Consider the following 144,179-nt stretch of genomic DNA (forward strand, 5'->3'; position numbering starts at 1 on the left):
GGCGATCTCCGCCTCGATAAACTGGCCAGGAATTTACCAGTATTCTTCCCAAGACTGGTGCTTCACAGCGAAAGCGTAACAGTAGTCGCCATAGACCATCCTTTTACTCTAGCACGGAATCGAACAGCCCCACCGCCGTCCTACAAGGTAGGCCTTATACCACCACTTTGCGACACTGACCAGACATTGCCACTTACTGACAGTGACAATATCAACGCGCTGACAGAATGACTGACGACAGTGTGGTCTCCGTGCCGTCTTCACGCACAAAGTGTAAACTGAGCATTACACGCACCAGAGATTGTTAGCACCCTTTTTCAACACACGCTACAAAAGACTAGTGTGTCAATGTATAATACTTAAAATTAATGCTTATTAACTAATTATTACAGAACTTGGCGCACTTACAAATTTCTAAAATACAAAATTAAACTTGTCCTACCTTTGAATTTCGGCAGTAACGTACCGAAACTAAAAATATACAAAGCAAGTGCTACACTTATTAACAATACTTTACACGAATTACTGCTCACGTTAATAACACTGACTCTTAAAACTAACGCTCATAACCTACCGCGGTTATCCCCCAATATCATCCACTTGCAGAGCCACAGCACCATACGTCACCGCAGTTCTAGACCCGCGCTTACAGACCCGGAAGTGGCGACACCTTCGTTCCAGGACTGACTTCGTAAAGTTACTTTTCGGCAGGTCTCGGCAAAGCCCGGAAAGTAACGTCGGGTCTAGGACCCGTTTAGAAACCAAATAATACGCATCATTGTAAAGTTCAGAGGGTTTCTGCAATCACGTCATACATCAAACTAAACAATACGGATCGTTTCTGTGGAATATTAATATTAAGATTTACGTTGTGTTCGGGTCTGTGGGAACCATTTAACACGTCGACAAAATTAAAATCATCGAGATCTGTGTTAATTGAAAATATTTTTTTAGTTTACATTCATGAAATGAAGTATACAATATAATTATAATGTTTACACCGCGTTAGAGTTTAGTAAACCGTCAATAATAATAGTGATTACGTTTTCTAAAATGTTCTATGCATCTGTGCAATATTGTTCTAAACCAATTTAGAATTAACATTTAAGCCAATCTACTATTTTTAAATATGCATGTGAAGAAAACGGCAATACATATTCTACACTGAATTATGTTATATATTAATTGCATTATATAGAACTGCTCTAGTTTTTGTCACTTATTATTATAAATGATGGGCCATCAAAAAAAAAAAATACTAATAAGAACACAATTTATTTATATTGCACCCTGCCCAGAATTCAGAAAGAACAACAGGACAAATATAACATTGGCTACAAATAATATCTTCACTAAATAAAGAAAAATACAGGATGTACAAAATATTCAAATAGAAAAACAGACAATAATCTAGACTAAAATACAACATATAATACTACAAACAAATCTTGAACAAATAGCATAAATTGTGATAAAAATGCAAACTCCGAGTACCTGGACAGATAGAGGGGGTAAATTGAAAGAAGGGACAGAATGTCAGGTCTGTTTAATGTCTCCCTAAACAAATGAGTTAAAAACAAATGAATGGAGTCAGCTGATGTCATTAATTTCAGGAGGCCATTCCACAGTCTGGGCGCTATATAGAACTGAAGGCCCTGCTGTCACCCACAGAGTGCAGGTTAATGTGGGGCACAGAATGAGAGGACCTTAGTGGGCAGGTCAAGAACAGAATTTGATATTCAGTCCTGTGAGACACATGGAGCGGTGAAGGTGCAACAGGATGGCTGTGATGTGCTCGCTGTTGGGGGTTTGTGTCAGGACTGTTGCAGTTGAGTTTTGAATCAGCTGGAGCTGTGATATAAGATTAGAAGTGGCACCTGCCAGTTGTGACTTACAATAATCAATGCAGGATGTGATAAAAGTAGGGACACATTTCTCAGTATTTGAAAAGGAGAGGAATGAGCAAACATAAGGAATAATAGGTGGAAGTAAGAAAGTTTCTTAATATGGCTTACATGGGTGAAATAAGAAAAGGAGGAATTAAAGTGACATAGAGATTCTTTGCAGTAAATGAAGGTCTGATGAGATCATCACCAAGACTGGCTGAAGGAGGAGTTTGTTTTCTTAAGTTACACTTTAGTGCCACTTTGCAGGAGTTCAGTTATGTTGCAATTTAATTTTTAAGAATTTTGCTCTGTTCAAGTTTTAATTTAATTTCACTGAGGTAAGTTGTGAGCAGAGAAAGCTTTGATTAAGTGTCACTTTTAACACTGAAATAGATCTAAGCATCATCTGCATAAAAATGATAAACCAGTCCAAAGCTACGAATAACTTTCTCAAGGGGAAGCACGGAGATACAGAAGAGCAGAGGATGTCATTCCATTAACAAAGGGAAGTCAGATGGAGGAACTCCTGTGAGAAATTAGGGCATGAGGGTTACCCTGGACATGACATAAGCTGCATGGCCACAATGCCATATGTAATAACTTACTTTTACACAAACTGGGACAGCAGCTCCTCAAGAGGAAGGTAACAATTCTTAGGACAATAAGGAAAAATAAGCCAGAGCTCCCATCTCAACTGCTGGCCGCACAGAATAGGCTAGTGAAGACCTTAAAGTTTGTCTAAACAAATGACACATCCTTGGTGCACAATGTGACCTGCACTGGGATAGGAGATTCCATGGCCAGAAATGATAATGGACTATAATGCTACAAAAAGAGGAGTGGAGAATTTAGACAAAATACTATGCTGGATGCTGGCCATAGGCAATTTTTTCAACATACTGAACATCTCAGAAAAAATACTTTTGTCATCTCAACAACATTAAACTAAGACTGGAACAGGAAGAAGGAGAGGAGCAGGGTAAACCATTGGTGACACCTCACATGCTACTGGGACGACATGTGCCAAAGACCCCAGCATGTACAGCTATCGTGTCGATTCAACAGTCCAATCCACAGAAGAACCAATGACGGCACCCGTAGTGTGTATGCATAATGAGTGTGTTTGTGTGTCTCACTGTGTTATTTTAGCCCGCTGAACTGTACAGTTATAAGAGTATTGTGTAGAAAATGAAAATATTCAGTTCTGCTTGATAAACAAATAGAATGTGATCTGAGGGTAAAGAGTAAACAGGTTATTTACATTACTTGTTAAAATAAAGTGAGCATCTGATTTAAAAAAAAAAAGTCCCTCAATAGTACATACATAGCAAAAATGTAATCATAAGTTGAGATTCAACACAATTATATTTCATGTTTCTCAAAGAGAAATTAAAATACGATGTTTGTAAACTACTGCATTTGTGAAGGACTGAAGTGCGGGGCCATCTAAAACTATCATTGAGTGTATTTCAGTAATTTATGTAGTGACTTATAAAACCACAATATTACATTAAAATATACTGCTCAAAAAAATTAAAGGAACCCTTTTTAATCCGAATATTGCATTAAGTCAATGAAAGTTGTGAGCCATTGATCTGGTCAGTGAAGTAGCAGAGGGGCTTGTTCATCAGTTTCAGCTGCTTTGGGGCACTAGAGGGGCAACAGTGAGACGACCCTCAAACAGGAATGAATGGTTTAACAGGTGGAGGGAGGCCACTGACATTTTTTCCTCCTCATCTGTTTTGTCACTCGTTTTGCATTTAGCTATGGTCAGTGTCACTACTGGTAGCATGAGGCCATACCTGGACCCTACAGAGCTGGCACAGGTAGTCCAGCTTCTCCAGGATGGCAGACACATCAATATGTGAAATGCCAGAAGGTTTGCTGTGTCTCCCAGCACAGTCTCAAGGGCATTGAGGAGATTCCAGGAGACAGGCAGTTACTCGAGGAGAACTGGACAGGATCAGAGAAGGTCCTAAACCCATCAGCAGGACAAGAGGAACAGGATGAGCACTGCCAAACATACAAAATGATCTCCAGCAGGCAGGCCACTGGTATGAATGTCTCTGAGCAAACAATCAGAAACAGACTTCATGAGGGTGGCCCGAGGGCCTGACATACTCTAGTGGGCACTGTGGAGCTCAGTTGGCATTTGCCATAGAATACAAGGATTGGCAGGTCCACCACTGGTGCCATGTGCTTTTCACAGATGAGAGCAGGTTCATCCTGAGCACGTGACAGACGTGAAAGGATCTGGAGAAGTCGCGGAGAACATTATGCTGCCTGTAACATCGTTCAGCATGACTGGTTTAGTGGTGGGTCAGTGATGGTCAGACTGAGGAGGCATATTCATGGAGGGACGCACAAAGCTCTACAGGCTAGACAACGGCACCTTGACTGCCATTAGGTATTAGGATGAAATCCTTGGACCCATTGTCAGACCCTGTCTAGCTTATGTCATGTCCAGGGCAACCCTCATGCCTTAATTTATAATATAATAATTAAGTTATCTTAATTTTATAATAATATAATCTTACATCACAGCTCCAGCTGATTTAAAACTCAACTGCAAGAGTCCTGACACAGACTGGCAACAGCGAGCACATCACAACCATCCTGCTGCACCTTCACTGCTCCCTGTGTCTTACAGGACTGAATATCAAATTCTGTTCTTGACCTGCCCACTAAGGTCCTCTCATTCTGTGCCCCTCACTAACCTGCACTCTGTGGGTGAAAGCAGGGCCTTCAGCTGTATATAGTGCCCTGATTGTGGACTGACCTCCCTAAATTAATGACATCAGCTGACTCCATTCATTTATTTCTAACTCATGTGTTTAGGAGGACATTAAACAGACCTGACATTCTGCCCCTTCTTTCAGTTTACCCTCTTTATCTGTCCAGGTACTCAGGGTTTGCATTTTTATCACAATTTATGCTATTTGTTCAAGATTTCTATGTTGTATTGTAGTCTGAATTATTATCTTTTATTCTATTTGAATGTTTTGTATATCCTGTATTTATCTTTATTTAGTGAGATATTATTTGTAGCCAATGTTACAACGGTCCTGTTGCTCTTTCTGAATTTTGGACATAGGAAGGGTGCTATATAAATAAACTGTGTTCTTATTAGTATTTTTTTTTTCTTTTGATGACCCATCGTTTATAATAAGTGACAAAAACTAGAGAAGTTCTATATAATGCAATTAATATATAGCATAATTCAGTGTAGAATATGTATTGCCGTTTTCTTCACATACATGTTTAAAAATATTAGATTGGCTTAAATGTTTATTCTAAATTGGTTTAGTACAATATTTCACACATGCCTAGTACATTAAAAAAATAATCACTTTTATTATAAACGTTTTACTAAACTCTAAAGTTGTGTAGGCTAAACATTGTAATTATATTGTATATTTCGTTTCATGAATATAAACGAAAAACTATTTTTCAATTAACACAGATCTTGATGATTTTAGTTTTGTGGACATGTTAAATGGCTCCCACTGACCCGAACACAACGTAAATCTTAATATTAATATTTCACAGAAACGATTCATATTGTTTAGTTTGATGTATGACACGACGTGATGGCAGAAACCCTCTAAACTTCACAATGAAGTATTATTTGGTCTGATGTACCTTTTTTCTTCTCGTTTTTTTATTTATCGCTTAATTTCTGAACGGGTCCTTGACCCGACGTTACTTTCTGGGCCTTGCCGAGACCTGCTGAAACCTTCTGAAAGTAAGTTGACGAAGTCAGTTCTGAAACGACAGAGACGTCACTTCCGGGTCTGTAACTGCGGGTGTGGTGTACAACTGTGGAGACGTATGGTGCTGTGGCTCTGAAAGTGGATGCTTCTGCGGTTATCAGGGAACAACCAATTATTAAGCCACTGAATAACCGGTCAAAAAATTTCAAATTGCCAATCGCAGGATGATAAGGGGGGGCACAAAAATGATAGTCATGTCCATTGACCAACCAATGTAGCCAAAAAATAAAAAGTCCTTGTAGACTGCGACTGGTTGTAAGGATAGGTTTGTTCCACTGAAGTGGTCCAGCATCCGCGTCCGGATAAAGTGTTTTAGTGTTTTTAAGGTAAGAACGATGGTGATGGTGACTCATTATTCGCTTCTCCATATTCAGTTTGCAGATAGCTAATTCGGACACTTTGTGTAAAGTTGGTCAAGCTGCAGTTGAGCTTTCACTGGCCTAAAGTGGGTAGCTGGGTCTAAAGACCTTGCAAAATTGGCACACTCCAATATCTAATGAACAGGTTTTATTGTGATGCTTGAATAGCACCAACCAAAACGTCATATTTTTATAAAAAGGCGGGATGCCTCTGTTAGGTTTCAGTTGAATTTTGCCTGGCCCAACATGGATATGTGGGTCAAAAGGACTGGCAAAGTTGGCACACTCCCTAATGATTGAGATTTATTGTGATGTTTATAGGGCATTGTAAATCATCAAAAACCAGTGGGCCACCCCAATTGTCACACTTTTCATAAAAGACTGATGCCTTGTTTTGCCTGGCCCAGTGACACTAAGGTGGAACAGTTTGTTTTGATATGATTTAAAAATGCAGAGGCTTAACTAAAAGTGTACTGTATGCTGCATTTTCACAAACAGCACATTTAATTGCATATTAACATTATCATGATTTATAAAGAGTTTACTTAAATATAGTATACAGGTATATGTATTTGTAACATCAACACTTTTTGTTTCATGTGATTAACCATTTATAACCAGGCTCTTTCCAAATGCTGCCCGTCGTGATGGCGATTCATTTATATGAGGCAGGCAAAAAAAATTTGCAACATGGCCCTCCCAAAATATAAATCCAAAAACTGCACGGCGGTATTCAACAAAGTCGCACATGCGAGTACGCTTGTGTGCACACAAAAAGCACAAGTATGATACACAGTTTTCAAATTAACCTTGCGCAGGCTCACAAAAATAAATAAGAAATTAAAATCTATTGAAAGATTATATTTATTTGAATGAAAACAAACCAAACACAGAGCTTGTGCATATTTATTAAGAAAAATGACCACAAATTGCAGTTTTGTTCTTTAACTTTACAAGAAGTGTCACCCAAAGGGAGCAATATGTTGAATGCCTCAAATCAGGTAAGTTTCGCTGCTACATCTTGTCCAGATACATAGTCCTACTGGTGAATATCTTCATGTACAAGTTCCACAAATTCCCTTTTTTTTTTCCTTTTTGCCTAATGCTATTGGGGAGCATACCATTTTCTTTGTAACGGTTTACTCAGCAAACTTTAAACCAACATATCACTGAAAACCAATGGTTTCTGAGTTATCTGCATCCTAACTTAAATGGTACAACATATATCAGAGCACAGATAGTTGTCCAAATATAACTATACTGCTCAAAAAAATTAAAGGAACCCTTTTTAATGAGAGTATAACATCAAGTCCATGAAACTTATGGGATATTAATCTGGTCAGTTAAGTAGCAGAGGGGGTTGTTAATCAGTTTCAGCTACTTTGGTGTTAATGAAATTAACAACAGGTGTGCTAGGGGGGCAACAACGATACAACCCCAAAAACAGGAATGGTTTAACAGGTGGAGACAGCTGACATTTTCCCCTCCTCATCTTTTTTGACTGTTTTTTTTTTTTTTTAAACTAGTTTTATATTTGGCTATGGTCAGTGTCACTACTAGTAGCATGAGGCGATACCATACACTGGTGTGAATGTCTCTGACCAAATAATCAGAAACAGATTTCATGAGGGTGGCCTGAGGGCCCAACATCCTCTAGTGGGCCCTGTGCTCACTGCACATCGCTGAGGACCTTGATTGGCATTTGCCATAGAATACCAAAATTGTCACGTCCAACACTGGCACCCTTTGCTTTTCACAGATGAGAGCAGGTTCACCCTGAGCACATGTGACAGATGCGAAAGGGTCTGGAGAAGCCATGGAGAAATTTATGCTACCTGTAACATCGTTCAACGTGACTGGTTTGGTGGTGGGTCAGCGATGGTCTGGGGATGTATATCCATGGAGGGCCGCACAGACCTCTACAGGCTAGACAACGACACCTTGACTGCCATTAGGTATGGGATGAAATCCTTCAACCCATTGTCAGACCCTATGCTGGTGCAGTGGGTCCTGGGTTCCTCCTGGTGCCCAACAATGCCCGGCCTCATGTGGCAAGAGTATGCAGACAGCTCCTGGTGGATGAAGGAATTAATACCATTGACTGGCCCTCACGCTTGCCTGACCTAAATCCAATAGAACACCTCTGGGAGATTATGTTTCAGTCAATCTGACTCAGCAGGTTGCACCTCAGACTGTCCAGGAACTCAGCGTGCGGTCCAGATCTGGGAGGAGATCCTCCAGGACACCATCTGTCATCTCATTAGGAGCATTTCCCGGACGTTGTCAGGCATGCATACAAGCACGTGGGGCCATACAAACTACTGAGTATGATTTGGAGTTGCTGCAATGAAATTTTGGCAAAATGGACTAGCTTGCCACATCATTTTTTCCACTTTGATTTTCAGGGTGTCTTTGAATTCAGCCCTCTATAGGTTGATAATTTTAATTTCTATCAAATGAAGTGGCATCACATTACCCAGTCCACATCAGTATAGATATCCAGCATGATTTTTGTTCTCATTGAGATATGATTTGTTTTCAAAGTGTTCCTTTAATTTTTTTTGAGCAGTTTATATTGATTGGCTGATTGGCTCTGATTTGGTTTCGCAAATCTGTTTTTTACCAGGTTGTCTGTCCAAACAAATGTATTGACATTTGTGCAGTGATGGTTCAACTGTGTATGACTGGCCATGGCTTTAGGGACATTTATACCTATTAACAATCCCACCTTTGTTTTTATCTGTGGTAGATGCACATCTCTGAGGTAAGACCATCTTGTGATATCCTCTTGCATTGAGATGTTCTCCCTTTTCACTAGTATAAATGTCAATGTGTAAACCTCTGGCAATTTGATAAATATATTTTCTTCCACTCCACAAACCTGTAACTCCGATTGAACAAAACATTTAACTCATGTCTGTTTATTGACTTTATCCCTTTCTACAGTGCTGATATGGACTTGAGTTTTCTTCAGGAGATTTAATTCCTCTTGCAAGCTTTCTGTGCAGAATGCAGCTCTACTGTTGATATGATTTAAAAATGCAGAGGCTTAACTAAAAGTGTACTGTATGCTGCATTTTCACAAACAGCACATTTAATTGCATATTAACATTATCATGATTTATAAAGAGTTTACTTAAATATAGTATACAGGTATATGTATTTGTAACATCAACAATTTTTGTTTCATGTGATTAACCATTTATAACCAGGCTCTTTCCAAATGCTGCCCGTCGTGATGGCGATTCATTTATATGAGGCAGGCAAAAAAAATTTGCAACATGGCCCTCCCAAAATATAAATCCAAAAACTGCACGGTGGTATTCAACAAAGTCGCACATGCGAAACGCTTGTGTGCACACAAAAAGCACAAGTATGATACACAGTTTTCAAATTAACCTTGCGCAGGCTCACAAAAATAAATAAGAAATTAAAATCTATTGAAAGATTATATTTATTTGAATGAAAACAAACCAAACACAGAGCTTGTGCATATTTATTAAGAAAAATGACCACAAATTGCAGTTTTGTTCTTTAACTTTACAAGAAGTGTCACCCAAGGGAGCAATATGTTGAATGCCTCAAATCAGGTAAGTTTCGCTGCTACATCTTGTCCAGATACATAGTCCTACTGGTGAATATCTTCATGTACAAGTTCCACAAATTCCCTTTTTTTTTCCTTTTTGCCTAATGCTATTGGGGAGCATACCATTTTCTTTGTAACGGTTTACTCAGCAAACTTTAAACCAACATATCACTGAAAACCAATGGTTTCTGAGTTATCTGCATCCTAACTTAAATGGTACAACATATATCAGAGCACAGATAGTTGTCCAAATATAACTATACTGCTCAAAAAAATTAAAGGAACCCTTTTTAATGAGAGTATAACATCAAGTCCATGAAACTTATGGGATATTAATCTGGTCAGTTAAGTAGCAGAGGGGGTTGTTAATCAGTTTCAGCTACTTTGGTGTTAATGAAATTAACAACAGGTGTGCTAGGGGGGCAACAACGATACAACCCCAAAACAGGAATGGTTTAACAGGTGGAGACAGCTGACATTTTCCCTCCTCATCTTTTTGACTGTTTTTTTTTTAAACTAGTTTTATATTTGGCTATGGTCAGTGTCACTACTAGTAGCATGAGGCGATACCATACACTGGTGTGAATGTCTCTGACCAAATAATCAGAAACAGATTTCATGAGGGTGGCCTTAGGGCCCAACATCCTCTAGTGGGCCCTGTGCTCACTGCACATCGCTAAGGACCTTGATTGGCATTTGCCATAAAATACCAAAATTGTCACGTCCAACACTGGCACCCTTTGCTTTTCACAGATGAGAGCAGGTTCACCCTGAGCACATGTGACAGATGCGAAAGGGTCTGGAGAAGCCATGGAGAAATTTATGCTGCCTGTAACATCGTTCAACGTGACTGGTTTGGTGGTGGGTCAGCGATGGTCTGGGGATGTATATCCATGGAGGGCCGCACAGACCTCTACAGGCTAGACAACGACACCTTGACTGCCATTAGGTATCGGGATGAAATCCTTCAACCCATTGTCAGACCCTATGCTGGTGCAGTGGGTCCTGGGTTCCTCCTGGTGCCCAACAATGCCCGGCCTCATGTGGCAAGAGTATGCAGACAGCTCCTGGTGGATGAAGGAATTAATACCATTGACTGGCCCTCACGCTTGCCTGACCTAAATCCAATAGAACACCTCTGGGAGATTATGTTTCAGTCAATCTGACTCCGCCAGGTTGCACCTCAGACTGTCCAGGAACTCAGCGATGCCCCGGTCCAGATCTGGGAGGAGATCCTCCAGGACACCATCTGTCATCTCATTAGGAGCATTTCCCGGACGTTGTCAGGCATGCATACAAGCACGTGGGGGCCATACAAACTACTGAGTATGATTTGGAGTTGCTGCAATGAAATTTTGGCAAAATGGACTAGCCTGCCACATCATTTTTTCACTTTGATTTTCAGGGTGTCTTTGAATTCAGCCCTCTGTAGGTTGATAATTTTAATTTCTATCAAATGAAGTGGCATCACATTACCCAGTCCACATCAGTATAGATATCCAGCATGATTTTTGTTCTCATTGAGATATGATTTGTTTTCAAAGTGTTCCTTTAATTTTTTTTTGAGCAGTTTATATTGATTGGCTGATTGGCTCTGATTTGGTTTCGCAAATCTGTTTTTTACCAGGTTGTCTGTCCAAACAAATGTATTGACATTTGTGCAGTGATGGTTCAACTGTGTATGACTGGCCATGGCTTTAGGGACATTTATACCTATTAACAATCCCACCTTTGTTTTTATCTGTGGTAGATGCACATCTCGTGACCATCTTGTGATATCCTCTTGCATTGAGATGTTCTCCCTTTTCACTAGTATAAATGTCAATGTGTAAACCTCTGGCAATTTGATAAATATATTTTCTTCCACTCCACAAACCTGTAACTCCGATTGAACAAAACATTTAACTCATGTCTGTTTATTGACTTTATCCCTTTCTACAGTGCTGATATGGACTTGAGTTTTTCTTCCAGGGAGATTTAATTCCTCTTGCAAGCTTTCTGTGCAGAATGCAGCTCTACTGCCAGAGTCTATTAGGACATACGTTTCTACACATCTTTCACTATAACTTAGACTTAACTTTAACTGAGACCACGGCTAGGACACACACTTTACCGGCCCAGTAGCAATGCACGTCTCTGATTCCACAGAGACATACGAACAAGAAATATTCTTCCTTTCCAACTCAGTGTGCTCTTTTTTAGTGGGTGTGACTTTATTGTCTGTATCCATTTCCTTATTAATATGCAAAATGTCTTTATGTGACTGAGAACATATTTAACAATTAATTTTTTCTACACGGTCTTTACTAAGGCTAGGGATCTGCATTGGCAATTGGAAGATTGCTGGTTCGAATCCCATAAATGCCAATAGGGACTCTGCTCTGTTGGGCCCTTGAGCAACGCCCTTAACCTGCAATTGCTGAGCGCTTTGAGTAGTGAGAAAAGCGCTATATAAATGCAAAGAATTAAGATGTCCTTCTTTGAGGCACTTAAAACATAAGCCTTTAGATTTCAAAAAGTCATTTTTTAATCTCTGGAACTTACTATATTTGACAAGAGCGTGACTTGTACTGCAAAATTGATAGGGCTTACTGATTGCACAAATATCCCTCTGCCTTTTTGGATTGAGGTGTCTGGAGTTCCCTTTTCAGCAGCAAATGTAAAGTTTTCAGCAAAACTGCTTTTTCTCGGGCCACTTTTGAAGAGGGACTTCCCTTTATCAGCCTTTTCTTTTTCCTTTTTGAAAAAAATATGGCTTTGATAGACTCTACTGCTCACAGGATGCAAGACTGTTGTACCCTGTTGTTCCAGAAAGTCATCTAGGTCAGCGAGTCGTGAGCCTGATTTTTTACTTTCAATTTCACAAGCTGTATATTGCCACTGTCCTCACAACTCGTAAGGAAGCTTTGAGAGTGTAGTACGAAAGTATGTACTGCTCTCCATGTCCATTCTTCATGCTGGTATTGAAGAAAACCCCCCGAGAAAGACAGGAATAGTTCAATCAATTAGATTTTTATTTAGTCACAGATGAGTACTTTTATTTTATGTTGCAAGGCAGAAGAGCAAAGTTACATTTTTTCTATTGGCTTTTTATAATTTCCTCTTCCTCCCCTTTGCCCTTATTTCTTAAAAATAAACATAATATCATTTACTTAAGCATTTTATTTTATTACACTAATGAGCCATCGGTTCTTATTTTTTTCACTTGTCAGATAGACCCTAAAAAGAAGGAAAGGTCAGGTTTATTGTGTCAAATAGACGCATTCCTAAGAAACTGAAAATTTTCCTAGTTCAGCTTACTACACCCTGTCTTATGACAGACACCTGTATGAATAACCTACTGTACTGTTATAGCAAAATGACTTTATCAGTTATTAACCCTAAGTAGCTTTGCAAGCAGTTAATTTTTCTTTCACACTTCCTCCATTTTCTTTTTAAACTGTCCGTTGAAAAGTTAAAGCATTGGGTGTTGTCTATCTGTATATCTGTTGTGGTAGTTCAACCTTGGCACAGACAGACATGGGCACAATGTTCCAAAAACACACTTTTTAATTTATAAAAGTCCAGCACACAACACAGTGCCCCTGCACCAAACACCTTTCTTGTCCTTTTCTCTCCCTTCCAGACTTCTCCTGCCGCCTTTCCACCTCTCCTCCTGAGCGTTGCCTTCTTCCTCTCGACTTGGCTCTCTCACTTGGAGGAGGCGGCCTCTTTTATAACCACCCAGATGTGCTCCAGGTGCTATCTGATGATTTTCCAGTGGCACTTCCTGGTGTGGCGGAAGTGCTGCATGAGCACCTGGACGCACCCTGGGTGTCTCTGGAATCTCTTCCGCCAGCATTTCCGGGCTCCACAATCCTTTGGGTGCCCCCCTGTTGAGGCCACAGGCCCCAGTGGGGTTGAGCTTCCATGCTTTGTTCCCATGGTCCCCATACAGACCTCTCCTGGTCTTTCTAGGCGTCCCGGCCAGGCATGGGTCCTGGCTGTCCGCCACACTGTATATTCTGGGACCAGAGATATAAGAAGAAATTGATGTGCCACAAAATGGGTGATAATGGAAAGGACACAGGGAAGTACATAACAAAGGAGTAGACCAACAATAAGAAGGCTAATACCTACCATAATAGCGAACTGAGTAAGGGACACTTTACAGTTGGAAAACAGCGAATTAAACCAGTCCAATATTGATGTAGGTGCAGTAATTACGTGATCAGTAAATTCTTTTTGGACAACTTTAGCTTGTAAGGTCCATAGTAAAGGTCCCATTACAAGCAGTATTATTAGAATTAAAAGTGCAACATTTCTCTCCAAACAAGACACATACTCCTCCCTTTTTCAGCAAGGAGCATATCTAAAGCAATGCGATTTTGCCAAGCCATTTTAGATGTGGCATCCAGCTGACATGCTAGGGTGGTATGTGTTGTAAAATGAACGAATCGTTGTTGGGTATAATACAGGTAAATAATCCATTCGGTATTTTTAGTAATCGTAGCACCAGGTATTATAGATGAAAAGAAAACCAAAGTCTCATCTAAAGCTTTAAAATAATGAGGAGTCTGAATTAGAAGGGAGAGAAGGAAGGGAGAGAGAACAAATGTACCGGTGTCAAGAAGTATGATTTGGTAATATAAAAAAGGCATAGAGAGCATAACTCTCACATATAGTCCAGTCTAATTAAGAGGCAGCGATCCCCGTAATGCGGAACCATCTGGTTTGGGTCCACAAATCCAGAAAATATCTGCCAACTTACAATGTTGGTCCTGCCAGGATCTGCACTTATCTCTTTGGACGGTCTCATTGTTACAGCCACTACCAATAGACGCTCCCTGGGGTGGACATATTATAAATGGTGTGGCAGGGACTGGTAAAGTGTCCTACCAAATGATTTCCTCCTGTATTTTGAAAACACTCAAATTTACCTGTCTAGCCGGTGGACTCATTGAGGTGACTAGCCACCAAGTAAAACTGTTGTTGTTATAACTACACATTAAAGAAGAGAATGATGGAAAAGAAAGGACAACTAGTTTTGCTATTACATAACATAAAAGCTGAACAAGTACTGTAGTTAGGTTATATAGTAAAGGGACTGCTAAGAGGGTTGGTCGTGATGCAGTGCAAGTATAACCAGAAGTCTTATGAATTAACAATGTAGGATAATTAACCCATTGATACCAAGTATTACCCTGAAGATGGTAAGGAGAATACAAATCCAAAAGTGCCAAACTTAAAGTACAAAAAAGAAAACAGAAAAGAAATATATGATGTTGAACAGGGGTGCCCAATGCATCGATCGTGATCGACCAGTCGATCGCAAAGGTAGTGCAGATAGATCGCGTTGCATTAAAAAAAAAAATTTTTAAACGTTAGTCTACCATATATCCTCCCTATGTCATTTGCCACTTGATTGACATACAGGCCAGTCAGTCTGAGATCTCTTTCCTTCTCACACACTGGTCATCCCGCACGCACGATCAAATGCGCAAGCTACTGCAAAACTCCAGATGTGATCTAGTTAGCCTTCCAATTTTTTTTTTTTTGTTTTTGAAATTTTATTCATTTTATTGCAATCATTCCATACAAATCAATAAATTTTTACAAAAAGTAGGATAGAGAACAAGTCAACCCCCACCCCTGAGAGTGAGCATAGCCAACGGGGTAAAACTTAAGGCTTGTAAACATACCTAAATTGATAAATTTGATGGGCCAATAGAGATGAATGGAGAAGAAAAAGAAATACAGAAATAAATGCTTCCTCGATGCTTTAAGACCTTATTCTACAATATTATTGATTAGATTCTGCCAGGTTTCGAAAAAAATCCGTACAGATCCTCTAACTGAGTATTTAATTTTTTCCAATTTCAAATAGTATAAAACATTCATTTCCCACTGACTTAAAAAAGGGAGTTAGGATTCTTCCATTAGCAAAATAAGTCCGTATGCCAAAAGTGTAGTGAATGCAACCACGGTTTGTTTGTCTTTCTCTACTTTAAGCCCCTCTAGAAGAACCCCAAACACATCTGTTAATGGGTTAGGGGGGATTGTGAGTCCAAGGCTATCTGAGAGGTAATTAAAAATTTTTGTCCAGAATAATGTTAATTTTGTGCAGGCCCAGAACATGTGACCCAGTGAGGCTGGGACTTAATTGTAGCCTTCGCAGGTTGGATCATGCCATGGAAACATTTTGGAGAGTTTTAGGCAAGACAGATGTGCTCGATATATAATTTTGAGTTGAATAATTGTATGCTTTACACATATGGAGCTCGAGTGAATCCTCTGCATTGCTATTTTCCACTCCTTTTCTGATATATTAATTAGGACATCTTTTTTCCAGTGTCCTCTTGGATCTTTGAAAGGGAGGGACTGTAAAATAATTTTATATATTGCAGAGATGGTGTCTGAGTCCCTGAAATTGAGCAATATTTTTTCCAGCATGGATGAGGGTGCAAGATGAGGAAAATCAGGAAGGTTCTGTTTAACAAAGTTCCTAATTTGAAGATAGTGAAAGAAATGGGTAGCTGGAATGTTAAATTTGGAATGCAATTGTTCATAGGATGCAAAGCGTTGTCTATATAAAGATCTCTAAGCAAGATAATCCCAAATTTTTTCTAGATATTAAAAACTGCATATGTTTGCAAAGGTTTGAAAGAGGTGGTTCTCTTGCAGAGGTGCCACAGATAAAAGCTTCTCCATCTTAAAATGCTTTCTACATTGGTTCCATATTCTGAGTGAGTGAAGCACAATTGGGTTATTAGTATATTGCCGATAACTTGCATTTATTGGGGCACAGAGCAGGGAATATAAAGAAGTACTGCAGGATTTTACTTCTATTGCGGACCAAGCCTGTGTATATTCATCTATTTGTGTCCAGGTTTTTATAGCTTGTATGTTTGCTGGCCAGTAATAAAACTGGAAGTTAGGTAGAGCCATGCCACCTCCTGCCTTAGGCCTTTGTAGGGTCACTCTTTGGATATGTGGATGTTTCAAGTTCCAAATAAATGAGGTTATTGTTGAATCTAATTGCTTAAAAATGATTTATTGATGTATATTGGAATGTTTTGAAATAAAAAAGGAGCTTAGGAAGAATATTCATCTTAACAGTGTTAATTCTTCCAGCTAGAGTGAGATGAAGAGTTGACCATCTATGCAAGTCTTGCTTAATTTTTTCCATCCAGACGGCAAAATTTTGTTGATAAAGAGCTTTATGTTTACTTGTGATGTTTACCCCTAGGTATTTAAACTGTTCTGCAATGATAAAAGATAGGGTGTCTAATGTAATATTATATGCTTGAGAATTCACTGGAAAGAGTACATTTTTATTCAGATTAATTCTGAGACCAGAGATCTTTTGAAATTCTGTGAGTGCTGTTAAGACTACAATTTTGTGGGTCTGATATATACAGTACCATATCATCTGCATATACAGAAATTTTCTGTTCCAGTCCTTCTCTGTTAATCCCCTTTATCCATCCATCCATCCATTTTCCAAACACAGAGTCACGGGGGTCTGCTGGAGCCAATCCCAGCCAACACAGCACAAGGCAGGAACCAATCCCGAGCAGGGTGCCAACCTACCGCAGAACACACACAAGCACACACTAGGACCAATTTAGAATCGCCAATCCACCTAACCTGCATGTCTTTGGACTGTGGGAGGAAATCGGACCGCCCGGAGGAAACCCACGCAGACACGGGGAGAACATGCAAACTCCATGCAGGGAGGACCTGGGAAGTGAACCCGGGTCTCCTAACTGCGAGGCAGCAGCGCTACCACTGCGCCACCGTGCCGCCCAATCTCTTTTATCTGATCAGCATTTTAACAGTGTATTGCCAGTGGTTCAATGGCGATTGCAAACAGTAGCAGTGACAAGGGGCATCCTTGTCTGGTACCACATTCTAGTTTAAAGTAGTCTGAACAAATGTTGTTGATACAAATTGAAGCTTCTGGATTGGTATATAGTAGTTTGATCCATGCACAAATGTTTGGGCCAAACCCAAATTTCTCCAGTGTAGTAAAAAGGTATTTCCATTCAATCATGTCAAATGCTTTTTCTGCATCCAATGATAATACTATTTCTGGGGTATTTGACCTAGTTGGTGATTATATTACACTAGCAAAATACCCGCGCTTCTCAGCGGTGAAGTACTGCCTTAACATTTTTATTAAGAAGAAAATGAAACCTTTGTAAACTGAGGGAAAGTATACCAATAATTATTTGTTAAGAATCTGTTTGTATACCACATTGTCAGTTCAGTCCTCTGGTTGTAATATAACCAAGCTGTGCGCTGAGCTTACTCTTGAGCATGCAACGTACAGTTGGCCATGTGAACAGTAATCTTGTTTCAAATCTCACAGCTTGGATTGCTGCTATCATAATCGGTTTGAGTTTAATGGTTTGTTTCAATTACGACAGTATTTGTAGGACTTGTGTTGAAGAGACATTTGGCATCTGTCAAGCATTGTAAGTATACAACCGGTTTCATTGATAACTTCACATCCAGCTGTTGAGAGTTTAAACATTCATAAACATCAAAGTGTCCACTACTGAAATTGTCACCTGTGAATCTAAGATGTTTAAGAGGCATTGGCAGTTGTCGAAAGGTGTAAAATATTTGGTCATTTCGGTACACTTAAAAGCGACAACCGAACAATTCAGTGGCAGCCATCAACTCACATGCAGATCCATAGGTGAAGGGCTTAAGCATTTCAATTTTATAGTGCTCCTGTGTAGTATAATTATCTCCTGTACTGTCATTAGTCCACACCTTGAACCTGTCCCACTCATTCAATACATAAGACACAATGTTCCTCCGGATATCAAGATTGAGCCTGATATGGCTATGCAATATGTAACACAGAGAATGTAAAAGGTAGGTGCCATCTCCGGGCATGGAAACCACTCGGTAAGTGACAGTTCTTTGATCGATGGTGATCACCTCGATAGACATGTTAATGGGGGTACGGTTGGAATGATAAAGGAAATAGGTACCTTAAACAATGTAAACTAAGTGTAAAGCACCTACACAATAACTATAATCGTAATAAATGAACAATAAAACAGAGGAGAAGCCGTGGATTAAATAAAAAGGCTGTAGTTATCAGCAGGGAGACGTGAATCCCATGGCGAAGCAAGGAAGGGAATGTAGAGACTGGAGCGACGGACGGCTTTATATAGGCAGGCAGCCAACAACGTGGGAGGCGTTGGGATGGGGGACCCAACGCGGCCTCACACGGTGACCGAGCTGCAGGCTATGGACGTATATATGTATGTAAGTAGGATTCAGTTAGCGTTGGGAACCCGTGTACCAAATTTCTTAAAGATGGGCCCATAAGTAACAAAGACCATTGAAAAGTTCAATATGGCGGCCGACAGTGGCATTATACCACCGAAATAAGTACGTACATTGGTTTCAAGTTAGCGAGGGAAGCCGCCACCAAATTTCGTGAAGATTGGGCCATAAATAAGAAAGTTCAACATGGCGGACGTTGTTGACCGTTATGACCGTTAAGCGTAGAATTTCGAAATGAAACCTGCTTAACTTTTTAAAATAACCTGTAAGGAATGAGGCTGCTAAATTTCAGCCTTCTACCTACACGGGAAGTTGGAGAATTAGTAACGTTGGAAAGTTCAATATGGCGGCCAACAGTGGCGTCATACCACCAAAATAAGTACGTACATCGGTTTTGGTTAGCACAGGGAAGCCACCTACCAAATTTCGTGAAGATGGGGTCACCTGCTACCTGCCGGAAGTTGGAGAATTAACGTTGGAAAGTTCAATATGGTGGCCGACAGTGGTGTCATACCATCGAAATAAGTACATACATCGGTTTCGGTTAGCGCAGGGAAGCCGCCTACCAAATTTCGTGAAGATGGGGCCATAAATAAGAAAGTTAACTTTCGCTATGACCGTACGTAGAATTTCAAATGAAACCTGCTTAACTTTTGTAAGTAAGCTGTAAAGAATAAGCCTGCCAAATTTCAGCCTTCTACCTACACGGGAAGTTGGAGAATTAGTGATGAGTGAGTCAGTCAGTCAGTGAGTGAGTGAGTCAGTGAGGGCTTTGCCTTTTATTAGTAAAGATTAGCAAAATACCCGAGAAGTAGTGTGTTAAAGAAGTTATGAAAAAGAAAAGGAAACATTTTAAAAATAACGTAACATGATTGTCAATGTAATTGTTTTGTCACTGCTATGAGTGTTGCTGTCATATATATATATAAACACAAACACACACACAGAGACACACACACATATAAACATATATACATATACATATATACATATCTACATATACACAAATCTATATATATATATATATATACACATCTACATATATATACATATCTACATATACACATATCAACATATATATACACATACATATACACACATACATACACACACACATACATATATATATATATATATTGTGAAAGCTGGCCCGGACACACACAGACGGACAACATACTGTTCACCCACACACCGTTTATTGTACAATATTTCCAATTTGTGCTCATGTGCAACGTCAGTGCCTCTTGCACCGATTCCCCCAAAGTCTAGGGCTCACAGTCCTTGTGCCTTTCCTCTGGCCGCCTCCTGTCCTCTCTCCAGCTCTGCCAACTACCTCCCGACATCCACCAATGACTGGAGGGAGGCGGCCCCTCTTATAGGAACCCGGATGGGCTCCAGCTGCTTCCCAGCAATTAGACTTGGCCACACCCCTGTGTGGCAGAAGTGCCGGCTGCACACCCGGAAGCCGCCCGGGTGTCCCCAGTCGTCTTCCCCCCGGCACTTCCTGGTGTGGCGGAATTGCCGGGCTCCCGGGATAAACCGGCATCGGGGCGCCGCCTGGCGGTGGCCACGGGTCCCTACAGGGCTGGGCTTCCAAGCCCTCTACCCGAGGCCCCCAACATAACCAGGACGGACGCCCCCTCGCGGTCTGGAGGAGGCACAAGCCCTCCTCTCGTCCTACTGGGCGTCCCAGCCGGGCTCCAGCCCCAGCCGGGGACCACAATATATTTACACACAGACACATATATAAACATATATATACAGACCTACATATATATACATATCCACATATATATATATATATAAGTGTATACACATATATATACATATCTACATATATACAGTATATTGTGGTCCCCGGCCGGGATGCCCAGGAGGACCGGAGGAGGGCTTGTGCCTCCTCCAGTCCACGAGGGGGCATCCGTCCTGGTTATGTTGGGGGCCTCGGGTAAAGGGCTTGGAAGCCCAGCCCTGTAGGGACCCGTGGCCACCGCCAGGCGGCGCCCCGGTGCCGAAATATCCTGGGAGCCTAGGACTTCCGCCACACCAGGAAGTGCTGGGGGGAAGACGACAGGGGACACCCGGACGGCTTCCGGGTGCGCAGCCGGCACTTCCGCCACACTGGGGTGTGGCTATAAACAAATGCCGGGAAGCAGCTGGAGCCCATTCGGGTTCCCATTTAAGGGGCTGCCTCCCTCCAGTCATCGGCAGAAGTCGGGTGGAAGAGGACAGAGCTGGAGGGAGGACTAGAGGCGGCCAGGAGAGAAAGGCACAGAGACTGTGGCCTGGACATTGGGGGATCGGTGCTGAAGGCACTAGGGAGTGCACGTGACTATATTAACTTGTAAATATTGTAAATAAAAGTGTGTTGGGTGAGATTACGATGTCCATCTGTCTGTGTCCGGGCCAGCGTCCACAATATTTATATATACACACACATACATATATACATACATACTTACATACATATACACTCACCTAAAGGATTACTAGGAACACCTGTTCAATTTCTCATTAATGCAATTATCTAATCAACCAATCACATGGCAGTTGCTTCAATGCATTTAGGGGTGTGCTCCTGGTCAAGACAATCTCCTGAACTCCAAACTGAATGTCAGAGTGGGAAAGAAAGGTGATTTAAGCAATTTTGAGCGTGGCATGGTTGTTGGTGCCAGACAGGCCGGTCTGAGTATTTCACAATCTGCTCAGTTACTGGGATTTTCACGCACAACCATTTCTAGGGTTTACAAAGAATGATGTGAAAAGGGAAAAACATCCAGTATGCGGCAGTCCTGTGGGCGAAAATGCCTTGTTGATGCTAGAGGTCAGAGGAGAATGGGCCGACTGATTCAAGCTGATAGAAGAGCAACTTTGACTGAAATAACCACTCGTTACAACCAAGGTATGCAGCAAAGCATTTGTGAAGCCACAACACGCACAACCTTGAGGCGGATGGGCTACAACAGCAGAAGACCCCACCGGGTACCACTCATCTCCACTACAAATAGGAAAAAGAGGCTACAATTTGCACAAGCTCACCAAAATTGGACAGTTGAAGACTGGAAAAATGTTGCCTGGTCTGATGAGTCTCGATTTCTGTTGAGACATTCAAATGGTAGTCAGAATTTGGTGTAAACAGAATGAGAACATGGATCCATCATGCCTTGTTACCACTGTGCAGGCTGGTGGTGGTAGTGTAATGGTGTGGGGGATGTTTTCTTGGCACACTTTAGGCCCCTTAGTGCCAATTGGGCATCGTTTAAATGCCACGGGCTACCTGAGCACTGTTTCTGACCATGTCCATTCCTTCATGACCACCATGTACCCATCCTCTGATGGCTACTTCCAGCAGGATAATGCACCATGTCACAAAGCTCGAATCATTTCAAATTGGTTTCTTGAACATGACAATGAGTTCACTGTACTAAAATGGCTCCCACAGTCACCAGATCTCAGCCCAATAGAGCATCTTTGGGATGTGGTGGAACGGGAGCTTCATGCCCTGGATGTGCATCCCACAAATCTCCATCAACTGCAAGATGCTATCCTATCAATATGGGCCAACATTTCTAAAGAATGCTTTTAGCACCTTGTTGAATCAATGCCACGTAGAATTAAGGCAGTTCTGAAGGCGAAAGGGAGTCAAACACCGTATTAGTATGGTGTTCCTAATAATCTATTAGGTGAGTGTATATATATACACATATCTACATATATATACAGTGGTGTGAAAAACTATTTGCCCCCTTCCTGATTTCTTATTCTTTTGCATGTTCGTCACACAAAATGTTTCTGATCATCAAACACATTTAACCATTAGTCAAATATAACACAAGTAAACACAAAATGCAGTTTTTAAATGATGGTTTTTATTATTTAGGGAGAAAAAAAATCCAAACCTACATGGCCCTGTGTGAAAAAGTAATTGCCCCCTAATAACTGGTTGGGCCACCCTTAGCAGCAATAACTGCAATCAAGCGTTTGCGATAACTTGCAATGAGTCTTTTACAGCGCTCTGGGGGAATTTTGGCCCACTCATCTTTGCAGAATTGTTGTAATTCAGCTTTATTTGAGGGTTTTCTAGCATGAACCGCCTTTTTAAGGTCATGCCATAGCATCTCAATTGGATTCAGGTCAGGACTTTGACTAGGCCACTCCAAAGTCTTCATTTTGTTTTTCTTCAGCCATTCAGAGGTGGATTTGCTGGTGTGTTTTGGGTCATTGTCCTGTTGCAGCACCCAAGATCGCTTCAGCTTGAGTTGATGAACAGATGGCCGGACATTCTCCTTCAGGATTTTTTGGTAGACAGTAGAATTCATGGTTCCATCTATCACAGCAAGCCTTCCAGGTCCTGAAGTAGCAAAACAACCCCAGACCATCACACTACCACCACCATATTTTACTGTTGGTATGATGTTCTTTTTCTGAAATGCTGTGTTCCTTTTACGCCAGATGTAACGGACATTTGCCTTCCAAAAGTTCAACTTTTGTCTCATCAGTCCACAAGATATTTTCCCAAAAGTCTTGGCAATCATTGAGATGTTTCTTAGCAAAATTGAGACGAGCCCTAATGTTCTTTTTGCTTAACAGTGGTTTGCGCCTTGGAAATCTGCCATGCAGGCCGTTTTTGCCCAGTCTCTTTCTTATGGTGGAGTCGTGAGCACTGACCTTAATTGAGGCAAGTGAGGCCTGCAGTTCTTTAGACGTTGTCCTGGGGTCTTTTGTGACCTCTCGGATGAGTCGTCTCTGCGCTCTTGGGGTATATTTGGTCGGCCGGCCACTCCTGGGAAGGTTCACCACTGTTCCATGTTTTTGCCATTCGTGGATAATGGCTCTCACTGTGGTTCGCTGGAGTCCCAAAGCTTTAGAAATGGCTTTATAACCTTTACCAGACTGATAGATCTCAATTACTTCTGTTCTCATTTGTTCCTGAATTTCTTTGGATCTTGGCATGATGTCTAGCTTTTGAGGTGCTTTTCGTCTACTTCTCTGTGTCAGGCAACTCCTATTTAAGTGATTTCTTGATTGAAACAGGTATGGCAGTAATCAGGCCTGGGGGTGGCTACGGAAATTGAACTCAGGTGTGATACACCACAGTTAGGTTATTTTTAACAAGGGGGCAATTACTTTTGCACACAGGGCCATGTAGGTTTGGATTTTTTCTCCCTAAATAATAAAAACCATCATTTAAAAACTGCATTTTGTGTTTACTTGTGTTATATTTGACTAATGGTTAAATGTGTTTGATGATCAGAAACATTTTGTGTGACGAACATGCAAAAGAATAAGAAATCAGGAAGGGGGCAAATAGTTTTTCACACCACTGTATATATATACTGTATATAGCAAAATCCCCGCGCTTTGCAGCGACCTTTGTATACCACGTTGTCAGTTCAGCACTCCGGATGTAATATGACGAAGCTGTGCAAGCTCACTCTTGACAATGCAACGTATAGTTGTCCAGGAGAAAAGGAATCTTGCCTGAAATCAATGGCAAACTTTTTGTACCGTCTGTCCCTGAGACTTATTACATGTCATCGCGAAGCAGAGCCTTACTGGAAATTGGAGGCATCTGAATTGAAATGGGAGATCAGACGGTATAACGGGCATGCGAGAAATAAATTAAGTGTGGAGAAATTCTAGAGACAGCGTGTGTGTTAACTTGTGGATTTTTCTGTGAGTATTTGGTGGCAGCGTGACGAAGTTGCCTCCGCAAGACCGCGTTAGCCGTGGAGCTTAGCTCGGAGCATATTCTTTTCCTACCTTGTCAATTGTGTAATGCATTTTTTGAACAGGTTTGATGCATGGAAGTGATCACTCGTACTGCGTTTAGTTAGTTCACGTAAGCTGCTCTCTTGTGTGATGTTGCGATGTCCACAGCTTCATTTAATGTTAGCTAAGACCTGGCACTTAAAAGTTTCTCGCTACAGCAATTTTAACTCCATTACAAAGTGATTCAAAGTCTTGTTTATACCTCGTGTCTTCTCAATAAACTTGTATCTCACTAATAAAGTATTCGATGAAGGCTTGACAAACGGCAGTGGGAGCGTGCCCAAAAACTTAATTTAAACTTACGGTTTACACCATGCTTTGTTTCCGCAGTAGCTGCACTTATGAATAAGCTTGTATGCGTTTTTGTTCAGCGCTCTTTGGGAGCTCTTCCTTCTTTCTACGTACTGCGTTCACAGTCAGTTGACGTCATTACGTGGGAGGCGTGATGATGTGAGACGCAGCTCCACCCCCCACGGCCATCGAGCTTTTAAAGTCCATTACAGTATATGGAGAAAAATAGGTTCCAGGTATGACCATTCTGCATATAATTTCGAAATGAAACCTGCCCAACTTTTGTAAGTAAGCTGTAAGTAATGGGCCTGCCAAATTTCAGCCTTCTACCTACACGGGAAGTTGGAGAATTAGTGATGAGTGAGTGAGTGAGTGAGTGAGTGAGTGAGTGAGTGAGTGAGTGAATCAGTCAGTCAGTCAGTCAGTCAGTGAGTAAGTCAGTGAGGGCTTTGCCTTTTATTAGTATAGATTAAACAGGTGTCAAAGATTTGAAGATAAGTGTCAACCCTTGATAAATTCAGTTTGATCTTGTGATATTACTGAAAGGAGCACTTTCTCCATCCTTCTAGCTATGATTTTTGAGAGTATTTTAACATCATTATTCAAAAGTGAAATTGGTTTGTATGATGCACATTGTAATAAGTCCTTATTTTGTTTAGGAAAACCGGTGATTAATGCTTGGCAAAAAGTTTGAGGAAGAGTTTAATTGTCAGGGCTTCTGTAAATATTGCTAATATGAGGGGAGCTAGCTGAGCGGATAATTTCTTATAACATTCTGCAGGGTAGCCATCAGGGCCTGCTGTTTTCCCGCCTTGAAGTGACTGTATAGCATCTAGTATCTAGTTAGCCTTCCAATTTATATCAACTAAAGCAGGGATTTTAAAAAACAATGTTTGGAGAGGGCATGGGTTGAATACGGAATTGAAAGAGGATTTTTTTTCCCACAATGTCACAATCGAATTGCATTTGTCTGATGTCAGAGGTTTGATCCCCAATGAGGGGTGCAGTGGAGTGTGTACGTCTGATGAAAATAGGGCGAAACACGTGTTGCATACTCTTTGTATTATTTGACAGTTAACTATATAACATTCTATGATCTGCTTCTCGCAACTGAGAGGGCACCTGTAGCAGATGTCTACCAACTTGCAGACCAACCACGCGTGTTACCTGGTAGGTAACCACCCACGCAATCAGATTGTGATTCAGACTTAGAATGCTATATATATATATATATATTTATATATATACTAGCAGAATACCCGCGCTTCTCAGCGGAGAAGTAGTGTGTTAAAGAAGGTATGAAAAAGAAAATGAAAAATTTTAAAAATAACGTAACATGATTGTTAATGTAATTGTTTTCTCATTGATATGAGTGTTGTTCTCATATCTATATATATATATATCTATATATATATATATATATATATATATATATATATATATATATATATATAGCTACCCGCTCTTGGCAGCGGAGAAGTAGTGTGTTAAAGAAGGAAAGAGAAACAAAAGGAAACATTTTGAAAATAACGTAACATGATTGTCAATGTAATTGTTTTGTCACTGTTATGAGTGTCGCTGTGATCTATACTAATAAAAGGCAAAGCCCTCACTCACTCACTCACTCACTCACTCACTCACTCACTCACTGACTCATCACTAATTCTCCAACTTCCCGTGTGGGTGGAAGGCTAAAATTTGGCAGGTTCATTCCTTACAGCTTCCTTACAAAAGTTGGGCAGGTTTTATATCGAAATTCTACGCGTAATGGTCATAACTGGAAGCAGTTTTCTCCATTTACTGTAATGGAGATGAGCTTCAACGCTGTGGGGGCGGAGTTTCGTGTGACATCATTACGCCTCCCACGTAATCACACAGTACATAGAAAACCAGGAAGACCTCAAAAAAGCGCTTAAGAGCGAGTGACATATACAACCATATTCATGAGTTCTGCTACTTCGGAAACAAAGCACGATGTAAACCTACACTTTAAAGTAAGTTCATAGACAGGCTGCCGCTGGCGTTTGTAATTTAGTGCCTGCCCATATAAGGCCGTCCATCATCGGCAATCCAATAGCAAACTGCCACGGGTAAATATTCACGGGTGAAGGACTGTGCTTATGGAGAGGAAGATGAGATGGTCAGGGTGGTGTTTGACACAAACTCAGCGAAACTGCGAGAGAAAGTTTTAAGTGCCAGGACTAAGGTAACATTAAATAAAGCTATGGACATAGCACGAGATGGCACCAGCACAGCTGGGAATCTTCGATGCAAGTACACCGAGTGGCTCACGTGAACTGACGCAGTGCACAGATAAAAGCAACAGTTCCAAAGAGCGCTGAACAAAAACCGAATTACACAATTGAAAAGGCAGCAAAAAATATGAAGCGTCTGATAAGCATATTCATAAATGCAGCTACTGTGGAAACAAAGCACACGGTGGAAAAGTCAATGTCCCGCTAAAGGAAGACAGTGTAAAAAACCGTGCATGCAGTGTGTCAGGTCTCAGATAAAGAAGAAGACGAGCTGTTTATTGATGCAGTAAGAAACGAATCGATGAATGAAACCTGTCATCTTTACAACGATTGACAAACACGGAATGTAACTTGAACACAACACATCCTACAAATACGAACCTGATTGAAAGAAATAATGATAATCAAATCCTTGATGACAGCAACACTCAGTAACACTCACAAAACAAATACTGTATATTGACAGTCATGTTACGTTATTTTTAAAATGTTCCCTTTTCTTTTTCTACCTTTTTTAACACACTACTTCTCCGCTGCGATACGCGGGTATATATATATGTATATATATATCCCGCTCTACATACTCGAATAATGGATACTTTATTCACCATCAATGATTGTTTTGGTAAAGCCATACTCAGTGTATTCATTAGATGAACGGTAAAAAAGTAAGAGCGAGGGAGGATGACTCATTGAGGCATGCAGGCTGTAGTCTTGCGTCAACTCTATCTGAATTGCGATCACATTTGAAAAATATATCTTTTCAAGTTCTATTTAGTCCATATGTGTCAAACTCAAGGGCAGGGCCACATCCGGCCCGGCGTAATTATATCTGGCCCGTGAGATCATTTTATATACTGTATTATTGTTATTAAAGCCCGGGTATATGAAGCGCTGGTAACACAATAAACTACAGATCCCATAATGCAGCGCTTCAGCTGCCTTGCGAACACTTACCGCTTACTAGAGTTATTGCGCACTGAGTTTGCACGGCGCTTTGGTGACTTTGAAGAACAAAAAAAGTCCGTCTACATGCGGCTCGAACCTTGTGCATGTTTGGTAGCACATATCTGTGTGAGAAGCTCTTCTCAGTGATAAAGACTAACAAAACAGCACACAGGAGTCGCCTCACTGATGAGCACCTGCAATCCATCCTGAGAATCTCCACAACACAGAACCTCACACCAAACAGAAACAAACTTGTTGCCAAAAAAAGATGCCAGGCGTCCAGCTCTAAAATGACATATGAGCAAAGACAACTGAATGATCTGATTTGTTATTGCACGTAAGAGCGGGAGTCAACCGTTTTAACAAACAGCGTATTGCACTGATCTGAAATAGCTGTGTGTGTATATATGTAGATATGTATGTATATGTATATATATGTTTATATATGTGTGTGTGTATGTATGTATATATATATATATGTATTTGTGTGTATATATGTGTGTGTATATATGTAGATATATATGTATGTATATATATATATGACAACAACACTCATCACTCACAACAGTGACAAAACAATTACATTGACAATCAGGTTACGTTATTTTCAAAATGTTTCCTTTTCTTTTCATTGCTTCTTTAACACACTTCTCAGCTGAAGCGCGGTATTTTGCTAGTATATATATATATAGCAAAATACCCGTGCTTCGCAGCGATGTTGTGTGTTAAAGAAGTTATGAAAAGAAAAGGAAACATTTTAAAAATAACGTAACATGATTGTCAAAGTAATTGTTTTGTGTATTTGGTGGCAGCCTCACGAAGTTGTTTTCGGTAGCTGCATCAGGAAATGTACCACAACGTCTGATACGCCTCCTTTTTACTGTTCTCTCACAGCTTGGATTGCTGCTGTCATAATGGGTTTGAGTCTACATATATATATATATATATATATATATACACATACATATATATATATACACATACATATCTTCATATCCATCCATCCATCCATTTTCTAACCCGCTGAATCCGAATACAGGGTCACGGGGGTCTGCTGGAGCCAATCCCAGCCAACACAGGGCACAAGGCAGGAACCAATCCTGGGCAGGGTGCCAACCCACCGCAGGACACACACAAACACACCCACACACCCCCACATGTCTGCTTGTGCATTTCCTTCACTCACTCGATTAGTTTTTCCCATGTGAGCTTGACACTTCACTACCACAAGTGTGGCTGGTAGCTGTATGGCATCTAACAGGCATTCGACCAGCACATGATGCTGAATCGGTTTTTCAGTACTAGTTTTATAACCCCTTAGTTTCCATAATGAGCCATGGTCGTGGCAGACCCCGAAAGCATACCTAGAATCAGAGTAAACAGTCACTTGTTTGTCTTTGAACAGTTGACAGGCACGTATGAGGGCATGCAATTCAGCAGCCTGTGACGATATATTTGGCTTTAGTCTGCCTGCTTCCAGCAGTTGCATATCCTGGGCGATTGCATAACTAGTGGACAGGCTTCCATTGTTCAATCTTAAGGAACACCCATCTGCAAACACTGTTGCTCCTTCTTCTAGCAAGGTGGCTTTTTTTTTTATTAATTTTATTGCGATCCATACAAAGCAATCAAGTTTTTACAAAAGGAAAAATTGAGTTAAGAACAGAACGGCGTAAAATTTAAGGCTTGTAAACATACCTAAATTAATAAATTCTCTGTGCTTTATAAACTTATTTTAAAATATTACTGATTAGATCCTGCCATGTTTTGAAAAACGTCTGTACGGATCCCCTAACTGAGTATTTGATTTTTTCCAATTTCAAATAGTATAATACATCAGTTTCCCACTGACTTAAAAGAGGAGAGTTTGGGTTCTTCCAGTTTATCAGAATAAGTCTGCGTGCCAACAGTGTAGTGAATGCAATCACAATTTATTTGTCTTTCTCCACTTTAAGCCCCTCTGGAAGAACCCCAAACACAGCTGTTAATGGGTTAGGAGGGATTGTGAGTCCAAGGCTGTCTGAGAGGTAATTAAAAATTTTGTCCAGAATAATGTTAATTTGGTGCAGGCCCAGAATATGTGACCCAGTGAGGCTGGGACTTGGTTGCAGTGTTCCCAGGTTGGATCATGCCCTGGAAACATTTTGGAGAGCTTTAGTCGAGACAGATGTGCTCGATATATAATTTTGAGTTGTATAATTGTATGCTTTGCGCATATGGAGCTCGAGTGAATTCTCTGCATTGCTACTTTCCACTCCTTTTCTGATATATTAATTGAGAGATCTTTTTCCCAGTGTCCTCTTGGATCTTTGAAAGGGAGGGATTGTAAAATGATTTTATATATTGTAGAGATGGAGTCTAAGTGCAAGGTCTCTTTTAAATCATCCCTAGGTTTAATGACTGCTAATATTTCTTGTTTACAATTATGTGGCTCTCCGTCTATTTCCATTGGCGCAGGCTTCAATGTATGACATCGTTTGAGCGTAATGTTAGCAAAGAAAACAAACACATTTTGATAATGAGTTGCCCGAGCAGCTGTCAAATGAGATGTTCTTGCCTGTACTAAGATGGAATGTACAGCATGTGGTACCTTAACAATTAATGGACTCATGAGAACAACATCTGAGCATGCTAATATGGCCTCTGTTGGTGCAGCAACTGCTCTCAAACAGGCTGGGAGTGCAGTGGCCACTGGAACCAGTTTCTTAGAAAAGTATGCAACCAGTCTTTGTCTATCTCCATATTGTTGAGTTAGTACTGCAGTCATATACCCCCTTTCTCATCCACAAACAGATGGAAAAGAATCTGGAGCCCTAACACAGGCGCAGACATCCATGATATTTGATCAGTCAAGGCCAAATCAGGAGAGGTCGTTAAATCTTGGAGTGGCTGTGCTGTTTCAGCAAAATCTTGAACCCATTGCCAGCAGTACCCCAACATTCCAAGGATGGACATAATCTGCCGCCTTGTAGTAGGATGAGGTAAATTTTTAATAGCCTCAATCCTATCATTAAACAGTGCACGTTCCCCTGCAGTCAAATGATGACCCAGGTATTTTTAATCAGTTTAATCAACTTTTTTCCGGGACACCTTCTGCCCGTTTTCAGCTAGGAAGACGAACAAAGCCTTTGTGTCTTCTTCACCCTGTTTCTGAGTCTCAGAGCGTAACAACAAATTACCCATATACTGCACCAGGACACTAACCCCCTTTGGCCAATAACCTTCCAAATTTTGCTAATTCTTGTCCATACACATGCAGAGCCTCTGTATATCCCTACGGCATCACAGTCCAGGGCCACTGCTACCCTTTAAAAGTGAATGCAAGCCACAGCTGGGAGTCAGGGTGAACAGGAATAGAAAAGAAAGAATTTGTGAGGTCAACAACAGAAAACCACATAGCAGTGGACAGGACTGTAGAGGGAATAGTGGAAGGATTCGGAAGTATAGGAGTCCTAGGGTGGATAGTAGCATTGTCTCCGCGGAGGTCCTGAACAAACCGCCATGAGCCATCCGTTTTTCTAACTGGAAGAATAGGAGAATTCACAGGAGAGTATTGGATCGGAATAATAGCACACCACTTAACTAAATTAGCATGAACAATGGTAATATTGGCCTCAGGCAAAAGAGAATATTGTGCACAATGTGAATGGAAGGATGATTTTTGGGAAAATTACCAGGGTTTCAATGTGAGCTATTCGGCCAAAATCATTTTTCCCATTGTGCCCAGAGAGAGGAGAAGTATGAGCCTAACCAAGAGATTTGAAGGGTAAACAGCATAGGTGTAGGTTTAAGGGTGAAAGATGAAGGACAGAGCGATTGGGTTACAGGTATAACCAGTCCTACTGCAAATATCTTAAGAGATCCATCTGTGGTGGACTGAATATTAGGTCCCACATACAATCCTCCCTATCCTGACATGCTAATACCCATGGTCCCACATCATGCCCCTGAAAGGGAGCGGATTTACAAATAGAAACATATGGGGGTGGAACCAGTCCAGAAAAAAAGTAGTTGTTGTGATGAAAGGGAGACTGTAGAGATATAACAGTATGTTAGGCAAATAGTATTTTTGTTAATAGTGCTGGCTAAAATGTCAGACAGCCGGACTTAGTCAACATGCAATCCAAAAAATTGTGCAGCACAGTGAAATGATTTTAAACAATGTAATCTGGAATTAACCCAGGACAGCAAAGATTCTTGTTGTTTTGAAGAACCATGAGCAACCCAGGCAGCATAGGAGGATGTAATGGTGGTGGTCAGTGCAAGAGCTGTGTGTTGTTCTGATGCGACCTCCACTCCCTTTGTAATAACGGAGATGCAAAGACACAGATAGGCCATCAAGTCTTGTCCTAACAAATTCACAGGGCAGAGAAGGTGGAGTAAAAATCGATGGGTTAATGAAACACTTGCAAATATGGCTTGAATGGGAACAGGTGAAGAAAGACAGGCAATGTGGTTCCCCTGAGGCTGTTAAGACAGTAACAGTGTCCTTTGTAATGCACCCGAGACGGATGTAGGGTAGATCAGGTGGCTCCAGTATCAACCAGAAAGCAAATGCTCTATCCAGCCACTAAGACAGTAATCATGGGGTCACTTTCAGGGTGCCAAGTAAGGAGGGGAAAGAGACCCAGAGACTTTCCCTCCATCCCCACAATTTCCTGAACTCGCCCTTCACTATGCTGGGCAGAAATAGGAGGCCATAGGTAAGATTAACCCTGACCATCAGCAGGCAGAGGTGGTGGTAGCTGCTGGCCTTGACGGGGAGGACAGTCACGGTGAAAATGTCCAGGTTGGCCACAATAACAGACATTAGACAACAGGCTTTGTCCCGGTCCCTGCACTTGGAATCGGGGTGCGTCTCTTTGGCCACCGCGACCACATCGTCTGCCTCTGGGCGCGGTGTTCCTGGACGAAAAGTGGACCTATGCCGCCAACAACTTTTGGTGTGCTTTTTCAACTTTATCTTCGATGTTTCTTTTAGCATGGCTCTTAACCCCAGCAAAATCTGCTCCTTCCCAGCCCAGACAGGTAAAACATACACAAAGACAGGATTGCATTTGCCAAATTCCTTATCCTATAATGCATTTCTGTAGCAAAAATAGTGTGAGCATTGTTTAAAATAAATGCATTATGTTCTCTACCTAAAGCCTTGCCCCTTCATTATAACAATTTTACTTTTGGTACTTTATAGGAGCTGACTTTTTACTTTTACAAGTATAATTTCTGTATATAAGTTTGTATATACTTGGTGCCCAAGCTTAAGGGGGTGGGGTTTGGGGAAATCACATAATTAACAAATTTAAATATATAAAAATGTACAGTTGGGGATAATTTGATTCCCTGCTGAATTTGTAAGTTCGCTCATTTGAAAAGAAATGGAGTCGCTAATGTTTATGGTAGTTTCATTTTAATGGAGAGACAGGATATCAACCAAAAATCCAGAAAAAACACATTACATAAAAAGATATTTCACTCAATGACATGCAAATTTATAAGTATTTGATCCCCTACAACCCAGCTAGAATTCTGGCCCCCACAGATTGTAGTGTGTGCCACATGGGCACACAGCCAATCAATCACAGATACTCCTGATCTCAACCAGAGTATAAAGCACAACTGCCTCAGACTCAATTTCTTCCTTTCCAATGTCTCCACTACCATAGGCAAGAAAAGAGCTGTCAAAGGATGACAGGGAGAAAATTATAGACCTGCACAAGGCTGTCATGAGCTATAAGACCATCAGCAAGAAGCTGAACTGTTGGTGCGATTATTTGGAAATGGAAGAAATAAAATGACCATCAAATCTCCCTCAGTCTGGAGTTCCATGCAAGGCCTTGCCTCATGGGGTGAGGATGATCGTGAGAAGGACAAGGGATCAGCCCAAAACTACACAGGAGGAGCATGTTAATGATCTGAAGGCCATTGGGACCACAGTCACTACCACCACCAGTGATTACACATTATGCCGTAATAGATCAAAATCTTGCAGCACCTGAAAGGAACCCTGCTCAAGGCGGCACATGTTCAGGCCTGTGATGGTTCAGAGTTGTAAGAGGCAGAAAGATGGTCAGACCTGTTCAGATGCAAGCAGCGTATTATTCATACATGCACACATACTTTTAATATGGAGGATTCCAGCAGGTGTCAGCACAAAAAAAATAAATAAATAAAATAAATCAGTGAGAAAACCTCCAGATTCATTATGTTGCGAGTTGAAGAAATAAATGTATCGCATCCTCACAATAGGAAACATGCAACACTTATTGCCTATGCGAGAAATGAACACATTCGCATGTCGGCATTAAAGTATGATGATTTGCTTTAAGGCATCGAATCATTCAAAACACAAAGCATGCAGGTTCATCCTATTGAAACAGTATTGCAGCTTGCTGTCACATGTTTATAGTAAACCATGATGCTGATGTCACTTACCAAAAGTTGAACATACACGCGCCACCCATTTTTTTTGCTGCTACTGCAGCTTGCGTACGTGGCATTAATTTGTGGCGATATGCTCAGAAGACTCATCAAAAGAATGCTAGGAATGTGTAGCAGCCATGATGCATTTGTTGAACGTGAAGTATAAACCAGCCCCAAGATGAAAGCACTGCCAATCAACTACCCCAAATGTGTTAAGCTTTCTTGTAGGCCACATTCAGGATGGGGTTAATAAAAGTATCACTTTATACTCACTAGTTAAGTGGCCTATTAACGTGCGTTTTGGGGAAACAAAGTAGCTTGTTCATTCTATACAAACATCGTAATGTGATTAAATCTGAAATGTTACAGCCCACATTTATTAAATTGTACGGATTTGACTAAAGCATTGAAAGATTAACTTTTCTTGAAGCATAACACTAAATGACTTTCATTTTTATAATTAAATGGTTTAACAAAACCCCCCCAAACACTACAAGTTGTAAACCATTTTATTTCATTTATGTTTAAGATTCTTTTCCAATTATCTGATATAAAATACTAATTTTTACAAAAAAAAAACAAAAAAACAAAAACAAAAAACACAAAAGTATATACAAATGAAGTTCCATTAAAAACTAAAGAAAAAAGGGAGAATTGCAAGTCCATTGTTGTCTAACGGGTGAACTTGATTGAAACACTGTTGAGGTTGCTCCTCATTGGTGGCGAATTCCACACAGCTGAGCTTGTTCTTTTCAAGTATCGGGGTTTACTTTTACTGAAAATTTCCTCCAGATTAGGTGGTTCTATTTTACCATATCGTTTGTCAGTATCAGGGGGATTATAGTAATGATGCATTATTGCCTGGTTTAGCTTTCGCCCTGTAGGAGAAGGATAGGACATAAAAACAGAATTAGCAGGGAAATAGCACAGCAATCAATTTGTGGATTTAAGAAAATCTGTTTCCTAAAGTAAAAATATACCGATCTGAACTTAGCACTAGGTTTATACTACACACAATTGACTAAAACAGTGAAGTTGCATGGTTGAATGAACTTAACAGTATTCATTTTGGCAATACATACTGTAAATATCCACCAAGATGCACTTAAAATATTTCACATTATTTAAAATAAGATCAAGTCTGTGCTAATATTCCAACACTCATAGGCAATGGCTCAGAAATATCCTGCACTTGAATGGGTAAAAAAATCCGATTTCCATTCCTCAAAATCCTGTTGCATAACACACATATACTCAAATGGGCCTGTGCAATCATTAATCACTCAATTTACAAGTGCGATTTCCTAATCAATCACCTGTCCAACTTCAAAACTAAAAAAAAAAAAAGTACACAAAAGCACTAGAAACACAGCCAAACAGCCTGACCATATAAAGTTCACACATGCCACATGAAAGTATGAAATAATTTTAAGGATTTGTAGCATACTTCACTTATATTTATTCTGCATTATTTCACATACTTTCATTCTTTTCTACTACTGAAATTTATGTAGCAATTTACAAATAGAAAGTTATTTTGTATTTGTTTATTGCAAACTACTCCACATGCAGTGTTCTCTTTCTTCCTTCCTCTTTTGCTTTCTTCCCTTTGCTAATGTTAGTGCTTTTGTTCTACAGAATAAATACATTATACTTAGTATTTAAAATTGCTGTTCTGCTACTGGTGAAAGCTTATCCTTATTTTCAATATTTTCAGTGTTGGGATTTGCTTAATTTCACCAGTTGCAAACTACAGAAACGTGCATCTTTAGGTAGAAGAAAAAACAAAAAAAAAAAAAGTGTCTATAACTCCATGATTTGCAACATTTTATAGTTAAAGCAAGTGAACTTGTAGAATACTTCCATTTTCTTAAAAACAAATGAATGCACAAGAGATTTAGAAAAGTTTACTAATTTCTCTCATTTTGTCTCAAAAATCTTAGCAATATTAAATATTGTGGCGTAAGCTTAATTTTCGACCTGAATGTTTTGCACAATTTCTCTTCATTTTGCATCAATTTCACCCATTAAAAATGGCAAACTATTTGATAGTTATTTCTATATGCAGTACTTCCCTATTAATCGTTCTTTTGGACCAAGCAAATTTTCACTTTTGGGAAATCCACTACAGCCCGATTTATATTAAAACTAGCAAAATACCCGCACTTCGCAGCGGAGAAGTAGTGTGTTAAAGAAGTTATGAAAAAGAAAAGGAAACATTTTAAAAATAACGTAACACGATTGTCAATGTAATTGTTTTGTGACTGTTATGAGTGTTGCTGTCATCAAGGATTTGATTATCACTATTTTTTTCAATCAGGTTCGTATTTGAAGGGTTGTGTTGTGTTCAAGTTACATTCCGTGTTTGTCAACCGTTGTTAAAAAGATAACAGGTTTCATTCATCGAAGTGTTCACTACCCAAATCGGTACTCGTGAATCTAAGCTGTTTAACAGGCATTCCCGGTATTAACTTGTGGATTTGCCTGCGAATATTTAGCGGCAGCGTGTCTATCAACTTAATGTAAACTTAAGCGTTACACCTTGCTTTCCTATTGATCTGTCTACAAAGGCTTGTTCAGTTTCAGAGGATTGTTCCTTTCTGACTGCATCAATAAACAACTCGTTTTCCTCTTTATCTGAGACAGCACACACTGCATGCACGGGTTTACTGTTCCCAGTCCTGCAAACTTTAGCAAAGTGGTTCAATTTACCACATTTTTTACACTGTCTTCCTTAAGCTGGACATTGACTATTTCCACCATGTGCTTTGTTTCCGCAGTAGTTGCACTTATGAATATTCTTTTGCTGCCTTCTCAATTATGTGTAATGCGTTTTTTCTCAGCGCTCTTTGGAGCTCTCGTTTGTTGTCTGCGTACTGCGTTCACAGTACGTTCACGTGAGCCGCTCGGAGTACATGCATCGAAGGTTCTCAGCTGTGCTTGTGCTATCTTGCGATGTCCACGGCTTTACTTAATGTTAGCTCAGACCCGGCACTTCGTTTCTCTCACACTTTCGCCGAGTTTGTGCCAAACACTAGCCTATCCCGGACCATCTCATCTTCGTTTGCATAAGCAGTCTTTCACCAACAATTTTAACTCCGTTACAAAAGTGATCAAAAGTCTCGTTTATACCCTGCGTCTTCTCATTAAACGTGTATCTCGCGAATATCGTATTCGTCTTAAGCATGACAAACACCTCAAAACAGTCAATCTCACCACCCAAATCGCTACTCGTGAATCCAAGATGTTTAACAGGCATTCCCTGTATTAACTTTTTGATTTGCCTGTGAATATTAAGTGGCAACATGTCTATTGGATTGCTGCTGACAGACGGCCACATATGGGCAGGCACTCAATTACGTGGGAGGCGTGGGTATGGGGGGACGCAATATAGGCAGGCAGGGAGCCAACTAAGTGGGAGGCATGGTGATGGAGGACGCAACTCCGCCTCATTAGGCGACCGAGCTGCAGGCTATGGCCATATATATGTACGTAAGTTACATATCAGTTATGACCGTTACGCGTAGAATTTCAAAATGAAACCTGCTTAACTTTTGGAAGTAACCTGTAAGGAATGACCCTGCCAAATTTCAGCCTTCTACCTACAGTTAAACTATAGAGTACTGTGTAATGTCAGTTTGCTAAGCTAAATTTTTGTTGCAGTGTGATATGCTTATTATGGTTACACAGACAAATCAGAAATGCAAAATGTAAACTAATTATTCAGATCATTTCTATTGACCATAATTATGGGAATTTTGTCCAGCTGTTGCATTGAATGATACTGGACTATAATATGCTCCCTCTACTTCTAATAGGACCTCTATGTGTATTTGAGGAATCATTAGGGAAGACTGACAAAGTGTTAGAAATTCACTGTATTCCAGCAAAACTACAGACTGAAGTAGGCAGAAAGCACTTTGGCAATCCACTACTGCGTCAATCTGCCTTTACCCAAGGATTTGGACCCACTTAGTGTTCTTTTCTAAAAGACCTGCGTGCAATGGAGCTGTGCGTGTATCTGTGTTTCTATCTGGCACCCAAGGAGGCTTTATTCATGCTTACAAAGTGGAGGTATTTGTAGAACAATGTAATGGATTTCAGAATGTTTAACATCTAATGCCGGAGTAGAAGAGGAGGGGGAAAAAAAAAAAAAACACACCACACACTATTTTGATTTGTTCTCCATGGGTGACCACCACCAAGGCGGCTACAATAGACTTGTTGCATGCAGTGGGGAATACTTGATTTATAAAAATTAATGCATTTAATGAAAGACATCTGATAATGACTTAAAACAAGGTGGAAAAGATATTCCAGATACCAAAATCTGCTACTTTCCTTAATGACAGTAAATACACTAAACACAATTTCTGTTCCACATATGAAACACTAGGAACAAGAGTAAAATTTGAAACACAAACTGATTTCATACACAATTTTCTCTCATGTATTTTTAAACCAGAATTAATTCCAATATGGTCTTTTATTCTTTTTTTCCTTTATTTAATGCAGAATACATTTGTAAATTATCAGATAAGAATGATCCATCACTGGTCTCACTTTTTATTTTAGCCCCTACACAAACAGCAAGAAGGTAGTGCAAAAAAATTTATTTCTAAGTTGCCTCACCAAAAGCTTCAAGAAATGTCATTTTAAAAAGTTACTCATAAAATTTTACACCACAAACACTTAAATGCATAATGCTTGCACGACTGAAACACCAAAAGCCTTTTTTGGGGGAAGGTGGCTAATTCCTTGAATTATGAAACTCACCTTCTGCCCAGGAAGGAATAGGTTTTCTGGGAGCACTTTCGTCATCAGTTGAATCATCACTGTTTAGATCCATCCCATAGTTTTCGGAATCTAAATGTGAAATAGTCTTATTGCCTCCTTTGGGAGTCATTTGATATGACTGAGGAGACTTCTACAAAGAAAGAAAAAATGGCTAACAATGATCAGATAAACATTCTGAAACTCATTCATTCAATCTAGTTCTGGGTATAGAGGGGCAACAGTCTATTCCCTGGAAACCTTAAGACAGTGTTTCTATAGCATCTACTGTGAAGTTCACAAAAGAATATTTATCAAGTGAAAAAATGTCTACAAATTAAATATTAAAGCAGAACTCTGTAGATATTAAATATTTTATTTTAAAATGGAAAACAATTTGAGTACAGGTTTTATACAAACTTAAGACAGCACAGACCTAAAACACAACTCCCAATTTTACAATTAGGGTCAATGTGGATGTATCCTCTCACTTGCAAATTCTTACCAAAAACGTTTAATTTCTTTGTTTCCTTGTCTTACTATATTTGGAAAAACTTTTTAGCATTCCCAAATAAGTGTACCCGAATCTGTCCCTTGGCCATCTCCACAGAAATGTCTATTCTAACAGCAATAGTGGAGGAAAAACTAAACAAAATGCATTCTGTCAAAGCTTACCTCTAAATCAACAGTAATGTTCAAAGTCTTATGACTGCTAGAGGTATCTGGTTTTTCCTTTACCAGTTTCTCATCCTTGGGGTGTTCTTTGAGTTCATTTTCCAAATTAGCCTTATGCTGCTGTTCTTGCTGTTAAAAAGATATTTTTTCATTATTTGTGGTGTACAAAAATGGCAAATTTAGATGCAAAAGTTATACTTGCCTTTAATTTCTCTCTTTCCTCTGCCTCCTTCTGTAGTCTCTCCTCTTTGGCAGCGTCCAATAAAGCCTTTTCTTTAGCTGCCTTCTCAACCTCCATCTGTACAGCAAAAGCCTTTTCTTTTTCAAGAAGTTGTTCCCTGAAAAATATAGGATTTAAAGATGAATGGTTGAAACATTTATGCAAGCTAACTCCTTGGAATGTTTAATACACAGCTCAATTCAACAGGTGTTTATATTATTCATTAGTCATTTTAGATTATGTAGTGCTCACCACATTTAATTACATTTTAAGAATACAATTACAATAAAAATGTACCATATACATTACCACCAAAATAAAAAATTATGGCCTGCACAGATTGATAAGTATAAAAGGCATGACAGATTTTGTACTTGTCAATCATGTATACATTTGTCAACACCGAGATACTGGTAACTCCATAAACCTCACAATGATGGCCATTTACAGCTTATAGCCCACCTCTGCCCATTACAATCCTACAATTCTAGGCAAAGAGTGAGACTTGCTTTTTCTACTACATTGTTGCCAGACAGCATTGCTGTTACACTACTTTCTTGGCCGAGGAGTAATTCCAGAGCTCTGGCCTAAATCTGGGTCCAGCAACACTAAATGAGAACTAGTATGTTTAAGATATCTTTAGTATAATTAACGTGTTAATGGTAGTGTGGAATTACACAAAAAAGTGGCTATTAGCTGTAGAGTAACTACAATAGGTTTTACTTGTTATATGAAAGACCTTTCAGTCTTTTACAAAGTATGGATTATGAATTTCTGATCCAAGACCACAACAGTCAAAATCTTAAATTTCAGTTAAAAAAAAAAAAAAAAGACTACTTGTGTAAATGACAGCTTTGATCCTGATATATGGCATAATTAACCATGCATTAAAAAAAACACAGCTATAAAATTCATGGTTTATGAACAGAAAGAATATCTTGCCAACTATTCCAGTAAATATTAAATACATTCAATCAAATACTCAAATTTCTTTCATAAACTTAGTGTATCCTATAGGAGTACAGGATTTTAGGCTAAATCTTGGACTTATTCTTAAATTCTCAATATGCTGGAAATTCACCATTAAGACTATGCTTTTCAATGTTAAATCAGAAACATGTAAGCATGTTATTTTGTGGCAGCATGAGGAGGTAGAAAATTCTATATATTTTAGTTTAAAAAACCCAAAAACGTGAATGTGAAAAATAGAAATAACAGCATCAGGAAATAGGAATCCATTGATTTCATTGCCATATTAGGTACAAACACAAAAACCAACATTGACTGCCAAAAAACAAAACAAAACAAAAAAACCAAACAAACAAAACCCTGAATAGCATTAGCTGCTGAGCTAAACACATCTGAGTACTGTGTAATAATGAATGTTAGCTATCATAAAAGTGTACATCTTTATATGTCAACTTTCACACAAGCCGTTTTTTATATATATGAACCATGAACAACTTTTCTTGAAATTTAAACTCGCAGATGCAACTAAAATCAAACAAGGAGGGACAGACATTACAGACGGAGCCTAACTAGAAAGCAATTTTTCTCAAAAAAAGCACACCTGAATACCACTGATGAATTCATTAAGAATGCTATTCAAAACCAGGAGAAAATATATATATATATATATATATATATATATATATATATATATATATATATTTTTTTTAAATTATCTTGAATATATATATATATATATATATATATAAAACTATCAGAATACCCTTGAATATATATATATATATATATATATATATATATATATATATATATATATATATATATATATATATATATATATATATATACTATGAATATATAAAGTCATTCCTGATTATATAAAGTCAATATCGGAGTATATAAACTCACTCCTGAATATATAAAGTGAAAGTCAAAATCTATTGATTGAACTGAACTAAGTTAATAAAAACGTATTCAGAAAAATTAAACAAACACTGTTCGGTTAATGTTTTGAAAATGATGCATTTGCCCTGCACAGGGATTGGTTCCTGCCTTGCGCCCAGTGTTGGCTGGGATTGGCCCCAGCAGACTCCCCGTGACCGTGTGGCCGGATTCAGCAGGTTGGGAAATGGATGGATATTCCGACGCTGACTTTATATATTCAAGATTTGACTTGAGTATGGCTTTACCAAAACAATTATTGATGGTGAATCGATTATTCATAAAGCTTCAATTGGTGATCTGTTCTTCTGTGTTAACCTCATTTTTTTCATACTTCTTCTCAAACCAAGGGGGTGTGAGGGTAAAATGAATCGGGAAGCGCTGATCAATGTAATCGGTGTACCAGGAAATCATGCATTGACAGAAGTTCTCCTTTGTTTGTAATGCAAAGTGTGATTAAATGCGTGATTTTTTAACGTGTTATGGAGCACATGCATCGAAGCTTCTCAGCTGTGCTAAGAAAAGGAAACATTTTAAAAATAACGTAACACGATTGTCAATGCAACCTTATGTAAGTAGTGCCTGGAGGATTCAGTGTGGAGAAACTGTAGAGACAGCGTGTGTATTAACTTGTGGATTTTTCTGTGGAGTATTTGGTGGCAGTGTCACAAACTCGCTTCCGTAACACTGCGTTAGCTGCGGAGTTCAGCTCAGAGCGAAATGAGGTGAATGGGAGGGGAGATGATGACGTGACTCCCCCACCCGCCTTAACTGTCAATCCCCCCACAAACACAGTCTCTCGGAATTTGCATAAGCACAGCCCCTCACCTGCAATTTTAACTTAGTTACAAAGTGATCAAAACTCTTGTTTATATCCTGCGTCCTCTCATTAAACTTGTATCCCGCATTACCCGTGGGCATGACAAACGCCAGCGGCAGCCTGTCAATGAACTTAATTTAAACTTTAGGTTTACACCGTGCTTTGTTTCCGAAGTAGCAGCACTCATGAATATGGTTGTATATGTCACTTGCTCGCTTATTGTTTCGCTGCCTTCTCAATTATATAATGCATGTTTTCTACAGTGCTTTTTGGAGCTCTTCCTGGTTTTCTATGTACTGCGTTGACAGTCAGTTCACGCGATTACGTGAGAGGCATGATGTCACACGAAACTCCGCCCCCCACGGCTTTCGAGCTCAACTCCATTACAGTAAATGGAGAAAAATAGCTTCCAGTTATGACCATCACGCATAGAATTTCGAAATGAAACCTGCCCAACTTTTGTAAGGAAGCTGTAAGGAATGAGCCTGCCAAATTTCAGCCTTCTACCTACACGGGAACTTGGAGAATTAGTGATGAGTCAGTGAGTCAGGGCTTTGCCTTTTATTAGTATAGATTGTTGCCTTTGTTGTATTGAATTAGAAACACTGGTGGCATGTCCGGTAAATACTGGTTTTAGTGTTTATTCTTGACATTTAATACAAAAAAGCATCTATTTTTTTTCACCCAATGCTTAAAATTGCTCCTTCCAAATATATACAAGGGACTGTAACAATTGTACAGTAAGTTATGCCCATGCAGAAAAACTAAGTGAGAGATTAAGTCTTGCATGCCGTTAGAGTACAACTGTTGCAATATTAGAAGGGAACATTTTTACAACTGCAATTCACCAATAGGAAAACACCCATTAGCAATCATTTCAGGTGCTAAGTGTTTTAACATCTTAAGGTCACTAGATTGGTCTCAATTACAGAAATGGACTAAGACAAAATTAAGGTTGTGTTTTGTGTCTCAGCTAAATTGGTCTAAATTAGAAATCCATTAATTCAACAAAATGTTTAAATGACTACTAGTCAAAGTTTTAAAAGCACTTGCAACAGTGTCTTCATAATTATGAATACTTGACTTTCAAGTTGCCTTGTCAAGGCACATGGAGTTTTTTGTGGTAGTGAGCAATATAGCAAAATATATTTACAATATTTCCTCAAGACTAAAGTAAATTTTAAATAAGCCACTCAACATGCATCTAGAGGATTAACTTCAGGCTACTTATCAAAACCCTATTTGGTGCCGACTTTTCTTGCTCATGAACTTAATACCGTTCAATCCGAATGCGCTCCTGCTCCCTCTTTCTTTGGAGTTCTTTCTCTGCAGCAAGCTGTCTTTCTTGGTCTATTTGTTTAAGTCTCTTAACTTCAGCAATTTTTTTTAGACGCTCTTGTTCCTCTTCCTCTCTCTTCTTCTGAAGTAACTCCTGATGTTTTCGTTCCTCTTCTTCCTAAAAGACAGAATGAAAAACTTATCAGCGAAAAAAAACAACCTTTCTCAGTTTTAACCACAAAATTATACTTGCACCATGGCAAGATGTGAAATTTAGATATCGCCCCATCAAGATGTTTAGGCGCCAAAATTTTGGTTCTCGGGAATTATTACAATAGGGGGGCCTTTTCACTTTTTTTTTTTTAAAAATACTAGTATAGTCTGAAATCATTTCACAACATTTAAAATCTAAACTTGCAGTGATTAAATTTGTACAGGTACCATTTCCCTTTGCAAATTTCAAGCCGTGCTGTAACGTTATTTAAAATATCTGCCAACTTGTCCAATCAGACTCGGTTCTGATACATCCGTGTACTGTAAGGGAATGTTTTTAATTGAAGTTTAACTCTTGGTCATTCATTAGTCAGGACAGACAGACTTGTATGAATGATTCAGATTAAAAACATACTAGATTGATCATCCAGTGACTTCATTCCAGACAAAATCAGGGCAATACGTGTGTACTCAAATACTTAAGAGCATGCAACACTAAAGCTTTATAAGGAGAACATTAGCTAGTTAAACAGCAAAAACAGATTTCCTGGAATCAACTTTATAGCAGTAGGTGATGGTCTCAAATTTGACTCATTAAATTCAATTTGTTTTGCCCTACCAAACAACTTACTTCCTGCATTTTATGCAGACACGACAGTCATCTTCAGTTAATTTCCCCACAACACTTTTCAAAACACCAAAACGGTAGCATACTTCAGACTAAGTCCTCTTATGGGGGTGAAACACTGAACCATAGCACCAACCTCTATAGTTATACTGTGCTAGATGTCTAATTTGCAGGATTACATACTTTTTAACTAATGCTCTACAGTCTAAAAATCCAAACGGCTTTTTTTAACACTTTGTAAAAACAAATCTTATAGGAATAATTTAACATATGAAGCAGTGTAAATTTCACTGCATTAGATTGAAGAAATGTGGTAACCTTCCCATCCCTTAATGTGAAGGGTCACATCTACTGTTTAAAATACAAAATATAAAGCACATAGAAGTCTTACAGCCTGCAAAGCCTTTATTCTCCTTGCATCTTCCTCTTGTTTACGACGAATCTCTGCTTCTTCCATTTTCTTATTAGCAAGCTTGCGCTTAGCTTTCTCCTCTGCAATCCGTTCCTCACGTATCTAAAGTAAAAATAACTTCGTAAACACAAAAACTACTGGAAAAAAATACTTGACTGGATTTCTAAATTACAAAATTAAATTAGCAATGTGCTCCATGTCCATGCATTCATTTTCTTTCTATGTATATATATCTATGTATGACTTAGATGGCCGTTTTCGCATGAAAAGGATCTTTTTTCGTTTATTCAATAAAAAGCAAGATACACTTCTCTATTATATATAATAAAAATCTTGGAAGGAGACATGATTTTTTCAGAGAGAGTTTCACATCTTGCAAGAAGCTGCAAGCCAGCAGCTGATTGAGCAAAGAGGCAGCGAGGGGAACAAAACACACTGTTTCACCATTGTATCACCGTTTGAAGGGGGGTGGGGGGCTGTGGTGGGGTTGGAGGAGTGACCATCTCCTTGGGGTGCGTTTAACCCCCCTCTTCACAATGTGAGCAGCAGAGACATGAAGTGGAGAACAAAGCCCCTAGTAATTAAAAATCCAGAAAGGTTTCATGCCAAGTAACTCCTTATACATATGGTTAGTCTACATATTCATGACAAAATAAAAATGGAGCCAATACAACCAGACGTCCACATTGGCCATACATTCATATATAGATAAGCTCATAAAGATGTTTCAAAGACAAAGGCACCACATCTAAAAGTTTTAGAGATAGCACAGACTACATGTGATCTCCAAAACATCTAACTTTAATGTGCAAACACTGAATCTTTGCTGCAGGGCAATTACTTTTGAAGTATTTTGACCATATCATCATTTTTAATGCGTATATTCCAACTCCAAGCTGTATTAACTTGAATGCTTATTGGATTTAAGCACGTCAGGTGATGTGTATTTGTGTAATGAGGGAGGGTGTGGCCTAAGGAGATCACCCCCCTATATCAAGGTGTGCAGAACTATTAGGCAGCTAGTTTTCCTCAGGCAAAATGGGCCAAAAAAGAGATTTAACTGACTCTGAAAAGTCAAAAATTGTAAAAAGTCTTTCAGAGGGATGCAGCACTTTTGGAATTGCCAAGATATTGGTGTGTGATCACAGAACCATCAAACATTTTGTTGCAAATAGTCAACAGGGTCGCAAGAAACGTGTTGAGAACAAAAGACGCAAATTAGCTGCCAAAGATTTGAGAAGAATCAAACGTGAAGCTACCAGGAACCCATTATCCTCCAGTACTTTCATATTCCAGAGCTGCAACCTACCTGGAGTGCCCAGAAGTACAAGGTGTTCAGTGCTCAAAGACATGGCCAAGGTAAGGAGGGCTGAAACCCAACCACCACTGAACAAGAAACATAAGTTGAAACGTCAAAACTGGGCCAAGAAATATCTGAAGACAGATTTTTTTCAAAGGTTTTATGGACCGATGAGATGAGAGTGACTCTTGATGGACCAGATGGATGGACCTGTGGATCAGCAATGGGCACAGAGCTCCACTCCAACGTGGAGGTGGGGTACTGGTATGAGCTGGTATTTTTAAAGATGAGCTAGTTGGACCTTTTGCATTGAAGATGAACTCAAAATCAACTCCCAAACCTACTGCCAGTTTTTCAAGACACTTTCTTCAAACAGTGATACAGGAAAAAGACCATGATTTTTATGCAGGCCAATGCTCCATCACTTGCATCGAAGTTCTCACTGCGTGGCCAGCCAGTAAAGGCCTTAAAGATGAAGGAATAATGACATGGCCCCCTTCCTCATCTGACCTAAACCCTATCGAGAACTTGTGGGCACTCCTTAAACGCTAGATTTACGGGGGAGAAAAACAATACACCTCTCTGAAGAGTGTCTGGGAGGCTGTAGTCACTGCTCCACAAAAAGCTGATCGTCAACAGATCAAGAAACTGACAGACTCCATGAATGGAAAGGCTTATGACTGTTATTGGAAAGAAGGGTGGCTATATTGGTCATTGATTGATTGACTTATTTTTTTTGAAATGTCAGAGATATTTGTAAATTTTGAGGTGTTTGTTTATTATTCTCACTATAACAGATGAAAACAAACAAGTGAGATGGGAAAATTTTCATTTTTCCTTTAGTTGCATAATAAATCTGCACACTAATAGTTGCCTAATAATTGTACGCACATATGTATTCCCCTGATGTTCACACTCACATTTCCGTTGTGAAACATTCAGGTTTCAGGTTTATTAACATTTTGGATTGACTGATAGCACTGTGTTTGTTCCATATTAAAATTAATCCTCAAAAATACAACTTGCCTAATAATTGTGCACACAGTGTATACGTTAAGTACAAACTCAGAGGTAAATACATTTATGGACTCAATTTTCTTTATGTACAAATGGTTTATGCATTCAAATTCTACCAAGTAATTGGTTTTAGTTTAAGTAGCTGGTTTTCCACCAAGATTGCAATTCAAAATCTGTGCCACACAAATTAGTAAATAGACTTGTTCAAGAAATTCACAAAATCTCTTCAAAGCTAATTTATATCAGCGCTTGAATTTCATTGTGGTATGGCAGATTTTTTTTTTATAAATCCTACTAGGGTTTTGTCATGTGTTATTGCCATACTTTATCAAGTTTCACTGCTAGTAAATTTTGTAACAGTATGGTGCATGCTTAGAAATAAAAATGCATGAATAATACATGAGTATGTTACCAGCAAGATGCTACTTTCCCCATTTTAACATGCAACATCTTCAACTGGGTAAGGAAATTATGCATAGCCCTAATGAGGGATGCAAGTCTTCATATTGATCCAGTAAAACCTAAATCAGCATAGATAGCTGTCTGTCCATTCCCTACTTATCCTCCAAGACAAATTCAAAATATGCAAAAAACAGGCAATGCCTGTGCAAGGTGCAACCAATCATAAGTGGCGCGGAGAACCCTAAATACAAAAAGAGGACTGTTTAATTTATGTTTGGTAGAATGCCCAGCGGTCCCGTGGCCTGGAACCCCTGCAGTTTTTATTTTTTCTCTCCAGCCGTCTAGTTTTTTTTTTTTTTTTTCTGTCCTCACTGGCCATCGGACCTTACTCTTATTCTGTGTTAATCAGTGCGGTCTTATTCCAATAGTTTCTTTCTTCATCATGTAAAGCACTTTGAGCTACATTTGTATGAAAATGTGCTATATAAATAAATGTTGTTGTAGATGTGTCCATGATGGTGTTCTGTGAAAGTAACATTAAGAAACAATTTAGAGTTCCTAATCCACAGTAAATATACACTACTTTGCAATAACAAAGACCGAGATTCAGAAATCCCCATTCAAGCAACACCAGCTACAACTTGTACCAAATCACAAAAATTGCAAGACACAAACCAATTGGCTACCACTTATTTTAAAACAGTAATAAATTGAATTTGCGCTGGATGTGCAATCCAAAATAAATTTTAGATAGATACTCCTTTAATGACAAAGCATTTGTCTCATCTCACATTTATGGCACACAGATTAGAGACATTTATGACAACTAAGATGTACTTTTACTATTTTTATCACATATAACAATTTATATATTGCAATCTCAAGGACTACATTTCTGTTAGTCAATTACTAACCTGCTTATTCCTAAATGGGCCTACAGTGGATATTGGAGCATATCCCAGCTAGCATTGGGCATAAGGCAGAAAAGAACCAGGGAAGGAATGCCAGTCCACTGCAGGACAAAAACACACCCCAAGGCCAATATAGCATTGCCAATCAACTGAATCTGCAGGTTGTTGGACTGTAGTAGGAAGCAAGAGCGCCCAGATCTCAATGATTAAATAATTGCCGTCTCCTATTGCAAGGCATGACCAATTGAAATTGTATAATCACTTACTACAGTGAGCATGGGAAAGGATCATATTAAAAACACTGACAAAATGTACATTAACGTATGCATGAACTCTTTAATACATAATTTTTTTGTCAATCTCAAACCTCAATTAAAATTATTTCCGGATAAACGACAGTACGATTATTTCCTTTGACCTGTCAGTAAAGTTGGGATTTTTTTTTTTAAATGCGAAAATAAAGCACACCCCAAAACAAGCAATCTTTTCAAAACTGGATTTAAATCTGTGCTGCATGAATTTGTAAACAAAGATTATTCAGGACAATGTAATTTACAAAAAAATCTCTAAACCTTTTAATACATACCTATATTTTCATTGTTAGATTACTTTTGAACAGTATTTTTCAGTTAAAGAGACAATCACTGAATAAAATCTGGAAGGTGCACATAAATGGCACCTGGTTTTTTTGTTTTTTTTTTTAGAAAAAATCCCACACTCAAATCCCCTAACCCTATAAAACAAATTTCCTCAAAAAACAAGAAATTGGTAGCATTCTGGCATGGCGTTAATCCTTTTTTTTATACATATTAAATGTATAAGTTTGCCTATTTAGAGACTTCACATCTCATGTCCATGTGTATTTTTATCTAGTCATTTTGGATTTGTTGCCATATCCACCAAATACATGATTGCTATACTTATTGGGAATTTTAAACTCTCAAAATGAGTGCAGCCGTGTTCACCAGTAAGCTTTGCAATGGATTGACATGCTATCCATTATTAAGACTTGAGGTTCAGATAAGCTCTTGCCCACCTGAAGTGAATTAAGCATGCTTTAGAATGTTTAAAATAATTTCATTTCAGTGACTGGAAAAAAAAAAAAAAAAAAAAACACACACACACACACACACTACAAATTAACCTTATACTTAAGGAAAGAAATTTCAAAAACAGGAAACACACAGGGCACAACAAACTCCTTAAAAAGGCATTATGTTAATGCCATAACGTTAGAGAATTGCTAAAATTTCATAACATTAATAGATATGTTTTTCTTAAAAACAAGAGGTCTATGAGTAAGCTGTGGAACTCTAAACTGCTCAGAATAGAAACATTAAACCTTCATATTAAAACGAAATACACAAAAAAAGTATTGAATTTTAAAAGTTCAATTTTAGGCATCAATGTTCTTCTGTTCTGACTTATGCAACAGTTTTTAAAGACACCTGAACATCATAAGAGAAAATAGAAGACAACATAGAAGTAAAATTCTGCTCCAGTTGCAATGCACTTCCCAATATCACTGCTACAGGACAAGAATATGCACTTCATGATCCTAGCCAAACTAAACCAATGTTCCATCAGGAAACACTGAAATCAGATATTTTCTGCTATGATATTAGTATAACAAAAGTATGTGATTAAAAGCCACACTAATAACTTCATAAGTTGAGAATATAAGACTCACCTTGTCATTCTTTTCCTCCATTTGGGCAAACTTTTGCTCAATTTTCCTTTTTTTGGCTTCTTCTTTCTGCTCCTCTCGCTCACGGGCCTCAGTTACCTTTTTTAAACGCTCTTCACGTTTCCTGAAACATCCACAAACAAACATTCACACACAGCACTAGGAATGTCACAAGCAGATTTTGAGCTCACCAGTAAAACTTCACAATAGTCGATGCCAAGGCAAACAAATCACATCAAAAGCATTTCTATTAAAGGAACCTTCATTATTCAAATAATAGTGTGCCCTTTTCTGTAATAGTTTATATTTAAAAAAAAAAAAAAAAACAAACCAACACCCCACACTACTTAATACTAGTATACCCATCAAGTAGCTTAGCCACATATCACTAAACTAGTATTCAAGTCAAGTTCGGGAGCATGCACCCACTACACAACGAAACGACTCAGGATCCCAGTTTGCAACCCCCAGGCAGACACGCGGTCCAGTCCCCACCCTCCAGAAATGATTCTCCATCTGCCACACCCAGGTGTTACCCTTGGCCTGGTCCAGCCACTTGGGTCCCCAACAATGAGGATCTTACAAGCTGGATCACCCTGGGGGGAAAAACACGTCACATGGCCTTAGTACCGTAACCGACATTCCCTCACAATGCAGATAATGTGCCCCATTCGGGACTACGTGAGCAATCACTTATTCGACACAAAGTTGAACCAAAGGTACCCAATGATTTTCCGGAGAGATAGTACCAAAGGAATCCAGTCTTCATCTCAGGTCACTGGATAGCATCCATGTCTCGCAACCATATAGCAAGACAGGAAGCACCAGGACTCTAAAGACTTGGACCTTCGTCCTTTTGCATAGATAAATCAGGACCACCACACACCCCTTTCCAGCAACCTTATGACAACCCCCGCTCTCCCAATCCTTCTACTGACTTCAAAAAGAAGAGTCACTAGAGACATGAATGTCACTGCCTAGGTAAATAAACCATTCAACAAGGTCGACACTCTCTCTGCAAACAGACAAACTACTGATGGCTCTGCCCAAGAGGTCATTAAAGGCCTGGATCTTTGTTTTTATCCAGGACACTCGCAAGCCTAGACACTCAGACTCCTCACTCAGTCTCTCGAACGCCCCGATCAGAGCCTCCATTGACTCCGCGAAGATATCAGCAAAGATCTGTGAATCTTTCTTCATCAACAGATGCCCCATAGCCACTGGACCCAACAACCTTGCCCACCCCCCAGACCATACAAGCACTGAACAGAGTAGGAGCAAGAGCACACCCCTGACAAACCCCAGAATCAACTGGGAAAAAAAACGCAGAGGTCCTGCTGCCACTCTGCACAGCACTCAGTACCAGTGTACAGGCCGGCCGTGATATACAGCGAACCCTCAGGATGTCCCACAAGGAAGCTCGATCAACCGAGTCGAATGCTTTGCAAAAATCAACAAAGGCGGCAAAGAAACTCCGATATTCACGTTTGCGCTTCATGGGAACCCTCAGTCCCAGGATGTGGTCGATAGTAGACTTCTTATTCGTAAAATCAGACTGTTCTGGTCGCTGAGCAAATGATCACAGATCCTATTGAGGATGACCCTAGCAAGGACCTTACCCGGCACAGAGAGCAGTATTATCCCCCTGTAGTTGCTGCAATCCAGGCAATCGCCCTTCCCTTACCAGATAGGGATCATGCCAGTCACCCAAATGGAAGCAAAGATTTCTTGCAATGCCAGGAGGACAGCCAGGAGAAGTTCACCCTAGATACCACAGATCCCTGCAGCCTCCCCCCATAAGCAAGATATTTAAAACTTTTTCTAACATACTTTTCAAAGCTTTTCAGAAAAATCATTTGCAATTGTTAGATGAATAGTGGTATTTAACAAATTAAATCAACTCCTGATATTACTTGACCATATCTGCCCTTTTACTTTTACCCAAATTTTATGGCTTCCTATGTGAAATCAATCACTAGCTTTGTTGCACTCCCATTTCACAGTTCTGTAGAACAACCTTTGTTGTGTAGTTTTCAGAGCTTTGTATGTGATCAATTAGACTTGTTCTTTATGCATGTGTACAAATCCAGAAAAAAATCTGGACATACATTCCCTGTACTCCTTTAATCGTAACCATTAGAATACAGGACAAAATGTGTTTTCACTACATTTGATAAGGTATGTTTTGTTACTAATCAAGGCCCCAGTCAGGGGTGATGTTGCTTAACACATACAAGTAAGAATTTCACTATACTTTGTATATGCGACAGTAATGACCCAATAAACCTATAAACATTTAAGGAATTAATCCCATGAACATTTTCTTCAAAAGCCAAACAAAATGACATTTAAACACTTGCATATTCACATTCGATTCTCAAGTATGCGGTTTTGCCCATCTCTGTGATCATGCATTTCTGTAAACACAATATAGGTCTTATTAATGGTTAGAGTTTGTTTCAAAATATTAAACACACTACATTTTATTTAGGTATTAAACTACAGCAGCTTATTTCGCTACTTGTGTAGACAAGTCAAATTGCCACTTCAACTGAAACTTCCTTAACGTATACCTGCTAAAAGTGTTGTTAGAAGCACTGTCAAACTGCAGTTTTCTCCCACATTCCAAAGTCTTGCATGTGTAATTGTGGATTCATCAAAAGAACATGTTATGCGATTACAACTCGCATCTGATTTGTCGGATTCTGTAACAATCTATTCCTGAATTACCCCCATAAAGGTGAGAAAAATGGCAACAAAAGCAACACAATCATGCATTCAAATTCTGCCTCAGGAATCAAGTATTTCTAGACATGACCTTTGTGGTTTGTCCTTTCAATGTGCTGACACAGTGCTGCATCATTACTGCTGACCAATCAGGTATTTCGCAATCAATGAGTCATGCCAGCTGCATGGGAGGGTACCTGCTTATCATTCAGATATACAAGAATTCCTTACACTGTGGTTGAACTGTCAAACATCAAAGCTACGATTTTCAGAAATGTCAGGCTTTCCAGATGTAAATCAGAGCAGTTAACTGCATACACATTGCTATTGCAATGGCACTTGACAAGTTTCATCAGCCAGGGACTCCAATAGAATGGCAAAAGCCAAGCAGTCCTTTAAGGATTGAGAATCACCTCAAGAGACAAGAGCAGAGAATCTATCCATTGCAGCACTCCATGCTGATGTTACACTATAATGGCACCTTCAGAGAATTCATTTGCTCAGGTAAATAGAAAGCATTTCCAGTCCAATCTGCTACTGTACAGTCCACAGAAAGTGTTGCATTGTGCTGCATAACGTGCACACAATCACAGCTTGCTCTTATCTGAAGAGATGCCGAATGACAACCCTGACCCACCAAATCGGACAGCATTACAACTTTGTTTAAATGTAATTATAAGAATGTAAAAAACAGGTAATTAGATGTAGCATTTTAACCAATTTGTTTAAAATTGGTCAATATCACATAGTACAGTCCTTGTACTCCTTAGTTCATTGGCCACATCTTACAACAGGGGTCCTCAGTCACGGTCCTGGAGGGCTGCAGAGGCTGCAGGTTTTTGCTCCAACCTAACTGCTTAATAAGAAGCACTTATTACACAAGTAACACTTCTGCTTCACTTTAGTGGTCTCGCTCATTAAGATTGAACCCCAATCGCTTATTTTAGTCTTAAACAGCTGTATTCTTGGTTTTTAATTGCTCCAAATTACAAATAAGAGACCAGCATTTCTCCATTTAGTGGGTTACCATTTCCACCTGTGTGTATTTATCATGCACTATTTTGTTTAAATACTTGGAAGGGAAGTGAAGAGAAAAAAAAAAGAAAAGTACTGAGAATTACTCCTCCATTTTAGCCTTCAAATCATTTGGACGATATCCTTAGAAAGAAAAAGAAAATCTACGATATGAGAATTACCTAACAGAGTTAAAGCACTAACAAGCCATGAAATTAAATTGGCAAGAACTGCTTTCTAATTAAGCAATCAGGTTAGAACAAAAACATGCACCCACTATGGCCCTCCAGGACGGTGATTGTGAACTCCGGTCTTGCAGCATCCACTATAGCATCTTGCAACTCCAATTGCATGTCATGTGTGCAATTTGCATTTGTACCATATATAACCGTGGATAAGTCGGGACTTGATTTTACAGTGTAATTTCTAGTATTTTATAATGTCCGTTGTACAGTATAACTAATTCGTAAACACTCACGCTGTTGGTACAAGGGATTATGATATGCTATCGCCCACCTGAGAGAAACTACTGAGCACACTCTTCCTTTTTTCCTGTATCAGCACATGCTCCTAACTACTCTCTCTTTATCGTGCCTGATTTATTCCAAAGCAACAGTTGCATCGATTTGCATTTTTTGTATCTCACACCCTCATATACATTTATCGTAACAGCACACTTTATTTACAAAAGCATTCAATCAAAAGAATTTAAAGCCAGCTTCATATTTTAAGTCATTGAAGTGGCGAAAGAAATTGCTAACTGCGCTGTTGCAACAAAATTCGATGTATACGAGAAACTGGTATGAGATTGGAAGCAGCAAGATGTTAATAAATAAATAAAATAAATGTTGCATTTTTGAATGGGCGTATAAGTTGGGTCTGATTTTATTTATTTTTCAGGTTTCAAGACCTGACTCATACATTAGCATATACAGTAATTTGTATTTATCGTTATAGAAATTATACTACAAGAACATTAACTTGTTAAATTAGTTTAAAAAGTGTGTGCACACAGGTGTGATGCGTCTAGCTCAGTGGTGGTTCTGGAGAGGTGTTTGTTATTTTCAGGATGAGGCCCACCTCCCTAAGACTATACACGAAGTAGGTTTTGAAAAAAAATAAGTGTTTGAATATCCTTTTTTAAAATAGCGTTATGTTTTCATAGCACTCATTCATCTGCATATACATTAAAAAATAAAAAAGCGGGAGAAAACAGCTCCATATAGTATATTGCTAACCATTAAGTTGCCTGATAATTGAAAATGCCACAAAAAAAACACAACCTTTCAAGTGTCACAACCCTTGGTGTATTGTCCAGGATCACTAGAGTGGGGTAGATTTGTAGTCCCCTTTGGTGAACTCCGAGCAATCATGAGTTTCTCCCTAGGGGAGACCAGCACAATCACCCAGCAGGTTAGGGGAATGACAGCGATCTTCAGAATAGCAACCCACTCGCAATACACTATCATTATAAAGAATAGCAACTCACAACTCACTGAAGGCAGCCCACAGCCCAGTGGGCAATAAAAACGCTGCCTTAGAGCACCTTAACACTCATATTTGTTTACAGCTCAGCCAAATAATTCAACCCCCCCAGTTTATATACTGAATCTAAGCAACATCATACACTTCAATATTTTGTCCTCTTTTTTTAAAAATTATGGGCAACTGAATTGTCACTTTGAAACGGGTATTGATTTTCTCTCAAACTAATGCTTCTCTAAACTTGGATTTCATTTAAATTTTAAAAGTAAATAAGCTGGTCACTTTCTATTTCTCTGAAATTTTTAATTGAACATGTTTCTTTCCAAACAAAATCTTGCAAATTCCTTTACATCAAATGAAAAATTATACTGAAACCTAAGTTCAGAATATGCATCATTTAAAAGGAACATTTCAATATATAAAATCAGTGTGTGGAGCTTTGACAACCAGTAAACTGCAAAGTTATTTTATCAGTATTTTACATACAGTATAGTCTAACTTTGTTCCTACAAAACACCACGAGTTCTTGAAAATCTGTTTTTCAGTTTTCTGTAGAAAGGTGTTGAACTTGTGGAATGTCAAATTACAGAAACCCTGTTTATAAGTTTGCAGTGGTTGGAGGTTTCCCTTTGACTGGTTAAAAAAAAATCTCAAAATGTGTGTAAGAAGTTAATTCAGCACTGGGAAGGATGGTAAATGAGCTATAGGCAAAACAGGCAACATGATAAAATGGTCAGTATGATCAAAAGCCACCTAACAAAACCCCACACCGCATTTTGGATAAACACAGGCTCAGAGCCACTAAGACCATCATGCTGCCCTGTATACAAAGCGAGAAATTACTTTTGATGGATACAAAGTATGCTTCTGTATTATTCAAATACTGTACCAGGGAACAACCAAAAAATTTAGTTCAGATACGGAGTTCGGATATTTACCTTTTCACTTCTTCTAGTTTCCGTTTCTTTTCTTCTTCCATTTTCTTTTTTCGCTCTGTTTCTTGATCTTCTTTCTTTTTTAGCATTTCAAGACGTTGTCGCTCTTTTTCCTGGTTACATTAAAGTAATGAATACAGTTACAGCTATTAAAATGTCCACTATCCCTTTCTAATGATCTAGACTGGCTAAAAAGAGGCAACTTCCCATTTAAGCAGGAAAGGTAAATGTTAAGTAAATGTCACATTAACAGAACTATAAAAACAAAGTTGCAAGCAATTTCGAAGGGAAGACATCTAAAATATGGACTAGTTTTAGTTGACCTCTCCATCAACTGGCCATAGTTGAATAAATTAATGGACATATTGATGAGCTCCATTTATATTAATACATTTCAAACTACTTTACCCATCTTTAAACAAAAATGTGTTTACCAATTACTAATTACATAAGCGCATATTAAAACTACTGTATTTGCACTTTACCCGGAAACACTCAGTAAAGTACACTATAAAAAGTAAAAATAGAACCATCAAATACAAAAACCACAAAATGAATGGTAAAAACAAATGAAACAGCATTACTATATAGTACAATCAGTGGTTGCATTAGGTACACCTGCTTGTAAAGTTTAGGTGTACCACAACCAGACAGACATGTTTGTGATGTTTTGACCATACAACTGGATACCTGAAAGGTGGATTATATGACAAATAATTTGACTTTTTAAAAACACATTGACATTGCTTGGCATTGTTCAGCCTTAGTCCCTATTCATGGTATTTGGCACAAGGAATATCTGCATTCCACCAAAAAAAAAAAAAATTCTCAGTTATCAATATAAAACACAAGGTAATTACGGAAAAAAAACCCTCTAGCACATTGTCTCTCAGTAAAAATATTCATGACCAGATCACCCGAACAACTCAACTTACAACCACCAACAAAAAGAAAGGTTAATTGCAGAATAAACAGTTTGAAAAAATGACTGCATTTAATGTATTTTAACAATCACGGCCAACTTTAGGCCTCTCTTATATAAGACCACTGATTAACAGCACTTTGTATTCACAGAATTTTTTTTTGTGAAGCACTGCCTTCTATATGGTATTTTATTAAAAAGCTTTGGTGCAATAAAGGTTTTGTAAACATGTACAGAGTAAAAATGCAAATGTTTTCCTATTCTGTTGACATAATGTCTGTCTGAATAAAACAGCTCATCTCCTACTGGATGAATGTTACGAGATATACTTTTTTTTTTAGAGAACACAAAGCAGTGGGGGCACTATAGGACAGATCACACATACTTCATTAAGACCAGCAAGTGAATAGAGGCTCTGAAAATTCAAACTATAGGACAATGTGTTCAAAAGATTAAACATTGTTTCTACAACTAAAGACACTAACAAACAAAATTGAGGAAGTTGCTGAACATTAAATATGAGTGAAAAGAGCTTTTCATTTAGTTATATGACTGGCAAACGTCAGATACCTGTATAGTGCTAAACTAACAAGTAATTAGACTGCTTAAGGGACAGCGATTTTCATATCTACATTATAAAATGTTAATTTGACATTGGTGTTATCTTCGCTACTTTAGCCAAAAATTCACAAAACATTAGCCATTTAATTTAGTATAGGAAATGGTTTACTTCTTAACCGGATATTAAATTCAGCTTTCAATAGAAATAAAAACAAAAGGCACACAAACAGATTTGAGGAAGGAGTGAAGTATTGGTATTTGAAGAAGTAGAAGAGGACTAAGGGAATTCAACCAAACGCCAGCATGCTGCCGAGTAAATAGAACCAGGACAGTGGGCTTCATCTATAAAGCATCCTTTAACTTTAAGCACTCCACAGGCTCTGGCATTAATTTTGTTCTAACACCATTAGTCAGCCTCCCCCAAATGATTTTTAAAAAAGCTCCAGTAGCAGCTAAGAAATCCAAAACACACGAAAAAACAAGTAGATCGGAATTTCAAAAGAACTACAAGAATAGGGTCGTCGGTTGCCATATTCAAATGTGACATAGTTGTTAATAATGCCATTCAAAGTACTCTGCCACGGCTTACCATTCCTTCTTTCCTCTGGGAAATCTTTCACAGCACTTGGCGATTAAATCACATATAACTAATAGACTGACCATACAATTGGCAACCGTTCATAAAAAATGGTTGAACCTAAGGGGTAGCCCAACAAAGAAATGGTTTAATAGTTCAGTTACATTAACACTTTGTTGTTGAGGATTAGATATCATGATCAAGCATACTTCCAAAAGGGGCATCAAAAGTCATCTGACCTATAAATTTGCTTTCTACCACATCTTTTTGAAATATCAAAAGCTTGCCAGAGTTAATGGATTGCTAAAAGCTAGGAAGGAGAACAGAAGAAAACACTTGAATACAATATTGGGGGGTGAGTGGATTTGGGACACAAGAGGCACACCTCAGGCAGCACCCATGTGTAAAGTGCATTTAAATACACTTAAGGAACTTGCACATTCCCAATTCATTCAAAGACAAAAATACAAACAGTGTATATGTATACTTACTACACCTCCGGGCTGCAAGGGGAGGAAATCCAAAAAACAAGAAAAATAAAATGAAACTAAATTTAGCATGATAAAAAAACCACACATGGACAACTACTTCAAAACATTAAGTGTTAATTTCATGGTTCATTCTATGACCAGATAAACTAACATGCCACCCCTTTGCTCTTAAATATACTTTTCTTCCCTGGAAGTAAGAGAAACATTTTGCACAAGATGCTTGGCTGCTTTTAAGTTTTAACACAGTAAAGAGATACACAGAAGGTCTTTAAAATTACCTTGATATCAACTTTGAGTGGGGTAGTGCGTTTAATGAAGGATTTGACAATAGTTGATCGACCCAGTGAGTTAGGGGTAGACATCAGTAGCTGGTTTTTTTGCACAGTATGAAGGAATGACTTCAGGTGTGGTTTCATTGCCTAAAAGTGACAGTGGGATTGAGCAAAACATTCATTTTTATACAGCCTGCACAAAGCCTTGAAGTATATTAGTTGATACACTGTACTGTTCATCACACACATACTTACACTGTGGCTTTTAGGAACACTGACAACAGGGAGAGGTTTCTTCACTGGACTGACTGGCTGATCAGCCTGACAATCTTCTCCCTGACTGTTCAACACTACACAGCTACAAGGAAGCAATAAACGGAGTTAAACAAAAATAAAGCAATGTAACAGAACTAGGTACACTTAATACTTTCACAACATACTATACGGTAAGTCAAATACAGCTTTGACATCGCAATAGCTTTCTCAGTCATTAGTTTAAATGGAGATTTCTGTTGAGAACCACAAGTATCAGGAGTAAACTGATAAAACATCAGGACATGAAGCAGTCTAGTTTCCTTTAACACTATCAAAACTCAGTTGTTCTTCTGGCTCCATCACTTATCACTCTACTGATCAACTAAAAAGTTGAAATTATACAACCTAATAATCGACACATGGGCACTGACAAAAACCCAAAATAAAACACACTGCCAAATACCTTATTTATGACCTGGCTTCCTCCTGTCTAATTGCCAGAAAGCCCATCAGTCTAATACTGGTTAAGCAGAACACTACCTTTCCAAAAAAAACAAAAGTTTTTAAGGAGATGTGGACAGCTTCAGCACACTCCAGTAAGAGTCTCATAGTGCAACATCCCCATGACTAGTAGTAATGCTCTACCTCAACTTACAATAAAATCAAATGGTGTGGGTTCCTGATAGTATGCACTGGTCTTGCGGATTAGCATTCACTGGCTAACTCAAAATGTGCTCCCTATTAAAACCACAATCAATCAGAATTCATGCTCATCTAATTGCTATATACTGTGACAGAGTGGAAAAAGTAATGACTGCAGCCGAGTTCGTGATATCTGGAAAATATTCCTACAGCCACCAGTGCTGTCAAACAGTACATTAACTAGCTATCCAAATACCTTTGACATCTGAAGCTACTGAAAAGTAATGAGGAAGTTGTATAAGGTCATCTCCAGCGATTTCTAAATATGTAATCCAAAAACCTCAGTTAGGTGGAACATGCTCTGACTCCAGGTAACGTAGCACCAGCCTAGCTCTTGTACAAAAAGACTCTGAGGTTCAGGCAGGGAGCAGACTTAAACATATAGTACATTAATGAACTCATCAAAAAAAGATTGAGTATGTAGAATCACAAACTAAAATATTCTATCAATTATTCAGAGAAATCAAAAAAGCAGCCTAGGGTAATCTTTAATATGATCACAGGCAGACACAAATAGACAACCCTGATGGATAGATGGAAGACAAATTGTACCTTTTTAGGAGGTCTGCACAATGTTCAGCCTTATTGTTGCCTACACAAATACAAAAACAGTTTCAGTATTTGCTCTGTATAGTGAAGGAAACCATTTACCTACATAAAAGTTGAACACATTCAGGATTTCATTGACAAAATTAAATTGTGGGTGGATATTAGTGGTTTCAAAAAGGTACCAAATAAACTACCGGTAATTAACTAATTAATTTAATTAATTTAATTAATTAACTAATTAACTAATTAACTAATTAATTAATTAGTTAATAAGTTAATTAACACAGTCATGGAGAAGATGAAGGACATGCTCAAATTGTGTTATAGTAGTGTATGTACAGTAGATTTGGAGCGGTGTGTTAAAATCAGCTAATTCCCCCAACGGATCTGCGACATCTCCTACTGAATTCATAACTCCGGCTACGGAGATTGAGGACGATCAAAACTCACATTCCGGGTGGAAAGTAATGACTGCCACGCTCAGGGGAAACAAATGATATATGCAAAGAATAAAGAAAGAACTAAAAAGGTCCTAAACGAGAAAAATGAGAAATTGCATCAGGATATAAAAGACCTGGACCAACGTTTAAGTTTACTACAACCTGTAAAGAAAAGCAATAAAAAATTGATAAAAAAAAAAAAAAACACGTACAAGTCAGTCAGAGCAAAATTAAAAAGTACTTGCTGCTCAGCTTGCAGATGTTAAGCAAACGTTCATTAACCCTATATTGAAATAGTTGAACAATCTTCTTCCACAGTGGATGAAAAACCAATGGCCGTATCATAGTCTCACTAAATTATGCTCTCTCTACTTTTTGTTCATTGCTTGACTATACCCTCTTTTCTTCCTTACCTGTGGGATGAAAGGTTTTCTCCATAATGCATAATGCATGATTGGGAGTAGGTAGGAGGTGGTGGTGCTTAAGAGCCAAATGTTAAATTTTTTATAAACTGGTTTCTACCTCAAATCAGCTAAAAAGGTTAAAATGTTATATTACCAATTTACTGTACAGTACCGTCTTTTACACTCATCTTGAAATGCAGATTTTCAAACAACTGCAAATCTTCTGGCCAACAATAGTTACCTTATTTTCACTTAGCATTAGACATGGAAACCCTTACCGTCTCGCCAGCATACATAGTTTAAGCATTTTCTAGCAAGCAGAAACTGAATATTTTTGGAAGCTTTAACAAACATCTAACATCTTCTGTATAATTGGTTAAGAATTTTAAAGCTGGACAGTGCAACACAATGGATAGGAATATAGACTGAAAACTTTGGAAATAATTTTGATAGCAGTATTCAAATACTCTTTAAAGACAATAACACACACCCTACGTTTTAAAATGCTATTATGGGAACCTTAAATTGAGAGAAAAATATCCACAAAACTAGTGTTTATTATAGTATTAACAAAAAACAATTAAGAAAACAAATACTACATTGAAACAGTTTAATTACATCAGTATTAAAGAACAGACAGACATAGCACCCAAACTCACCAACATAAAAAAGCACGTACCTTTGTTTTCATCATTAGTTGTGGAAACCTCATTAGGATTGCTACTTTTTTCAGCATTTCTTTTGGTAGAACTTCGTGTAGAATGCCGAGCAACCTGAACTTCAGCCTTGCATATCAAAAAAAATAAAAAATAAAATACAAACTCACTTAAAGATCAATGTACCTGTATGCTTTTGTCTTCCCACAGGATTAACACGTTGACTGCGTCCTTGAAAAGAGGTACATTTCTTCCCAACACCAATTCAAAAATCAAGATGTTATTTTAATATACTGTGCTACCCAGCTTCACCTAGAAAATTTCCTAATACAATGGGCCTCCTTTATACTTGTGCAAGTTAATCAGATGTATCCAAAGTACTATGTAGCAGAGTACTTTTCAGCAATTTTATTTTTTTTAAATAACCAGGAGTTCAGTTCCCTGGAGCTCCTTACTCTTGAACATGTTACATGCAATTGCCCGGTTTAATACTGCATCTTAAGGAATAAGAAGCCACCAACAGAACTGGGAGTACTGTGTACTTAAGAAAGCCACTTTCTAACTAGGTGTTAGAGTTTCTCCTGCATATGGTTATTGAGTAAAAGCACTTTTTTTGTTTTTATGAAAAATTAAGGAATATTTTGTGTCTACTAGCTTTGCAATAAATCTGCTTGGTCCAAGATGGATCTTGCACAACACAACGCAATCAAATACTGCAGTTTCCGTTTGAATTTCACAGTAAAGAGACACTAGTGCTAGGCGGTATACCGGTTCATACCGAAAACCGTTTATTTTTGTTATACGAATTTTTCTTATACCGCAACACTGGTTTAAATTGCCTACATGTTTGGAACGTGGCACAGCGGGAAACTGTTCAAGGGGGACCTTTTTCACTGCTACACCGCTAATCACATACAACAGAGTACATGCATTAGTGGAGGTGTTGCACGGGGGCTCTACACCACTAAATAGGCATGCAACAGAGTACATGCAGTAGTATATGTATTGTAGGATGAAAATGGACAGAGAACATTCAGAAACTGAAGCTGTAGCAGACGATAAAGTTGAACATGACACTTTTGCCCAAAAAAAAAAAAAAAATTCACGTTCATTGCCTGGAGATACTTCAAATGTTCAAATGTGTGAATACTGTTTCTATACTACTGGATAATACTGCAAGGCAAGTTGTACTTGTTTTATTATCCAAAATACACTATTACACAGTACCAAGATACATTACACTGTAACATGTTGACTTTATTCTTGACATAAATTGCCAGAATAAAGTCGAACACCGTAAACTAAACTTCATCGTAAAGTGAATATTTAATTTACTAGATTTTCTCAAACCCCGTCATAAGTTATACAGCACATTAAATGCTTTATGTTGTGTTCCCGAGCCATGTTAAATCGGTACATGCTTCTTAAACTGACTTCCTCTTGTACTGAGGAGGCACTGGCAGCAATCACCACAGAGAATACATTCACTTCATGATATTCCTGCTCCCTGAACATTTAGAATGACAAGATAAATACTTGATATAAAATTTTCATTATGGAATGCATTAAAGCATGTATTAATCATGGAGATTGCACTGCTGCCTCGCAGCAAGGGGGTCCCAGGTGTACCCTGCCTTGAATTTGCATGTTTTTCTGATGGGTTTACTCAGCGTGCTTCAGTTTCCTTTCAAAGTCATGTAGGATGTGGGGTTTTGTTATCCTATATTGACCCTGCTACTGTATGTTTTGCTTGTATTCACCCGGTGATGAGCTGGCTCCCTGTTCAGGATTTGTTCCTGCCTCGCACAGGATTGCTGGGATGGGAGTAACCCTGAAGGGATGGCATAATTAAGCATGCATAACGAAGATTTTTTTTTTTTTAAGTTATAAACTTAGCCCACGGAGTGTTCAGAACTAGTTTTAATTTCACAAATGCGTTTATCGTGTGGTAATTGGTTAGATGGAGAAAGAAAAAGGATGGATAGGAGTGGAGGGTTTAGTACGTCAGACAGAGAGCACGCAATAAAGAAAGCCCGCTCAGAAGAACATCCATTGAATTTTGTTCGTGACTCCGACCACCAGATCAAACATTTACACAATATTTAAGTTACACCTGTGCGATACCCATTCATACATGCAATTTTTGAAGCCTTGTCACACCTGCCATAAAGTTCTCTACACTGAACGTACATCTGGGGACCCCTTACTGTGAGGAAGCAGCACTACCGCCACATTCCTGTGCATGTTTAATACATGCTTTAATGCATTTCATCATGAAAGTGATATCAAGTGTGTATATATTATATCTCTATCAGCATTCTAAATTTTCAGAGAGCAGGAAAATCATGAAGTGAATGGATTCTGTGCGGTGATCGTTGCCAGCGCCTCCTCTTATTGCAGAGGAAGTCAGTTTAAGAAGCATAGTGATTAACAACTGGGTCGAGGAACACTTAACACAAAGAATTTAATGTGCCATATTAACTTATGATGGGGTTTGAGAAAATCTAGTAAATTAAACATTGATTTTAGGACGGTTTAAATTTACGACATTCTACTTTAATTATAAACTATGAGAATAAAGTGGAAATGTCGACTTTAATCTCGACATAACTCCAAAATTAAAGTGGAAATATCGAGAATAAAGTCAACATGCTGACTTTATTCTCGACATTGTTAGTTTTTTCTTCCGTGTCCGTATTTTTTTTTTCTTCACCGTTTCCCCAATACGATTCTGTAGGGCTATACCACAAATAGCATTATAAAACGCAAGTTGCAGTTTTATTATGTATGTAGCTTAGCTTGAAGCAAGGTCCATATTAATGCAATTTGCCTAAATGGTTCATTTGGTAAAGAAGTCATCACCAAGATGCACTTGCTTTATTTTATTTTTATTTGGTGAATACTGTGTAATGCACCTGGGCTTGAAGTAATAGTATTACTGTAATTTGCACTTTATTGTATTATTAATTAGTTTCAATATTATGCAGTTTAATGGTAAAGTTATTTAAAAAGTCACATTAGCATGAAGGTGGACAGAGATTAACATTAACAGAGTGTAGTTGGTTTACAAAAAATTATTATTTATATCTTTTCTAAGACATGTTCAGTGCAATACAACTTTTGACAAGCACCTCTGGATATCTTAAAGTCTAAATGCCTCTTTGGATGGTTAAACTATAAATTTTGACAACATTTTCAAGTTGTTTGCAAAATTTGTTCAATAAAAAAAGGTTCTATATTTTGACCACAACTGTCATGCAATGTCATTCCTTCTCTTTAGTGCCACCCCCTTGAAAACTCACTTTATGGGGCCATGCAAACCTGTATTAATACTTGTGTGCACATTAAAATGTTTTTTTGTACAATGTACAATGCTCATGACAGTGGAATGTGTTATTCTTTGCCAGTCTACTGCAGTAATTGCAGTGGAAAATGTGGTCAACATCCACTCATGCATGGGGAAAAAAAATACCGTTGAATACCGTGAAGCCAGGATAATTTAGAAAAATACCGTGATATAAGATTTTGGTCATACCGCCCAGCTCTACGAGATGCTCTAATCAATGAGTGAAAGGATTGTAGTTCACAAAAAAAAAAATTACTCAAAATATGAAAGATGCAAAATTAAGTGATTTTGAAATGCTCTGACACTACATGCTGAATATTTATCCATATTTCAGATGCTCACAATGTTACATGCCCACAAATACTCATATTTAGCACACAACCCCAAACACTGTTTGAGATACAGTAGGTTGCCTCTGCCTATAGACTGCATACTAAGAGTTAACTGGTATTTAGCAGTCAACGTGTTAAATCAATGACCATAAGATTATATACAGCTTTCAAGACAAAATTCTAGAAGCAGAATAATATGGTGTACAGAAATACAGGTAGTATAAGAAAATTTTCAGCAAAAAAAAAAAAAAGTTAGTTCACTTTACCTCTACCACAGAAAGAAATTCCACAACATCAGGATCTGGCTCATCTCTGCAAGAACAAAGAAAATTCTCATTTATAACAATTTACAATATTTTAACCTAATGTTCATATAAAATAAAGCAAACTATTCATTACCTCTTCTATAATTTTTTATCATTTTAATACTCCAACAGTAGTGATTAAACAAATTTTAATTAGCAAGCAGTCTACGTTTTTGCCTTGACTATCTGAAGGTAAAGAAAGTCGCTACATTTGCCCATCCATTCTTCCTTTAAACCCCTTATCCGTTTCAAAACCATGGGGGATCTGGTGCCTGTCCCATCAACACCAAGTGCAAGGCAAGAACTAACCTTGTGTGGGTAAACCAATCCATCACAAAACTTCCACCCATACCCACATACACACACACCTCATTTGTAAAGGCTCACTCAGTTCAGTGTTGGTAATTAAACAGACCTGCATATTTTTAGGAAGCAGAAAACCCTTGCATTTACAGGGAGAGTAACGAAACTCCACACAGTCTCCGCCAGCTACCATTGTAACAAGGTTGGGGGGTGGAAGTTACAAGCCAAGTAGCGGTGTCTGCACCTGTAGCTAGCTAGTGACAAAGTGAGCTGCTCTGTACATGTTGAAATCTATGATCCTGCATTTCAATACATTTTAAAAGCTGGTCTGGAGCACACGAGAGACTGTGCCAATTATATGCATCAAGTATGCAGCAGTGCAGAACTGCAGTTATGGGACTGCTAAAAACAGGTTAGCAAAATGGAATAATCAGACATTGTTCCCTTGTGTTAATACTGTATCATAATCGCTTGTCAGCCCAATACCTACATACCTTTTGCTTCCATACCATTTCATCCACCCCCCCAAATTTTCTTCAAGTTCCACTTGGCTTCCTTTTCAACATTGGTAAAAGATCAGAACAATCTCTATGCTGGCCTTAAATAGACCTTTATAGATATCATGTCCACCAACACAAGAAGCAATGCTGCAGTTGTAAAGCTCCACACTCAACAAATCTTACTGCACCCATCAGCTGTCTGTGATTCATCCTTCATGACACAGCAGCATCACCTCCAACGCTAATCATTCCAAATCTCTGAGACCTTTGTAATTACTTTCTACAGTATTCCACTAATCAAGCATAATACAAACATTTGTTCAATGCTTTTTACCTCCCAAATGATATAACAAAAGGCATTCATATTAACTTCTCATAAACTCTTGATCTTTTTCATTACTACTGTAGAACTATTCCATTTTTTAAACTTTGGATGAGAAATACCAATTTCACAATTGTCACTAATCCCTAAAAATTAAATGTATTACATGATCTTAAGACAATTAATCTAAAAGATCTTTCAAAAATTTAAAAAGCCAATGTAAACAAAAACACTGTTACTCCTTTAGTGTTCGTGAAGCACTTGTGGACCATTTACTCCAAGTTCTTAGCCAGGAACACCAGTGTATTACCTTTTCTGGTTTCAAGTAACACACAAAGCATGTAAATTGCTGACCTTACCACCCCACTGAAAAATGTCATTCCCAACTACCTTTCCAGCAACCTTTACCTGCATTTTGTCAATTTAAAAGTACTACATTTTGAGAGAAATATTTTCAAGGACACAAAAGGGCTTACCTATATAGACCATGTCTTTCCCCGTGTAGTATACAACTGCATTAATTCTCATTGTGCCTGCAGAAATCTATTGCATAACCGAGTACCTTCTATAAGAGGCAGCTTTTTAAAGAAATCATTTCACCCCTAAAGTGCACTTGACAGTCTCTCCTTTTATTAAATTGCACATTTGTAATTCACCACGTTCGTTTTAGTGATAAATTATTAACATGAGCAATTTCAGTTCATTTACCAGCACACAAAGTACAAAGAATGATCAGAATGCAAACCTAAGTAAACTGGAATGCAACTAGCCAAGAGAATAGACACCTGTTCAATGAGAGATTCGGACAATATTATATAATCTTTAGTCTTCTTTTCCTGATCAAAATTTCTACTGCAACACACAAAGCTTTACTGACCAGTGTTCCAGTAATCCTATCCAAAGCAACTACAGTCTAGCTCCTCTTGTACAATTCAGTCTAGTTAGGAGATCTAATCTCTTGCACGTCCTGGGTTATTTCCTCAATCTTACTGGGCCATGCCCAATAAAATCCCCCAGAATGCAATGGGGATCATAGATAAAACTGAATAGATCTGCACAACAGCAGATATGCATCTTCTAGATTCCCAAACCAACTACTCTGCAAAGGTATTTCTAGTTTTTCCACGCCTTTTTTATATAACATTTGTAAAGTCCAACGCCTACATTGTACAGACACAGTTTAAGGCCAAGTTTGTAAACACATCTCGCTTTACAGATAGGGGACTCTTTTTCTGGGAACATTTTAGTGTTAAACACAGTAAACCTAAATTATTTAAAATCAGGTAAGAGTACTAATATTGCTTTAAATTTTAAAAGCTAGCAATACTAAGCTGATTTGTATCAGCAGCTCCAAGCAAGCCAGACTGGCTAAACGTAAGCTTGGATTGGATAGAGAACATCTTAATGTTTATTAAATGAGGTTCTCATTGACTGACCCTCCCCCAAACTTTTTAAATTTGCACAGCATGCAGATATTTAATACAGGTCAAGCCAAAATTAACTACCACATTTCTCAAGGTCATGTGTGAGGTAGTGGCAGCCAAATGAGTTGGGGTGGGAGTCCTTTGATAGGCAAACCCTTCTGTTCTGAACATCAACCTTCTACATATCGCATACCAGAGATTTTTCCTGCCTTACATCCAAACCTGCTACGGTAGGCTGCAGGTTTCCTACGATCCTGCTCTGAATTAACAGGTTTAGATAATGAATATATTGTTCTTAATCTTTGTGTGTTTTATGCCTGTCCGTACTGCCAATACCTGCTTTGCTCATTAAGGGTTTACTGTCCTTTATGTTGGGCTGTTCAAGTCTCACCACCCATAACCTTGGCTTATCTTCATTTCCCACAATACAACTAGGTGGGATCTGCACACTAATTAAAGTCCAAGAAACCTGTTGTTCTTAAGCACCCGTAATAATCATAAAATATTTTTTTAATTATAAAATTATGTAAAATTGTTCATATTCAGTATCTAGTTTTGATTATGCTTGTTTTTATCACAAAAAAAAACAAAAACAAAACAAAACCAGATAGTAAACCATGTAGTGTAGTAAGCTTCCACCAACATTAAACTCGTGTCCAAATCTGGTAAGTGTACAGTTCTGTCCGATTGTGACAAAACTAAACTCCAGAGCTCCATGCCAGAATTACTAAAACTAATAGATAAAAAAAATAAAATAGTAATGTCTGTGAAATAAAAACTAAACTATATGACGAAGGAAAACTAAAACTAAACTTTATTTCTATATTTTTTCTGACCTTACTTGAAATTCAAACTACATAAAAGACAAAAATATAAAAACCTTGGGTCAGAGATAGGATGTTATTTATGAGCCTGATAACTTTCCAATTTATCTTGGGGGACAGAATCACACCTGTGGGTCCATCTTAATATAGTGTAATAAGTGGATGAGGTCTGTATCTGTGTGTCCTTTTAGTTGCTATGTCTGTCATTCCAACAGATGATCACAAACATTTGTAGTAATGCATTACTACAAATGTTTGTGATGTGCCATCTGTAGGCATTACAAATACAATGCATTACTACATGCATTATAAAATATATTCCAACAGATCCAGCCATCCATTATCCAACCTGCTATATCCTAACTGGTGCACTGCAAATGTTAATGCTGTGGTCTACATTGATTGCTTAAGATTTCAATCTGTTCTAGACTGGTAGCACACATAGTAAGTTATAAATGGTTAGTTATAATCAATAGGACAGGTTAAATCAAGTCAAGAATACTGTACCTGGACTCATTGCAAAGACTAAGCAACAAGATAATCACTTGGGCACCTGTACACATACAGAATGTATTGCTGATCTTCATGTAGTTTACAGATACAGGTTATATTGTGAATTAAAACATTTCTCTCTTGTTTATTGAACTAGTTATATGAATGATTAAAGATCAGAATGTATTAAAGACTGCCTTCATGCTTGGTACTAGGGCTGGGCGATATATCAAAAATTTATCGTTACCAAAATTTATGACTCATCGACGTCATTTTGCCCATGTCGGTAAATTCGGTATTTTAAAAAAAAAAAGAAAAGGCATGTGCAGGTTGGCGATGTTCATGTCCCTTTAAGACGCTGTGCTACGTTACAGACTTGACGGGGTGGAGTCACATGACTCTACTACCTGTAACAAGACGAGACACGGGTGAACAAATGGAGGACGATTTAAATGTTGAAGCAGCAGCGACGAAGGTAGAGCTGGTGGAGGAGGAAGAGGAGACGCTTGTTAACAAAAAAAATGCATCATCAATCGTTTGGCAACATTTTGGATTCAACAAGGATGATATTGATCAAAAAATTGTTAAATGTAAACTCTGCAAAAAGACTGTTGCGTCAAGTCAAGGTAACACAACCAACCTCTTCCACCACCTGCAGCACAACCATGTGATTCAATTCGAAGACATAAAAAAAGCTCAAAGCGAGAAGAGATTAGGAGGACCAGCAAAAACGTCTTCCTCCACCAGGCAGCGGTCAATAACCAAGCATTTTCTAGTACTCAACTATATGAGCGAACTTCAAAAGATGGCAAGAAATCACAAATGCTATAGGCTACCACATAGCAAAAGACATGGCTCCTATTGCTACAGTGGAAGCGCAACGGGTTCAGACACTTCATGAAAATAATTGACAAGAGATACGAACTCCCATCACGAAAATATTTTTCAAAAACTCTCATTCCCAGCATGTACAGCACAGAGAGGAAAAAGGTTGCTGCTGAATTGAGATACGTTAAACGCGTTGCAGCCACATCCGATCTCTGGTCCAGCCGCACAATGGAGCCGTATATTAGTCTCACAGTTCATTACATCGACAACAAATGGGAGCTGCGTACCAGAGTGCTCGAGACGGCCTATTTTCCATCTGATCACACGGGGGAGATGGTTGGACAGGGGTTGAGAGCGATGCTGTCTGCATGGGACATCAGTGAAGAGGACCTTGTTGCTATAACAACTGACAACGGCCCAAATATTGTGAAAGCTGTCAAGCTCAATAAATGGACACGGGTGCAATGTTTTGGGCACAGGCTGCACCTGGCAGTCGGTAAGTGTGTACATCTTAATATATTTGGGTGGTGACATCTGGTGTGTTTTAAAGTGACTTTAATTCTGTGTGTCATATTCAAAATTGAAAGTATTAATGTTTGAATAATGTTTATATAGGCATAAAAATACTTAAGACTGCTGAGCAGCAGTGTATCCAGAAAGTTTTTACAGAAGACTTATTGTGAGCCAGTGTTGATCATGTTGTCCTGTGAAATGTAGCAAAATACATGATTTTTAAAATGTTTTATTACTGTGCCAACCCTTTTTAATTTTGTAAATATGGTCTGAGAGGTCTTATTTAATTCTTACTTTATTTTGCTTGCTTTATTTGAGAATTAGACCATGAACTGGGGTGATGTTGGGTGTGAAGATTGGGATAGATATGCTACCTCAAGGCCTTAGCAGAGATAGGCCTTTGTCCATGATGGCATTACATTTGCACAATCATTGTTTACTTTGTGAATAGCCAATGTGAAACATATTTATTATTAAACTATTTTGTTTACAAGGGATACACATTTTTTAGAGAGCATGGTTACATATTGTATCCTACACTTTTTATTTTGTTCAGTTAATAAATCTTAACCACTAAAAGTACTTACTACTATTGTCTTCATTTATTTTCAGTGACATTTTACAGTCCTTTAAAGTGGTAATAATATAATTGCAATGAATAGGTCTAGGGGGAATAATATTATCAAAATAACTGGAGGAACTATGCTGCCTGCCACAGCCCCATCAAATGAAAAAAAAAAGTTTGTTTTTTTGGCACTTGGGGTGGTTATCGTCCATTTATCGTTATCGAGGTTAACTGCTCAATTTATCGTGATATTGATTTTAGGCCATATTGCCCATGTTTACTTGGTACAGTCTTCCACTGAAGGCAGGTAAAGTTCTTTTCTAGGTTAAATCAGGTGTGATAGAAGACGCTCTTGGTGAACAGCCTACAACAATACCACCTGGACAACTACGGATTATATATTTATTTTTATTTATATATGGCCTGGGTGCTGGGTACAGGTGCATTTTTAAGGAATGGCTACAAAATCGCCATGTTAACCATCTTATGATTCTATTATAACAAAGATGCCTTATTATAAAATAAAAGCCAAAAAGCCCCCAAAACAACACCACACCCACCACCAAAAAATTTACATACCTCATATCTTCAAGATGGTCATCTGCATTAAAAAAAACACAAAAAAAAAACACAATAAGACAATTTGCTTAAAATAAAGTGTTGTAATATTCCGATTCATAAAGCAGCTCTACTAGAAAACAAAATGAAATCAATTGGTAGATGCAAGCAGGAACAACAATCTTCACTAATTAGCAAGTTTCCTGAAACTAGTGGTTTCAAAGGCTGCTGTGTCCAAATCTGTGCATGCATTGATCAGATTGCTATTGCGCATTGCACGCAACAAACCTGGAGATCATGGGTTCAAATCCTACTACAGACACTGTGTAGCCATAAGTAATCTCTTCTTGGGGAAGGTGGGCACACAATTACAGGTAAAATTCCGCTACAAACTGCTAGGGACCTATAAATATTTTGTTGTACTGTAATGAGATTCTGTATTTGTCACTATAGTGCTTTCTTTAAAATTAATGTGAAAGAAGCTACTGAAATGATTGCAAATGCCTGGATGCAAGTTAGTCTCCTCCTGTCTACAAGTTCTGCTGATGAGCACACTTTTCAGATGCGAATTATGCCCAAATACAATAGCAGAAGCACTGCTGTACAATTGGATGGGAGGAATTCAACACAAACATTATCTAAACATGGTAGTATGTTGTGGGCAGCACAGTTCTCAATCAGAAGCTGAAATCATACTTTTCTTCATATTGCAAGGTTTCTAAACCGTTCTCCTCCCTATTCATACTTACAAACTCTACAATCCTATTAATACCTGTGGAAAAGATAAAGATATCCGCAACTCAGATATTTTGCAGACATTGCGGCTAAGCAGCCTAGAAGTACACACAATGCTTCTGTCCGGTTCAATGGCAAGGAATGGTGCAATTGCTGATTAGCCAATTACTGAGACAGTCTATATCCTCTTTGCAAACATCTGCCAAATGCAGCATTTAATCCTCAAAACATGGCTGAGGAGAGGTACATTCACATCAAACTAAAGCATATGCACGGTTATAGATTGCACACTGAGAATTCAGGAAATGTGAATCTCAGAGGATGGGGAGTTACCAAGTCTTGTGGAACCAACACTTAATTTTTGCCACCACCTCCACAAGGTGTTTTGTGAAACATTAATGTAAACCATAAGTCAAAAAATAAGTTTAAAATATTGACTAATGGATTAAATTACTGTGTTTTAATGGATGAAGATGGGATCAATGTTCCCTTTAGTGCATTTCTCTAACATACACTGGAGTGGCGTAAGCAAGTACTTCAACAGCTCACTTGTTAAATATAGATTAACTAAGGAATTCACAACACACTCACTAAAGTCACTTTTTTTACCTACGTTATTCACTTTCTTGTTCATTTTGTGAAACACCCCAGATGAGAATTAATGAAAAAAAAAAAAAAGAGCCAGTTCTATACTAGAATTCTATTTGTATTCATATTCCTAGTATATGAATCCACTAAACCATTACATTCCCACTTTAAAATATTTTTTACTCCTACTACTCAAAGTATACTATAGACCAAAAAAAAAAAAAAAAAAGCATCATGGTTGAAATGGTTTGAAAATTAACAATTTTCCCCCATTGACTAGAGTCCATAAAAACAATTGGCAATAAAAAAATGTAAAAGGCAATACATAGTGTTATTTACAGAAATAAATGAAAACACCACATTAACACTTACTGCTTCTTGAACTTGAGGTGGAAGACTCAAGCATAGCCTTCTTGTGAACAGAGCGCCGGCTTGCCCTGCGCATAGACTCTCTGGTCAGGCTTTCACGTATACTGAGAAGTGATCTGTGACCTGCAATGGATCGGCGTCCAGATGGCCTGTGACTTTTACGGGCAGATTTGAAGGTTCCTCTGGATTCTTTCCTAGACTTCGAACTCTCAGAGGAGTTCTCAGATTCACTACCCTGATCAACAGACGCACCTGGCCGAGTGGTAGCCAAACTTGCCATAGCTGAATCTATCATTGGACATGCAAAAGTGTCTAAAGCAGCCCTTATTACAGGAGCATTCACTCTTGCAACGTCTGAAATTGCCACACAAGCCATTGAAGCAACACCTTCTGTATCAGAGCCAACATCTTCTGAACACATTTCTTCAGAATTCCCTATTGTTTCATGAACATCTTTGTTTTTCTGGTGAATTTCTGCAGATAGACGGTCATTCAAAGTGATCTCGACTACAACTTTCTTTTCCAACAAAGTCTTAGCACATGACTTGGTAACACTGGAAGCTTTGTTTTCATTGAGAGTTGCCTTTAAAGGTTTGGAGTGCTCCAAATCCTCCACTTTAAGATGTTCTTTTTGTAGTTCTTCATTTATAAGGTTCAAGGATAAAGATGACACTTTCACAGAAGAACGCCTTACAGTACTCCGTCGAGACCTGGATAGCCTGCAACAAATGAAATTATTAAACTAAAGTAACTGCTTACAGTTCTGAATCAGAGACTAATTTGACCCGGGACATTCAAGGTGTCACAAATGTGCTTTAAGCTTCAAACTCAGCAAAAACATTTGTCACAAAGATTCTGTTAGGATGTTAATGTTACCTTTCCACATAAACACCCAAATAAAACAAGCATTACTTATGCTCCCAAACCTTCTGATAATTTTACACTCATAAGAAGTTTAATCACTAGGAATGTGCTTACCTGGAAATGAAAATGTTTCACTTGAAAGTTATTAATAGAACTTTAGAATGCCAGTTATTTCTATTTATGTAAGGCTTTAGAGAAAAGCCAAGCAAAATTACACCTTTTATTGTCTAACTAAAACGATTACAATTTGCAAGCGTTCGAGGCAACTTAGGCCCAACTGTAAAAATGTCCAAGGACCTTAAACTATCAAGTGATGAGTGCTAAACCAAATTATATCCATCATTTAGTGGTTTAAAATATTAGGGGGAAAAAAAAAAAAAGGAGTAAAATGCACAATTTAAAAGTACCCTTGTAGGTTGGGGTTTGTTTGAAGCAACTCCAGTACAATATGGTGAAGAAATGAAAAATGTTAATTTCTCAGATGGATTTCTAAATTTAGCATCCCACCATTATGATCTGGCTTCTACAGGTAGCTTAAGCAAACATCAGTCACAACTCTCCCAGGGAGACATCCCCAGCCACCCCCAGAATGACAAATGGCGAAGAATCTACAAGGGAGACAGGATAAAACGATAGGTAGAGGTGCTCCAAGGCGGACCACACCCCAGTGGATGTGCAACAGTGGGGATTCTCCAAAGGGGAAGATAAAGGACAATCTGTGATGCTCCACAAACTGCAGTAACGAGAGCCACCCCATATGCAGGACAATGCCATACACATACACATATATATCCTACCAGAATTTGCTCAATTATAGGAATCAAAAAAAAAATGTTCATTGTAACATTGACATTCTTATAGATTTCTTTTTTATAAAATGACTGAATGAAATAAAAGGAAAAATAATGTGAAAGCTAAAGTGGTATGCAACGGGTCATTGTAACTTGACCTTCAGCTTACTAAATCACCTAAATACAAAAACTGGTGTTATGAATAGATATTTTTAATAGTTTGTTCCTATGAAAGAAAGTTTACTCAATCAAAAATAAATCACGACTTTGATATTTAAGTTTATAATTTTAAAAATAATAATCTGAAAGTCTAACATCACATTAAAGTTCTAAAAAAAGAATGTTACCAAACATGTTAGGTTTTAAAATAAGCTCGATTTAAAGTGTGATGAAAAACCATCACATATTTTATTACACACACAGTAACAAAATAACCAAGTTATAAAAAATTACACCCTGTATAAAATTCCAGGAATATAGCATTACTATTATAAATAAAAATTGTATGCCGTCACCTCCTTCTGCTTGGATTCTGATTTTCATCTCTTCCAAAGGAAGATCTCTTCTTTCTTCCTTTCTTTTTCTGTGATGGTGTCTTCGGCATCAGTTGCGGCTCTTCACTAAAATTACTGATAAGAAAAGCAGCAGATTATGGATTTGCCAAATATTCAAAGTACGGCATTATGAATTAGAACTACTGAATGTACAGCTCATGAGTTACAAAGCACACATGGAGACATTTCATGTAGGTATAAAGTACTTCCTGTTCTTATCACTCACACTATTGCTCTAAAGAAAATACATTTCAAGAATTTTTTTTTTCTCAAACCCATCAAAAAAATGAATGTTTGAAGGAAAAGTACTATTATATGTAGGATGCATACTTAAGTGGAAAGAAATTAATCTGTGGGCCTCCCAGAAACTTAAACAGCAGTTAACAGATCTGTTTATAGTATTTATCACAGAAATGTTGAAACCGATTATATGAATAGCACAGTGAGAAGTGTTTTGCCTCAAGGCTGCAGTAGGTGTTTATAAACTGGCCCCTACAGTTTCCCTTGCCATCTTGCTTCCATACTTGATTCTAAAAAAAATTGATTGTTTAATCAGTACCCAACAAATTTAAAAAAAAAAAAGAGCTAAAGCAAAAATTGATTACTGTTTCAGAACATGATAGCTTAGATCTTTGTGACACTGCTGATAAACCATAGCAGAGAAATACTGTATTATAATCTTTAGATAATGCAGGAGTGATGTTTTTATTGCAATAGAAAAAGTTTAGAAACTGAGCCATCCTTCATATACACAACTTAAGATAAGTATTTTTAACCTTAATGGATATGAATATCATGTTAACTACACTTTGCAGAGTACAAAAGTACAGACAATCCCCAAAAAAGTGTGCTGCATACAATATATATAAAAAAAAAAAACAACCTTACACTGAGCAGCAAGAATCTTAAGAGTCTGAGCCTCTGTAACTAGTCTTCTTGCCATTACACCAACTGCATGTTAAATTGATCTTAATTGTACACAAGGCACTGAAAATCTGTCACATTCTATTTGGAGCCTTTACCCTATTACACTCCTATTTTTAACCTTAGATCCTCTCAGTATTGCTCAGTGTTCCAAAATAGTGAACCATAAAAACTAGGGTTGATGCGTTTTGGTTTTATGTACCAAGTCTGATGGGCAAATTAGTTTATCATCAAGTTCATTTTAACTTCTTGTTTATCTTTTACTATTGCTATTAGTAACGAGTGTAAAGCACCAAGGGCCTCATACATAACGCCATGCGTAGAATTCGCACTACAACATGTAAGCACAAAAGCCGTAATGTGCTTACGTAAAAAAAAAAATCCAGATGCATAAATGTGTGCGTTCGCCAGCTTCCACGTTCCACTCCATAAATCTCAGTCAGCGTGAAAATGAACTCGTGTGCATACACCTGCTGCCCCACTGCAACTCCTCCCAGAATTACACCTCTTTGAATATGCAAATCAATATAAAATAGCCCTTAAGCTCAGCGTTCTGTGAAAAGGAAAATGGCAAAAGTGGGAGGAAAAATAGAATTTCAGAAAATACCAAGTGGAGGCAAAGAAAAACTTACTATTTGTTGGTTTAAACAACAAAAGGAAGTTGATCGAATGACATAGCGTGTCAGAGAAACTCGAAAGCTGAAGTTCAAAGTTGCAGTGCCCAAAATAAAAAAAGTTGTCAGATAAAGTCGCCATGAAAAGGTGAGTCGTAGCCCACCGTTCGAGTGTCATATGAAAAAGCTTATTAAAAAGGTACAGAGAAAAAAAAAAAAGGGACAGTTTAATCTCTATACAGTATTTCCAATTTAATCACGTAGTTTATATGGTCATTAATGTAGAATATCAAACTTCACAAAATCATTTACTAGTTTCTCAAATCCCATCGTAACCAAAGTAGCACATTAAATGCTTTGTTTTGTAGTTGACCTTCTATGTGCTCTGTGTGTGAATCACCAAGTGCTTCCGGGCTTTCTCTTCCTCCGACAGGACACAGAATCCATTACATTCGTGATATTACAGCTCTCCGAATAATTAAAATACTGAGATGTATACGTGATATCATTTTCATGATAGGAGTGAAAGAACGTTTTTAAACATGGGAACATGATGGCGCAGCGATTGTTCATGTCATACGCAAGATGCTTGCTGCGCGACCTTTGATTAAATACTTTATTGTAGTAGTACTGTCTCTTTCAAACATACTAACCTCCAATTCCGGTCCTTACTTTCTCCAAATACCCAATCGCCATACAATCAGCTCTGTAAAAGACGTTAAGCCATCTGTAAGCTTAGAATGCCGTTTCTTCAAAGCTTAAGGAACACTGAAATATCTTCGTAGTACATGTTTAGAAGAATACAGCACGAGGCAGGAACAATCCGTGAATGGAGCACCAGTGGCTCACTAGCACTGCGGCACCGTGTCCTCACATTTAATTATTAATATAGTTTTAAATGAAGTTAAAAAAGTTTTCTGTATAACAAACATTTTGCTGCATTTCATCTTAAATTATTATTGTCATCATATGTAAATATGCGCTTTATAAAGTGGCTCAGGTTGTGCAATAAGTATCGCAAGTTTACAGTGAGGCAATTGTACTTAAGTACAAACAATTCTACAAGGAGCACTTGGACTGATTGAGTGTGTTTAGAGTTCTTAGGATAAAACCGTTTCTGAACCGCGAGGAAAGGCTCTGAAGCATTTGCCTTATGAGAGCAGTTCAATAGACAGCATGGCTGAGCGTGTGCTTGATGCTGTATACGGAATTCTCTTTCCGATCAGCTGCGATTCACACTCCGATACAGTAAAATAAATACTCCGAGTGGTGCAGAGAGAGTAAAATGGAAAAAGATGAGCTGATGTGGCAACCCCTAATGGGAGCAGCTGAAAGGTGGTGGTGAAGTGAGAGTAACAACGCTAAAGCAGTTGGGGTATTTGGAATAGTTTCACTATTCTTTGGACCATTATATTGTTACAGGTTAGTTACAATCAGAGGCATTAAACTAATGAACTATATGCAGTTATGTTCAGTGCATTTATAAAGCCGCGTCAGGGATGCGGATCTAAAAAAAGAAAGGGTAACCACACAGGAATAGTAGCACTGCTTTGACGCTGGGTGCCACCAGTCTGCAAAACCTGGTGCAGAACTTGCGTACAACAGGGTATGAGCTACTGTGGAAATGTGTGGCTTTACGCCAAGTTTAGGTTTTATACAAAGCAATTTGAACATGGAAACGTTCTTACGCAACATCTGTGTTTATACACGAGGCCCCACCTTGGAGTCAAGGTTGGAGTCAGCAAAAATGTACCGACTCCCAATAAATTTAAATTGTAATGACAGAGAGAAAAAAAAAAAAAAAAGTATACCACACAGCAAGTTCAAAATGTCCCATTCCACAAACAATAGTCATAATTAAGCACTTCTGATGCAAGAATAAAGCCCAGTGCATAGTTGTGTTACTAGTAATGTGAAGTTCAGCTGAGCGATTATACAATCTGACATTCAAATATTGTAATGTGGATTATGGTACATTACAAAAAGTGTTTTAATTTATATTTCAGATGTGTTTAACAAGTTCATTTGAGTATAAACAAGTGTAATAATGTAGGTAGGTGCCATGGCCTGATGTGTGTTCAGGGGCTCTGTCTGCACTCTCCACATATGCTCCCACCCAGTGCTGAACTTTAGCATAACTTCAGCACGCCAGCTGCTCTAGAAGATTTTGAAATTAAAAAGGAACAGATTCTATGTATTGACAGAAAATGCTTCTAATATGTTAAGCACAATTGAGAAAATGAATGAAGTAGACAAAGTGACAGATATTAGAGGAAGACAGTTCTGCAAGTATTAGAGAAAGTGAAACCAAAGAGAATAGTGAAATTTTGGATAACATTGCTGAAGCAGCATCTAAGCTTACTACTATTCAACATATGCATTGTGCTGTTCATACTCTGCAACTTGCAATAAGAGATAGAGTAGTTGCATGATGATCTTTCAATCCAATTGGCAAATTAAAGAAAAGTAACTGTTGCAGCCAGGGCCTCTAAAATGGACGCCATTTTAAAAAGAAGTGCAGGAAAAGGAGCCATTTTGGATCAAACAACACGCTGAGGAAAGCACTTATTTGATGGTAAAGCGCTAGCTTGAAATAAGACTTTGAACTAGACAATTAAAAATGTTTTATTAACTGAAAGCCAGTGGGCACAAGTAAAAACTGGAAAGCCTACTTTCTAATCCCTTTACTGTCACCAAGAGGTTCCAATATGAAGATTGGACACCCGATAAATTTTTCTTGGAATGGAAGAGCTTGATATATTGCCTGAACATAGAGGGTTAACAGCTGATGGCATTGTATCTTCAATAAAGAGTCTCTTACTGGATAATCAAATCTTGTTAGCTGCCATTTATGTTGATCCAATGAGCTGAATTTTGTTGAGCAGCAACCATACTGCTAATCGAAAAAAAGGCACTCTATGATGTAGCAGTTCGCATGAAGGGATTACTACTACCTGAAATACCACCCCTGGATGAAGCTATAAGGACTGGTAACTCAGGATCACCCTCTTCAAATGAATTAGACCGATTCCTACTCGGACAAAATGGAAGTTTCAAAAAGCAAAGTGACGTCGCCTATGCGTGAATGATAAAATGACCAGTAAAATGTCCAAATAAAGAATTAAAAGAAACAAAAGTAGGACCACTCATCAAAACTGACAGTAGAAGCCATCCTTGTTGATCCAGAGATTATTAGTGATGCTGCTAGAACTCCAACAGCAATGCCACCCACCCAAGTCAGTGTTGGACTCTTTTCAGCTCTAAAAATCATCAAGTCAGACTTAAGAGCTTCTATGAAAGAGGATCTGACAGAAGCAATTCTGCTTCATTGAACATTGCATGGTGTTAATTTTGGATTGCACTTAACAGCTATTCCACTCTACAACTGTATTCCAAGTTTAATATATAAACTGTTTTTCCAGCTTTTTGTTCATGTAGTTAAGCTTTGTTTTTGTTTTAAAAACTACTGAAGAATGTGGTTTATATTTTTTGAACTGGTAAAGTTTCTGTTCCCGATTTTTATGCAGGCTACTATTTTATAGCCACTTGATAAAAACCAACTAAAACCTTATTTTCATTTTTTTGTCTTTTGTTTAACTGGCCAATACGTTAGAGAGTCCGCTTCCTAGCCAGTAGTTCTGTGGTTAAATGGTGTATGTTGCCTTCCTTCAATCAACATGGAAAATAAATTAGCATATTAAAATACAGAAGACTCAAGAGTCTGAAGTACCGGAATCTAAGGAGACAGAGTCGAAGAATTTATCTATTTACTCCACAGCCCTGCAAAGGACTATGAACTGAATGTAACACTAGGCCAATTGTACATCGGATAATGAATAAGGACTTTGTCCTAGTATGCCAAGGTTATACATTACTTTTCCTGTAACCAAGAAGTTAGTGAAATTAAACTTCACAGAACAATGCTTTAAAATGTTATCAAGAGACATACATACCTACAAAACATCTTTGCAGCTTCTTCCTGGATTTCCTGTAACCAGACCATGTGATTATTTTCCACTTCATCAATAAACCCTTGCACCTTCTTTTCAAACATCTTCATTAAAGAAACATTGCTTCTTGCCAACTCCTCCATGGCTCGTCCTGTAGTAAAATACAGGGAAAAAAAATATACATGTTAGCTAATATAAAATTATACACAAACAGTATATTTAAAACACACACACACTGAACAAGACTGAATATTTGAACTCAAAGCCTTGTATATATTTAAGAAATTACTGATATCATTGGTTTCACTCCTGTTAAAATACCTGGGTGGGGAAGAGAAAAAAAAAAAAACAACACACACACCACACACCGATCCTTCACATTAAAATGAAAAACTCATGGAGAAAGAGTGAATGCTAATGCAGGTAGAGCCGTGTGCACTGTCTACGACAGATAACCTAGTCCTGTTCACCACAATGTTTTCCAATAAACTCGGCCCAAAAATCTCCCAAAAAACTGAAAATCCTTTCCAAGAATTAAGGAAAATAAATCTGCCTTATTTGAAGTGAGAGAGAAAGTTCAGACTGTTTAAGATTTAAATAGAGAGAAGGTAAACGACTAAAATCCTGCCAAAACAGTCTTATAAAAATAAAACAAAAACTTTACACAATAACCTGTCCTATACTAAATGGTTTTGAATGTCCTTTACACTTCTCCCTGCTCCAGTTTCTCGATATCCTTTGACTATCAGGGGTTCAGAATTGAACACCAAAAAAAGTAAATAGACATTTTTTTTTTTAAATATAAAAAGCATCTTTAAAATTTAAATGGTTGATGTGTATTCAAAGCAGTATTATTACGTTCCTGGCAGCTTGTCATCCCACATTTAGTGTTCACTGCAAAATTTCCCTAAAGGAGTCAAAAGTTCCTGAAAAAAATAACTTTCATGTTGATACTCATGGGCTTCCAGTCCTAATGCACACCTCTAATAAACATTAACCAGATACAGGGGAGTCAGAATATACAATACTATAAATATCAAGCAATCAATGTATCTGACTCTTCCAGGGATATTCAATAATAAATACAATTGGAATAGACTTTTAAACTTAGAAATTAAGCTGGGCTAGACATTTTCAGCAGCTGGTAAACAACATGTAAAAAAACAAATTTTAAATCAACACAAATGACCGTACTGAAAACAAGTGTCATATATACATTCTTTTCCTTTTAAAATTTGGTCACATCTAACACAGGCACATCAAAAAGTGCATTAAAAAAAAACAGAATTCAAAAGTGGGGAAAAAAGGTTAAACATTGGTCATATCTGTCAAAGTGCACAAAATCAGCAACATTTGTTTACTTTTATTGAAATTATTTCAATTTTTAATCATGTGACCCAGGCACATCAAAGAGCATTTAACAGGAGGGGAAAAAACACACCCATCAATGCTAATGGTGAAAACACCTAGGAATACGTCTACTGGACACTAAAGTAATATAGATTTTAAAATCACCACATTTGACCAGCAGTGCTTTTCTTTGCAAACAAAAAAAGGTGGCGGTAAGCACAAGTTCCAAGCACTATGAAGATACACACAGGTCAAGAGTCCTAGTGCTACATGTTTGGTTTCCCCCCCACCAAATAAACAGCTGTTTAAAAATGTGAAATTGACAAATCTTCAAAGTGTAATTCTTCGCATTCATATAGTGCTTTACTCACTACTCAACCCAGTGTGTTTTTTGTGTGCCGGTCCCAAGCCCGGATAAATGGGGGAGGCTTACATGAGGAAGGGCATCCGGTGTAAAATTTTGAGAAATCAATATGCGGACAACAATACAAATTTCCATACCGGATTGGTCAAGCTCCAGGTTAACAATGATCCTCTCCAGTACTGTTAGCCAACAGGGTGCTGGCGGAAGAGACGTGTCCGGAGGCAGGAGGAGAGGAGGAAAGTCAAGAGAGTGGAACTGAGGGTAAGTACTATGAATGTTGGCAGTATGACTGGTAAGGGGAGAGAGTTAGCAGATATGATGGAGAGAAGGAAGGTTGGTATATTGTGTATTCAAGAGACTAAATGGAAGGGGAGTAAGGCCAGGTGGATTGGAGGTAGATTCAAATTGTTTTATCATGATGTGGATCGGAGGAGAACTGGGGTAGGGGTTATTCTGAAGGAACAGAATGTCAAGAGTATTTTGGAGGTGAAGAGAGTGTCAGATAGAATAATGAATATGAAGCTGGAAATTGGAGTTTTGATAATGAATGTTGTTAGTGCATATGCACTGCAAGTTGGGTGTGCAATGGGCGAGAAAGAAGATTTTTGGAATAAGTTGGATGAAGTGATGAACAGTGTACCCAAAGGACAGAAAGTGGTGACTGGAGAGGATTTCAAAGGGCATGTTGAAGGGAACAGTGGAGACGAGGAGGTGATGGGTAGGTATGTTGTCAAGGAGAGGAATGAAGACAGTCAGAGGATAATGGATTTTGCCAAAAGGATGGACACGGCTGTGGTGAATACGTATTTTAAGAAGAGGGAGGAACATTGGGTTACGTACAAGAGTGGATGAAAATGCACACAGGTAGATTACATCCTATGCAAGAAGAGTTGATCTGAAGGAGATTGAAGACTGCAAAGTGGTGGCAGGGGAAAGTGTAGTTAAGCAGCATAGGATGGTGGTCTGTAGGATGACGGAGATCAAGAAGAGGAAGAGAGTGAGGGCAGAGACAAGGATCAAATGGTGGAAGTTGAAAAAGGAAGAATGCAAGATTGAGTTTAGGGAAGAGGTGAGACAGGCACTGGGTGGCAGTGAAGAGTTACCAGACAGCTGTAGTAAGGGTGACAGCAAGAAGGGTGCTTGGCATGACATCTGAAAAAAAAGGAAGGAGAAGGAAACCTGGAGGTGGAATGAGGAAATAGAGGAGAGTGTATAGAGGAAGATGGAAAAGAAGTGGGATAGTCAGAGAGATGCTGTAAATTGACAAGAGTTCTAGGAGATAAGGCGCAAGATGAATAGAGAGGTGGCGAAGGCTAAAGAAAAGGCTGATGAGTTGTATTACAGGTTGGACACTAAGGAGGGAGAAAAGGACCTGTACCGATTGGCTATACAGAGGGACTGAGCTGGGAAAGATGTACAGCAGGTTAGAGTGATAAAGGATAAAGATGGTAATGTACACACAAGCGAGGAGAGTGTGTTGACCAGATGGAAAAGAGTACTTTCAGAGGCTGATGAATGAAGAGAATGAGAGAGAGAGAGAGAGAGAGAGAGAGAGAGAGAGAGAGAGAGAGAGAGAGAGAGAGAGAGAGAGAGAGAATCAGGAAGTGCAACGGATTAGAAAGGAGGAAGTAAGGACAGCTATGAAGAGTTTGAAATATGGAAAGGCTGTTGGTGCAGATGACATATTGATGGAAGTATGGAGGTGTTTAGGAGAGATGGCAGTGGCGTTTTTAACCAGATTGTTTAATGGAATGTTGGAAAGTGAGAGGATGCCTGAGGAGTGGAGTAGTGTATTGGTGCGGATATTTAAGAATAAGGGGGGGATGCACAGGAGTGTAGGAACTACAGGGGGATAAAATTGATGAGCCACAGCATGAAGTTATGGGAAAGAGTAGTGAAAGCTAAGTTAAGTGAGGTGACAATTAGTGAACAGCAGAATGGTTTCATGCCAAGAAAGAGCACCACAGATGCAATGTTTTCTCTAAGGATGTTGGAGAAGTTTAGAGAAGGCCAGAAGGAGTTGCAACGTGTCTTTGTGGACCTGGAGAAAGCATAGGACAGGGTGCCTCGAGAGAAGCTGTGGTATTGTATGAGGAAGTCGGGAGTGGCAGAAGTACCTAACAGTTGTACAGGATATGTATGAGGGAAGTGTGACAGTGGCGAGGTCTGTGGTAGGAGTGACGGATGCATTCAAGTTGGAGGTGGGATTACATCAAGGATCTGCTCCGAGCCCTTTATTTGCAATGGTGGACACAGGTTGACAGACAAGATTAGACAGGAGTCCCCGTGGTCTGTGAAGTTTGCTGATGTCATTGTGATCCGTAGCAATAGTAGGGAGCAGGTTGAAGAGACACTGGAGAGGTGGAGATATGCTCTATAGAGGAAAGGAATGAAGGTCAGTAGGAACAAGACAGAATACATGTGTGTAAATGAGAGGGAGGATGCAGGGAGTAGAGTTGGCGAAGGTGGAGGAGTTTACTTGGGATCAACAGTACAGAGTAATGGGGATTGTGGAAGAGAGGTGAAGAGTGCAGGTAAGGTGGAATGGGTGGAGAAGAGTGTCAGGAGTAATTTGTGACAGACAGGTATCAGCAAGAGTGAAAGGGAAAGTCTACAGGACGGTAGTTAGACCAGCTATGTTATATGGGTTGGAGACGGTGGCACAGGCCAGAAAGCAGGAGACTGAGCTGGAGGTGGCAGAGTTAAAGATGCTAAGATTTGCATTGGGCATGACGAGGATAAACAGGATTAGAAATGGGTACATTAGAGGGTCAGTTTAAGTTGGACGGTTGGGAGGCAGTCAGAGAGGCGAGATTGCATTGGTATGGACACGTACAGAGGAGAGATGCTGGGTATATTGGGAGAAGGATGCTAAGGACAGAGCAACCAGGGAAGAGGAAAAGAGGAAGGCCTAAGCAAAGGTCTTTGGATGTGGTGAGAGAGGACATGCAGGCGACGTATGTAACAAAACAAGATGCAGAGGACAGAAAGATATGGAAGATGATCTGCTATGGCGACCCCTAACGGGAGCAGCCAAAAAAAAAAGATGACTCACCACTCAAGTGCTTTGCAAACTCCACACAAGGAGGAAGAGAGACGCGAACCTTTGATCTCGTTATTGTGAGGCAGCGGTGCTACAATTATGCCACTTGTGTAATATTGTGTTTTATAATTTAAAATTACAAACAATTTCTGAAATCAAAAAGTGTTAACTGCAGATCAACAGCAAGTTCTACATTCTACCAAAAAGTTTTCCCTCAAGGTAAATCGGTGCTTAATTTGATTGAGTTTTAAAATTCCAACATTTTGGGAATCCTTTCATCAAAATGCAGTTCAATTAATTTTTTGCTTTTGAGTCAATTGCTGATCATCATCCTTGTAACAGCCATGAATCTGCAGGATCAAAGCGTGCAAGTGGAAAACCAGCCAATCATAAACAGAAATGCAGAAATAAAACAGTTACTCTCACTGGTGTAACGGATTAGATTCACTTGCGACAACTCTTAAGATGCAGCACACAATTCATCACAGAGTCCTTTAATATGTAGTCGAAGCCACAACCAGTTGTTACAGCCACCTGTGGATACCATCACACAAACAAATGTATTAGAATACTAGCACCACTTCATGCTAAACAATTGGTTAAACTTCCTAGGCTACACAGAGTTTTGCATTCATGGTCTGTACTACCGTAGGAATTTCTGAAGGCTTGAGAAATGTGTCCTCAGTTTTTCTTTGCATTTCTGGCAGGACTGTGGGCTGGGACACTCAGAGGTTGCGTCTTGGGCCCACAGGCCGCCATTTGAATAGGTTGGCTGTAAACATTCTATCAGACTCCAGCATGCACTAATACTTTTGAAAGTAAATAAAGCAAATCTTAATCTGATTTTCACAAGGCTCTGAATTTTTCTCTACACAGTTCCTTTACAGTTTCTGCCGACACATACATGCCCAGAATATCAAATGCATTTTCAGGTGAATCAGTATGGACAGGGATCATTAAGTAAACGGTTTTAATTTAAAGCTACATTCTTAAATGAAAATGTGGAAGTGTGGACATAACCTCAATTCATCCCATCTGAAGAGACTTCCTGTTTAGTGTCCATTTTCATTTTCAGGATTTTTGTACCCAACAGTATGCTAGCCAAAAAAACCCATACCATTGTGAAGATACAACTAGATGACTTCACATTTGGATTATGCAATACAAGTATCATTTTTTTTTTTACCCATGTACACTAACATTGTTTGCTACTGATCAGTGATCACCATCTCATCTCAGAAGCTTTTTGCCATGCAAATGTCAGGAAAGCTGTAGATCCTGACGGCATCTCTGGGCATGTTTTGCCTTGCTGTGCTGATCGGCTTACTGGATATTTTTGCTTTTAGCTTCAATGAGTCGCTAGGCCAATCTGTGGGGCCAACATGCTTAAAGATCCACCATAATCCAGATACCAAAAAAATAAACCCTCTTGCCTAAATGATTTATCATCCTGCTGCCCTAACATCTGTCGTCATAAAAGTGTTGGAGCAGATATAGTTTTAATAAGCCTCTCAATCTCCACTGGTCCACTGCACTTTGAACACTATCCAAATAGATCAAATATCTCCCATGCAATGAACACCACCTTTACACACAGAAATCCTTCAAATTATGAAAGACTGCTCTTCATTGACTACAACTCAGCCTTCAACATAATTGTACCTCACAGACATTTCACTAAACTGAAAGACTTGGGCCTGAAAACACACTTCTGTGAATGGGTGCTGGACTTTGACAAGCAGACCACAGGCAATCAAGTGGAAAAACATCTGACACCGTTTTCCTTAAGACTGGAGTCCCAACAAGGATGTGTTTTAAGCCCCTGTTGTACTCTATGTATACCCATGACTGTGCAGCCACATTCAGCTCCAATTCAATAATAAAGTTATCTGATGACACGGTGGTGCTGGGTCTCATCTCAAATAATGAGGCAGCAATCATGAAGGAAGAAAGGAACCTGGCTTCATGGTGTCAAGCAAATAGCCTACAGCTAAACGTCAGTAAAACCAATAGAGATGGTTGTGGACCTAAGTAGGAAGTAGCAGTAGTCCGATACCATCAATTGGATCCCAGTGTAGAGGATAAGAACCTTCAAATGCTTTGCAGTTAATATCTCAGAAGACTTGAGCTGGGCCTTTATACACACAAGCACTGGTCACAAAGGCAACACTACAGTTGTATCATTTGAGGCAGTTGAGGAAATGTATGGTATCCCCAGCTATACTTAATACTTTCTATTCAAAGGCTATAGAAAGCATACTAACCCAGAGCATCATATCCTGTTATGGTAGCTGCTCAGCACAAGACCGTAAAGCTCTGCAGAAAGTGATGAAAACAGCAAAGCATCTTACCAGTTCTGCTCTGGTCCCCAAAACAAGCCATTTACAATAGGAGATGTAGAACCAGAGCAATCAAAACTAAAAATCCTTCACACCCCTTGAACTGCCTTTTCAGCCTATGGAAATCAGGCAGATGTTTCCAGTCTAATGGCCAAAACTGAGACTCAAAAGGAGCTCCAAACCTCACGCCATAAGACAACTCAATCAGGACACACTCGTCCCTTATTTATCCAAGCTTTTTTTTTTTTTTTTATTTATTTAGACATAAATACCACTATCATATTCCCTATTTATGCATCTGTATCTACATTACCTACTCTTTAAAATTTCTCTAATGCAGTTTGTTGAGCTAATCAGACTTGCATTTCACTGCATATACTACATGTACAGTAGTGGCCAAATGTTTTGGCAGGGACTACTGACTAATTAAAAATTTGCAGCCTCAGTGTTTGTGGAGGCAATTCACTTTATATTGTGCAGAGTGATCAGGAGGATATTAATTCATTGCAAAGAATTTTATAAGCATAAAAAGCTATCACAAAAACCCATTTCCACTTATTTTGGCCCTAGCACAAAATGATCAACTAAGTGTCCAGCAAGGCACCAGGACCATGTGAAGGACACAGTAAAGTGAACACTTTTGGACAACAGTGTCAAGAAGATCCACTTCTTTCCAAGAACATCAAGGACAGACTAAAATTCTGCAGGAAGTAAAATGATTGGACAGAACAACACTAGTGCAGAGTTAATTTATGGACGAATCCTCCTTCCAACCATTTGAAACATCTGGAAAAAGTCACCTTTTCCTTCTCTGGACAACTGAACGCCACCACGAGTCCTGTGTCATGCAAACAGTGAAGCCTCCCCAGACAACCAACGTGAGGGGTTGCTTCTTATCCAAGGGAGTGAGCCCACTCACAATTCTGCTAAAGAACACTGACAAAGAATGGGATCCGTATATTTTCAGCATGATGGAGCATAATGTCACAAAGCAAAAGTGACAACGAAGTGGCTCGGAGATAGAAACTTTGGATCACTGACCAGGAAAAACCCCAGATCTTAATCCTACTGAGAACCATTGTGGAAAGTTCTCAAAAAAGCAGGTAGACAACCAGGTGGTCACAAATTGTGATCAACTCCAGGCGCTAAAGAGGAAAGAATGGAGAACCATCCATTCAGTCAGGATTTGGCCCAGAAGCCAATATCTAGGATGCCAGAGCAAATTGCAGAAATTTGGAAAGGTGGGTCAACACATTAAATATTGACTCCTTACATAAAATTTGATATATTTGCTAATAATTTTTTTAAATAATTGTTCTTCAGTATACCATAAAAAAAAAAATCTGAAAAATACTGAAGTAGCAAAGCTTGCAAAATACATTTGTGTCATTCCCAAAATTTATGGCCACTACTGCATAACAGGGTATGTTATGAATAAAAATTAATTCTTAATCTGACCAAAATCTTTCTGTACATTTGTATTGTTTTTTTATTGCGGGTTGTTCATAAACAGGTAACCAAACACTGTAATAATTTCGTGTTTAAATACATTTTTGAGCACTCGTGTCAACTAAAACCATTAAGACGTGTATATCACAATATGCAAATACATTTTTATTCATATTAGCCGAACTATATTCTCACGAAGAATGACAAATATAAAAAGCCAAGCACATTTCAATATTGCATTCTACAACAAAAACATGGAATGGGGGGGGGGCGGGATTGATGGGGGAGAGAGGTCATCATATCAAGCTCGTCTAGTGGATTTATAACGTCGAAGCTGCACGAGCATTAGGCAAAATAAACTACGTGCAACTTTCAATAAGGCATGTCAGGTATTTCCAGATTTAAAAATTTGTTCATTCCAACTTGTACACAAAACTACCAGAGTACAGTAAATGAAACAATCTACAAACGGCAGTTAATGCACTTTTATAATCGGCTAAACATCACCTGAAATATGAAAATTACTAATTTAATAAAAAGATTACAACTGCAAACCCTTTAAAACGTGTTCAATGGTTAGTGACCATATGAGCTTCGTAAAATTAAATACCTGTAGTTGCCCACACTCATGCATACAATGACAAAATGTTCGCGTAAACTACGGACATTTAGCCACGTTAAAGCTGAACTTACTCATGCTAAATATTTAAAATGTCACATCTGAGAAACGCTCAAGATAGTAATTCGTTAAAAATACCCAGACTTCAAGAACTAGGCAAGATACTGAAATTTAAAATCCGCCATTACATTACAGACAACTTAAATACAATTGCAAAACTGTACTTTCGCCGTGGTAACGTCAACAAAATAAATAAAAAAACTAAATTATCACCGCACCGAGGTCCATTGTAATACTAAGGGCGCGCTTCGGGATTACTAAAACAATAAAGAAAAGCTTTTCTTACCTTGGAATTTCCGCAGTACACTATCGACACGATAAAATGACAGAATAAATACAAGACTTATTAGCAACTACAATTTTCACTAAGTGTTCAGTAAATAAAAATGTTAATTTTAAAAAAGCAATACTACAAATCTGTCCAAATCATAAGAAAACAGACTTTCTAGTTTCACTCCATCAACCTTTTCTTTACCGCTCACAAATTTAAAATTTCAAACCGCCAATCCTAGGCCGAGAGCCCTGGAAATATACGACCAACCAGCGCACTCAATAAATTAAAAAAAAATTCCTGCTATTTAAAAAGCACTGTGATTGGTTGGCCTAATGAAAAGGGGCAACATCCGCCTCTGTCGTCACGATGCACGCTACGGAAATTATGTAATTTCGCGCATGCGTAGCCCAAATCGGGTATGCTTACTGTCGGTACCCAGTAAATTATTTTGCTTCTGTTCCCCAATTACGGAAGCGGAAGCGTGTTAGGGCCACGGTGAAAAAAATACGGACAAAGTGAAGAAAAAAAAAAACTATATGTCAAACTATCTGTACCTTTCTCAGAAATTTAGAGAAAGAATGCTTTATTTTCTCTAATAGGCTCTTTTGATTATTTTAATGTGTGTGTGTTTAAATAATGAAAAAACTGCGCGTGTGTATAGTGATCTACTATGTAAAGTTACTAAAGCAAAGTCAAATCTTTTTCAAAAAAGAATATGGTTTATTACATTAGTCTCTGGTGTCAAGTGTAATTAAACTGAAACTATAAAGTTCGGTACGAAAGCCAGGATGTGCATTAATGTAGCTCAAACTGTTTTACAAGATATCAAATAAATAGTTAAAAAGTAAAAATAAATTAAAATTACAAAAGAATAATAATGTATAGTTTACAAAAATAAGTAATGCATACTTAACAAAAGAGAGATATATAAATGAGAGAATTATGAATATGTATGCAAAATTACCTATGCGCCCAGCTACAATCTCAAAACAAGCATTAAAGTTCTCCCCCTCCTCGTGTCAGAATTAGACCACCTTCAATAAAATGAAATAACAAATGATGTATTACTAAACTGCTCAAAAAAATTAAAGGAACACTTTGAAAACACATCAGATCTCAATGGGAAAAAGAAATCCTCCTGGATATCTATACTGATATAGACTGGGTAATGTGTTAGGAATAAAAGGATGCCACATCGTTTGATGGAAATGAAAATGATCAACCTACAGAGCCCTGAATTCAAAGACGCCCCAAAAATCAGAGTGAAAAAATTATGTGGCAGGCTAGTCCATTTTGCCAAAATTTAATTGCAGCAACTCAAAATTGTATGCAGCACTTTGTATGGCCCCTGTGTTCTTGTATACATGCCTGACAACATCGGTGCATGCTTCTAATGAGATGACAGATGGTGTTGTGGGGGATCTCCTCCCAGATCTGGACCAGGGCATCACTGAGCTCCTGGACAGTCTGAGGTGCAACCTGGTGGCATTGGATGGACCAAAACATAATGTCCCAGAGGTGTTCTATTGGATTTAGGTCAGGAAAGTGTGGTGGCCAGTCAATGGTATCAATTCCTTCATCCTCCAGGAACTGCCTGCATACTCTCACCACATGAGGCCAGGAATTGTCGTGCACCAGGAGCCACTGTACCAGCATAGGGTCTGACAATGGGTCCAAGGATTTCATCCTGATACCTAATGGCAGCCAAGGTGCCTTTGTCAAGCCTGTAGCAGTCTGTGTGACCCTCCATGGATATGCCTCCCCAGACAATCATTAACCCACCACCAAACTGCTCATGCTGAATGATGTTACAGGCAGCATAATGTTCTCCATGGCTTCTCTAGACCCTTTCACTTCTGTCACGTGCTCAGGGTGAACCTGCTCTCATCTGTAAAAAGCACAGGGCACCAGTGGTGCATCTGCCAATTCTGGTATTCTATGGCGAATGCCAATCGAGCTGCATGCTGCTGGGCAGTGAGCTCAGGGCCCATTAGAGGACATGGGGCCCTTGGGTCACCCTCATGAAGTCTTTCTGGTTGTTTGGTCAGAGACATTCACACCAGTGGCCTGCTGGAGGTCATTTTGTAGGGCTCTGGCAGTGTTCATCCTGTTCCTCCTTGCCCAAAGGAGCAGATACTGGTCCTGCTGATGGGTTATGGACCTTCTATGGTCCTCTCTAGCTCTCCTAGAGTAACTGCTTGTCTCCTAGAATCTCCTCCATGCCCTTGAGACTGTGCAGGGAGACACAGCAAACCTTCTGGCAATGACACGTATTGATGTGCCATCCTGGAGAAGTTGGACTACCTGTGCAACCTCTGTAGGGTCCAGGTATCGCCTCATGCTACCAGTAGTGACACTGACTGTAGCCAAATGCAAAACTAGTGAAGAAACAGTCAGAAAAGATGAGGAGGGAAAAATGTCAGTGGCCTCCACCTGCTAAACCATTCCTGTTTTGGGGGTCATCTCATTGTTGCCACTCTAGTGCATCTGTTGTTAATTTCATTAACACCACAGCAGCTGAAACTGATTAACAACCCCCTCTGCTACTTAACTGACCAGATTAATATCCCATAAGTTTCATTGACTTTATGCTATACTCTGATTAAAAAGTGTTCCTTTAATTCTTTTGAGCAGTATATTTACATGGCATTTGTTTCTTCAAGATGGAAGAAAAAGTATGAAACATATAAAGAGCTATATGGAAAACAAAAGAGACTTTCTAGGAGCACCAGAAGCCACGGCTTCAAACGAAGGAAAAGCCAATTCCACATAGCAGTTGTATTTTGTTTGTGGTATCCATCTTTTGCTGTTTGAGGCACAGTGGCTCATAGCTTAGCACAACTTCCTCACAGCTCAGACCACATTTTTGGTCACAAGAATTGTTCCGGTGTAGTTGGTAGAGGTATCTTTAGCCCTAGGGACACTTAAAAGACCATTGCACCATTATAGTCCACTCAAAATTATTTCCATTCCTTTTTCCCCACTGACTTCAATGTATTTACAAAACATTTTGTGAATTTCACCAAACTCACAGTGAAGCGAACTCCATGGACTTCACTCATCACTACTCCTCATTTGTGATGCTGACATATTGGAAGTTTTCCTAGCTCTGATTTGAAATGAAGCTTCTTGTACTCAGCTGGGAGAATCAGAGTTGAGCACATAGGAGGACAATATAAAAGGAAAATTAAGGAAGATGAAGTCTACTATGTGTATAGAGCATTCAGCCGTCAGTATCCTTTGGAACCATATTCAAAGGTTCAGTGTTTAGTAAAGTCTTTTGTTCACTGCAACATTGTGACTGAAGTATTCTGCCATATGCCACAAAGTTATGGTGAAAAAGACAAACAAAACCAAAGGGTAGAGCTCAGGTCAGAACTGTGAAGTCAGAATTACTGTTGACAAAACAAAATCTCTCAAGAGAGGACAATGTAAGCAATAAAGTCAGAAGCCAATTAATCAGGAACAAAGCTATAGTTTGCAAAAAAATGTTTGAAAACTCTCCTCAGTCTAGGATGTTGCTGGTGCTGTGAAGACAGGTTTTATAGCATTGTTGACTTGACATGTTGATGTGTCACCTCCAGAAGCTGTGGCCAGAACAATTTGCCATTGTGTCCCAACAACTGCATCACAAAATGATGGCATTCCACCACAACAAAAATGGTGTTGCAGAATAACCAAAATATAATGAAAATAAAAAAAGATTTCTTTTATTCTCAACTTTAGATACACGAAAGTTATACATTCTGATTCTCTGTTTCCATATTCCCCAAAACAACTTTTCAAGTCAGTGAAAAATACATTTGTAAAGAGATACCTTTTTAAAATGTTGTAAATCACAGCATGGAGCATTGTGCTGTGTGTTTTTAGTGCATGGTTTTCCTGGGTGGGACAGATTCTTATATTATTTTGCTTGTGACCGTCCATGCTCGGTAGAAACAACGGTTATCACAGCTACTATATCCCTCCACATTAATAATGAGGAATCCGTGTTCCTGGCAGAGTTTTGGTCTTAGGCTTATCTTCAAGTCTTCAATTCTTCAATGTGACCAATTATCAACTGTGGTATTTGACTGTTTATTTGCTGCCTACTTTGTTAGTGACTGAAACTGCATTATGACACTACCATTTTACACCTCCTTTTTTCTTCACTTCAAGGTAAGCCTCCTGATAAAATGAAAAAACACATACAGTCTAGCTGAGACCAACACAAAAGATCTGGCTGCCCTACATACTCACACAGAAGCAGAAACATCTACATCACCCCAGACCAACCAGCGCAGGCAAAATACCTTAGAACAACAAAGACAACATATGACAAACCACTGAGTGACATGATCCAAAGATCAGCACCTAAACAGTGAACGAAAAATGAATTACACACACAGCCTTTCTGAAGAGCAGCAGCAAACTGCCAGACATCAAGAAACATCATGACGGAAAAACTACAGGGATTCCATAACACTGACAACTCAAAACAAGGTATTCCCTTTATATTACAGCATATGCAATTCCCTATTCGTTTAGCATATTGTATGACTATCACCAAGTCACAACAACAAATGTTTAATAACGTCAGAGTTTATTTGCCAGGCCCTGTTTTTACCCATGGCCAGTTGTAAACTACATTACATTGAAACCACAGTTAAACGTAAAAGTATTTGCGGGTTACACACAGGGAAATATTTTCTCTGACAATAATGTTTATGCAAAAAATTGCTCTTTCTGACAATTACTATAGTTATCGGTATATTACATTACCTGACAGCCACACTTCACACATAGTGACTTACATGTGCCCTGCATTTCCCTTCTTATCCAATATGTTCTGTTAACCTGTTCATGTTACACTTTGTATTGTAAATATTCATGATGTTGTAAGTGACTGTAATAACATCCCATACTGATCATGTGACTATTCTAATATTGAGTCCTCTCACAAGTCACTACTTATTAAAATAATCTTTCTTACTGTAATGTGTGATATTCTTCTCTCCCTCATCATCATTTCATTAACACTTTTATTCTTACAAATGTTTTGCAAGCATGATTTGCTAGTTTATAATAAAGTCCTTTCTTTTTGCATTGTTCACTCTCACTTAATTAGGCATGACCTTATCTAGAATAACAACTTACATTATAAGCTAGGCACTTTGTATATGTATAGTCATGAAAAAATACATCCTCTTTTACTTCTATGATTTAAACATAGATTTGACATAGTTATCAATTGATTAGTCCTTCACAAAGTTCTAAACTAAAGTAAACCTAACTTCAAAATAATACATTTTTATTTAACAAAAAAAACGAGACAACATGTGTGAAAAAGAAGATTTGTGCTTACTGCTAATCGAGACAGGAGGTAGTCAAGTACATTTCATTAGCTGTTGACCAGGAAGTGATGCCAACTCTTTATAAAGCAGAACTTTAGTTTTTCTGGACCTTTCAGGTTGGAGGTAAAAATATGTTGAGAACAAATGATGTCTGCAGGGATGGATTTCACGTGGGTAATTAGATAGATAGATAGATAGATAGATAGATAGATAGATAGATAGATAGATAGATAGATACTTTATTAATCCCAAGGGGAAATTCACATAATCCAGCAGCAGTATACTGATACAAAGAAACAATATTAAATTAAATAGTAATAAAAATGAAAAAAATTAAAATAAAATTAATGCTAGCATTTACTCCCCCGGATGGAATTGAAGAGTCGCATAATGTGGGGGAGGAATGATCTCTTTAGTCTGTCACTGAAGCTACTCCTCTGCCTGGAAATGACACAGTTAAGTGGATGCAGTGGATTAATTATTAATTAATAAATAATTAATTATTGCTTCTCATCAGTCTGGGAAAGTTTATGAGGTAATTTACATATAATGTGAAATCCACCATTCTACCACAAGAAGGACTATATTTTAGAATGTCAAAAGACTGGCTGTATGATGTTCTGTGAAATTTCACAGAACCTAAAAGGCAGATACATAGATCAACTGTTCTGTGTCAAACCAGCCAACACAAAAAGGAGAACACATGTGGACCTAGTAATTTTAAAATGATTATAAAATAAGCAAACCATGAAAATTTGTATGTCTGACCATTTCTGCATTTTATATGATGTAGAAATATTGATAACTAGAACTAAACAGCAGTATGTTGTTCAAAGTAATTTTGATGCTATTGCTGACTGCTAGTCAGTCTGAGCTTACTGCTGATCCTAATACAGCCAGCAATGTACAGTAAGGTGGAACTTTTTAATGCCATGGTGAGAGCCACAGCCAAAACAGTAGCCCCTGAGAAAAAAACTAATTAGAAAACCTACCACCTTTAAAATACCATGAAAATCTCAGGGTTTAAGCTAAAAGAGAAATTATTGGAAGGCTATGGATAAAAACAAGATTAACAGCCCATTAAGTCTCATATAGCTAAATACAACAGAGTAGTCTGAATTGAGAGACAGTCTTACCTTTCTAAAATTTTAAATGATTATGTAGGAAATCCAAGTGCTTTATTTTCAACTGTTGGTTGTCTTTTAAACCCAGCTCCATTGATGAAATGTCTCCTGAAAACTTCAAGAGAAAAAAATGAATCTTTTATATAAGGTTTTAAAAATAAAACAAAGAGTATAAGTTGTAATAAAATACACTCCTAAAACGTAAACCATATTGAACCTTGCCATGCTCATTACAGTGAATTAAATTCCTTTACTAAAACAGGTTTACCTGAACTTTGTAGAAAAATTACTCACTTAAAGCAGTCCACCTGTGCATTTTTCCAAGTCCCAACTTTCCAACTGACCGTGTACTAGAAACAGTTAACTGTTAATTAGATACTGGTGTTTTCCTGGATTCTTGTGAAGAGCGCAGTAGTTAAACCACTACTTAATAAATCTTGACTCTTCTGATTTTTATTACTCCTGACCAATCTTTAACCTTTCTTTTCTAAGCAGAAGTCTAGAAAAAGTACTTTTTCAGCAGTTAAATGATGTATAAAAACTTAATTCTTTAACTTTCAGACAAGTTTTAGAGCAAGTAATTCTACAGTAATTGCATAAGTACTACCTGATGACTATGAAGCTTTGTGCCTTCAGATCAAATATTTTACTTCAGTTATTTCCCCAAGCTAAACTAAGGAAAAAAGGGAAATTTTAATTGTTAAAATACATTTAAAAAGGAAGGTCTTAGAAGTAAACTTGATCATCTGGATTTTCAAATCAAACCAAAGATTAAGAACCAAGGCATTACTATTGACTCAGATCTTAACTTCAAATCATATATTAACTACATTACCAAGACTGCGTTTTTGGATTTTTTTTCCTCATTTATGATATGTATGAAGGAAGTGTGACAGTGGTGAGGTTTGCTGTAGCAGTGACGGATGCATTCAGGGTGGAGGTGGGACTACATCAGGGATTGGCTCTGAGCCCTTTCTTATTTGCAATGATGATGGACAGGTTGACAGACGAAATTAGACAGGAGTCCCCATGGACTATGATGTTTGCTGATGACATTGTCATCTGTAGCAAGACTAGGGAGTAGGTTGAGGAAAACTAGAGATGAGAGGGATGAAGGTCAGTAGGAACAAGACAGAATACATGTGTAGAAATGAGAGGGAGGTCAGAGGAGTGTTGAGAATGCCAAGGAGAAGAGTTGCCAAAGGTGGATAAGTTTAAATACTTGGGATCAACAGTACAGAGTAATGGGGAATGTGGAAGAGAGGTGAAGAAGAGAGTGCAGACAGGGTGGAATGGGTGGATAAGAGTGTCAGGAGTGATTTGTGACAGACAGGTATCACCAAGAGTGAAAGGGAAGGTCTACAGGACAGGAGTGAGACCATCTATGTTATATGGGTTGGAGACAGTGGTACTCACCAAATAACAGGAGACGGAGCTGGAGGTAGCAGAGTTAAAGATGTTAAGATTTGCATTGGGTCTGAGGAGGATGAATAGAATTACAAATAAGTACATAAGAGTGTCATCTCATTTTGGATGGTTTGGAGACAAAATCAGAGAGAAAGATGAGATTGTGTTGGTTTGGGCATGTGCAGAGGAGAGATACTTATTAAACTAAGAAAAAAGATGCTAAGGATGGAACTACCAGGTAAGAGGAAAAGAGGATGGCCTATATGGATGTAGTGAGAGAAGACATGCAGGTAGTGGGTGTAACAGAGGAAAATGCAGAGGACAGGAGGATCTGGAAAAAGGTGATCCACTGTGGTGAACTCTAATGAAAGCAGCCGAAAGAAAAATAAAAAGAAAATATTGCAAAGGTTACACCTCATATAACATCAAGATGCTGAAAAATCAATTCACATTTTTGTTTTTAGCGGGCTAGATTACTGTAATGCACTGCTAACAGGACTACCTAAGAAAGATACAGTATGCACTGTTGAAAAAAATCAAGGGAACACATAATCATCATAGTCTAACACCAAGCTTCAGGGATATCAATCTGTGTAGTTAGGAAGCATAAGCGATTGTGAATTGTGGTGCAAGTTAAAGTGACAACAGGATCACTGGAGAAGGAAAGGCAAGACACCCCCAAAAAGTAAATGGTTTTGCAGGTGGTGGTTACAGACTATTGCTCTCTCCTTATCCCTTCTGACTAGAGTCTTCTCTAAGTTTTACATTTTGCTACTGTCCTCGTCACCACTGGTAGCATGAGGCGGTACCTGTAGCCAATTCAGGTTACACAGGTGGTCCAGCACCCCCAGGGTGGCACATCCATATGTGTCATCTGTAAAATAATCACAGGGCAGATAAAGGTTTGGGGTAGCCGCCCCATACACTTGGAAAGCAAGATAACGAAAAAAAAATGTATTAATAGACCGAGTTCAAAACAGAAATAAATATAACAGGCAAGATGGTAGTTATACAGTGAATTGGCAGGAAGGGGCAGGTACGCATCAACTGAACTGGAAGTGATATCAGCAGAACAACAGTCTACAGAAGGAAAGGATTAGTGGACAGCACCAACCCCTGGTTCGGCGGGTAAGTATAGTTATTCAAGCTCATAAGCTGTCTCCCATGCATATGTGAAAGACTGCCCCCCAAGCCCAGACCCATTGGGTTGGGCAGCCGAAACCAGGCGGTCTTGAACCTGTAGCAAAATATCAGCGTTGGCATGGAGAGAGCCCTGACAATGGAGGACAGTCAACCGGTAAGACTGGAGGTCCAAAAACCACCTTGTGACTCGTGGGTTTGATTCCCTGTGAACTGCCATCCACTGTAAAGGAGCATGATTGGTGTCAATGGGTAAACTCGTGGCCTAGGAGATAATACCTCAGCTGAGTAACTGCCCAGCTGATTGCCAGAGCTTCATGTTCCAATGCCACATACCTAGTTTCCCGGTTCAACAGTTTCTGGCTCAGGAACATAATGGGGTGTTCAACACTATTGATACTTTGGCTCAGCTCAGCATGAAGGTCTGTGTTTGAAGCATTGGTCTGGGGGTAAAAGGCAAAGAAAAGTTAGGAGCCATTTAATTAGGTCCTGACATCAGGGGCTGCTACAGGTCACTAAATGCAATTTCTGCCTTTGCCATCCTATGCCACGATGTTCGGGCCCACTTCTTTGTTAGATGCGTCAAGGGCGACAACCTCTCGGAGAAGCAAAGTACAAACTGGTAACAGTAACCTACTAATCCCATGAAGGCTTGGACCTTCCTCTTGGTCTTTGGATGGGGCCCTTTGACTAGTGAGTCTATTTTCAAACACTGTGGTCTTACCATGTCCCTGCCCACCAGGTAGCCCAAATATTTGGCCTCAGTAAGTCCAAAGTAACATTTCTTTGGATTTATCCAGAGTCCCGTCTGACCTAGTGTACGGAACACAACATAGACCTGCTGTAGGTCCTTCCATGTGCTGGAATAGATGATGACATCATCCAGGTAGGCAACACTATAGGAATTATGAGGACATACAGTAGAACTTTATTCACCAGACACTGGAAGGTTGCTGGTGCCCCGTGTAACCAGATGGAAGGACATAATGCTACCTTTATCCACTAGGGGTGCTAAACACTATCTTAACCTTTGCAGAATCCTTTAAAGCAGTGTTTCCCAAACTCGGTCCTGGGGACCCCCTGTGGCTGCAGGTTTTTGTTCCAACCGGATTCTTAATCAGTGACAACACCTGATAACACTGATTTCATTTAATTAGCTGGTATTTTTTTTTCTTTTATTCGACATTGAGAAAAGCACAGCAGCATGATTTTTACATTTATAAGACATTTATAAATATTTGTGCTTTTGCTATAGATTTAAATGCTTAACTCTCTTTTGTTGATTTCATTATACTTTGCCCTTTCTCTGTGCAGTTTTTCCCCATTCGTTGTATCTTAATAATGACAATTTAAAACAAGCAGATCAGACACCCAGGCAAACAACACTGAATAATCAAAGGCTACAACTACTTTAGAGTCAGACCCACTAATTAGTAAATAATGGATTAATTAAACAATTAGAACACCTAGAAAAGTAGAATGAAAATCAAGATGAAAATACTGTTAAAAAGAAAACAAAAAACATTCCTATATAACTGCTTGGTACATTTTAATATTTTTTTTTCGCAAACTTAGTTTTCTAATTTCTATATTAGTTCCCTAAACACAGAACTTGGGAAATATCAGTTCACTTAATTAGCCCAGGAGTTCAATTAAAAAAAGAAGCTGGTTGGATCAAAAACCTGCAGCCACAGGGGTCCCCAGGACCGAGTTTGGGAAACACTGCTTTAAAGGAACCTCCCAATACCCTTTCGTTATATCAAGAGTCCTCAAGTATTCTGCCTCACTGAGACGCTCGAGGAGGTTGTCAACTCACAGCAACGGATAGGTGTCGACCTGGGAAACCAGATTAAGCCAACAGAAGCCATTGTAAAACTCTGTTACACCTAAGTCCAGCATATGCCTGATTTCAAATTCTACCTTGGCTCGTTTTGCCTCTGGGAGTCGATACAGGCATTATCGGACCATAATCCTGGGTTCAGTCACAATGCCATGCACAATCAAAGAGGTCCGTCGAGGTTTCTTGCTCACCACCTCCAGGACAGACAGGATAAATTCTTCCAGCTCCTGCTGCTATTTGGCCATCAATTTGGTGCTGAAGAAAGAAAGAATGGAGCTGACTGCAGTAGGGACTCGGGTCCCTTTACTTGTATAGTTTCAGTAAGTTGATGTGATACTCCCATTTGCTCAGTCTGCAGTTTGGCTGCTTCACCAAAGAGGGCCCTGCCAATAAGTCAATAATTTGGAATTGGAAGTGGGACGAGTACCATGATGCTGTCTCCAGGGAGACCTCTGTGGAAAGACTTGCCATGGTCATAGCAACTGGCCTGTGTTGCTTGCGATTTTTCCTTGTGTTCTTTTAAAAAAGGTATGATTTTCCTGAACCTACCACGTAATGAAGCGATATAGAGTTTCCTCATAAATAACCTGCCACTGTACCAAGCGCCGAAACTCCATTAAACAAAATAAGAAAGCAAAAAAAGAAGCTGCAGCGACAAAGTTCCATTAGACAATAGAAGATTGAAACTAATTGCTCGTTATTTTTGACGATGGAAGTAAGTGTGTTTTGAAATTAAAATGTTTTGAAATTTGCATTTGCACAGTTTTCTTTGTATTTTTTTTTTATAATTTTGTGTTGCATGGTTATGTTTGTACCGTGAACCTTTACATTTATGTTAATAGTCATTTTCACTGTAGTAATTAATGCATATTCAGTGCTTGAAGTGGACTGGCACTCAGCGGTACCGGCAATTCTTTAAATTCCACAAGATAAGTTTCATGAGAGGGTGACATGGTGGCACAGTGGGTAGCACTGCTGCCTCGCAGTTAGGAGACCCGGGTTCACTTCCTGGGTCCTCCCTGCGTGGAGTTTTCATGTTCTCCCCTTGTCTGTGTGGGTTTTCTCCGGGTGCTCCAGTTTCCTCCCACAGTCCAAAGACATGCAGGTTAGGTGCATTGGTGATTCTAAAATTGTCCCTAGTGTGTGGGTGTGTGTGCTGGCGCCCTGCCCAGGGTTTGTTTCTTGCCTTGTGCCCTGTGTTGGCTGGGATTGGCTCCAGCAGACCCTGGTGACCGTGTAGTTAGGATATAGCGGGTTGGATAATGGATGGATGGAATTTTCATGAGAACTCCTTGACTGTGCATGAAAGACAAAAAAAAAAACTTTTACATGCATCTTGGAAACACTTAATTAATTATTCTGTTATCCTCTTTTTTGACAAAGTTCTGATTGACTGCAGTGGAGCACGATGTTACTTTTTTTTTCTTTTCAGTTTAATTCCTTATGTTGGAGTTCTTGGAGCAATGTGTCTAAATTGTAATACCAAGTAATCTACCATGTTTTGGTACCGCCAATTTTAACAAAATTTATAGTAGTTTTGTACATATGATGTATGACATTTCTAAACTTTTGAAAGACTTTCCTGCAATGGGCAGTGAACCATTAAATTGTATGTTACTCAGACTGACAGTCACGATGTTCACAGAGCCTTTTCAATTTAATTACAAGTGACATTTATATTTTTTCCTTTCAGCCAACTTGCTACAAGGATATCTTCTGGAAATTGGATGTTAATGAACATAAGGTAAGGTAAATTGCAAACAACCATCTGTTAAACTTGTAATTCACTTGTAGTATCTGACTTTTACGTGTATTTTTTTTTTCTTTCATTCTTTTCCTAGGACATCCTTACTGGTTCAGTAGACTGTGGAATATACTTGTTAATGGTATTTGAATATTAACTGTAAGCTTTATGTAACCTTACATTTGTGTTTACATTGTGTATGATTTCAGTACTTTTTCTCTTATCCTGTGTCAGTATGTCCTATATATATATATATATATATATATATATATATATATATATATATATATATATATATATTTTTTTTTTTATTTATTTATTTTTTTTTTTTTTCTTCATGTGTGGCATTCATTTACCATGCCCTCCACTATTATTGGCACCCCTTGTAAAAATGAGTAAGAAGGGTTAGAAAAAAAAATTTATTTTAAAAACTAGGGGGCCTTGCCCCCTGCTCGCTTTGCTCACCAACCCCTGGAAGCTACACTTGAGCTACAATTTAAACAGATTGTTTTTTTTCATGAGAACTGTTACATATGCATCATGTTCACTTTAATTTTAAAACTTCAGTAAAAACAATATTTGGAATTAACTTTTCGATATAATTTTTTATGGTCTTCCACTGTAAAATTTTCATCTGCTGTTATCTCTCTTTAACTCTGCTCCATCTATTTCTTCTGGAAGTCCAAATTGCTGCATTGTTAAATCCTCTGCTTCTGACATTTCTTTGATGATCGAAAAAGCTGTTTGTTCTTTCCACTTTTCAGATAATGGTCCTTTGAATGCTTCCCATAATTGTAAAGCATCAACTTCAGCCGTCATAATTAAGTACACGAAGAAGTGTCTTAATTTGTCAGGCATCGTTACAATAGTGGCATCAGACATCATTTCAAACATATAGTCGTCCGATTTACATAAACCAGCTGCTCGTGCCACTTCTTGAAAGGTACCATACGTAGTTCCATAAAGTGGAGTCATTTACAGCTTGTACAGGTTGTTATCTCAGGGCCATAGGGGTCAGGTCTACTGGAGTATACCCTCTTGGTGTGCTATTAATATGTTTTTTGCTTGGGTAGTCATATAGGATTATGCCCAGCTGAAATATCTGCCATCTCTATCTTGTTACCAGTCGTGATGCTGATGCCCATCAGTGCCTGCTGTACAGTTGGACTCCTGACCTCCTCCTACAATCTCAGAGACACTAAAGATAGACTGATGTGTTAAGCACACCACTAGGACCTGATGAAGTGAAATGGAGGCTAAATTACATATGAACTACAAACAAACATCTGTCAAGTTTCAATATGTAAATGTAACTTTTGCATAAGTAATATGTATTGTAATTAAACACGTATTTGATGGTCTTAAAGAGGTATTAAAAATCCCATAAGTAATAAAGGTCAAATTAAGTCAAATAATTGAATACCCTGATTAACCGGTATACAGTCACAAAAACTGTATTACTCTTTTTAAGGCATAATATTTTTCTCTTCACAGATCGTTTAACATAGTAAATTTCATTATAAAAATAGTAACTGAAAGGTGATCATTAGCACTATGATAACCGTGTTTCTTACATTTAACATTGATAACATGTGGAGACAGCCAAAGGATGCTTTTAGTTCATAGATTTCTTAATGTTGTCTATTCCTTGGTACATGGAGTGTCAAGTATGTGATCTGTAATATTCAATAATCATATTACAGCTAAAAAAACTTGAATACGAGATCCACAGGCAACAAAATCACTAGAGCTGTTGGTATGTTGAGAACAGACATGAATACCGTAGAATATTTGACACATTAGCAAACAAAGAACAGAGGCTGTTCTGCAGGCAGAAGGGGGGCTACAATGGAATATTAGGAATATTAAAAAAAAAATAAACGATAAACAGTAATGAAATTAATAAAACAAATTTGTAGAGTTGTGTCTAATAGAAGTAAAATTTTAACTCTGCCGATTTATACAAAATTTAAAATTGTAATATGTTTATAGCCCGTCTTTAGTGCGACTTGTTAAATGTAGGCCTGTAGGAGATCAGTAAGGTAGGGGGGAGCATTAAATGTTAAGAGCGATATTTTGTATTGTATTCTGAGCCGGTGAAGCTGAGAGAGAGTAGGTGTAATATGTTCAGCGGATTTAGAACAGCAGGTTATTATCCTGGCATCAGAATTTTGAAGAAGTTGTAAGCATTGGATACGTTTTTGTGGGATTCTAGATAGAATGGCATTACATTAATCAATATGTGAGGTGACTCGGGCATTAACCAATACTTCAGTACTGTGTTGCGTAAGAACAGGACGAAGTCTAGAAATGTTTCGGAGATGGAAGAAGGCAGCCCGAGAAATGTTACTTATATGGGAGTAATTATTTAATAGTAATAATTATAATTATTTAATAATTGCTAATATTAGTGTATAAATGGATATAAATAATTGCATTTAAACGATTCGCTAAAATCTGTTGTAAGTAAACGATACTGTTTTAAACGTTATTGTTTTTTCATCAGAAGACCCAGTTTCCACGTCTACCTGTATTAGTTTAAATGGCACTTTTGCCACTCGCAATAAGGCTGACGCGCTGACATATCGTGTCGACTGGGAAACACAGTGAATGCGGTGTCTATCTGTATATGTCTATGTCTGCAACAATATCTAACATGCCGTAAAGTGTTCACGCATGCGTTAAACAGATTGGGCAGCACTGTAACGTGTGCGATGACGTAGCCTTTCAATACGCACGTGCGCCTACGAGGTAGTGACACACACCACATGCGCTAAATGAAAAAAACAAAAAAAATCCACTTTACGGCACGGTCCGATCTGAACTGTGCATGTTGATTCACAACTTGACATTACGGTATATTCATTTTAGTTCCATATTAGTTTACCATAATGAAAATATTCATCCCGAAAAATAAACGAAGCAGCTTTCATTGCATAATATTGACATCCAAGGTTCGATCGCCATAAGGGGAAGCATAGGTGTACACACCTGATGAGCCCCAATTAGGGTGAAATAAATGTTGTGCACTCTTTGTATTATTTGGCAGGTACTGTCTGTGTACGTGTATATATATATATATATATATATATATATATATATATATATATATATATATACACAAATATGTAGTGCTTTATTTTTCCACTCACGTAATAAATTATGTAAAGTCCCCTTTCCATTGTGATCTGTTGTTGCAATTTCCTTCTATGGACAAATTGTGTTTGTTTAAAATATATCTTAAGATATCAATTATTATTAATAAAATTGCAGTTTGTCTTAAGGCATCAGGTTTACAAAACCTAATGTAGCCAACCAATTTTATAGAAATCCTTTTTTAACAAAAGAATTAACACTGTGTTGCATGGCATTGTGCTGACTGTCCCCCTTAGTGTTAACTGTGACAGTTCACTTGTTAAAATTCTTTAATTCATTCTCAGTTGTGCAATCAGGTCAGATACTGAAGAAATCGAGAGTATAAAGCCACCGGTTCAAATCCTAATTTATTCCAACGCCTATTAATCTTACAAAGAAGTTCAACTTTACATCCAGACTTTTAAGTGAGTGAGCAGTTATCACTTGAATCAATCTATTTGATTTTTTTCACAGTAAGTTGCTTGTTGCTATAGTTCATATTTGTAATACGTTTGTTCTTAGTCATCTGTTTTTAATGTTGTTTCAAGGTGTCTCTGTAAAAAAAACCCAAGTAACCAAACTTACCTATTAGGACAATAAAACTGAACTGAATTTAACAGCTGTAAAATAAAATATTCTTCAGTAACTGAGCAAAATTTAAACAGCATGAAGTAGTTCAGTTTATAATGAACACAATATTGACAGAGTGCAGTGACATTCTTTCTTACAAGTTTAATCAACATAACACACCGTTGTTTGTGTGTGGACTCCTAATCTTAAGTGAATGGTTTTATTCACCCATATTGATACAGAGCCAGTTCATTTTTATAACTTTAAAAAAAGGAAATACAATACACTTTTTCATACATTTTTCATTGAATAAATAAATGGTATGTTTAAAGTGAAATATCTGTGAACAATGTTTGTCAAAAAAAGTATACACATACACAAATTTTATATATATATATATATATATATATATATATATATATATATATATATATATATATATTATGAGTAGAAAATTCAGTAATAATAAAGATGTATAAATGGTAAATGCATTTATCTAGAACACAAATACAATGAAAATGGCCAACAATGGGGAGGTTTTAAAAACTATTAGGAAAAGGGAACACAAACATATTAATAGATTAAAAAAAATGTTAGCCGAGGTTTTGAACACAGTAAAAGTGAATCATTAAATTTGTCTAAAAAATGAAAAATGCTATTTTAGGTTAGTATTCTTTCTATAGCCTTTGTATAGAAAGAATTAAGTATCACTGGTGAGAAAGAAGAAAAACATTATTAACTGTAATGGTATAAGTAGTTACCTCATACATACCGAGGACTGTATTTTGTATTAATCATGCTGCAGAGAGCTATATGAGTTTTTACTTCTATATGATTTGTTTTTCATTTACTGTAGGTAGAAAAAGAATTAAGCTTGTGCACAGAATTATGTGATTAACTTACATTCTTTTATGAGAAAAAGACCTCTTGATACTAACAGAACACCCTGTGATATTATAAATCAATGTAATCATTTTCTGAATTCTTGCTTAAAAATATAAGAAAACATGTCACTTATAAATTAATAAATAAGGATTATTAATCTAACCAAACAAATATAATCTAATGATATAATCCCTTTATAACTAATGTAATGAACTATAAGAAACTGCTTAAATTGGTCTTATGTGTGTATACTGAGAAGGGCGTATTCCTTAGGAATGCGAGTGCCTGATAACTCTATATTTTGGTATACTCCTGTATGTAATAAATCAGGATGTAACCATAATTTACAACAATCTAGGTATGACCTCAAAATGAACTGCCATGTTTTTTTTCTCTCTTTGGCCAATGAACAAGCTAGGTAATAAAAGAGGATTTTTTTCTTTTAATCAGTCTGTCTGATCCCCAATCAGCTGCACTAAGCTGGGGGTGCCAGTCTCTCAGTCTCTTTAACTCACCAAGAATAAAGAAATTGCTTTTTACTAGAAATTGGTGTTTGTTTCCCGTTGTTTTCGACTTTAGCATCCACACTGGGGATACCCTAAATTTCTTCAAGTGATACAACTGCAGTCCTGCCTTTGTTGACCAGTGCATGTGTGTGTAAAGTTCAGCTCCAGTCTTCTCAGATATTAACTCCAAGGTATTTATCCTATAGACTGGGACTCATTAATGGTTAGCAGGGTGTAGGACTGCTGCTGCTTCCTAATGAAGTCCACAACCAGCTCTTTGGTTTTACTGACATTTAGTTGTAGGCTATTTGCTTGACACTATGAATCCAGGTTCTTTACTTCCTTCATGAATGCTGCCTCATCATTATTTGAGGTAAGATCCAGCACCACAGTGTCATCATCAGACTTTATTATTGAATTGCAGCTGAATGTGGCTGCACAGTTATGGGTATACATAGAGTACAACAGGGTCTTAAATCCCAACCTTGTGGGGCTCCAGTGTTAAGGAAAATGATGTCAGATATTTTCCCACTCTGATTGCCTGTGGTCTGCCTGTCAAAGTCTAGTACTCATTCACGGAGGTGTGTGTTCAGGCCCAGGTCCTTCAGTTTAGTGAAAAATCTGAGGCACAATTATTTTTGAAACCTCATGGACAGCAGTCTTGCATGACAGATTTCTGTCTGTGTGTAAGGGTGGTGTTCAAAACATGGGCGATATTTGATCTATTAGGACAGAGTTCAAACTGCAGTGGACCATTGGAGCTGGAGATGGAGGAGTGAGAAAGAAGGGAACAAGGAGTGATGATTAAAAGGAAAATCATGTATCTGTGCAATGCTAAGTATAAATTATGCTAACATAGGTAACATTCTTGATTGAAACTGCTAAAGAGCTGCAGAGATATTGTTAACATTTTACTGTTATAAAAGAGCTGTTTGTGTGCAAAATAAGGAAGTAAGTGCATGCCTCTTCAAAAGAAAGCTGCTGATCCATACACACCCTGTGCACTAACTAATTTAAGTAGATTGCCTAAAGTTGTGGGTGTGCTTTAGGGTTCCTCTTAAGTTAAATTAAAACTTACATCGTGTAATGTTAACTGCTTAAGCAAGTTTCCACTCAAAAGAGGCAAACAAGCCAGGTATAAAAAAGGGAAACTCAGGCAGGCTGATTGTGACAGCTCCTGCAGCCTCCTGCTCGCCAAGAATAAAAAGATTCTTCTAAAACTTTAAATTCATGAGACTCCTGTCTTTCCTGACTTTCAGCGACCACAAGAGCAAATATAGTTTTAAATAAACATCTCAAACACTTTCATGACTACAGATGATAGTCATTTAGGCACAAGGGTTTATTTTTTGATACCTGGATTATGGTGGATCTTTTTAAGCATGTTGGCCTCACAGATTGACCTAGCAACTCATTGAAGATAAAAGTAAAAACTTCAGTAAGCCAATCAGCACAGCAAGGCAAAACATGCCCAGATATGCCCTCAGGACATGCAGCTTTCCTGACATTTGCATGCTGAAAAGCTTCTAAGATGAGATAGTGATCATTGATCAGTAGCAAACAATATCAAAAGTGTCCATGAAAAAAACTGGTACTTGTATTGAATAATCCAAATGTGAAATCATCCAATTATATGTTCACAATGTGGCAAACACTTTTTATCCCTCACCGAAAGTGAAAACTGACCCTAAACAGGAAGCCTGTTCAAATGGGATGAATTAAATCCATGTCCACACTTCCATATTTTCATTTAAAAATGTAGGTTTAAATGAAAATTGTTAACAAATGGATCCCTGTCCATACTGATTCACCTGAAAATGCATACAACATTCTGGGCATGCATGCATTGCCAGAAACCCCGTAAAGGAACTGAGTAATGAAATATAGAGCCTCCTGAAAATTCACTTTCCAAAAGTATCGGTGCGTGCAGGACTCTGATAGAACGTTTACAGCCTACCTATTCAAATGGTGGCCTGCCATAACATGAAACAAATTACATGAAAGTTATTTGTTCAGGATCCTTTGACTACTTTGGGGAAATTTGCAGTGAACACTAAATGTGGGATGACAAGCTGCCAGGAATGTAATTTTCTGGTAATAATGCTTTGAATACACACATCAGCCATTATATTTTAACAATGTTTTTTTGTTTAAAAAATCCAATGTCTTTATTTACTTTTCTGGTGTTAAAGTTCAATTCTGAGCCCCTGATAATCAAAGGATATTGAGAAACTGGAGTAGGCAGAAGGACATTCAAAACCATTTAGTATAGGACAGGGTTTTGTGTGCAGGTTTTTTTTATGGATTGTCTGTGCTTTTGTGCTCTGCAAAGTATTGTTCATATCCATTAGATTTAAGAAGATAAGCATCTTAAGTTGCGTATATGAAGGATGACTTGTTTCTAAACATGTAATTTTTTTCTGTTACAGTAAAAGCTTCACTCCTGTATTATGTAAAGATTATAATAATTCAGTGTTCCTCTGATGCTATAGTTTATCAGCAAATTGTCACAAAGTTCTGCTAATCTATCATTGCTTGCTACTTCGGCTCCGATTTTAAATTTCTGTTGGGTACTGATTAAACATAATCAGTTTTTTTAAAGACATTCTTGCTACAGTTGGGTACAGACCTTCCACATCCAGCATGTAACAATAGCACATGAATCTTATTTGAGTTGGAATCTGCTCTCTTTTGAAAGCAGTTTCAGTCGCATTATAATGTAAAATGGTATTTTATATGCACTGCTTTGAATCTCACGAACTCTTACAAAAAAATTTAATAAACAAAATTGTACTTATCTTTGAAAGCAGCTAACCAAGTCTCCAAGTGCACCTGAGTGTTTGGCCATATGTACATTTCTTGCTTGTTGTTGTGTTTTATGACTTGTGTGACATGTAATCTTCCACAATTTAATTTTATCATTTGTTTTCATAAATTTAACATTTTGTTTCTGTAACCAGTATTTATGTTGTACATAACTGATGCTAAAAGATGTCCCACCAATGAGTTTTACATCCAAGTATTAAAAATGTAATTTGGAAAGAATTTTAAGGCGCTATGTGCACATTAATACTGGTTGCATGCAAGTAACCTTCACTCTCAGAAAATCTTTGGGACTGAAAACATAGAATCCATTATGGAAGCAAGATGTCAAGGGCAACCGCAGGGGTTTGTCAGATATTATTAGGACCAGTTTATAAACAAAAAAAATGCTGCAGCTTTGAGGCAAAACATAGTGCTATTCATATAATCAGTTTCAACATATCTGTGATAAACACTATAAACAGAAATTATTTATCTGCTATTTAAGTTTATAGAAGGCCCAAAACAGCCTTGATTTTCTTTCCACTTAAGTATGCATCCCACATATAATGGTATATTCCTTCAAAAAATAATTTTTTGCAGGGTTTGTAAAAAAAATCTTGAAATTGATTTTTTTTTTCTTAAGAGCAACAGTGTGAGTGATAAGGACAGGAAGTACTTTATACCTATATGAAATGTCTCCATTGCACAATAAAAATATGTGCTTTGTGATGTGCAAACTCATGAGCTGTACATTCAGTAGTTCTAATTCATAATGTTGTACTTTGAATGATTGGCAAATCCATAATCTGCTGCTTTTCTTATCAGTAATTTCAGTGAAGAGCCGCAACTGATGCCGAATCCACCATCACAGAAGAAGAAAGGAAGAAAGAAGAGATCTTCCTTTGGAAGAGATGAAAATCAGAATCCAAGCAGAAGGAGATGAAAGCATACAATTTTAAATTATAATAGTAGTCATGTTGTATTCCTGTAAGAGTTTTAATTCTTCACAGGGTCTACTTTTTATAACTTGGTCATTTGTTATAAAGTATTTAACAGCATTACTTTTTAAATGTTTGTATAATGTAGCAATTTTGTGGCGAGAGAAACAAAGATTGTACTAGTTTTAAAAAAGGAAAAAATACCAACCATTTGGTCCATCTGCAACCTGTAACTGTTTGTTGTACGGCAGCTCCTGTTGTAAATCTGATCCTTGCATCTATTGGACAATGTAAAAAAAAAATGTGACTTATCTTGCTCTGATTCCACAAATTTGCACTTTGCACCTCTTTTTACTGTTGTATAAAGTGACATTTTTCTTTAATCACATCAGTTTATGTGTTTGAATAATCCAAACTTCATAGCTTTAGGCACTTGGAGGGTAGAAAACAAAGGCAGCATTTATTTATATAGTGTCATCCAAATGAAGAGTATAATTCAAGGTGCTTTGCAAATGGTCGTAAGTGGAACCAAAGAAAAACCATAAACGAACAATTGTACTAAGGGTCAGATGGTAAGTAGGGGATGGAAAAAAGTTTTGGGGTCCCATGCCTAAAAGCACGCCCAGGTTCCACTGGGTATTGCTTCATATATATATATATATGGCAGACAGGCACCCAACACACTGTTTATTTACAAATATTGTATTGCCTTTCCTTCCTCGCCGCCTCCAGTCCTCACTCCAGCTTTGTCCTCTTCCACCCGACTTCTGCCAATGACTGGAGGGAGGCGGCCCCTTATATACAGCTCCCGGATGAGCACCAGGTGTTCCCAGCAGCTCTCCGGGTGTCTCCCAAAGTCTTCCCCCCAGCACTTCCTGGTGTGGCGGAAGTGCTGGGCTCTCGGGATATTTAGGCACTGGGGCACCGCCTGGCGGTGGCCACGGGTCTCTACACGGCTGGGCTTCCAAGCCCTGTACCCGAGGCCCCCAGCATAACCAGGACGGACGCACCCTCTCGGTCTGGTGGAGGCACAAGCCCTCCTCCAGTCCTCCTGGGTGTCCCGGCTGGGCTCCAGCCCTGGCCGGGTACCACACAGGATATTCAGGCACTGGGGCACCACCTGGCGGTGGCCACGGGTCCCTACAGGGCTGGGCTTCCATGCCCTTTACCCGAGGCCCCCAACATAACCAGGGCGGACGCCCCCTCTCGGTCTGGAGGAGGCACAAGCCCTCCTCCGGGACCACAATATATATATATATTTTTATTTTTTTTTAAAGGCGGCCTGTGCCGATGTCCTCAAGTACAGGATCTTGGCATTCTTCTTCCTTTTACCAGACTTGGGAAATTTGGTCCAAATGGTAGAGACACAGGGAAACTGGATACTAAGAACAGAAACAAAAGACAATGTCATAAGTCTCTAATTGAACAAATCTCCAGATTATCAAAATTGTAACACATTATTTAAATGACTACTGTTTCAGCCTGATGTATCTAGTTTCAATGCTCCAAAAATATGGAATAAAGTAAAAAGTCTCACCACTTATGTTTTGCTCTTGGAATAGCAAGCAAAAAAGAGGATCTAAGACTATGATTGCAGACTTTAAGAGAACAAAAATTCTAAGATGTATGAAGCTGCAGTGTTATTCAAAGCCTTGTAAATAATTAGCAGGTTTTTTTTTAATCCATTTGGGGATAGGCACTGTAATACTGGTGTCAAAACCTGTTAGGAGTGCATTGGAGTAATCTAAACAACTAAAGACACATAGGTAGGCATAAACTGTTTTGCATCCTCTAAAGACCTAAAGGACGTGTACTGTATTTCTTAAATGGAAATAATGCAGTTTTGGTGACTTAATTAATTAATTAATACAGGGCTCCAGACTAAAGAATATATACTTTGGAGCAAATGGCTCACAAAATTAAACATAAAGATGACCTCCTATAACCTACTTAAAGACATGTCTGCCAACTGGCCTTTGATAGGAAATTTGACCACTCTCCACTCAGTCTGCATCACAGTATGGACAGATTTAACTTTTTTGCTACCTATTAGTCAGGTCTGCATTATTATATACAGATTGTTTCGTATTCCCCTGGGAAAGGCCATGTTTAAACTCTATGAATTCACCAAAATTGCCAGCAGTGTATAATAGTATTTTGTCTACACAAACATCAGTGTCTCAGTTTGTAATGAATGTCATGTAATTTACCTTTGCTGCCCCACACTGTGTGTTGTGCTTAAAGTTCATCTGCAATACTCTCATGTCTCTAATGAGATGAGGAGTGTTGTTATCATACACTTTAGTACTACTCCATCCTTTTCCACATAATTCCTTGCACTTTATCATGTAGATACTATTACATTTTATTTTTGGTTTGTTTAAAGTCATTCTAGACAGGTTTTTTTTTTTTTTTTCTTTTTATTAAAGTCACAAGAAGTGGCCTTGAATACAGGTGTCTTTCTGGGGGAACACTTTGCAATTACATACATGCAAGAATTTGTATACTTATAAGACGTGTGTGTGTGTTAGTTTCAAGTAAGAAATGGTTTAAAAAGAGACAATTTATTGCAATATTGTCCTTGTTTTAAATTGGTAGATTTCAGTGCATTGTTTTCAATCCTCACATTCAACTGTAGGTGAATCAATAGTCAAACAACACTAGGAGGTGCTACACTTAGCCATTAAATATAAGCAAGCACATAAAGAGTTTGCAGAAACCTGCATTGTATAATGTATAGCCTCCAACCTTGTTTGATTTTTGCTAAAAGTCACTGTTGAATGTGGCAATCAAGGCACATGCACATTCAACCCTTTACCATAGGAAAAAAACGTGGAAAATATTATGGTACTATTTTATTTTTAGGAAAATCACATATATCTAGCTGTGAAAAGAATACTTGCCATATTTCAATTCAAGGTTCCCGAACTATACCTTAATATGTAATATGTACAAAAAAACAGTAGCTTGCTATGACTGGCATCAATCATTGTACTCACCTTGCAAATGAGTTTTGGTGTCTGAGTCTTGCATCTATCACGTCATCAGTTATAAATGGATTTAAATACTGTAAAGAAGCATCTGAATCCAGTACATCTGCTTATTTCCCTGGTGACTGATGAGAATGCTGCATTTCTCACACTATGTAGATTCCGAAGTACAGTAGACCCCCACTAAGTCGTGGTTCAGAGTTTGCGGTCTCAGTCATTCACAAATTTTTCCATAGAACCTATCTAATAATTGTTAGTGGAAAAACGCAAATACCCTACCCAATTTTTATGGCTTTTATCATGGCAATACTGCGCTGTAGAAAGAACAGGAAGCAACTGTAGAGGAAAATGCGGCTTGGGATGGTGAAAGTAACCAACAGCATTTGAACCTGCATTTCCCACCAGTCCCTGCAGTGGCTCTGATTGGTCTTCTGTTGAGGGTGCTGGGATTGTTGGGGTCAAAGGATGTCAGCGCGGCTTTTAAAAAGGGGAGCGGTGACCAAAAGCAAAAAAAATGTTTTCATAAAATGCGTTTCATGTTCCTGTCTGTCTGCCTTCTGTTGGGTTACATGTACTTATTCGTTTTGTCCTGGATCATTTCGTGCTTGGCGTCTGGATTGTCTGCCTGTGTACATGAGGACTGTAAGTGGATTCATGGCGATCTTGCAAAGAAAAGAGCGTTCCTGAGCCCGTCCACCCATCTTCACCATTTCAGGAACTAGCGGTAGGACTATCTTTACATTCCCGTTCAACATGCGGATCTCTGGACTATCTATTTTCATCATTACATTTCATCTGTTGCTGTTTTTCTTGAACTCTCATGATTTACTGTGTGTGTTTTGTTTGTGTTTTGTTGTATTTAATGTGTAATCGCCCTAAGGGGAACAGGGGTGGTATCGTTGTTTTCATTTATTTTATTTGTTTTCATTACATTCTTTATTTGCTGTTTGATTACCGGTTTGCTTTGTTTTTGTCTCTGTGAGTGTGTGTGGGTTGGGCCAAGGATCGGTGCATCCCTGGAATCTCCACCATACAAATAAATGAATCACCATCTTCTTGACAGTGTGAATCTCAGAGGCACTGGACCGCTACAGCGTTATTCATTTCTCCTTGCTGCTGACTGACTGTGATGCATCTCCAGCTGAGTGTTCTTGTGTTTTCTGTTTTGTTCCTCTTAACCCTTAAACCGCCACAACCAGCTATAGTCGTTTCCCAGTACCATTTGCGGGCACACAAGAGCTGATCAGTCAGTGCCGTACCTTCGTTGAGCAGCCAGCTCATGACCACTGCCAGCCCCTTGTCAGCAGGGAAGCTGAACGGACCCATAGAAGACACGGACACTCCTCAAAAAAACCCTCTTAAAAAACGCTGATAGACTACTTTCACATTGCTCCCTTACTTGCGGCTGCTCTGTCGCGTGATATGCTTCTGGCGTGACATTATGCCTACTTAAAAGCCCGAACAGCACCTGTCCTTTTTGGCTTATTGTTTTGTTTCTCTCTCCTCCCCCAGACATCCTCTGCTTCTGTTGAGGGTCCCGCTCCCGTTGTGCTCCCCTTTGATGTTTGTTTATTTTTAATCAAAAACTAACTGTGTACTGAGCTCGTTTTACTTCTGAAAGAGACATGTTTGTTTGAAGTGTTTGAATAAAGTTTCTGTCTCTACAATCTCCTGTGTTTCTGTGACATTCTGTGACCCAAGCGTGACACCCTGCAGCACTACAGCTTCACTGTCCTTGGGATTGAGCCGCTGCACTAGACTAGCCTGCCAGCATCAGCGCTTACCTCTGTGTACTTGAGTGCAGCCAGTTCAAGTGCAGTTGGCTCAGTGATTTACTGAGTTTCATCCATGGAGTCAGTTGCACTATATGCATATTGTTCCACTAGTATTTTAAATAGTTTTTGCAGTTCATTAGCAGTGTGTAAAATGATCAGTGTTGCAGTAATTGTGATGTTCTTTGTATGAAAAAAATGTGTTCCATTAAAATTTCACTTTTTCTTTGTGAATTGTGATGTTTACTTAAAGTGCAGCAAAAAAGTATTTGGCGTCCAGGGATTCATTAACCCCCAAGTATGTGGCAGGTTAAGGGGTTAAGCCCCAAGATGCTGCCAAAACGCCCTGCATCTTGTAAGACTTCTGGCAATGAAAATGTGCTTGCATGAATTACAGTACATATAGCAGTAACATCGGTATTTTACATTCAAGCACTGCGAGTGATATATCAGTACAGTACTGTACAGTATACAGGTTTACCTTCACATTCTTTTTTTTAGGTAATGTATTAAGCTGAGTTTGAAATTAAATTAAAGTATTTTTTGAGCATATTTAGGGTTTAAACTATAAAAATATGCAGTTTTTAACCACATCCAAAATTTGCGGTTTTTCACAATTCGCGAGTGCTCTAGGAACGCAACCCCTGTGAATTTTGGGGAGTACTGCTGCACTTTAATATTACAGTTTGACCACTATTGCCATCTTTGTGTGCCTTACGTGCTTCAATAACACTAGAAATATAATCTATTTTACTGCCATTATCTACTATATAATGCTAAGGTCGTTGGTCAGTTTGGCTTTGGTGATGCGACAAAAGAGGAAGAGCATGTGTGAGACGCATGAGAAGTAAAGGTGTATGAGGCAAACAGATCCTTGCATTCAAAGATGGCAAGCCACCTGCCAAGCAATTAAAACAGCTGTTGTTCACACTGTGACAAAGTTGGGCAGTGCCAGATTTATATGTGGTGAGGTGCTAAGCTTGGAGGCCCTTTTTTTACAGTTGAAGGTCTTGCAAAGCACAGTTGATATCTCTAACAAAGGGGGTGGTGGTAAATGAGTATGATCAAAAAGCAGTGTTGCAATTTGAAGTCTTGAATGAGTCTGAAGTGAGCCTTTGTACTTCTTGGTGAATTTGGTGCATGGGGCTTTGATGAATGGGACATTAGTGGTCGTTGGGATTTTGCCCTTTTGGAGTGTTGAATTTGATTGAAGAGTGGTTTGGTCAAGGGAGTTTGCTATTTAAATATGACACTGAGTGCACTCCATAGGTTGGTTAGTGAGCCAGCACACTCATGGACTCCAGACCCTAATTATTTATTAATATAGCACCTTTCCCATGCTCAAGGTGCTTCAGAGTCTCCAGAAGAACAGGGTGTATATATAACATTGTGTACAAATAATATCTGTATAGAACACTGAAGAAATGGATCAATATTAAGCATTTAAATAGAATAAAAGACAATAAACCAGAGTAAAAGATTGAATTCTTTACTAGAAGGAAAGCCTGAACAAATAAACATTTGTGAGCTAGCACACACAAATTATCCTGAACATCTAGATAGAGAGCTAAACTGAAAAAAGCAGCAGAATGTTAGGTTAAGTTAACACCTTCCTGGACAGATGATTTTTAAGTTGTTTTTTTTTGTTTGGTTTTTTTTATTAAAGGATGAATTGAGTCAGCAGATATAATCTTTGGAGGTCACTCCAAGGTCTGTGCTGTAGAGCTGAATGCCCCACCACCCATAGAGTGCAGGTTAATGTGGGGCACAAAAAGATAGGCAGAATCCATGGACCTTCATGGCTGAACAGCAACATAGTGGTGGAGAGGGTCAGTGTTGTAGTCTGGTACAAGGCCAGTTAAAGCTTTGTAGGTTAATAATATATTTTTATACTCTGTCCTGTAAGACACAGGGAGCAAGTGAAGGCAAATTAGGATGGGTGTTGTGTGCTCGCTGTTGCTGGACTCTTGCAACAGAGTTTTGAATCATCTGGGGCCTCATGCATAATGCCGTGCGTAGAATTCACACTATAACATGACGTAAGCACAAAAGCCGAAATGTGCTTACCCACAGAAAAATCCAGATGCAGGAATCTGTGCGTTCGCCAACTTTCGTGTTCTTCCACTACATAAATCCCAGTCAGCATGAAAAGTAATGTGCATGCACGCGCGTGCTGTCCTGCCCCAACTCCTCCAAGAATTAAGCCTCTTTGAATATGCAAATCAATATAAATCGCCCTTAAGCTCAACCTTCTGTGAAAAGACAATGGGAAAAGCACAGGGGAAAATATAAGAATTTCAGTGAATACCAAGTGGAGGCAAAGGAAAAACGTACTATTTGTTGATTTAAACAGTGGTACAATCAACAAAAGGAAGTTGATCGAGTGACAGAGTGTCAGTGAAACTCGAAAGCTCAAGTTCACAAAGTCGCACAGTGCCAAAATAAAAAAGAAGTTGTCAGATATCAAAGTTGCCATGAAAAGGGAGTCGTAGCCCTACGTCTGAGCTTATTCGGGTACAGAGAAAAAAAACTGGCACACAGTGGAAAAAAAGCATGAAATGTCAACTTTAATCTCAAAATTTCCACTTTAATCACACAGTTTATTTTGTCATTAAAGTAGATCATTATAAACTTCATCTTAAAATCATTTAATTGACTAGTTTCTCAAATCCCATCATAACTAAAGTAGCATGTTAAATGCTTTGTTTTGTATTTGATCTTCTATGTGCTCTATATGTGTGAATCAGTACGTGCTTCCGTTCTTTCTCTTTCTCCAACTGGACACAGAATCCATTACATTCGTGATATTACAGCTCTCTGAATAATTAAAATACTGAGATGTATCTTTTTCATGATGATGGGATTGAAAGCATGTTATTAAATATGAGAACACGATGGCGCAGTGATTGTTCATGTCTCACAGAAGATGCTGCTGCGCCATGCGCGACCTTCAATTAAATAATTTATTGCAGCAGTACTGTCTCTTTCAAACATACTAACCTCCAATTCCTGTCCTTACTTTTCTTTCCCCAAATACCCAATCGCCACACAATCAGCTCTGTAATAGATGTTAAGCCATCTGTAAGCTTACAACGACGATTCTTCGAATCTTTTAAGGAACATTGAAATATCTTCATAGTACGTGTTTAATTATTCTATCGTCTATCCTTTCAGTGTCGCGCCAGCTTCAGTAAATATACAGTGCAAGGCAGGGACAATACGTGAACTTGCTAGCGCTGCGGCATCGTGTCCTCACATGTTTAATTATTAACAATACAGATTATTTAAATGAAGTTAAAGTTTTATCTGTATAATATAATCAATATATTTTGCTGCATTTCATCTTAAAAATGATACCGTCATCATATGTAAATACATGCTTTATAAAGTGGCACAGGTTGTGCAATATTATAACTGTAGTGCAAGTTTACAGTGTGGTGATTGTACTTATAAGTACAAACAGTTCTACAAGGAGCAATTGATTGAGTGCATTTAAAGTTCTTGGGATTAAACTGTTTCTGAACCGCGAGGTCTGTACAGGAAAGGCTTTAAAACGTTTTGCTGTGGCTGAGGTTGCGTGTGCTTGATGCTGTATACCGATAATTCTCTTTCCATTCAGCTGCTGCTGTGATTCACACTCAGATACAGTGATATCAATACTCCGAGTGGTGCAGTGAGAGTAATATGGAAAAAGAGGATCCGCTGTGGCAACACCTAACGGGAGCAGCAGAAAGAAGAAGAAGAAGAAGGAGAAGTGAGAGTAACAACGCTAAAGCAGTTATTTTATTTGGAATACTATCGCTATTCCCTGGACCATTAAATTGTTACAAGTTAATTACAATCAGATGCACTACAATAATAAACAATATGCGGTTTGTTTCAGTGTATTTATAAAGCCGCATCAGGAAAATAAAAGATAAACCACACAGGAACAGTAGCATTGCTTTGACGCTGGGTGCCGCCAGTCTGCAAAACCGAGCAGAGAACTTGCGTACGACAAGGCATGAGATACTGTGGAAAAGTGCGTGGCTTTACACCAAGTGTAGGTTTTATACATCGCGATTTGAACGTGGAAAAGTTCTTACACAACATTTCTGTGCGTACGCACCGTTTATACATGAGGCCCCTGCTCTGGCGATTGGAAGGTTTCTGGTTTAAAACCCATAAATTCCAGAAGTGGCTCCACTCTGTTGGGCCCTTGAGCAATGCCCTTAACTGGCAGTTGCTCCGTACAGGGTATGATGTTAACCTGCATAGTAGGCCCCCCAACCTGCAGGGAAAATTTGGGGATTGGTGGCAAGGTTGGAACTGCAGCCACCATAAAATATCTCACACTGTTCCATTCCATCTGAACTGTTGAGGTATCACCCATTCCATGGCTGGACTCGGGTCCTAATCTGGGATCCTGAGGTGGTTTGTTATGTAGTGAGTACAACAATGCGCTGTATCAATGCATTCTCCTAATCTCTCTCTCTTGTCTGCGGAATTATTCTCTAAGTATTCACCAGGCAGTCTGTTTAGGCACACAGTACTTTTTTTGACCCAAACATCCCATGATGCTTTGAAACGCTACTCACAAACCCAAAACCCCCCTACTCCTCTATGTGCCTTTCTGATTCTTGAGTGAAAAATAAGGGAAGTCATTTTCCATCTGTGTTTCCTTTACACAAATCGAGGTACGGCGAGTCTGTTTGAGTGTTACAGATGGAGTTACTGAATAGACTAAATGTCATATTTTAACAATCATTAAGTACTCCCTCCTCATACTTTTTATTTGTCAAACACGTTCATTAACAGCAACTTAAAATTTCATCCACTAAGTAAAGAACACACACAATTTTAAAAACAATCACAAAAAGTCTAGGTTTTAGTTTAAAAAAATATCTTGTGGAAGGAAGATCAAGTGCAGAGCAGCCTGATTTAATAACTTTGTAGAGCTGTACTCCAGGGGTAAATAATAACATGCAGGATGAAACTAAACACGATTCTTTTCCCCCTTTACAGATGCAGGAAAACTACAGCACATGCAAAATGAAAAAAAAGTATTACCGGTAGTTATTTATTTTTTTAAATAATTTATGTATCAAGCTGGCACATGGTTTTTATTGTTTGTGGCACAGTGAATAGCAGATTGTCCAATTCAAAAAATTAATAAAGCATTAAAACATTTTATCCACTCCAGATCATCTCCACAAATGTAGACATTTTTTGCTACAGTTGCAAGTGGTGAGCGATCTTTCTTCAAGCTCAGGCTGTAGTGAAGATTCGACTCATGTCTACAATAGAATAGGAAAGACTGAATCATTTCACTCTGTCGTCATCTGGGAGTGATCTCGTTTGGAAACTTTTAGTGATCTGATGAAGGAATTTGCTGAAAATAAATTGAACAGTACATTTCTGAAAATCAAGCATTTGTCTGTGTAAATCTACAGAAGGGCCCTGTTTTTGTATGCATTTGTAATAGCTGAATTTTCAAACGTGGTCTTTATTAGTTATTCTAAACATTTAATTCAATCATTTTAAACATCTTACTTTATAGTCATCTTTTATTTTAAGAACTTCCAGGGTTGATAATTCTGTTCCATAATAATAAAAGAAAAACAAATATATAGTATTTTAAAAAGCATTATGTTTGTTTTTTTTTTTTTTGTAAACATACTGACAACATCTGAAATGAAGACAGCTGCATGAAGTTTTGTGGTCTTCAACATGAACTTTAAGTCACATATACCAGCTTTCCCAAATGTACATTTGACTTCATACTAGTTACATCCTGGGGGGTATTTTTCGTACGTGGACTACTCGTTTAGCCAGATTTAATTGTTGACGATTTGGCCTGATCCTGGATCTGTCGGTTTTTCAAAACTCTTGCTGGATGTTTTGGCATAGCAGCACATCCAAATCCTCAAACCTGCTCGGAGCAGGTTTGTTCTATGTAAACAAGGATTAGCTCAAACACTTAATCAGTGTATGTGCGTGGAATTCATTCAGTCATGGCTTCTCCATTCATGAATGAGCAACCAATTGATATCGGTGCGCAAATTATAAGAAGAGAATTTCATATAGAGAGGGTTTTGCGCGATCGGCAAGATCCTTTATTGCTCCCGGAGGAAATTCTTTTCGAAAGATACCGCTTTAGCTGAAGGGGAATATTGTACCTCAAAGATTTATTAGCACCTTATATTCGAAGTCAAACTAGGCAAAGTCGGGCTCTCACAAGCACACAGACAGTATGCATTGCTTTGGGTTTTTTTGCAAGCGGCACTTTTTTAATATACTGTAGGCGATGTGGAAAATCTATCTAAAAGTGCAGTTTACCAGGCAATTCGTAAAGCCTGTTTGGCTCTGAAATATATCCTTTAGGTTTTCATAGTGTTTCCTGGACACCTGCGTGTGCAGACAATGAAAGAGGCGTTTCATGCCATTGCAGGTACACAGGCAAAAACACCCACAGTTCCATAAAGAATCTCACAATCAGCCTAACATTCTCATTACCCAGGATTTCCAAATGTGATTGGGGCACATGGGACTGATCAGAGTGGAGTTTGATCAAACATTGTTTGGAAAATGTACCTCTCCTCCTGATGAATAATCAGACACAGTGTCTTCATCAAATATTTGACCTTCGTCAATATCTCGTTGGTCAGACACAAGTTCTAGGGATATGACATTCCCTGCAACTGACCAAAAAAAAAAAAATGCCCTCAGAAACAGGGCGATGGGCTTTTTGCTGGATAGCCAACTCTTCTGCAGGGGTTAGGTCTGGACCGTGTGGACCTCCACCTGTTTTTTGCTTGTCTGCCTTCTTATTAACTTTAAAATTAATGTTTTTTATATTATATATGATTCTTTATGTCAAAATTTTTTTAAATAGTTATATACCAATATTTACCAGTTTGAAGTATATTCTTGTACTTCACTTTAACCAGTTCCCATGTTCTCCTTGTGCTCACGTTTGATCTGGAATTATGACATATTAAATAATAATTAATCTGACACATAGGAAATGAAATGCTACATTCAGTAAGTACAGTGGACACTACTTAACGTTTAATTTGTCGGCCACTTTTTGCCAGCCGTCTTTTCTGGTTTGGCCTGCTTTTGCAGTGTTACCCCTTGTGCATATTAAATCTTGAAATTCTTCATATCCTTCGAATAAAAGGTCCTGCTCTGCTTGTGTGAAAAAAAATGCGCCCGTTCTTTTGTCATTTTGTTACAGCCAATCAAAGACTTGCTGATCATGTTTTCTAGACTCAATATATGTGGAATTTTCAATCAGCGCGTATGATCATTCATAACGTATGATTAGTGTCACTACCTAATCTGCGGTGCCTACCCGATTTGCGCGCGCATGCGCACGCATGCGCAGAGCTTTATTATTACGACCCTGCCTGATCTGCGTTTTTTTTTTACTTTGTGACATAAGTCCCCATCCAATTTGTCTTGCGCATGCGCTGTCTGCTTAATTAAAATTAATTTCATGACGCTGTCCAATTTGTTCTGCGCATGTCTAACAACACACGTCACTCGTCAGGTTTGACTTGTACTTGCGAACCATTTTTGTGTTGCCGTTTATCTCCGTCTGTAAGTGGACTTCTTACTGGAAAAGATGGCAACTTTTGAATTTTATAACATCATGGATGAAGATGTGTTGCCTGAAAAATTTAACTCAAGACGAATGAAGAGGGAGCGAAATGAACGTGTCTGTGAACTTTATATTGGATATGTACAGCTTTTTGTAAGTACATCATATTGATGGAAAAGGCAACAAGGGTTTAAATTTTTAGTTGCAATACTTCGTAATCTTGTGGTTTAAACGTAAAACTCACAACATTTTCCGTGCTTGGGTTAATGGATTAATGGATGTATGTCATTTATTTCGTAACACCATTATTAGCATTTGGTGGTGTGTTTCTTTTAACATTTGTCCATCTTTTTTATCTTAAAGAACAAATGGCATGCTAATAATTAAACCAAACAATGTAATCGAGGTGTCGAATTAGGAATAAAATTAAGAGAGCACGATTGACATTCGACAGGTGTAAGGTGTGCCCTCCAAAGCCATCGGTATTTTTTATTATGTTGATATCAGATTACATCAATGCAATAGTTTTTCCATAATAAAGTTAACAAAATATGATGATGAAGGATAAATTACATACAAGAATAGCAACAACTAAGTTATTAGAAGGAAGCAGGATGCAGATAATAGCATTACAAATCGTTAATGGATTTCTTTAACCTTATTCAGTAGAAAAAAAATCCTTGGCTGAAAACAGGCAATTTTAAAATTTATATCCAAAGCCATCAGAGAAGTGTGGTGTGCGTCTGATGTGGCACAGTGACAGGCTGGGCACCTGCTGTTGTCACATGTCATTAGCGTATCATTTAAGCTGTTGGTTTAGGAGGAGTACACACGTACACATTTAACTGAATATAATGGAAACGGCTTACTCCTTACAAATAACTTATTTCTTATTGCTGCAGTAAGAAAAACAATGCCCCTTTATTGTATTTTTTTCTTGACCCTACAGGATGCCCGGTGGTAACCAGCCTTCCATGTGGCTCAACAGATGCCAGTGTACCTGAATTCTGAGACACAATTGGATGTTCTTTTCTTCTGCTTTTAAGATTCCCAGTTTGGGATGATGCGCAGTTTATGTTAGATTTGCTATTTCTAGAGGTAAGACTACTGCATAATTCCTGCAAAGCCTCCCCATATTTATTATTTGATCTGTAATATTTTGCTGCCTTGAATACTGTATTGTATGTCTGTTCACTCTGTATAGTAACTAACACAAGCTTTTTAATTTTAGACAGGAAAGCCTCAGAGTGTGAATCCTCGCAAACACAGAGACTGAGGTGCATCAGTCCCAGCAGTCACTAAACAGGGATATTGTTCTGTTTTGCAAAATAACATTTATTTTCTTAAGTCACTGTGCTTTGTTGTTGGATTTTGAAAGAGCAGAGACTTAATTTTAAACTAAAACAAAACTAAGGCAGGAGAAAAACACGAAGATGTCTGCATGTGTGTAAGACACCTGAGCACATCATATTAGAAGTTCAGATTTATAGAGATTGTAACACAATGTCTACTGTATGCGTAATGTAAAAGGAAAAAAATGATGCTACATATAATGATAGTTAAGTTGGGGTTGTTTCAACATCCAACAAAAAACCACAGTAATTTTTAAAAAATTATTAGTTAGACTTTACTCTGAGCAGAACTTTATCTATGGTGATGGTTTACTTTGGTAATAATTGATCTACAGGTAAACCAAGAAAGGAGGCAGAAAGAAGTAAAAGTACACTTTATAAATGTTTGAACTCCGTGAGTGAATATCTACTGTGTTTATGTTTTTAACAGTTACAGTGAAGTAGAAGAGTCCGCTCGTGTTATGGGGCAACAGTTAAAGAAGAAGGATGGAGAGATGTGTGCCATGTTGAAGTAGCGGCTGGCCCTCATGCCTGGCACTTCTAGAATCCTCCATCTTAATCTCTGGTCTGATCTGCTGTGCCTTTGCCAAGTGATCACGAGGTATTGGCCTTTTGTCTCGGTCTCATTACACTGGCTGTCTGTCTCACATAGAATTGATTTTAAGGTCTATTAAATAATTAGAAGGCTTTGAATATTTTAGACCCTGCCTGTATTTTGGAGTGTCTGCTCACAACATCTCTTTTCTCAAACGTTGCTTTGCTTTTTATTCCAAGATCAACCATAAAAACCGGCAGCTTTCTGTACCCATGCAACAAAATCTGGAATGCTTTGCCAATAGAAAAGTGCCAGGCTATAAATGTCAAGCATTTCGAAAAACTCCAACAAGCCCACTTTTCTAATTTGCCTTTTTCTTAATTACTTGCATTGGTTGTAATAGATTAGAAATGGTACTGTGTACACTTTGTAAGCTCTGTACTGGGCACTAACCTCTGCTGTTTTTCTCTGTTTTTTTCCAGGGTGCCCCCCTGTGTCTCCACCGTCTGTTAAATCAACTCCAACTGCCTGTGATAGAAGAAAAGTTCACAAGACGTCCTGAAATGGAATTGTGATTGGACTGAGACGGCCACAATCATGTATGCTGGGATGTGCAGAGGGGGCTGTGCGGGCTTTGGCTTGGGACGCCCAGAGGTTTATTATCTCCAGTATCCTTGAAGGCTGCAAGTTTGTCTTTGTCCCAGCCATTTGACCAGGCAGTGTATTTATTACTAAGGACAAGGACCCCTCCATTTACTTCTTATTTACTTTTATAATACCTTCAGTTTTCTTTGTAACTGTATATTTTTGTAGAGCAATTTGAGCTGCACTTGCAAGCAAAGGTGATATAGAAATATTATTAGTGAACAAATATTAAAGGACAGATCAGGAAAAATGTCAGTTTAAATAGAACACATTTTTATGGAATATTGCTGGATAAGAACTCTGACTCTGAGTAGCATCTTGTTCATAAAGCTAAAATAGCATTTTTCCTTTTTGACAAATTTAATGATTCACTTTTATTGTGTTCAAAACCTTGGCTAACATTTTTTTTAAATACTAAGGTAAAAATCTGTAAATATATTTGTGTTCTACTTCCCTAATAATTTTTAACACCTCCCTTGTTGGCCATTTTCATTGTAGTTGTGTTCTAGTTAAATGCATTTCCCATTTATACATCTTTACGATTACTGAATTTTCTGCTCATAATATATATACAGTATATATGCATATAAATATGGGTGTGTGTATAATTTGTTTTTGAGAAACATTGTTCACAGATCTTTCACTTTTATTTTTAAACATAGCATTTATTTCTTCAATAAAAAATGTATGAATAAGTGTGTTGTATTTTCTTTTTTTAAAGTTATGAAACTGGCTCTGTGTCAATATGGGTGAATAAAACAACTCACACGAGATGAGGAGTCTGCACACAAACAGCGGTGTGTTATGTTGATTAAACTTGTAAGAAAGAATATCACTGCCCTCCGTCCACATGCTGTTCACCATAAACTGAACTACTTCATGTAATTTAAATTCTGCTCAGTTAGTGGAGAATATTTTATTTTACAGCTGTTAAATTCAGTTCAGTTTTATTATATTAATAGTTAAGTTGGTTTCTCAGTGGGTTTTACAGAGACGCCTTGAAATAAAATTAAAAACACATCACTAAGAACAAATGTATTACAAATATGAACTACAGCAGCAAGAACTTACTGTAAAAAAAAATAGATCAAATAGATTGATTCAAGTGATAACAGCTCACTTCCTTAGTTTAAGTCTGTAGGTATAAAGTTAAACTTCTCTGTAAGATTAATAGCCATTGGAATAAATGAGGATTCGTACCGGTGGCTTTATGCTCTTCATTTCTTCAGCATCTGACCTGATTGCACAACTGAGAACGAATTAAAGAATTTTAAGAACAACACTAAGGACAGGGACAGTTGGCACAATGCCATGCAACACAGTGTTATTTCTTTTCTTTTTTTTGACAAAGGACCATATATTTATATAAAACTGGTTGGATACATTAGGTTTTGTAAACCTGATGTCTTAAGAGAAGTGGCAATTTTATTAATAATAATTGATGTCTAAAGTTATTTTTAAACAAACATAATTTGTTCATAAGAGGGAAATTGCAACAATAGATCAAAATGGAAAGAAAACTTTATATGATTTATTACATATTGTGGACGTGGCCCGGAAACAGACAGGCAGACATGTTGTAAATTCACCACCACACGTTTATTTACACTATTTACAAGATTTAAGTGCACACACAAAACCCCCCAAAGTCCTGGCAAAACAACACCTTGCCTTTTTTCTGGCCGCCTCCACTCTCGCTCCTTCTGCCTTGTCCTGCTTCCACCCGACTCCAGCCCCGAATGAAGGGAGGCTGCCCCTTTTATCCGCACCCGGATGTGTTCCAGGTGCTCCCCGGCAATCACCTGCCGACACGCCCCTGTGTGGCCGAAGTGCCGGCTGTACTCCCGGAAGCTCTCCGGGTGTCCCTTCTTCTCTTCCCCCCAGCACTTCCTGGTGTGGCGGAAGTGCTGAGGTCCAGGGCTCCAAAGGCATTGGGGCGACCCCTGGCGGTAACCACGGGCCCCTACAGGGTTGGGCTTCCACGTGATCCAGGGCGGGCGTAGACCCTCTTCCGGTCCTTCAGGGCGTCCTGGCCGGGTTGTCATCCCTGGCATCCCTGACAATATATATATATAGTACCTGCCAAATACTACAAAGAGTACACAGCATGTGTTTCATCCTAATTGGGGCTTGTCAGGTGTGCGCACCTAAGCTTCCTCTTACAGCGATCGAACATTGGACATCAACGTTACACCACAAAAGCTGCTTTGTTTATTTTGCAGGATGAATATTTTCATTATGGTCAACTAATGTGAAACTAAAATGAATAAACCGTAATGTCAAGTTTTACTGCCTGCACAGTTCCGATTGGGCCTTGCTGTAAAGTGGACTTTTTTGTTTTTAATATTTTTTTCATTAAGCGCATGCGGTGTGTGTCACTACCTAGTCCCCGTTGCCGGCCCAATCTGCGTATTGAAAGGCTACGTCATCACACACTTTACAGTGCTACCCAATCTGTTTAACGCATGCGTGAACACTTTACGGCATGTTAGGCTTTCAATACACCTGCGCGTGCAAATCGGGTAGGCACGCAGATCGGGTAGCGACAATTAGATCCAGCTAGACTAATCTACTACACGGCTGTGTTTGAAAAATTGACTTATCCCGGATTAGCTTCACCGGCATTAACTCATCCAAGATGAGGCATCTGATCTCGGTTGATTTAAGTGACATACAGAAAATACCCCCCTGGAATGAAATAACGGGTTTAATTAACAACAACAATCGGCTTCACATTAAAAAAAAAACTGGTTGGAGTGAAATTGTTTGGAGGTGGAAGCTCCAATTTAGCTGATCATCTGTCAGCTCGTTTCATGTCTCATTTCTGTTTGGCTGCCATTTAATAAATGAAAGAATCAACTCAGAGGACTGAATCCTTAGGGCTCTTTCATACTTCATATTCAGAACACGTACGCATATGCATATCATGGCTGCCATGCAGTCCCTGTGTTCATTTGACGTGTCCCCTGTGCACAACCTCAGAAATTAACACAACATGTACGCGAGTACATTGCAGTACCAGCAAAAAGTTGGGGGGCACAGTGTGATAAAAGTTAGAATGTGACGTCAGCGTCTCTGTTTACTATTTGCACATGACACAAAGCCACTATGCGGACCCTACGGAATTGACGTGCGTGCCTCGATGTTTGATGAATGGTTGGATGTGGTGAAACTAAGTGCTGACATACAAATGCATTTGTGGTGCTTTAATATTCAAGCAGGCCCGCCACCAGGGGGGGAAAAATGGGACTCTGGTCTGGGGCCCTAACGGAAGGGGGCCCCTTTATGTGGATTTTTTTTATGCTGATGTTGTGCGCGTAGATATATATTCAGACAATTATTCAGGTTACATGTAATAAAAAAGTTACATCATTTAGCTTACAACAATACAAGTGAGTGTTTTAATAGCCGCATGCTCCACACAAGTAGATATTGTGCTTGTATCGTGTGAAGCACGTTTGTCAAAGGGGGCCGGCAGCTGCACGCTTATCAAATACAAAGGAGAGCTGACGCCGACGTCCTTGAGCTTGATGTTGAGTAGTATGTTTGTTGTACAGGGTATGTGGATAATGGATTGACTTCTCCGCTATAATTGAATACTTCCGTTTCACACACACAGGCGCTGTTCTGTCTCATACAACAGTGATATTGTTGTGCACTTTCGTGGATGTTGATGTGTATGATGTAGCAGAAGTCCATCTCCGTAGTTTGATAATTCATTCGCTTGGGTGTTTATTGTTGCTTTTAAAGCAGTGACCAGTGTGTGTTGGTTTTGTGTGTATCACTAAAGATTCTGGATTACCCGGATATTTTGAAAACTTTGAAGTTTGATACAGCAAGTTACCATACTGATTGTACACCATGTAGATAACCCTAACCATTAGTACAGTATATATTAAAATGTTCAGATGTTATTCCTATTCATTGCATTGGTAAAATTGTACCGTTACACGTTAGATAATGCATAGGCCTATCTCATTAATGTATTGTTTCATTTCCGCTACGAGCTTCCGTTAGCACTGGCTTTCCTTTTTGCAGTCAAACTTTGATGTGTGAGAAGGCTTAACTCATCAAGTATGGTATTCATAAATGCAGCATTGTTGCTGTCTAATAAACTACATTTTGATCATTTTGTATACGTATTTAAAGGTTTTGGCATGCGGGGACCAGGGGGAAGGCAGAGGGGCCCACACGTACCCAGTTGTCTGGGGCCCAAATATTTCTGGCAGCAGGCCTGATTCAAGCATCGCATATTCCCCAATGTAATGACACGATACATTTTAAGTCTCACATACTATCTTCTTTGCCGTCTTTTTTTTTTTTATTGCAACTTCACAACAGCATCAGAATGTATGGCAGAATATTTGAGCCATAGAAAAAAAAATTCAGTGTATGGTGAAAAGGTCTATTTTGTGATTAAAGTAGAAATGTCAGCTTTAATCTCAATGTCTACTTTAATGCCAAAGTAAACTACGAGGTTAAAGTAGACCGTTGTAAACATCATCTTAAAACCACGTTTCTGGGGCTTCCTCCTGAACTGACAGCAGCAATCGCCACACAACACATTACATTTATGATATTCCAGCACTCTGTACATTTAGAATCTTTAGATTTATACTTGATATCATTTTCATGATGAAATGCATTAAAGTATGTATGTTACATTTTACAGATAAATTGTTAACTTCATTCAAATAATGAATACTGATAATAATGACACATGTTGTGGTGGAGCGGTAGTGCTGCTGCCTCGCAGGGTTTCAAGTCCCTTGTGTTCCCTGCCTGGTGTTTGTATGTTTTTCTGGCGAGTTTCCTTACAAAAAAATGAAGTTTTGGGGATTTGGTGATGCTAAAATGACTCAGTGTATGTGTATGTTTGTGTTCACCTTGCGATCAGCTGATGCCCCGCACTGCCACCTGGTGGAATATTCCAGATTTACGTAAAGTACACGTGGAAGTATAAACGGTAAAACGCTTGTATAGCAGTAGTGTCCACTGGAGGGACTTAATTACTGTAACAGTAAAAACTGGTCACTGATTAGGTAAAGGGTTAGGATTAAAACCTGCAGCCCTCCAGGACCAGAGCTGGACACCCCTGACTTAGGCTATGAGCCCATTTTAAGTGCATTTTAAAGAGGAAAGTGGAAATGCAGTCAGGGGCAGAAAGGAATCTCCGTGGATATGGGAGAGGGCGGATGGGAGTAGGACTGAATAATCTGTACTGGGCTGATGTCAAGTACAAGCATCAAAAGCAGTTATTAAACTATTTGAAAATTCACTTAGAAAAATTAATCTTATGAAGTCATTTGAAGATTTTTTTTTAATTGATTAATTTTTCGATTGCTTCATTCCTTATTTTGTGCTATGAATAAAGTATTTAAGTTAGATGATTAGTTTATAATATTCTTTCAAAAGTCATCTTTGGGCCTCAACCCAAATATGGATTCCTCTCAGCTTCGGGTTTTACAGTGGCGATTATATACCTCCGGATTCAATTCCCTATTTTGAATTTTCTTTTCAGAAATATTCAAGAGAGACATATGCTTGAAAGGAAACCTTTACAGTTTTTTTTCTTTAATTTATATGGCCACTTTTTATTTGTCTATTTATGGCTCCGATGTGATTATGAATATAATCCTTATCTTGGGCCCTAGTATGGTATCGATGTTCTTATTTAGGTCTTCCGATTACAAAGTTTTGTAAGTAACCCCACATTAGACCAATGACAGCTCCTGTTACAAGTACTAACAGCAGCTGTCATGAAAACCGTATGACTAAACGTTATGCTTTAAATTGCAGGTCACAATCTTGCCGTTGAAGCGAAGGAAAATAACTGGGCAGCAGGAGATGCGACTGGGCAGTGAGTTGAGCAGCAACACACTGGGAGATAAATGCAAAAACCTAATTGAAGTGTTGGAAGGCAGCAATTAAAGTTCTTAGCAAATCTGGATCCATGTGGTTGAAGGAAGGCAGCAAAGCTCCGAACGAGGTGGGTCAGTGGTTTAGTTCGAATGTATGCATTGCTTCTAGTAATTGAAACTACGGGTATATGCAAGGTTCAGTACATCCTGTTGGTGTATTTGCACCAACTTTAACCTTGCCTGATATTTGTACAGTATGCATTTTGTTTTTGACAATTTCTGTAACAGTAGCAACAGCTGAAAGATCCTTCAGCAAAATGAGAGTGATGAAAGATAAAAGTAATAATAATAATAAAAATGAAATAAAATGTGAGTTCAACTATGTCACAAATGAGACTCAGACTGTCAAGCCTGGTAATTCTCTCTATTGTTTAAGAAAAGCCAAAAATAAATATAAAAAGCCTCATCAAGGGTGTTAACCATAAACAAATCTAGAAATAAGAAATAATGTTTCTATATGAGTAGCATTTACGATGGCAGTTCTAGTTTTGATTGTGATATTCAGATTATCAGTTGTGAACAATAACATGGGAATATGATTAATAAGGGTTTTTTAGTTAATGTGTGATATTACAGTATCATCTTTTTATAAAATGTAAACCATACCATGTTTAATATAGAAAATAATAAACTGACCTGATAATACAATTCAACATATGCTTTGTCATTAATATTACTGTACATATTAATGAAAATAGAAAACAAAAAAGCATTCACTTCTCCTGAGGTTTCCACTCAATCAAAAATCAATTCCGTTGTAGAGCAGTAGTTTAAATGACTTTGCATTAAGTGTGCATTCAATTAAATAACCTACAAATATTTTACCCACTATTTTAAACTTAATGGCCTGTTCACATTTCTGAAATGAATTTACAGTGTCATCCTCTTACTCAAAAATGTAATATTTATTGTATAAAAATATATTTCAAACAAACTCTACTTTTAATTAAATATACATTTATTTTTTTCCCTAAATATTGTTTGGGGGGTTCCTTCAATATTTCTTCCCATGAGCCCCTAATGTACTAAGCCAGTGGAGAGAAACCTACATAAATACAGTAAACTTTACCACCTAAAGGAAAAAATATCCAGTAATATTTTCTGTCATTAAATAAAATGATTACCAGTGATTCTGGGAATTGTTTGTCATACTAATTAATAATTACTGTCAATTACATTAATAGGCTTTATTAGTGTTTTGCAGTCTATAATAGGCCAATTAACATGCACTAAAAAAAAAGTGGTCCATTGTCAAAAGTAAAGCACCAAATCAAAATAATAAATGCTTAAAACTTGTTTGCTTGAATTCTTAGAGAATCAAAAATAATACCGGTGAATTAGAGTTATCTGTAGCTGAGCTTAACTGCTACATTATAGCAATAATAGGGATGAGTATAACAGACGGACTGTGGTGTTATGGGTCCACAGCTCGCTTAGCAAAGGCCATTTTTTAAATAAATAATCACCGCACTCGAGGGGGCTTCATGAGGGGGCGTAGTGGTTGTAGCAAGCCGCAGGCCGATCTGCAGTATGGGCGTTTCTCACTGTGTGCACAGGTGAGGGACTGCTCACATCCGTGATTGTTCCCATGGCTAATGTGCTGCAGCTGCTATGGCCCCTCGCTGTTTAAAAGAAGCGCGAGTCGGTTGGGAAAGAGATCAGAGAAAAGAGAAACAGAGAGGACGGAGGTTACATGGGAGCGAGAGAGAGAGAGACACACGGAGTGTGTGGAGAGCGAGCGAGCGAGCGAACGAGCGTTCGTGGGCAGCAGCGAGAAGTCTGGGTGTTAGGCCTACACCCAGGTGTTGATGTTGGATGTCGCTCCCACTGACCGATCAGGTAGTGTGAGTGACCAGGGGATGCCGACTGGCCATGGAAGGCCGGAAAGGCAGCGGAAGTCGGGAGGCTTGGAGTGGCAGTCCTTGGTGTGGGCATCCTGGAGACCAGGGAGTCCAAGTCTCGAGGCTGTGATGAGTGCCAGACTGAAGCCAGGGATCGGGAGGTCTCCAGTCTCATGAAACGCAGTAAGAAAAGGGCAGCTGCAGGGAGCGTCTCGCCTGCTGCTAAGCCCAGGTGGGATAAACAGGTGAGACGCCAGCATAAAAGAAGGCACCGGGATTGTTGTTGGATTTTAAAGACTGCTTCCTGTAAGAACGTTTAAACCTCTGATTTTAACGGATTGTTTTTTGTATTGGTTTTTACCTCCACATTTGTCTTTTAAGGATTATTTATTTAATGACTCTTTTTTGGAAAGAACTGCATTATTTATTGATCAATGGTTTTGATTGTATTTTTAATAAAAGCACTATGCACCTTTTTGAACCATCCCCTTGCTCAGTTGTTATTGCCTCCACTGACTAGCTCATCGGTGACATTACCAACGATGTTGGGCGCAAGGGCTTCCGAACAGTGATGGGAGCGTGGAGCCAAACCCACATCGTCACACGGACATGGAAAGACAGGCAAAAAAATGGATGGGTGGCGGGTGTTGCCATTTCTGTAAAACAGAATTTAAGAGCTGGCCTTCTTCAGTCTGATGACGAGCCATATTTTAGTGAGAATGAGAATGTCTGGATTCAGCTAGAAAGCATTTGGAATAGAGACTTTGTTTTAGGAGTGTGTTATGCAAACAGTACTTACAATGTGCATCTTTTTAATGTTTACAAAGCCCGTTTAGAGTTAGATATTATACTCATAGAGGGCTGTAAGTAACCAAATATTAACTAGGCTACCTTACAATTAGTGAAGGGCATAGAGGTGATTGAACAATTATGGTCAAGTGACCACAATATAATAATTATATTGTATAATAATTATATGCAATTATGTAATAGGTTTAAAAATGTTTTGCCCACAGTACACATTCATTCCAACATTTGGAATGGTCAAGAAAGGAGGTGAAGTTTATCAGGAACACTAAGGATAATTTAAAATATACATACAATGAAATAGTGAATGCTATAAACTTGCACTTTTTTACGTTTTTGCATGTAAAGAAGTCCATAACATCTCAGAAGTAACAGGGACTGCTAAGGAGGTACTCCGTGAATTAGACATTGTACAGAGAGAAGTATTTTTTCCTCTTCATCTGTTCCCACTTCTGTGTGGAGCCGATGTGTCTGATCAACTTTCTCCATACTGCTCAGTCCTCCTCAGTGCCTCCTCCCCCAGTCAAACACTTTTCCCTTAAAACTTCATCACTTTATCAACCTCCTCTGCTTTGGCCTCCATCACTTTCTTTTCATTTCCATCTCTCTTTTGCCCACATATTTATGTTCTCTCGTCATCATATGTCCATACCATTTCAACCTGCATTCCTGTACTTTTAGATCTCGCTCACACTTTTGATGCAACTCTGATTCATTTCTTATTCTGTCCCTTGTTGCAATTCCACATATTCTTCTCAATATTCTCATTTTAGCTGCTTTCTACTTATTCCCTTGCACTCCCCCTTACTGCCCATGTCTCAGCTCCATACATCATTGCTGGTCTTACGTTTAACCTGTTCCTTAATTCTTCAATCACACAATACTCCTCATACCTTCTTCCAATTGTTCCATCCATACTGTACTCTGTGGGCTCTCTCTGCATGCAATTCTCCATCTTGGTCTACCACTGATCCTAAATATTTAAATGTATCCACTCTTTTCAAAAGCTCTCTCTGCAGACTAACATCTGAATCCTGGATCATCATTAAACCACTAATATTCAGTCTTCTTCCTATTTATCTTCAATCCTCCATCTTCCAAAGCCCTTCGCCATTCTTCCAGCTTCCTCTTTCACTTAATATTTTCTAGTTTTTCACAACTCATCATCAGCAAAACGCATACACCGGGGGATTGTTTTTTTTAAATCACACAATCAAAACATCCATAGCCAGATCAAAGAGGTACTGTAAAAGCATAAAGACAATTCCTGCTGCAGAACTACTCTAACTGGAATCTTGTGTGTTATCCCAACATTGCTTTTAATCAGCATCTTCACTCCCTCATATACAGGGTGGTCCAGATCTAATTATGCAGATCCAGATCGTCTGGATGACTTTTAATTTATGCCGGGACGATTCCAGTTCGGCACGAAGACGATTCTTCCTGTCATTAGTTCGCACACTTCTCGATGGTCCGGGATTTTTTCGGGTGATTTTCTATGTAATAAACTTAATAAGTTATAGTGTGATGAAAATTGCATAATTAGATCTGGACCACCCAATATATCTTGGAAAGTCCTCACATCCTTCTCTGGTACTCTTTTCTCTCTCTCTCTCTCATGCACCTCCAGATCTCTTGCTGTGGAACTCTATCATAAGCCTACATCAATACACACCATATGCATCCTTTGTTTTTCTCAATGCTTCTCTATGGTCTGTCTCAATGCAAAGGCTGCATCAGTTGTTCTACTCACTGGCATAAACCAAACTACTCCACCCTATTGTTGTCTCCTCCCTAAGTCTTCCATCTTTCTATAACCCTTTCACAAATTTTCATTATGTAGGACATCAGCTTTCTATGATGTATTTCTGACAATCCTAACTAATGCCCTTTCCTTGTACTGTAAATGGGTACAATTACATTGTTCCTCCACTACTCTGGTATTGTCTCCTGTTTACATACAGTATCTTCTGTATTAGATTTCACAACACATATATTCTCTCTTCTCATAAACTCTTCCACTGGTATTGTATTTGGTCTGATCTTTCTATTCTTCATTATTTCAGTGTCTGCTTTACTTAATCCCTCCTTATTACTAGTAAGAGCCTTTCATTTGGTTTACTTCATTCAGAAACTTTTCAAAGTATCCTTTCTTCAGTATCTATTCTTAAGCTTATCTTTCTTCTGCTTTAACTGACGAAATCCTTCCCTGTCTTGTTCCTACCCATTGCTATTATAAAAATCATTCTCGCTCCCTCTTTTGTCTCCAGTTTTACATACACCTCCTCCTGGTTCGTCTTCCTGTACATTTCTCTATTTTCCTCCCTAACTGACTGGTATCTTATCTTCTTTGCCTTTATCACACCCTGGCACCTCTCTGTTGCACCACCACATCTCATTGCCTCAATACAACTTTACTGTTCTTCTCCCAACATTCCTCCACACTCTATGACTATACTCCATCCATCCATTTTCCAACCTGCTGAATCCAAACAAAGGGGTCGGCTGGAGCCAATCCCAGCCAACCCAAGGCAGGAACCAATCCTGGGCAGGACACACACAAACACACCCACACACCAAGCATACGCTAGGGCCAATTCAGAATCGCCAATCCACCTAACTGGCATGTCTTTGGACTGTGGGAGGAAACGGAGCGCCCGGAGGAAACCCACGCAGATACGGGGAGAACATGCAAACTCCGGGAAGTGAACCCAGGTCTCCTAACTGTGAGGCAGCAGCGCTACCACTGCGCCACCGTAATGACTATACTTCACTTTTAAAAAAAATAACTAACTTTCTCCCTAAGGAAAAGTACTGCTTAGATTAAATAAGCTGAAATCTAACAAATCGACATGGTCAGATAACCTTTATCCCAGAGTGCTTAAAAAGGTGAGTAAAAATATAAACCGTACCATTGTTAAGAATGCCATTCAATCCAAAATAGTGTCTTAATAGGTGAGTGCTGTCTTTCTCACTCCAGCACGAGCAGTCTGCAAAGTTTTCTCTCACTCTCAGCCCCAGTAAGCAAAGGTTACAATATTTTTAGTTTTGGTAAATCTGTATCATCATTTTCAGAACAGTTTTAGAAATTTGCAGACTAGTGTAGAAGAATATACATTGAGGAAGAAAGATGAATGTTACCTAACAAATTCTTTTTAATACACTTTACTATTAATCAACAATGGAAGGCTTTGGTTTCTGAAAGAGTCTCCAATGTTCAGTAACTTTCCTCCTTAAAAAATAATTACGAGAACAACATGAACCTACGCATTCATGCAAGAGACTCCGATTTCATATTGACTTGGAACCATCTGTGAGTTATATTTCTCTTTTGACTACACATTGTATGTAATTTGGCACACAAGCTTGGCACACCTATTTGGCCAGTTTCACCCATTCCTCTTTGCAGCACCTCTCAAGCTCCATCAGGTTGGATGGGAAGCGTCGATGCACAGCCATTTCAAGATGTTCAATTGGATTCAAGTCTGGGCTCTGGCTGGGCCACTCAAGGACATTCACAGAGTTGTCCTGAAGCTACTCCTTTGATATCCTGGCTGTGTGCTTAGGGTCATTGTCCTGCTGAAAGATGAACCGTCACCCCAGTCTGAGGTCAAGAGCGCTCTGGAGCAGGTTTTCATCCAGGATGTCTCTGTAAATTGCTGCAGACATCTTTCCCTTTATCCTGACTAGTCTGCCAGTTCCTGCCGCCAAAAAACATCCCTACCTGATGCTGCCACCACCATGCTTCACTGTAGGGATGATATTGGCCTGGTGATGAGAGGTGCCTGGTTTCCTCCAAACGTGACGCCTGCTATTCACACCAAAGAGTTCAATCTTTGTCACATCAGACCAGAGAATTTTGTTTCTCATGGTCTGAGAGCCCTTCAGGTGCCTTTTGGCAAACTCCAGGTGGGCTGCCATGTGCCTTTTACTAAGGAGTGGCTTCCGTCTGGCCACTCTACCATACAGGCCTGATTGGTGGATTGCTGCAGAGATGGTTGTCCTTCTGGAAAGTTCTCCTCTCTCCACAGAGGACCTCAGGAGCTCTGACAGAGTGACCATTGGGTTCTTGGTCACCTCCCTCACTAAGGCCCTTCTCTCCCAATCACTCAGTTTAGATGGCCGGCCAGCTCTAGGAAGAGTCCTGGTGGTTTCGAACTTCTTCCACTTACGGATGATGGAGGCCACTGTGCTCATTGGGACCTTCAAAGCAGCAGAAATTATTCTGTATCCTTGCCCAGATTTGTGCTGCGAGACAATCCTGTCTCGGAGGTCTACAGACAATTCCTTTGTCTTCATGCTTGGTTTGTGCTCTGACATGAACTGTCAACTCTGGGACCTTCTCTAGACAGGTGAGTGCCTTTCCAAATCATGTCCAATCAACTGAATTTACCACAGGTGGACTCCAATTAAGTTGCAGAAACACCTCAAGGATGATCAGGGGAAATAGGATGCACATGAGCTCAATTTTGAGCTTCATGGCAAAGGCCGTGAATACTTATGTACATGTGCTTTCTCAGGTTTTTTTATTTTTAATAAATTTGCAAAAACCTCAAGTAAACTTTTTCATGTTGTCATTATGGGGTGTTGTGTGTAGAATTCTGAGGAACAAAATTAATTTAATCCATTTTGGAAAAAGGCTGTAACATAACAAAATGTGGAAAAAGTGATGCGCTGTGAATACTTTCCAGTATTGTATACTGTAAGTATCACCGTTAGCTGTGCCTAGTATGATTTCAGTGCTTAACATTTTAGGGGGTAAGTGTGTTATTTTTCAAATTGAAGTTATTTCTTCACAATCTTGGTATATGTGCATTTACCTTGCAAAATTGTATGTTGAAATTAAGCATCTATATATATAATTCACTAAGGCAAGACACCCATGGAAAGCACACCGGAAGGGGCGTGGATTCACTAAGCCGCCGACAAGTAAGACACCTATGGCGCACGCAGGAAGGAGCCACGCCGGAGGTGAATCGCCATATGCAGCGTGTAAAACGGTTTGCGAGGGGTATCCCATGGGATCTTTAAAACAATCCTTTACAACTGAGGTTAAAACACAATGAAGTAAGCAGTCTTTAAAAACCGAGTTTTCAGTTACAACACACGACCGCGTGCACCATAGCAAACTGTATTACACGCTACACACAGCAATTCACATCCGTGAAAAAACGTGTGTCTTCTTAGATACTCCTGCAGGAACACAGAAAATCTGCGTGAGTCACAGGTGCATCTGGACTGTGCAAAGACAACAACGACTCAAGTGACGAGTTGGAGGTGGGCACATGAGCAATGGCGGTCCGCCAGTTTTCAGTCACGGACGATTGTGTGTTGGTTCGTTCCGTGCATTGTTACAATGTTGCTTTTCTTGCTGATTTATTACATTACCGATTTTTCAAATGTTAATTTTCTCCCTGTGCTTAAAAATCATTAAAAAAACTGCCTGATTATGCGGTGTATGGTACGCTGCGGGTTGGCTATTTCTTGCACTTTACAATACAGGGTAATCTGGAATTCAACCATCTAAAAATGTTTACTTTGTGAATTCTTTGTCATTTTCTTTGAAAATGTGCCCTCCATTTTAAAGTAGCTTTATTCCTTCCCCTTCAGGAGCTTCATACAGAATAGGTTAAGTCCCAGAAAGTGGCATCTTTTAAACCTTGCACAAATTAACTTTAGACCACAAGTTATATATAGTGTGGACAACATCTGTAAGTTGCATGCATAAGATTTTGCAGTAGATACAGTACATAGTAGCCAAGTTATTGAAAACCCGCCGGGCCATAAATGTTTCTGGTGAATATAGTCTCAGGGTTCAAGCAAGGATCTTGTGCCCTGAGAGATCTCTTAAAGTCCCTTGTTATATGAGAGCAAATAAGAGGTGTTTCACGGGTTGTTCCTGCCTCGCACTGTATTCTTGCTGCTGCTGACAAGACACTGGAATGATAGATGGATAGAATAATTAAACATTAGGAAGATATTTCAATGTTCCTTAAAAGTTTTGAAGAATCGGCATTCTAAGCTTACAGATGGCTTAACGTCTATTACAGAGCTGATTGTGTGGCAACTGGGTATTTCAAGAAAGAAAAGGAAGGACAAGAATTGGGGGTTAGTACATTTGAAATAGACAGTACTGCTACAGTAAAGTATTTCATCGAAGGTCACACACAATCACTGCGCCACAGTGTTCCCATGTTTAATAACATGCTTTAACTCCTATCATCATGAAAATGATATCACGTATACATCTCAGTATTTTAATTATTCAGAGAGCTGTAATATTACAAATGTAATGGATTCTGTGTCCTGTCGGAGGAAGAGAAAGCCCGGAAGCACGTAGTGATTCACAGACATAGAGCACATAGAAGATCAAATACAAAACAAAGCATTTAATGTGCTACTTTAATTACGATGGGATTTGAGAAACTGGTTAATTAAACGATTTTAAGAAGAAGTTTATGATGTTCTACTTTAATGACAAAATAAACTATGTCATTTAAGTGGAAATTTAGAGATTAATGTTGACATTTCATGCTTTTTCCCCACTGTGTGCCTATTTTTTTTTCTCTGTACCCTAATGAGCTTTCATATGAAACTCAGACGGTGGGCTACGACTCGGCTTTTCATGGCGAATTTGATATCTGACAACTTCTTTTTTTATTTTGGGCACTGTGCGACTTTGTGAACTTGAGTTTTCGAGTTTCTCCAACATGCTATGTCACTCAATCAACTTCCTTTTGTTGTTTATACCACTTTTTAAACTAACAAATAGTAAGTTTTTCTTTGCCTCCACTTGGTATTCACTGACATTTTTCTATTTTCCCTCATGCTTTTGCCATTGTCTTTTCACAGAAGGCTGAGCATGAGGGCTTTTAATATTGATTTGCATGTTTAAAGAGGTGTAATTCTGGGAGGGGACAGCAGGCGCGTGCATGCACGTTACTTTTCATGCTGACCGGGATTTATGGAGCGGAAGAATGTGGAAGATGTCAAACACATAGATTTATGCATCTCGGTTTTTTTGTGCGTAAGCACATTTCCGCTTTTGTCTGCACGCCAGGTTATAGTGTGAATTCTATGCATGGTATTATGCATGAGACCCCCAGGAGTTGGGGTGCTGCTTCTTCTGCTACCAGGTGTTCCAATAGGGTTGGCATAGTAGAAGTCATATCCACACTCACTACTACCACATGTCACGCCATCACAGTACATTATTGGTGTACTGTACTGGTCAAATACAGGATTGCATTTGCCCGATTCCTTATCCTGTAGCGCATTTCTGTAGCAAAA

General features: G+C 38.5%; 1 protein-coding gene across 2 annotated transcripts; it reads right to left on the reverse strand.

Moving 5' to 3' along the window:
- Positions 1-35,071: 35,071 nt before the first annotated feature.
- LOC120535630 (inner centromere protein) lies at positions 35,072-92,235 on the reverse strand. Of its 2 annotated transcripts, XM_039763594.1 has the most exons (19): positions 92,027-92,235; positions 82,520-82,667; positions 76,990-77,103; positions 74,823-75,538; positions 73,149-73,170; positions 66,760-66,805; positions 62,839-62,944; positions 61,319-61,358; positions 60,065-60,167; positions 59,816-59,956; positions 59,538-59,549; positions 56,990-57,099; positions 50,829-50,949; positions 45,488-45,610; positions 44,255-44,433; positions 40,229-40,364; positions 40,027-40,155; positions 39,355-39,505; positions 35,072-35,456 (listed from the first exon to the last, which is right to left on the reverse strand). In XM_039763594.1, the coding sequence occupies exons 2-19, from the start codon at positions 82,657-82,659 to the stop codon at positions 35,251-35,253; spliced, it is 2,595 nt and encodes an 864-aa protein (XP_039619528.1). In that variant the 5' UTR covers positions 82,660-82,667; positions 92,027-92,235; the 3' UTR covers positions 35,072-35,250. The 2 variants fall into 2 exon arrangements, with proteins under 2 accessions (XP_039619528.1, XP_039619529.1); XM_039763595.1 differs by lacking the exon at positions 59,538-59,549.
- Between the last annotated feature and the right edge of the window lie 51,944 nt (positions 92,236-144,179).

This window comes from Polypterus senegalus, chromosome 1, assembly GCF_016835505.1.
Source record: "Polypterus senegalus isolate Bchr_013 chromosome 1, ASM1683550v1, whole genome shotgun sequence".
Classification (NCBI taxonomy): domain Eukaryota; kingdom Metazoa; phylum Chordata; class Cladistia; order Polypteriformes; family Polypteridae; genus Polypterus; species Polypterus senegalus.

Bases quoted from the DNA above. Each gene is read 5' to 3' on its own strand.
- LOC120535630 (XM_039763594.1), bottom strand. From the start codon at position 82,659: ATGGAGGAGTTGGCAAGAAGCAATGTTTCTTTAATGAAGATGTTTGAA. The intron at 75,539-76,989 runs GTGACGGCATAC...CATTTGTTGCAG, and splicing joins CAGAATCCAAGCAGAAGGAG to GCTATCCAGGTCTCGACGGA. The intron at 66,806-73,148 runs GTATGTAAATTT...TTGTTCTTGCAG, and splicing joins GACCATCTTGAAGATATGAG to AGATGAGCCAGATCCTGATG.